This window comes from Gavia stellata, chromosome 8 (assembly GCF_030936135.1).
Source record: "Gavia stellata isolate bGavSte3 chromosome 8, bGavSte3.hap2, whole genome shotgun sequence".
Taxonomy (NCBI): Eukaryota; Metazoa; Chordata; class Aves; order Gaviiformes; family Gaviidae; genus Gavia; species Gavia stellata.
This window is the reverse complement of record NC_082601.1, coordinates 17,142,495-17,277,193: the sequence shown is the minus strand read 5'-3', so window position 1 is coordinate 17,277,193 and position 134,699 is coordinate 17,142,495. Positions and strand designations below refer to the sequence as shown.

The 134,699-nt window shown below is 48.2% G+C and overlaps 1 protein-coding gene across 1 annotated transcript; it reads left to right on the top strand.

Annotated features, from left to right (window-relative positions):
• The first annotated feature begins 20,327 nt into the window (after positions 1-20,327).
• Positions 20,328-129,062, top strand: MARCHF4 (membrane associated ring-CH-type finger 4). The gene is made up of 4 exons (XM_059820469.1): positions 20,328-20,804; positions 98,779-98,934; positions 108,054-108,246; positions 128,701-129,062. Exons 1-4 carry the CDS (start codon positions 20,328-20,330, stop codon positions 129,060-129,062), a joined length of 1,188 nt encoding a protein of 395 aa, XP_059676452.1.
• The last annotated feature ends 5,637 nt before the right edge of the window (positions 129,063-134,699 follow it).

Here is a 134,699-nt window from a genome sequence, read left to right as displayed (position 1 = left end):
CATATAGAAAAAGGAGAAAACTCCTATTTCACTAGTTCTGAGCACTCTTCTCTGCAAAACCCAGCAGAACTGATAAAATAGCCAAGCACAGGGACACCCTGCACTGCAGAGCCAGCCCTGCAAAGGCAAATTCAGGCAAAGCAATGCATCTTTGCACAGTCTTGTGTGAAAGCGTTTCATATTTCTGGAACCTAACAGCAAAGATGGGACAGCACCCCATCTTTCCTGATAATCTTCCAGTTCTTGGGCTTCTCACAGAGTGCAGCGGATACATACTCAACCCCAAAGGGCAGAGTCAGCTCCTGCCTTGAGAAAACTCCACTCACAGGTCAAGGACCTTCTGATAAAAGCAAGGACTTGGCTCCCACCACATCTCCCAGGGGCTGACCTCACTCCATCTCTCCCTACCCTCATGCCCCGGGGACTGCCCGCCTCATCCAGCACTCTGAGACCTACTTTCCTCACCACCCTGTAAGAAGTGAGGCTCACTCCTTGCCCCGCTCCTCTCCCAAGCACCAGACTCCCCTGTCCCAAACTCCACTGAGGTCCCAGGCCCCACCCCGCAGGCTGGGGTCCCCCGCCGTCCTCAAGGACCAGCCGCCACCCCACTGAGGCCCAGGGGCCGGGCCATGCCGCAGGCCGCGGTCCCCCTCCGCTCCCCGGGGGCTCCACTACAGCCCGCTCTGGGCTCAGCCCCGGCCCAGCCGCCTCCCCCTCCCCACAGGCTCGCACACCCACCGGCTGGCAGAGGCCGAGTACGCCGCCAAAGGCCGCGCAGCCGTGCAGACTACAACTCCCAGGAGACACCGCTCTGCCGCCCCGTGGCACCAAACGGCGGGCAGCGCGCAGCATGCCGGGAACTAAGCCTCGGCGCGCGGGGCGGTGGGCGCGCTGGGAAATGTAGTCTTCCCCTCACGGCGCCATCTTAGGGGCGCTGAGAGATGCGCGGTTTCGGCGGAGGAGTTAGGGAGGTGGGGGCCGCCGGCCGCTACCGCCATCCTCTCGCCGGGTTTCGGCTCAGGCCCCCATACGGAGGTGCGGGGACCCTGCTGCCGGCCACAGGCTGAGGCTTAGCCCCAGACAGCACCCAGTGCTGCACGGCTGGGACAGAGCTCCCACATGGGCTGCCCCTGGTGTGTGGGGCCTGGCACACCAAGGTGTGTGGCTCTTAAATGGGTGACAGTGAGTGGGGAATAAAAAAATGGAGGTAATGCATGAGAAAGGGTGAAAACACTGTTGTCAGCAGTGAGGAGGGAATGCACCCCAGGGTGTTCAGTAGCGGTGGCTGACATCATTAGTGCAAGGCTGCTGTCTGTAATCTTTGAAAAGTGATGGAGTTGGGGGGTTGTCCCTGGTGACTGGAAGAAGGCAAATGTCAGAGCTACAAGAAGGGCCCAAAATTGGACCCAGGAAACTACAGGCCCATGTCTTACTACAGGCCCGTTAGTCTTACTCCAGTCCCTGGGAAAGTAGTAGAGCGAGTCTTCTAGAAACTATCACAAACCAAATGAAACAGGTGATTGGAAAAAGCCAGCATGGATTTACCAAAGGCAAATTACGCCAGAATAACCTGATCACCTTTTACAACAAAATAACATTTTCTGTCTACATGGGGAGAGCAGTGGATGTTGTTTACCTGAACTTCAGCAAAGCGTTTGACTGTGTTTCCCACAACCTCCTCGTGGACGAACTGGCTAGATACAGACTGGAGGGGTGGTCTGTGAGATGGGTAGGAAATTGGCTCACAGGCACTCGCAGAAGGTGGTGATCAATGGGTTCTACTTAGGCTGGCAGTCTGTCACAAGTAGGGTCCCTCAGGGATCGATACTGGGCCCCATGCTGTTCAACCAGTTGCACTGAAAGAGGTTTCATCTTAATATAAGAAAGACATTTTTTACATTGAGAACAATCAATCACTGGAACAACCTCCCCAGGGACATGGTGGGGTCCCCATCACTGGAGGTTTTCAAGATGCGATTGGACAGGGTGCTAGATAATCTCATCTAGGCTCCCCTTCCCACAAAAGGTTGGACCAGATGATCTTTCGAGGTCCCTTCCAACCTGGACTATTCAATGATTTTGTGAACACCTTCATAATAAGGTAATTACTCATATTTGCATCAAAGTTCTGAATAAAAGGGTCTCCCAGAGTTTTAATTATACATGGGGCTTGATTATACACATCAAGCCACCCTTCCTGGATAGTCGTGATTCCCATGTGCGTGACCAGAAAGCAGAGAAAAGGCCCTGGGTAGCACCATAACCCCCTCTCATCTCTGACTTTTACTACCCTGCCCAGTGGCAGGTCTGGAGCCACCATCCCTGTCCCCAGATGCCATTTTCTCCCACCTGACAGACCCTTTGGCTGGGGACACCAATGCCAGCTGGCTATTTCACAGTTTATTCATTCTTCTCTCTGCTGGTTAATTAGAAAAGGTTATCCTTAAATGCTTCCTGATTAAGCAGTGATTGTCATTAGTCAGGAGCTCGTCAGCCCAAGAAAAACAAGGCAGGCAGCAAGAACGAGGTGCAACTTGACACACAGCACAACCCTGGGAGTGCTGCTACTCACCTGGGAATCGCACACGCACAGACGTGAGCACGCCACGTGCACACAGGCGCTCGCAAACACACCACTTTTAAAGAAAACCACAGGGCTGAGGAGAGGTCCAGGTTCAGGGGTTTTTTCCCATCTTCTCTGAAGAAAAAGAGTAAAAGTCGAACCTTTATCCAGATTCCAGGCTCCTTCACTGCAGAGCGGATTTGCTAGGAAAGGATGCTCAGCCCCATGGTCTCCGTTCAGATCCTCTGCTGTTGCCCTGCAAGCCAACAGCTGACTATGCACCAGAGAGAAAGGAACGGATGAGAGACCTTTTTTTTTCTCATTCTTGTCAGACTTTTAACTGCCCAAAGCTAAACCAGATCCCAGTGTCACATATGGGAGAGAGAGAACACGCAGAGCATAACCCTGCAACTGTTTCCAGCCACCTTCTCCCCCCCAGCAGCTATCCAGTTCCAGGTCTCTGGTGATGGCTGCTTATGCTTTGGGAGATCTGGGGAAAAAAAATAAACTTGGGAAAAGTGGAGAAAAGACCCTGTCAGGGACTGTCCCCTCCCGAACTCGTGAAAATGATGAGAGTGGAGCATCATTTGCAGAGAGCTCTTGGGTTGCACGGTCAGGCAGACACACAGACAGACGTTGAAGCATTTGCTCCATATGGCACAACTTCAGTGAGGCACAAGGAACAGCCCAGCCATGCAGAGAACAGACCTACAAAATGAGAGGCCGTTTGTGAGCAGTTTGCTGGTAGCACTCCAGGTGTCCTTTCAGTCAGAACATGCTTCCAGCAGTGGCTTGGAATTACCCTCCACATACTGGGTCAGGGAGCAGAGATGCAGTACGAAAATTCTGGGAGGACTGGGAGGGTTAGCAGACCCCAGTTCTGCTGCGGAGGAAATGGTTCACCCACTTCCGAAGAAACGCTCCCATTTCTGAAAAAACATAAGGAAATGGAGTTCTCAGTGCTGTTCTTACCAGGATCTTTCCATCACTTGGATTGTGCTCTAAACATCTTCTCGTGGGCTGGGCTGGCTGGTCCTGGCTGCTGGCTCCCAAATGAGGACAAAACTGCCTGCATTGTACATCTTGTATAGGGAGCAGCTAATATCTGAAATACGAGTGACCCAAGACCCCAGAGCTATTCTGGAATCTCATGGATTGTCCTTTGAGGGGTTTTAAGCTGCTTTTAGGAGGTCCCATGCTGTCACATTGAATGCATTTGCCCCACTCCACTGTCTTGCCAACACACCTTGGTAGTTCTCCACATGGACAGAGCTGGCTGCCTTCATCCTGGATGTGTGGCCAGCCTGCACTCTCTGCTGGGGCTGAATTGCATGCAGAGCTGCTGTGTGTAGCAAGACCATCCAGCAGACAACTGGAAAGCAGCCAAGGCTAATGGCCCTCAGATGCCCTAGCTTCTTAGAGGGTTTTGGTAGCCCACGCTGAGCTCAGAGACACCATCACCAGTGCCCGAATGTGCCAGTCTTTGACCAGCTGTGGAGAACTTGTAGTTGCACCTTCTAAAATAAATTAATCCCTTGCCCACGAGCCTCATCAGTTCCTTCCCAGCTAAAACCAGTCAAGTGGCTGGACTGGGGACATGCAGGTCAGCTCTTCAGAGAAGGTCTTGTGGCAGGAGAGTCAGAGGAAGGCCCCTGGACTGGCAGAGCTTCTTCTGGTTGGAGAAACCCTTTTTTGTGGGCTGCTAGGGTCTGACCTGAATACTTTTTACAGCAGCTGTCCTCTGTAGGCTGCAGGGTTGTGCTTCCTCTGGTCTGGTTTGGGGTCCTCAGTGGGGTCTAAGCTTCCTAATGGGGAACCAGAGCCCTGGGCTTGGAGGGCCAGGGGGTGCTTGGGTTTGGAGAGATGCTGACCCTGCATCCCCCCTGTACCAGTTCTCCCTGGATTTCTTTTCTTCGACAGCTGTTAATCCCCCCTACTTTCCCTCTGCCATCAAGGCACATCAAGGACCATGGCCTGCTGGCGCATTTGACAGCCCAGCTACTACTGCAAGTTGACTCTGAATCAGGCTCTTTCCCTAAGCATCTTTGTAGCATCAAAGACAAAATTTGGAGTTTGCTGAATCCAGCTGCCCTTGAAACTCTGATAAAAGAGGAGCTGCAGAGGCTTTTCTGTGAGCTTTTCTAGCATGAGAAGGTTGCTTTGCTCCTCTGACTGCCACTCAGTGAAGACCACTTCTTTCTCCCTGCTCTTTGGCTGCCCAGTGCAAGGAAAATTAGTCACCCTCCACTCTTTTGAAGCAGCCTCTTTTATCTACACAGCTTGTTCTTCCCTGGCACGCTGAAGCCTTCCTGCTCTTGTTTATAGTACAACGCCTCCAACAGATTGCAGGGTCTCTTTTCTGCCTTCTGTCCTTCTTGGCTGGATTCCTCTCCACAGCTCCAGTCCAGAGCAATGGTCTGCCCAGCACATGGCCTCCGCTTCGCTGCCAGGCCTCTGCCACACTCACAGGGCTGCTGCAAAGCTGAGCCGACTCTTGATCTTTTATGCGATGCAGCACAGGTGTGGGGGGCAGTTCACTGGCACCCAGAACAAAGATCTAAAAGAGAAAAAAAACCCCACATCCTACATTGAGATGCAAACAGTGTTTCCAAAACTTCTGTGTCGCCAGCATTTAATACAATGTGAGCTGTGAGCCACCTGGGGTGAGGGCACTAGCAATGTGGACTCTCCAATGCCTTATAATATGCTTAAGATCAGGGGAGAGCACATCCCTCTGCTCCACAGAACTAACTGGGTTTTTTTGTCCAGATGCTGAACAGAACTTTATCTTGGTGAAACATGGTTGAACTGGCAGAAGGGTGCGAAGTTAGAAGGAAAGGCTTGTGTGCACACACAGAGAATTTAACTGCGTAAGCTTTATTTCCTTAGGAAACCAGGCTAAACAAAACAAAGTTGAATTCCCAGTTCTGTTCTGGAGCTTAAATTACTGGCCTGGTTTTCAAGCTCAGAATAAGCAGCTAATCCTATGGCCTTAGTATTGATGTGATGCCAACTTTTGAGATCCTGTTTGTTAAAGCTAGCCACAGTTCTCTGCCCTTTCTCTTCCTAGTGCATGAGAGACCCAGAGCTACGGAGAAATCCTTTAATCAGGAGCATCAGAGGTCACTGATGTTAAATAATTAACCACCAATGTAATATTAATGGTCCTTTGCCCTTGTGCAGGAGCAGCATCTCTCCTTGGAGGATCTCAAAGCATACTCCAGACCAAGAGGAGTTGGCGGAGCAGCTGTGGACATCTGTGGGATGCAAAGTCTGATGCCAAGGGGATTTCCAAGAGACAGACCCAGGGTTGTGGCATGCCCAAGACTTTCCTAAAAGCCCTGAGCTTACAGTGGGTTCTGATACAACTGTTTGCCATCCTCTGGTGTGACTTGGACAGGAGCAGCATAAGACCACTGCTTTAGTTAGGAATGTGAACTTAGCACAGGACTCTCTTCTGCCTCAGTTTTCACTCAACCAATGGTGCAGGAGGGTTGCTCTCATCTTGGAAACCCCTGTGAATGCAGTGCATGGGAAGTGAGCCAGAATCTGGCCTTAGCAAACAGCACACTTAAGCACACCCTTAACTTGAAGTGTGTGCTTAAGCTTGTTAAGCATCCTTCTTCAACAGAGATGATTTTCCTTTATGTTGGGACTCTCATCTGCTACAGAAGTGGGGAGTCACAGGGTGATTTGTTTGTTATATTTTGTGTAGCAGCCTGATCTAGAAAACACTTGGTGTCAGCTGCAGTATTTTGCTACCAGCTTGTCTCAGTGACTTCCACTGGGCTCCTTGGGATAGCAATTATTCCACAACAGGGAGTGTTCTTGAAGTGTCAGGGCAGTATGCTTGCAAGGCGCTGCTGCAGTCTGCCTGGGCAGTGCTATACATTTCTCATTATAAATAACAAGGGTCATAGGCAATGGGAATGCAAGCACCTTTATTTGGGGGGGGGGGGGGGGGTGTATTTCCCCATTTTGATCACAGTAAAAATCGTGATAGGCAGATCCTGAGAAATAGCTACAAAGGTTCTGTTTAAAAGAATGTGACTACAGAAAGCAGATGCTCATCAAGTTAAATAAGGAATTTAATTAGAGTGCATTTTATCTTGTTTTCAGCAATATGATGACAAATCGCATCTTAATAAAATAACATTAGGGAGCAGCACAATTCCAGTGCTTCAGGAAATGAGAAGCAGTATAAGTTATAGGCCTGTTCCCACTGAAGAAGTCATTCTCATTCAGAAATCTGACATGATGCTAAGATGGATAATGTTTTAGCAAAATGGTCCTCTGGCATTTAGAAAGATTTACAGCCACTTTCGGCTTTAAAAGGCTTAATATAGGGTTGGGGGGGAGAAGGAAGTGGCATGAATAGCTCAAGGGACTGGTAGTGCAATTAATTTTTTTTTATTCCTATGGTGGCACAGGCACACGGTGTTCTTTACAGGTGAATAAAAAGAGTTGTCCTTTCCCCAGTGGGGCTATAACTGAACATAGACATTATACATTGTACAACAAGCAGTGGGTTTAGTGTTTGTCATGTAGTCAAATATGTCCAAATTCAATTACAAACTCGCATTTGATCTAGGAAATCAGTTTTGTGTAACATCGTGAGGACAGGTCTTCCCTCACGCTGAGAAAGGTTCATGAAGGATCCACAGAAAGTTTGCTCATGTCGTGGTTTGAGGGCTGCAAAAGTTTGTCTAAGCTCAGTTGTAACTTCTGGGACTCCAGAAACTCGCATTGTTTGGAGTATTTCTGTCCAGTAAAAAGATTACAAAGCACAAGAGTTACAACAATAAAAGATGATGAGATTTAGCTTCATTATACAAGAATAAAGGAACTACTCATCCCATTCAGTGTGGTTGCCCACTGAATCCTTTCTTTTGTCTGTACCAGGGAGCAGATCCACATTTTAGGTGATAGATCATGGGATTATCCCATAGCTGTCCACTATAAAATGCACAGTTCGATCCTGGGTGATATCTTGAGGCAATATATTTCACTTGCTGATCGTATGTTGTACCAACAGTTATTTCTGGTGGTCTGTTTGACATTTTCCATCTTTCAGATTCAGTGGTTGCTCCATAGCTCTTGTATTAGGAAAAGAGAAAAGTGCAAGAGTTGTCTGATTGACTCCCTTGTCATGTGAGGGTGCACACCACAGACGGTACACACACTGAGTTTATACATGTATGTGTATTTGTGCATATACAAATATAGGTATTTGCTGTTAATTTTTTGGATCCATGATTTAATGTATTAATCTGAGATTATGCTGCTATTGCTGAGGACAGAAATGCTTCAAAAGTCGCTCATGAATTGGGAGTCTTCTGCTGGTAACTTCTTGGCCTGCGTTCAGTTTAGGTTGATGAGGGCTGAAAGTTGTTGCTCTCTGGCAGCTGTTCACTGGTCTATGTGAAATGAGTTTATGATTCTTGATCCAGGTCCTAGAAAACAGATGTCCATGCTACAAAACCCACCTTTTCTATTTAGACCCTCACTAACACCATCTAGAGGGATGGTGGTGAAGCTCTGCTTATTGCTATGGGGCAGACTTGAATCAAAAGACAGTGCAGAAGTATGGGTTGAGAGTTGGTCTCCTCTTTTAACAGGCAACAAATTCCTTTTAAAATTATCTTGCAGGAGCTACACTTAAGACTGAGTGTGGAAGGGTGAGGATTTCCCTTCTCTCTATTGGTGGGAAAAATTTTGAAATATATTGACCTGGAAAATCCAAGCTCAAAAGCAGCAGCTGGGTTTTCAGCAAGTCCCTTGTTTCTTTCCATGTTGTCCTTCTGGATTCACTGCAACACAGAGAAATCAAGCATTGCCTCTGAGGTCAAATAAAGTTTGGAAATGGCCACCATTTCCATACAATTTTGCCAGGATGGGTGGTGCTGCCCCATGCTCTGAGAACGCTGCTTGCTGGATGTGAAAGGCTCAGGTCTGTAAGTAGTGGTGGGGGTGACTTCTCATTTGCAGAGCTGTTTGCAGAATTGGACCCTAAGCCCTCCTAAAGTGAATTGTGAAGTAATGCACAAATCAAATCAAGATGCTGACTGTGACTGCATCATGGCACAATATCATGCTGATAGAATTTGAGGCTAAAAGCAGTGACATTCATGTCCAGCGATGTCTAATACATCATATGGTTGTAAAGTGACAGCTGAGTCCTGGAGGACAAAGACTAACCCCCGTATGCCCTGCAAATATTTTCCAGTCCACAGACAAGTTAAAGACCTGGTCTTGAAAATCATTCAATGCAGCGCCTAAACTTGATCTCTTAATAGCAGAACAGGTAGTTCCCTCTGAATTTGCACATGCTGTCAGATTTTATTCATGGTCTGACACCATGCGATATTAATGTTCCCTGTGGGTGCAACCAAATTTTTTTATAGATTTTCCAGACTTTCATTAATTACTTAATTGGCATGCAGTAATATAAGAAATGGAGTATATTCCTATAGGGCAGTCATACTTCAGACAGACACCAAGCTAATTGCAAGCAGAATTAAAAACAAACGGAAGAAACATTTTCAGTTGTCCCTGCTTCATCCCCGATTTAAGCAACAAAGCTGATACATTGCCAGGTACTGATCCCACTACCTGGGATTTGTCCAGGTTGAGAACTTATTAGTGCTTATTTGAGGGGAGAGGGAGAGAGAGAGAGAACACAGCTTGTATAAATCAGATTAAAGTATAGAGAACTCCTAAGCAATGCTCATTCCAGGAACAAGCTGACTGTGTGATAACACCACTGCTATAAAAGAAGTGCACTTTGAATGCATGCCACTTTGCAAATACCTGGTGGGTCATGAGCTCTTGAGGCTTAGTTCCTAGAAGAGAAAACAGGATTGCTGGAAAAGTTAAATACTCTAGATGGCGATTATCCAAATGATTTAGTAGGTGAGAGACTTAACAGCCACTGGACCTTGCTTTGCCTGTAGTTAATGGTTCAGAACCATCTTGGGTCAAAGTAGAGTAGAAATTGTTACAGCTGATACAGACTAAGTGAAAAAATCAGGGTCTTGACCCAGGCCTAGTGAGCAAAGAAATCCACTGTGTGCTATGATTAGCCATGGTTTGCACATTCAGTGGGAAGGGCATGGTTATATGTGAACCTAGAAGAACAAACTCCTGTCTCTCCCCTCAGTGTGGTTGGTGGACATCAGGACCATGAAATATTAATAGTCAGTGTGTTAAGAGTCCCCCTCTCTGCCTCATCCACAGATGATGTGCATCTCTCTCTGCTTTCAGCCACAGAGCTCAGCCCAAGCTGCGGACACTGGTGCTTTTCACTTGGGAACCCTTGATGCACCCGGCAGCAGGGCAGCTTTGCCACCAGTGTTGAGTCTGTGCTTGGCAGATGGCTCCAGATTCCTGACTGTCACCCTGGCATCTTGCGTCAGCACTAAAAACCCCTGCATTATTTTTATTTGATACATTAGTCTCTTTTTTGCCACAAAGAAGAACATGAGCAAAGGGTTGGAGGCAATGTGAGATGACCACAGGAGGAATGGATAGCAGAGTAGTAGGAAGGAAAGGGGAGAGCTACAGTTGCAAACAGAGAGATCTTTAGTGGCTCTACCCGTATCCCATCCCCTTTCGCCATCCCTCTTTTACACACACAAGAAGTTGAGCTGTGGCAGATGGGGAAAGAAAATAGATAAATAAAAGTGTCAGTAGGATGGATTGCTTTGCACTTGGTCTCCTCTCATCTCTCTGCATATGTCTGCTGGTATGTAAAGATCACACAACGAAGGGACTTAGCACTGACCCGGAAAATTTATACCACTGAACATAAAAATGAATCAAAAAGAAAAATGTAGGAAAGGGGTGGTCAGGGAAGAGAACAAAAGGAGATTAATCTTTTTTCCTGTGTGCATCAGGATTTCGTTGGGACAGCAATTTCGTGGGAGTACATACTGCCAGTGCCACTGCAGGAGCAGCTCTGCCTCAGAGAAAAGAGACCAGGTGGATGGTTTCCTGTGCTGAGTTCCCTCATGTTTTTGATCCTTACCTGCCTGAATGAGGGCTCCCCAAAGGGCATCAGAGCCGGACAGGGGTGAGCTCAGCAGCAGAGTCCCAACACATGATGACTTCAGACAGAAGAGGCACCATCTCCTTCTAAAAGCTCTCCTGATATCATGCACCCAAACCACATCAGGGAGGGCAGGAAGAGGGTATATCTCGGGGCACTCTGGGCCAATTTGCCTGCAATTTTCCAATTTTCCAGTAAGCTGGTGTGCCCAGAGGAAACTCTTCCCCTCTGTGTAGTGCCACCATGTAACTGAAAAAGCAACATTCCAAGGAAGAGATCATTAGTCTGCCCTCTCTGCCCTTTGCCTGGATGACCAGGACTTCAGCCATGCGCTTCATTTAGCATATGCCAGCAGCAGCTCCTCATCATCATAATGTACATAAGCACAGTCATTCCTGCAGTCCTGCCAGCTTGTGACCTTCTTCTGGGTCTCATCAGACCCAGGCCCATTCCCAGAGTTACCATTGGTACCACAACACCATGCCCTGTGGGTGGCAAAAGCTGGTCCTGCACTGGGCTAAGCCCTCCTTGCCCCATGCACCCTCCTGTGCAGGGAGCCTGGGCAGAGAGCCATGGTATGACCACTGTGCTGGGGTAGGGTGATGGTTAGGAGCAGGGGAAACAACGGCCACCAGCTCCTCTGGTGGAGCCATGGAAGGCTTGAATGCCCATCCCTGCTCCTCCAGGGGTAGGTGGGGAGGAGCTGGAGCACTGTGCTGCTGGCTCTTCTGGCCTCCATGCCTGGCATGGGACTACAGGCAGGTTCAGGGATGGGATGAGGTTCAAATTTGGCCTGTGTCTTCTGCCTGGAAACCCTCATTTTTAGAACATGCTGGAAACTTTTTTCCTAAGGCACTATCTATTCTCCAGGGCATCCTTTCCTCCTCATTACTAGTTTCTACACAAATGCAGGATCTTTGCTGCTTAGTCACTCTACCGTTCCTGCTGTTTATTGCCTCCAATGGGCGTAATTCTCCGCTTGGGAGACCTTTGTGAGATGCTGTGGAGGAGCTGTGGGCTGTTGTTGTGCCGTTTCCAGGGGGCAATAAACAGCAGCAAACTTCCATGGAACAAAGATTGTGTGATTATTCAGTCATAAAGAGAGGGAAGAAAAAGAGATACATATTGTGTGTGTGCTTATTTGCACATCACACAAGGATGTGCAAATTGCTCTCAGAAGAGAGTCTTGCTATGAAGTAAAATAGGTCCCCATGTAGCGCTTCACTGCTGACTCAAATGAGGGATTTTGCCTGCCTGTGCCTCAGTTTCCCTATGGAAATCAAAGGGCTTGTAGCTCTTCCTGCCCAGCTTAAGTGCTTTCAGGGCCAGGAGTTTATTCATGTCCTTACAGGGCAGGTCAAGAAGGCAGGGATGTGAGTTTGGGGGTGACACAGGGAGGGAGGTGTTTCCTGGGGTTAACAGCTTGTGTTTTCCCCCTCGTCTTGAATAAGACCAAGTGTTTGTCTGGGAGGAAGATCCAGAGAAACCACATTAGTCTTAAGATGGAAAGGGCTGGTATTAGAGCCAGCCCATCACCACAGTCACCTGCATCTGACCTGGGGGTTAAAAAACCATCACCAGAGCCAGCTAAAGCCTGTTAGGAAGGAAAAGCCCCGCCAACAGCAGGGAATTGCTGCCTGCATGCAGATGCTGGCTCAAAACCAAGTGCTTTTGAGGGTTTCCTTTTGGGTGCTGTGAGGCTGAATACTTCAGTCTAGTGGTGCCAAGTCATTAAGAGCTGCATGACCCCAAGGATCAGAAGGGATTTCCAGCTCATCAGCAGGGAGGGTTCAGCCCACTGGGAAACCCAGGTGCTGAGCACCTTTCTGGAGGTGTTCAGCACACGGCAGCATTCATCCCTAAAATGCTCCTCCCTACATAAAATGTAATTACAAAACCCTTTAACTACATAAACTTCTAAATCAATTAATTATCTCAGCAAGAAAATGTGTATGGTTTTGAAATCTCCTTTTAATTAACATAAAGTCCGTTAGGAAGTGGTAGATCTAGGCCATGACTTGGACATAACAGCCTCTCACTTCACGTGCTCCTGAGGCCCTGGGAGAGTGTGTCGATGTGATGCTCAAGCTCCCTTTAAGTGCTGTGACTGGGCCACATGCAAAGCCAAAACTCCTGTTTCAGGACAAGGTTTCCATACTGATACGCTATTGGGGGACACTCCTTAGAAGTGCACGGGTCAAAAATCAACTCCTCTTTCCACTGGTGTAAATTCATTAACTTTCCCCACTCACTGCTCTTCCATTTCTCCCTGCTTTCATCGCTAGCAGCACTCCATCTCCGACAGCCCTGCCTTTAAATCCACACTTATCCTCTTATCTCTGTCTCATCTGTTCCTGATGAAGCCCTAGGTTCTTTCATTGACAGACACTGCTCTTGTCCTTTGTGCAAAGGTGTGGGGAGAAGTCACCATGGAGAGTGATACCTGCCAGTGAAATCTTTGCACACTTACTAGCAACAGTTGGGAGTTTTCCTGTGTTTCTGATGTGCATTGGAGCATATTCAGGGCAAGGGAGAGAGGCAACACAGTATCCTAACAGGCTGTGGGTTGTCCCGGTGTTTTGTACCTGACATTTCCAGGCAGATCTGGAAACCTACTGACTGCTCCTGCTGTGAAAATGATGTGGAGCTGGTGCATGTGGTGGGTGCTTCTTCAGCACAGGGAGAAACTAAGATGTCCTCCTGCAGTGTTCTTCACGGTGTGCCTTCCTCTGACTTCCAGTGTCCCCCCACTTCTCAAGAACCACTATATGCAATGAGAGTCACTTAGGAGACATCTAAAATGGTCGTCTTCTCATGTCTGGACCTTGGCCTCTGCCAACATGGAAACTCATCTACTGCTGATGAAACTATGAAGATTATATGGCTTGTAAGTGACTTCACTGCCTGCACTGTATTTATGCAGCATGTATATATTTGCCTGCTGATCCAGAAACACACTGCTGTAGCTGAGGAAGTTATCTGGGCAGCCTAAGATGTTAAATCCTAAGGTACAGATTTGTAAGAATTTGGGGAAACAGTCTCAAATGTTCAAGCTGTTGATTATACTGAAGCAGAGTTGCAACTCAACAGGGATCTCAGCTCAGTACAAGATTCACAGGATTCATCTCCTGCACATCCTGGCATGGTGTCACCATACATGACCCCTTTGTGCCACAAATGGGTCCTCCTGAGGACAGACATTCAGTCTTCCCATACAAAGTTGCTCCTGTTTTCTTAAGCTGAGTACGGCAGTGTTGTGCCACAGTAAAATTATAATGGTCCTAGGGGGAATATCCTCAGTGTTACTGTGTCTGATGATGAATCCTGGTAGTTAAGCAAATGCCTGATGACATGCTAGATCCTCTTCAGTTCACCTTGATTTGGAGAGCATGGTGTATCTCTCAAGATCAGCCCCTAATGAGTTTGTTTAACAACAATGTTTTCTCTCTAAATCCCATGCTAGGCAAGTGAGAGCTAGTTCTAGGACTGTTGTACGTCACTGAAATAACATACATCTGAGAATGCAATTAGAGACTTGAAACAAATTTGACTTGACTCAGGAGGGTAGTGGAAATATCCAAGGGACCTGTGATTATATACTTTCTGGTTTTTTTTTTTAATGTCTAAATTCCAGGTCCTTTTAGGTTTGGGATTTCATGACAATTACTGCATTCCTGGATAGTTAAAACCACTCAGCATTTGGCTAAATGCTTTCTGAAGATATCCTGAAATGCACCATCTATTGCAGCTCTATTCAAGTCACAGTTCTGACTAGTCACCCAAGGGGACAAGGAATTCCTTTTGTAGGAGTTAGTGTAGGACTTGTTACCAGGAAAGCTCTATGTTTGGGGTTCTCTAGTCCTGAAGAGAAGTGCTGTGGCTTTGCAGGTTTGAATTTGAAATCCAGATCCTAAAGGAGGAAAGGTGAGGGCTGTCCTCATCAGCATTTGTATCATCTCTCTCATGTACTCCTGCATATTGACTGGCCTCAAGACTGCTTGTAGAGAAAGCTCAGTTAAACAAAGACCTGGATTTCTTCCTAAACCCAAGGAAAAAGATGTGCAGTCGTACTTCTTTTGCTTGGGCTCCTGTTGCAGGACATGCCTGATTTTTCAAAAAAGAACAATTCCTTCTCTTCCCTTAGCAGAGAGCAAGCTGCCATGGAAGTAGAAAAATTTGCTGTGTATCAGCTCAGAGGCAGACCATGATCCTTGCAGGAAGAGAGTGAGTGGAAATGCAGTCCCTGCTTGGGGAGAAAGCAATAGCACAGGGACTCCCTGCATGCAGAGTACCATGTTTTTTGCTGCAGCCCAAGGCAGCAGAGATACCAAGGCACAGCACTCCAGAAATTATTTCTGATCTTCTTTGAGAAGATCATTCCAATCAATACATGGATTATTTCTGGATTCTTGGAGGATGCATAACCCCCATCTGCTGAGCCCGGCTTCCCAGCAGCAGCATCCTTTGCATCAGCACATTTGCAACTGCCCAGAAAGAAAGACAAACCAAAGAAAATGTGACGGAGCTCCCTCCAGCCCCCGGCTGTGTCTGTCCACAAGCTTTGTCAACTGAGTTATAGTAATTACATCACTTGAGATTTATTTAATATCTCCATCTGGGAAAAGGAACCAGGAAGTCTGGCTGTGACAAGCAATCGGAAGGTATTCAGCTGATGAACAGCTCCCCATCACTGAGAGAGCAGTAGGAACCTTCGACGGATTGGATTTAAGTAATGGTTTGCCAGAGGGATGGGGCCCACACCAAGGCAATCAAAGCTCCTCTGCGCCATTAAGGAGCTGTAAGTGGAGCAGGAGGCGCAGTGCAGCTATTGACCGAGTAGGTGGGCATGAAAATGGGTTTAGGTAACTGTTTACTTCCTGAGAGATGGAAAACACAAAGGGATGTTTCTCTGGCAGCTTTCTGGCTCTCTGATCCTGGCTGTCCACATCAGCATTTATATTGTCTGTCTCTCACATGCTCGTGCACAATGACTGGTATGCTGTGTTCAAGCTGTTCGGCTGCAGTCCACGCAGTTTTCCTGCTTGCATTTGCCTTCTCACTGTCTCTGCCCTTTTTAAAATCTCTAACCTAACAACATTTAAAAAAAGAAGAAGATTTCTGATATGATTTTATATCAGACCACCACATAGGCAGCTCAATTATCACTGCAACTCTAGCCACCCTCTTTCTTCCTTACTCCACCCCCTCTGCACTAAGCAATGACTTGTACAGAGAGGTGAAGAGAAGGCACATAAACAGCAATACCTTTTTCCTCCTTGTTAAGGTGGTAGTTAAGGGCCAAGAGGCCCACACCCTGCTCTAGAAGACAAGAGTTAGAATATCTGCCATGAGACCAACATGCAGCCTGACACCTGAATCCATCCTGATCCAGGAGCTGTAACAAACAGGCATGCAGGTCTGTGCCGAGATGCCTGGGCATCTCCCCTTCTGATTTCCCAGTCAGTAGCTCGGATGTAACCAGTCAAGAGAAATCAGTTCTCCACTCTCAGTTGATGGATCCGTGTTTTTTTCTTCCTCTTTCTATACCTGAGGAGGGCAGGGGTAGTGTGTGCCAGAGCTGATGCGTCCCATATGTTTCCTCCCTGTGTTAACCTCATGACTATTAGTGGGCTCAAGAAACACAGCATCAAAACTCCCAGAGGCAGGCCCTTCTGCAAAAGGAGGTGTTGCCCATCATTTGCTGCATGTTGCTTCCTGTGGAGCAAAGTTAGAAAGGCTGCATTGACCTCCTGACAGCCCCCTACTCTTACCAAAGTGTGGGCCAGCTCTTTCCAGTGCGAGAATTTTAAGCAAGGCACCTTGATCCATACCAAGGGACCTGAATGCAGCATCCAAGTGTGAAAACATTGGCCGCTGTCCCATTTACCAAAAGAGGAATAATAGTACCCACTCACCTCTGGGAAGCATATGGAGCACCTCCGATTTATTATTTGTTTTATTTATTTTGTCACATTTATCAGCCATTCAGCTCTCTGGGCACACAGCCCATACATTAAAACCCAGAGTATAATACAAAGATCTCCTCTACCCTGAGCATATTCTTTCTATAAAACCAGGCATGGGCAGGAGGGAAGGATGAAAGATGCCTTACACAAATAAAGGATGACAACAATATATTTTTCTCCAATTCTGTTATTGATGGAACCATTCTAAAAATGTTGGCGACATCAAGACAAGAAGATGAGGGCAATAAAAAGCAGGGGGGGTGGAAATCCATCCTGGAGCATGGGCACAGAGACTCAGCCTCTAGCCAGCCTGTCTCATGCTCAGGAAGTCCCTAAAATGCTCTTTCCATTATTATTTCTCTAATGAACCCATTAGACACATGTGAAATTCTGAGAAGCCTTAAATATGTTGTAGAGAGCCACACTGGCAAATTTGCCCAGCTTTCTGAGAAATGGCAGGCTGCAGTGATGAATGTTTTAGCTTTAGAGCATCCCAATGTGTAATTTATTTGCTGAAAATTAATTGTGTGTGCTGGTTTCATTTTCCTGTAGCGAATAATCAGTTTTGCTCCCTTTTTAATTAGTTACCAACATAGATTCCTCTGCTGATCACGGCACAGTAGTTTATGCATGTCACGTCGTGTTCTAAGGGAGACAATTTCAAATTGTTGTCCAGGGCCCAGCACAACTTTTGAGTGACATTAGATTGTCTATCAGCTGTAGGTAGACTGCCAATCTATTCAATTCATTGGCAGGGTCACTGCCAATGAAGACCCTATGCGCAGACCAGGTAGAGAATCCAGCCTGGGCATTGGTGCATGCTATATCCTATTGAAGCAGGAGTTTGAGGAAACCCTGTGGAGAAACCAAATTAAGGAGCCTGAAATTTCAATGGCATTGACATGATGTCAGACCCAGGCCCAGCTCTATGTCACCAAAAGGTGCGTCCCATCTGGCGGATGTTCACTGGTCCCTGAGCTGAGACATTGCACTGACATTAGCCAGACTGCATAGACTAGAAGCCTTCAGATCATCTGTATTATTAATACTTTCGGTCCACATCAAACCCAGCACCTTTGCCAGCTCTTCCAGCTGGGATGGCAAAGACAAAATCCCAGTGGAGAGCTCGCTTTCCCCTTGTACTCGCAGCCTGGATGGGACTGCATGGACACACATAGCAGGACAATGTGAAGAAAGCCACCTCTGCTGATGTTTGCAGAGAAAAGCTAATGGACTCCAGCAGCTGCTGCTTAAAATTTTCAAATAGGCTGAAGAGAGTTAAAAACTATCAGCATTGGCTGCCATTGGTTACTTTCAGCAAATCTCTAATTAAGCAATAGTGTTCAGTCATATTTACCCTTCATTGGGCTACAAGGAACCCATATTTCTACTGAAATACATGCTACTGAAACAAAACAAATCTATCAGCAAGCAAACGCTGCTGGAGTGAAATGAAAAAATATTGATTACCATAGCTATTAAACCATGAAATCCTCTGCAACTAATTAATCTGCTAGGGAAAAGTTTGTTAGTGGGATTTCAGCTTCCTGCTGGGAACCTGTAAAGCAGGCACCATTGCCCGAGAAATCACCAAACACTCGATCGCTGCCGCCTGCCCCTGAAAGTTTCCGTATTTCACAGGTCCCCGCAACGGCCGGCGGGAGGTGAAAACCGGCCTGGACACACGCCGGGGTGCAGAGGTTTCGCGCTCAGCGGGCTGCGGACCCTCGCTGCCTTCCGGCTCGTCTGAGGCGGCGGGTCCGCCTCCTGCGGTGCCCGTGCTCGGCAGGGCCGGCTGCGGGGCGCCCCGGGCCTGCCCGGCGGCGGGGGGCGCCGGGCCGGGGGCGCGCAGCGCGGCGCGGAGCCGCGCGGAGCCGCCGCGCCCCAGTCCGCGCCCGCCGGAGCTGTCCACGGCTCGTGGTGCTGAAGCCGCAGCGGCCGCCCAGCCCCTCACCCCGCCCCGCCTCCCTTCCTCCCCGGCGTGGGCTCTTGCAGGCAGCTGGCAGCCCGGGGCATCAAAGGCTGGGGAGGGCCACACTTCTCCCTTTGATTCTCCCCCCACCCCCCCACCCCGCCTTTTTGCCTTTTTTTTTTTGGCCTTTTTTTTTTTTAAAGCCGGGGGAGGGAGGAGAGCGCGGCCACGTTACACCCCTCCCTTCCTGCAAATCCCCGCTTGCACTGCAAACAATCTGCCTTCCCCATTGCATCCAAGGGAGATAGCAACAGCAACATCATCACGGCAAGCCGGATGGGAGAGCGGAGAGGAGGTTGCTGCTGAGGGAGAAAGGCAGACGCACACACCAGCTCGATGTTGCCAAAGCGGTAGGAGCCGCACGAAAAACAAGCCATGCTGCCCCGTGTGTCTGGCGCATTGTGCTCTATCCGAGCCTTTTAGGAGGAAGAAGAGAATTATCTGCTCCGATTTTTTTTTTTTCCTGCCAGCGAGAGTGCGACAGACTGGCGATGGTTGAATGTCAATGCCTGTGAGAGAGAACAACAGTCAGAGGAGGAGGAGGACAGAAGGGGAGGAAAATGAAGGTGGGGACGGTGGTGGAGAGAAAGAAGGAGCCTCGTCCAATGCATCAAAAGGAGGTCCCTGCAATTGCTGATAGAGCCCTGGCCGCCTCACCATCCACAATGGTCTGTACAAGCTGCCAATGCGTTTGATGACGTTCCTGTTTTGTGAAAGGAGGAAAGGAAACGTGACCATGTAAGATCCACGTTTCCCCGGTCAATTACATGCGAAGAATAGATCCGATTTCGACGGGTTTTTTTGGTCCAGGATGGTAACAGCTTAGGGAATAATACAGCTGCCTTCCCTCACCAATTTTGCTCTGATTTTTTTCGTGTGGTCCAGACAGCTGCTGGAATAGAGAAGGTCAGAATATATAAATATATATAAAAATATATATGATATATATATTATATATATAAATATATATATCTCAGTACATCTGGGATTAAGCTCATTGAATGCTAATTATTTCTTTCAGGACTTTTAATATTTACAATGAAATCTTTTAAAGGCAACGGTAAAATCTGAAGCCACCTGGGAGTACAGTGTTGGAAACGTAGGGTGTTTTCCCACAAACAATGTGAAGGTCTTTTTTGTCAAAGAGGCAATTTTGATAATAACAACAGCTACCAATTTTGCATTTTGATAGCCAGACCGGCTGCTATTTTGTCTGGGTGCACACCGGGTCTGGTGTGATCAGGTTTTATTTTTTAATTGAAAAAAAAAATATTAAAAAATAGAAGAAAAAGGAAAATTACTTGAGATGCCAAATACTGTCGAGAGAACCATACTCTCCCTCCTCCCCACAACCACCGGAGACGTGGACCCTTCTTTTTTACAGGCTTAAGAGTTGTGAAAGCCGACCAGGGGCTTTCTGCCGAGCCCGCCGCCCGCGCCCCCGGACCCTCGGGCGTGGGAGATTTATTTCCTCCTCCCCCTCATTTCTAAACAAACTTGTGGAGGGGGGGTAAGAATCCCCCAGGAGCGCAGAGTCGGGGTTTTTTTTTGTGGCTTTTTCTTTTTTTTTTTTTTTTTTAATTGTCATCCTCGCCGGATTTCAGCGGGCTGCCGGGGATTTCACCCCCTCGCCCTCCGGCTCTGCTTTTGTCCTTTCCCCGCCGGCCAGCGCAGCCCCCCCCCAGGCACTGAGGCCGCAGCGGAGCCCCCCCGGCCGCGGGGCGCCCGGCTCCTGCCCTTTTCTTTCCCACCCCGTCCCCGCCTGCCCAGGAAAGGCACATGTTAATACCACCCGGCGCGGTCATTTTCTGCTACTGCTGCTGCGGGCTCCTCCGTCCGAGACAGATGTTGCGAAACCAAGGCCTCCTCAAGTGCCGCTGCCGCATGCTCTTCAATGACCTGAAGGTCTTCCTGCTGCGGAGACCCCCCGCCCCGCCGCCGCCCTCCCCGCCGCCGCCGCTCCCCATGCCCGGCGGCGCAGAGGCGGCGGCGGGCGGCCCGGCGGGGGCCGCACCGCCCGGGGGGCGCGGGCCCGGCTGGCGGGCGGCGGCGGCGGCGGGCGGCGGCGGGGCGGGCAGCCCGGCCGCCGAGGAGTGGGGCAGCCCCGCCGGGGAGCCGCCCGCCTCCCTGCCCAGCAGCACCTCCTCGGACGACTTCGGCAAGGGCAAGGCCGAGGACCGCTACTCGCTGGGCAGCAGCGTCGACAGCGGCATCCGCACCCCGCTCTGCAGGATCTGCTTCCAGGGGCCCGAGCAGGTGAGCCCGCGGAGGGCGGTGGGCGCTGGGGCGGGGGGACAACGACGGGCCGCGGCGGGAGCCCCGCTCGCCCGACGGCAGCGGTGCTCCAGCCTGCAGGAGCTGGGGCCTGCTGCTCGCAAGGGGTTTCCCCGCTGCCCGGAACAGGACTCCAAACCCAGAGGGGCTCTGCCCTCTGCCCACACCCTGGGCTCCAGGATTTTGTGCCTTGGCAGTGTTTCCCGGGGAAATGCGGGGTGGAGGCCTGCTCTGTCCCTCTCTGCTGCCCAGCAGCCTTGCCCTGGGCACCCATGCCCGGCCTCAGAGATGTGCAGCTGTGGCATGGCAGGGACTGGTGGACTCCGTGAAGCAGAACACATCTTGGCGTGGGGGGCTTTTTGTTGCCTCGTGGGTACCCGGTTGGGATGATCCCTGAAGTAATGCAAAGGATGTGTTTAATGTGCTGTTTGCTTTTAAAAATACAACTTCAGTCTGTATAAACACGTGGCAGGAGGCAACCCCACCTCACCAGTGGTTCCCAGGGGACGGCTAGTAGGAGCTCTGCAGGTTTGCAATTGCTCCCATGCTCCCAGTTGCACTAGCTGGAGAAGGAAAGCCGCTGGTTACAATTGTACCTGCTGAAGCTGCAGCCTTGAGATGATCCTTGGTACAGGCTGAGGTTGGGCCAGTTTCCCTCCACCACGCAGGAGAATGAAACAAATGCAACCTCACTAGAACATCAGGTGCCACCCTGGGGCTTTATTCTCCGTATTTAATGACAATTAAAAGCCGTTCACATATTTTCAGGCTAGCAATTTCCTTACAGTAATATACACAGCAACGTTTGTACCTAACGTGACACAGCTCCAGGCGGCAAGGAAGGCTGCAGAGCTCTGCTTGTGGGATCAAACCCAGATACGCAGATAACCTTTATTCCCCAGGATAGTCCTGTTACCTGTGACAATAAGGGATCCTTGCACAAGAAAAGGTTGCGAGGTTCCACTTGGCTGATAGCCATTTCCATTTTAGGCACAGATCCTGGCACGTAAGGTGATACGCTGAAATCCTGCGCAAAGCAGGTTTTGCTCCATGTCTTCTTTCTCCTTCATGGACCTGTGTGCTCTGCTAAGGAAAGCCAGTGCTCATCTCAGGCACACGTTCTTGCCTGTCCTAAGGATAATGCCCATGTCTGTAATGCAGTGATCGTGCCTTCCCTTGTGTGGGTCCGAGGATGGCGGTGATGGGGGCAGGGAGGTGGGGAATAGGCTCCCATTCTTCTTTGGGAGAAGCAGGGCCTGCCACCAACTCATCCAACTATCCACAGCCTTGCTCCACGTGTCATATCAAGGGTCCCATAGATCAGAGCTCGGTGCTCAATGGACTGTAGCCTTCTCTAATGGTTTATGCAGCTGACTGATAGCTGTGAGATAGAATTTTCACCATAGGCTTTTAGATGGGAGTGGGGGAAACCACTTCTTTTTTGGAGATGCTGTATGCCTTCCTCACTTGAAAGTCTCCTCCCCGTCTCTTCTAAAAGTTGGAAGCCATGCAACTCGCTCCCTGGGAATTTGCATTATTCCACATTTCTAGTACTCTTCCCTGGCTTGCCATTCTGCCTGTGTACATGAGACGTAGCGCCTGCAAGATTGGCATACGTGTCTGAGCAAATTAAAATAGAGGTAACTCGCTTCCTTGGAGAACATTAATGCTCGAAAATAATTGGATGCTAATTTTCACACTGAAAACCTGTGTAGGTTGCATTGTAAAAGTGAGACTATTTGCTGACCATCTGCCAGCCTACCTGAGTGAGAAGCTGAGCAGACGTGACTGGCGTCTAATAGAGTTTCACAGGATTTCTCTTTCTTGCTTCTCACAGTTTCTGACCAATATAATAAGACACTTACAGCTGGATTCTGCCACTCGTCCTTGAGCAGTACCTTATTCCGCAAATAATTTTTTCTTCACCAACATGGCTTGAGGAGTATGTGAAACCCTTTGCCCTGCAGCAGCTGGGAAGCACAAGTCATTATGGAGGCCCAAATCGTGGGGTTTTAAAGCATGGCCATATCCTGACACAGCTTCCTAGAAGTACGGTTCAGAATAACTGAGAGCTGCATCAGTGCAGCTGATGTCAAGACCTGCAGTTTGGTTTATTTGGCCCTTACGTCAATAAAACTCCAACAGAGCTAAATCCCGAATTCCTTGTTCTTTTTCATTATGGTGGTTATTACTGGTTTAGCCTTTATTTCCCATGTGTTTTCCAACTCAACAGCTGAGCAAGGACCCTTCATGTTTCAGTTCCTCAAAACTATAAAAGTCATAGATGCACATTATTCTATACCACCCCTGCCAAGATCATCATGAAAATTTATCCACTTGGAAACAAAATATAATTGCTAGTTCTTTACTATGCAGATTAATAACAATGACAGATATAAATAGTGTTTTATTTACCTGTCAAAAACATCTGAAACTGCCGCAGCTGTGGGCAAATTTGCAGGGCTGCATCACAGTACCAAGAACAAAAGCCTTCATTACAAATTGACTGTTAGGCGCTCTAAGCTTATTTACGCAGATAAAATGACAGCGAATCTCCAAAAGATGTTTTAATCCTGTTTTGATTTAAAAAAAAAATAGAACAGCCAAAAAGGTTTCTTTACTAATCTGGTTTTGCAAGTAGGTTTTATTTAATATCTAATGCAAAACAAAACCGGTAGGGATTTTCACTTTAAATTTATGATTGCCCAACACGCATGATACTTCAGGCTGCTGAATTGCTTATATTTTAAGCTCCTCATGTTTGTTTGGGGCTCTTATGGGTAAGCTGCTTCTTTCATTTAAAAATGGGCTGAGGATCGTAGGAAGGAGTAAAGCTTATTATTGTGAAACTGTTCTGATCCTTGCATGTTACTTGAGAGAAACTAGCAATGCAGATGAGAAAGAGTGGATCTGATGAGCAGGTGATCACAGCATCTGGGCTCCCGTTTTGAGGGCATGAAGAGCAAGTTCTGCTCAGGTCTGACAGTTTGAAAGAGGCAACTGCTTTTACTGAAAATGAGGGCTTAACATCATGAAAGCTGATGGGCTGAAGTCTGCGCTTGGTAATGGCATTGCCTTTCGGAGGCTTGCTCGGCATTTCAGAGGTTCCACTGAGCGAGCGTCCTGCACCATTGTGCCAGCTAATTCTGAGACCCTGGCTTGAACGGCAAATCTCTGGGGAGAAAGTGAGAAAGAAAGATGCTGGAGTATTTTCTTCTGTTTTGGTTAATGCTCAGTGTTTGCAGAATTTTGTCTGCTTTCCTGGATCTCTGAGGATGTTCTGCAACAGAAAGAAGCTAAGACGAGCTCCACTCTCACAAATGTTACACAGCATTTGGTAATGGTTCCAAGTTGAAAGCAAGTCATGAAGAGCAGCAGGAAAAGACATGGGTGAAAAATCCCTTCACATCAGCAGATGAACTGTTTGCCCATGTCACAAGGAGTTAGCAGTACTGTAGAGTTTAGGATCTCAGAAGTGGTGCTAGCAGCGCTGAAAATAAATAGAAAAGCGTTCTTAAATGAAACTGAGATAATTTGGAAATCGGTGTGTCTCAAGGATTGCTTGTTAGACTATCAGAGCCTGCGTACATCTTTTCTTACCTGTTAGTTTCTGTCTGTGTTTCTCTATTTCTCTGTTCTGGGGAAAAATACTGTAAAGATGGAGATTTGAAAAGTGCAGATACAATTGGTTGGCTAAGGAGGATCAGAGAGAATAGACTGTGGACTCTTTTGCCTGCAGGCTGCTAGCTTGGACTTAGCTCGGTATTCAATAGAAATGTTTGGAAATAGACTGTTCTTCCCACTAAAGTCCCCTCCAGACTTTAGGAACACCAGCTCATTAATATGTGAACATGAAGACCTTCAAGGAAATTGGAAGGGAAGACAACTTATAATGGATATTAGGACATGCATTTCCATGTGATATGTCATTAGGCTGTGGAGCTCCTTGTTGCAGGACGTTAGCAGGACAAAGAACTTGACTAAGTTTAATAAAGGATTGTAAAGCCATGTGGTTATTAAGGATATCTAGAGTCATCACAATTAATGATAACACTTCTGAAAGTAAAATTCATGCTTCAGGTCTGAAGCCAATCTAGAAATCAGGGTAACACTGAAGAGGGGCAGAGCCCAGGGGCTGTCTCCAGCCCCACAGCTCACCAGCCCCTTGTTCATGGCCAGCGAGATCCACTTCTCCAGGTGCATGTCTGGATTTCATGCATGTGTAATGTATTGTCTTCAGGATGTAGGCACCTGGTATGGTCAGGACCTCTCTAGAGCTAAGGTGACCCTAAATTCTCAGTCTAGATTAACATGCCATTCTTGGAGGCCCTATGTAGAATCAGTGAATGGTTAGTACCATCGAATGTCTGGTCATTAGCATGCATTTCTTGAAATAACTAGTGAGAATCTCAAACCCATTCCTGTTACAAATACGGGCACAGGCAAAAGCCATCATTAGCTTCCTGTCTGGTAGTGTCCACAGAGACAGCATGAACTAAGCCAGGAAATATTGCCACTCTACAGACTGGTCTCTCAGCAGCACAGAGGAGTGGAGTAAGTCTCTGGGATGCTTGATTTCTGATTTACAACATTGTAAGATCGAGGAGAATCAGGTGCCTCTTTTCTGGAGTGAGACAAAGAGGAAAAGAGGTAGCCTGTGGCAGAATTCAGGGCACGAGCGTGATAATGAAGGAGTGGAAGAAGAAACAACTGTGCCACCGTCATCACAAGCATGTCCAAAGCCAGGGAGACTTGGGAAGGGGGATGTTGGTATTTGGTGGGGTCTGTCCAAACAGGCTAGATCATCAGGACACTGTTTTCAAACATGTTAAATCACATGGTGATGGTGCAGGCTTCCCATACATGTCCTTTTCGTAGGCGTGTTCCCACAGGATTAATTTACTTGGTGTTAGAAGGAGAAGCATTCATTGGCAAACAGCCAGTCCTGCTAAAACTGAAGATTAAGAGATGCTGGGATGCAGCCCCTTAGATTTCAATCTGTGTATTGTAATTTATGACAGAAAGGAAGGGAAGATGCTTCCTGTGACTTTCAGTCCACCTTTCTGTCTTCCCATCTTTGAATCTTAACACCTCTATAGCTAACTCTCCTGTTTCATCTGTTCCAGGATCAGAGCTATACTGTGCAGGCAGAACATTTTTGGCTTTGGCAAAAGCTTTGCTTGAGCCATCAACTGAATGGAGCCTGGGATGTCATCTATTTTAGATTTAGACTCTGTTGCCACAGAGTTGATTGGCAAAGCTCCCATTAGCTTCAACAGCAAAAGGGGAGGCATCCAGTAGCAGGGACTTGACCCCTGTATTTCAATAATGTTGTGCACACAGCGGGGTTTCTATAAATAATAGTGAAGGCCACTAATCCCATTGACTTTTAATTGCTCCAGGAGACAGGGTTTTCACCTTTTGTGCCTGCTGAAACTCTGATGCCTGACCCATTTATTTCAGTGCCACTAGCTAGCCTGAGGAGCAGTTTTTCTTTTCTTTCACTTTTCCCCATATGAAAGGCTTCAAGAAGGAACTTGTCTGTGTTTGTGTCACTGTTTCTTAAATATACATTTCAGGCCATGATTAACAGTGGCTGATGTCAGTTAGTGACAGAACAAGCAATGCAAAAGCATGTAGCTCCATTGTTTGCATCTGTAGAGTCACTGTTATTTCCACAAAGGCAACACTTGCTCCTGGAAGGGCTCTGTTCGTACAAAACTGAATGGCATTCAGGCTGTCTTTCAAGCAAAAATTAATTCCCAGCGAGGGCCTCCTCTGTGGCAGCCTTTTGCTCACATTGGTATTTTTCCATTCAAGGTTGGCCCAGTCCAGAAGTCAGAAATATGGTTGTGCCAAAAATCTGTGATGCTGTGTGTCTGATGTGTCTGCTGCACATATTTTCATCACTCCTAGGCCTGGAGTAAGATAATAAGATAGACTGTAATCATTATTGGTCCATATCTGTGGCCACCCCATCCCTTTTATTAGCAGATTGCTAAAGGAATAAAGCCATGTGACGGTGTTAGCTGTTAGAGTTTATGCTCAGCCCTCCTCTAAACCTATTGGCCGATTTCAGCCAGATTTGGCAGAGAGTGGAGATCTGAAATGCATTAAATTCCTGCAAGTTTCATGAAAACTAGCTGGATGAAGAAGAGGAAACCTAGAAATGTCCTGTTATGGGAGAGATTATAGCATTGGCTGCGCTACACACTGTAGAGTCCATGCAGGACAGAGCTTCATCTGGAGCAAAAGCTTTAACAGGAACGTGTATCCCATTAGACAAAAAAAACCCAAAACCAACATGATATGGTTTCCATGGGAAACCAGACTCAAATAATACTCACAGAATAGCTTGTTAACTTTTATCTTTCTCCTTTTCCTTTGTTAATCAGGGTTACTTGCCTAAAATGAATTGCTTGATGCTGAAGACTTTCTTGGCTTCCCCCATCTTTTCGCAATCGACCTTTTATCCTTTTCTGATTTATCACTGGTTACAGTAGAACAGATTACATTGTTGGCAGTGGAGAGTGATGAGTGATGACTTTCTTCTGGTGAGGAAAAAAACAGCAAGAGCTGGAAACCTAGGCAGATAATAAATGGGCTGTCCCCATGCCCCTCTGTGAAACGTGATGAGATAAGGCAAAATGTTGTTGGGCAGACTGGTTCCACCGACAGGGCCCAGATCCTGAAATCCTCACATGTCTTTTCTTCTGTCATGTCATTTCTTCTTCTTTACGTTCTTTGGTGGTTTTCTTTCACTTCCTCTTCCTTCCCTTGTTCTTGGCCAAAGTCAAGTGACACATCAGACGTTGGTCCCACCCATTCTATCTGGCTCTACTCTGCATAGGTTCCCCTATGGCCTATGTACTGTCTTATCCAAGCACCCTGTGTTTGCAGCTTGAACACTGGTGGTATCACTCACAACAGTCACACGAGTGTAACCTGCTTCCCTGGGTGGGAGTGAGGGCAGGGATGGTACAGAATGGGAGAATGATAAGCAAAAATATGTTTTACATGTTGTTTTATTCTTTCCTACATCTGGTGCCTTGTGTTTGTTGGAGAAACCAGGCTGTGCTTGTGGAAAACTGTAAACTCCGTGGAGGAATCTTGAACAGATTCCTGATGAAGTTTTGTCTCTTCTGTAGAACTTTGTAGGGAACTTCCATTATGGTTGGAGAAAAAGGACTGTCAGCCATACTTTTTACCATGGAATCACAGACATTTTAGACCAGAACATCCACATACAAAACAACTTTGTGGAACAGGAGAGAGAAAATGAACTTGATATTCTACCAGTTTGAGAGGCCAAAGACTGCTACTGTCTTTGTGGTGTCCCATTGTGCCATGTTGCTCTTAGCAGAAGTTTACCAAGGGTTGCTTGATTGACAGTGTGTTTACATTTAAGGTAAGGCCATGAGGTCACCTTTTCCATGCAAAAAGTGCGTGTCATTAGCTAAGAGATCCATGTAAGAAGCACCTTTAAAATTTGCAGTGCATTGAGTATTTGGAGGTGTTTGTCCTCACTGGATGCAGACAGTCACATAGCTGCAGCCTCTGTGAAGTCGTTCCCTGTGACTACCATCGTAACATCTGGCACTACGTGGGTTTAGCTTCTGTTACTTAATCCATGCACTGATCATGCCCAAGCACTGGGCAATGCCTGACAGATCAAAATCCTGACAGATACTGATCTAACCAGTTCTTAAGGGTGATCATAGTTGGAGACTCTATCTTTCCTGCTGCAGCCCATTTCTTCTTGCCCTGCCCATTAGGAGGAGAGCACATTATTTTTACTGTTTCCTTTTTTCCAAGGAGTAAGTAATTGAAGGTATTATCCACTAGTTGCATGTAAATATAGCGAAAATTCATCCTCTGAGGACTTTACAAGTTCAAGTCACAATTGAAGCCATGACACTCCCTGTTCTTCTCTAGGCCAAACAATCCCAATTCTACCTTTGCTTTTATGATATGTTTTCGAGACCTCTAATCATCCTTGGTGTTATCCTCTGGACTCTTACCAAATGGTCCATATTTTGCTTTAAATGCACTGTCTAAAGTTGGAAACAATTCTCCAGCTGAGTCCTTGTCAGTGCTGAGCAGTGCAGAAAGGTTTTGAATACTGTTTAACAGATAACAGATGCCATCCATTCCAGGGTGATGTTTGCCCTATTTATTTATTTATTTATTTATCTATTTATGGAACAGCAGAAGATTATTGATTGTTACTCCACTCAAGATCCCATATAATCTCCATGTCCTTCAGAACTGCTTTCTGGCCAGTCCTCCTCCATCCTGGCTCTGTGCAGTTGGCATTACTGCCTTGGTGGAGGAGCCGTACTTGGCCCTCCTGAATTGCATCCTGTTTTCCCCAGCCCTCTTCTCTGCAGTAGCAGCCCCTTCCAGGTGGGTCTGCAAATGCAGTAAGCATTAACTCTATTGAGTCTTCCATGTCATTAATGACTTGAGCCCTTCTGCCTTGACTCTTGAGGAGAGTTGGGAGGGAAAGGCTGGAGGAGCAGCTGTGCTTTTCTTTAAGGATCCCTTGGCTGCCAGAGATGAGACTTATGGCTGGGGCCTGTCCTGTCGCTGCTCACTTACAGCCATGTGGAGGAGGCGAGAATGAAATCTCATTACTTCAGTTCAGGTGTCTGCTCTCTGCCCTCAATTAAAGCCACTCTCAGAAAGGCTTAATATGACCTTTCCTGACAGGTGCAGGCCTCTAGCCAGTCCTGCCTGAAATATTGCCCCCACCACCCATTTCTCTCCTGCTTCTCCCATCACTTTATCGTTGATGGGGTGGCTCACATTTCCTCCACAATCCCCTAATGGGGACCCACAAAGCACCTTTCTCCTTGTCCTTCCCATCTTTCTCCACCTTGTCCACTTCCTCCATTCTGTCAGCCCTTAAGGCTGCCTCTGCAGCCTTGATTTGCTTCAGTCCAACCCCAGATCTCCTTCTGTCTCCCCGACATCTGTTATTGAATGCTCTGGCATCAGCTCAGATTTCTTGTATCCAGCATTTTCCTCCATGTCCATCTTTTTTCTGCCTTCCTCTTAAGCTAGCACTGTCACTTGGGGCATTAACCCTACCCTCAGCTTGAGCTTCTTTCCTCTCACTTCCCAGCTGTGTTTTCATGTTGTGCCCAGATCTTCTTTTGCTTTCTTTTGAGTTGTACAGACACTTGCTCAGATCCTTATTTCTTCCTTTCATTTCTGTGATCCCTTCTTCTCCACCTTCTCAGCACAGACATTGCCCTGCTTCAGTTAAGTCAAAACCAAGATGTGAAGATCGTTTTCTTTGACTGGTGTTTTGATGGAAGAAGCGGTTCCCCTGAGAACTCCCCTCCCAACAGTGTTCCCTGTCTTTACCCAGGTAGATCCTGTCCAGTTTCTTACTCCAATTCCCAGTCTTTGGGAAAGCCAGGAAAGCCCTGTGGATGGATCTGATGAAGTCATAACATACAGAATTGGCACACGGGAATCCTGCTGACACTTCACGCACATCACATTGGCACCTACCCTGGCAATTTCATGCGGGTGGTGAACTAAAGCTCAAAGGAGGGTTTGCACTTTCTGCAAGTACAGGGCCATGGGCTAAACCTGCCCCTCCAAACACCCCAGCACTTTTAGTTGTCAGGTGTTCTTCTCAGCCTGTCTGATATCCTGCATGACCTTGCTCTGTCTAATGAATGGAGCTCTTTCCCTCTCCTTTTCTCCTTGTTAAGCATACTAGGACCTGTCAGGATTAAAGGTGCTGGAGTACAAGCAGATTATTATCCCATTCCAAGTGATATTAAAAGAACATTAAGACAGATCAGATGAGCATTCAAGAAAAGTAGGTAATAATAAAATATTGTATCAGAGAGAAACAGCAGTTAAGTAATTAAAGAGAGGGTTTGCACAAGAGGCAGAAGTAAAATTATGGGTGCTTCTGGCCTCTAGACCATTCTTTATTTTAATGCTGTGGTAACCTTTAGAGGATGTCAGTATGTCAAGCATTGCACCAAGAAGTGAAGCAAAGGCTTTTCTTGCCCTAAAGAGTTCTCATTTTAGGACATAAAAACCCAACATTTCCTTAATGTTGAAGAGAGGTGAATTCTTACACGATTTAGGGCCAGAGGGGGTTATTGGGCTAGTCTAGTCTGAACCTCTCTGTAATAGCAGTGAAATAAGTTCCCTCAATGAAATTCCCACTTGAAGGTTAATAGCTGTGCAAGAACTGGAGAAGAAATATCCCATCTTGATTTTAAAATCTCCAACACTGGGAAATTGTTGCAGTGCCCAAGGAGAAAATCTGGGGAAACAGAGAACTGAAACTGTTTTTGCATATGAACTTTTGTCTTTTCTGCCACAGAAAGGACCATGTACTGTGTGCATCCTTAGAAACCATCTTCAGAAACTCTTGGGCTGCCTGGCAGGGATTTCCCCCATGGAAAATGTTCTGTATTTGAAGACAGTTTTATTCCACATCAGATTAAAAGCAAGAAACTTTCAGTCTGCGAAAACATGCATGGCATTCGGCTAGTTAGCAAAAACCAGTTTATAGCATCCTCTGACATATGAAAGCAGAAGTGCTGTCACCTACATTTAACGCACGTTTGGAAAATTTTCTTCATAGGCAGGATGGCTACATCATTTCTAAGAAAAACATTTCTACAGCCCCCATAGCCTGCAGTGAGGACTCCTACTTAAAATCCAGCTTGCTAAGCTGCCATGACCTGGCCCAGCTGCCATTGGCTTTCTCTTTCCCAGTCCTTATGGATTTATTTCTTGCCCTTCTTGCAGACATGCAAAAATCTGCAGGAGAGCCCCTGGCCTTCCCATCCTGCAGCTATTCAAGAGATTTCTTCTCTTACCTTTTTCTTGGTGTTGCCAGACAAGAGCTTCATATCTTTGGAGGTGTGCTCAGGCATATGATGCAAATGCCAGGGGAAGGTGGCAATTCTGAGTGTTATATCTCAGGTCAAACAAAATCACACAACCCCAGAATAATTTAGGATGCAGGGATCTCTGGAGGTCATCTTGGCCAACCCTCTACACAAGCAGATCTGACTAGGTCCGGTTGCTCTGGCCCTTGTCTAGCTGAGAGCTGGATATATCCAAGGATGGTTATTCCACTCACCTCTCTAGATCTCTGGCCCAATATTTGGCCTCTGTCATGGTGAAAATGTTTTTTTCTAATTTCTAATCAGAATTTCTTGTGTTCCAAATTGTGCCTGTTGCCTCTTGTCTTATAACCATGCACCTTCGAGAAGAGTCTAGCTCTCTTTGCTGTACCTTTCCATGAGGTGGCTGAAGACAGCAATAAGATCTCCCCTCAGCCTTTACAGTGATTTTAGGAGGAGCTGTACATAAGATAGGATTAAATGTCTGCTCTAGCTCCCTAGGGTGGATTTGGATGGGCAGCTGAGATTTTTGTAATGGTAGTCAGATAAATACCAAGGGAAAATAGCCACCTAGCCACAGATTGAAGAATGAGAACAAACATTGCTAACAATAGCAGAGGCTCAAATATTTCTGTTTGTCGCAGCCAAGACACTTCTTGATCCAATGATCACTAAACCTCCAAGAGATGATACTATTTCAAATCTGAGTCTTATATAGAAATACTGGTTGTAGAAAAGCTTGATGATTGAGCAAGAACTATTTCTGTTTAAATTGAACAGAAGGATAAGCAAAAAGAGATCTGTAACTAAGGTTTTCGACTTTGCAAAAACAGATTTTGAAAAATTAGGAATCTTTAAAAATACACAATATAGCAGAAATTTATTATATATTGTCTAATGACTACCAAAACAGCCATTAGTCTCTTTATAACAAACAAAAGCATTCTGTCACAATTGCTGATTTCTGGAAGCTCACAGTCATTCTCCCTTCTACAGGCTATTTTTGCTTTCTGCCTTCAATTAATTTGCCTGGAAAGCTGTTCAAAACCTGTCCCAAGATGTATTTTAATAAAAATTAAAACTATTCTTTTCTCTCTTTCTAGATTGCTTTTCTAAGAAACAGTACTTACCCATGTAAGTTCTGTTTATAAGTCCATGAGATACACTCAGTGACATTTAAACTTCTTTGCCAAATTCAGCCACCTTTGATAAATAAAAGCTGCAGAATTCTTAAGCTTTTATGAGTTGCATGAAAATATGTAGCCAAGTGGGGTGTACCCCCACACTGGGTTTGTGATGCCATGGAAGGGAACTGTCTTAAGAGGTCCACCCCTACTAGACATCAAAGAAGTCACCTTACTCCCAGGTACAAATTAAAGGGAACCTACACTTTGTTTGGCTCCATTGCTCTGTGAACTGCTGGGTTTGCTGTTGTTTTTGTTCTCCATTCTGTTTTAAAAAAGGCAAGAAAAAGATCCGTCTGCCAGCAGAGGCTGAGCCTCGCAAGTTTGAAGGCAGTACTAGAGTATTTCAGAAAACTATACATTTAGGAAAACCAAGGAACTGCATAGTAAAAGTTTTGGAGTCTTCTCCACTGATCACAGTCCAGGATCTGTTATTTCAGTCATCCTCTTCCAAGGGCACTTCACAACAGGGCAGTTGCACCCAGCCAAGTGATGGCGTTTGCCCTTCAGGCAGCCCAGGCATGGAGGAGGTTGATGTGGAGCTGCCTAGAACAGCCTGAAAGCCTGAACCAGCATCTTTCTTTGGTAGTTGGCTGATGGCAGCACCTCTTCCCCAAGCCTGCAGAACCCCATGTGTCACTCGATTGCTATAGCAAACCCAGCTGGAGTGGAGAGCCAGCTGATCGGGGGAACAACTGCAGACCAGTTAAGTGAGCGTGCACAGTGGGGATAATATCTGAAATAATTCTGTGCAACGTAATGAGAGGAAGAACTTCGATCAGAAGCAGCCAAAGTGCGTCTGTCTGTGGGAAAGTGAACTAAGCTGCTGGGACTGTTCAGATGTTGTTATCGTTGTGGTAAGCCAAGGGGAATGCAGAGATGGCTATGGGCTTATGGATCTCCACAGAGCAGTCCGAGAGACTCCAGATCAGATATTATTTGCAAATGCAAGCCGTACAAATGTGTGTGTGCGTGTATCTCAGCTGCTCTGTGTGTGTCTAGGAGGATCCAAAACATACAGGGCAAATGTTGCAATCTCCTCTGAAGCTGGCAGGTTTGCTACCATAGCATGGCTCTGTTTTCTGTTTGGGTTGGATCCAGTTATTTTTCCCTGTAATGGATGTGAGGAGTCTGCTGAGATCAGGTTTCTCTGATGAAACAGAAGGTGCAGGGGATGATTTTGGGAGAGAAACAGCTGGAAAACATGTGCTCTGCTTCTCTGATGAGCCCAAGGTTGTGTTACACCTGACGGAGCCTCACTTGTTCGCTCCTGCAGGTGATCCCACCGCCACCAAAAGAGCCCAATGACATTCATCTACTCCTTGCTTTATGCATCACTCCCAGTTCTGCTTTTCCCCACTTGTGTATCTCCTTCCGTAGGATTTATAACTTCATCCCTCTCCAGGTGATGTCTCTCCAACGGGAGAATGTAACTCTGTCTTTCTCACCAGATAACCCTCTGCCCCTAAGCACCGTGATTGGAGCAGCAATACCAGCCCTGCCAGGCTACAGGGGAGGTTTTCACCCTTTCTAACTACATCCTGCATGTTCCCAGTTTTTCAGCATGCTCTGCATTTTGGTCTGATTAGGCTATTTGTTCTGTTGTATTGCAGAGACAAGGAGTGGTGCTTAGGCATAAGAGAGTATGTTCTCTCTGTATCCTGTAAAATAAGAGAAAATTTGCTCAGCTGGAAATGAAACAGCCTGGAGTTCAAAACTCACTTCCACCACCAGCTGTTTTGCATTTTCATACACTTACCAGCCATCAGCACTGGCCAAGGTCTCTACCCCTAGGTAAATGCCCCTAAGGCACTTAGCTATTTGTATGCTGGAGATACTGATGAGTCAAAAAGAGGCTGTAGGAACACATGGAGATCAGGAAAACCAACCAGATCCCTGCAATTTGGCCTGCCTTAACCACATCTGTTAAGGTGCATATGCACCCCTTGTGTCCCCTTTCTCCAACTGCCCTGTAGTATTTGGTTCCCCGATGTGAGATAAAATCCACGAGTCCTCCTAGTCAACACTGTTTGGTAACCCTCTGACACAGCTTCAGAAGTAACAGGTGGGCCACAGGATGAATAATAGCCCTTCCCACAATTTATATCCTGTCGGGGGGGAGGGAGGGATTTTTGTCAGATATCTACTATAAATGTGTGTGGCATAACTGCTGGGACACAGCTGCACTCACGTGTCTGTTTTTAATCTGTTTCCTTTTAAATCACTGTGTCTACATTGCCTTGAGCTGTTTCTCTTCCCTCCTGAAATGTGCACAGCAGCATCGGAGGTAGGTATCTTCAGTGCATTCCTCCACTCCCAGACTGCATATCCTCCAGGGCTTTCATGAGATGGTCAGAGGACCATGCAGATCAGGGGCCTGGGTTCTTACTAACGCAGTCCCTGACCCCTCTGTCTTTCAAGGATTGGCATGATTTCCAAGCAGCAGCCAGCCATCATGCACTGCCACAGTGTACGCTGATCCCAGTGCTGATCACTGTTAGGCAGGGATTTGCTGTGCATGTACTTGCGGCAGTGCAGTGGAAGGCAGATGCCACATGGCTGAGCCAAATTGGATAGAGAAGGAGATTAAGTGGTCACTTGTGGGTCAGCTTTTCCTGCACAGGGCAGCTTGGTGCCACAGTGCACATCTGGGCTGTTGAGCAGATGCAGCAGTTTCAGGCTGCTGCAAGGCACTTTCCTGGAGGTCTATGCTGAGCTCACTGCAGGGCTGGAGACACAACACACCAACCAAGAGCTCCCTGAGCCAAGGACATTCCTGTGAAGAAAGTGGTCCTTTGGAAGGCCTCACCAGCGCCGAGTACAGGGGCACGATCACCTCCCTAGTCCTGCTGGCCGCACTGTTTCTGATACAGGCCAGGATGCTGTTGGCCTTCTTGGCCACCTGGGCACACTGCTGGCTCATATTCAGCCGATCAGCTGTCAATCAACACCCCCAGGTCCTTTTCTGCTGGGCAGCTTTCCAGCCACTTGTTCCCGAGCCTGTAGAGTTGCATGGGGTTGTTGTGACCCAAATGCAGGACCTGGCACTTGGCCTTGTTGAACCTCATACTATTGGCCTCAGCCCATCAATCCAGCCTGTCCAGATCCCTCTGCAGAGCCTTCCTACCCTCAAGCAGGTCAACACTCTCGCCCAACTTGGTGTCGTCTGCAAACTTGCTGAGGGAGCACTCGATCCCCTCATCCAGATCATCGATAAATATATTAAAGAAGACCGGCCCCAAAAATGAGCCCTAGGGAACACCTTTTGCCAGAGTTCCCGGTGTTCTCCAAGTGCCCGGAGAGGGGCACCTCTGCTTTCTGAGGAGCCAGGGTTTGCCTTTCTGCTAGAGAAAAAAAGGTAGGCTGAAGGGTGTGGGGAGCTGAGCAGCAAACACAGTCCTCTCAGATGAGAGTTATTCTAGAGATCAGTATTAGCAAACCCCATGTCTTAGGGTCAAGGTGGCAGCTTGGTCACTGGATAACAAACAGGTCCCAACCTAGGTGGCGGATTGGTCGTTGGTTTTAAGAGGACACATTTAGAGTAGTTCCTCCATCCTGAGAGCTTGACTAGAGGAGATTCCTCTTCCAGTTCAAGCGGACGAAGGAGGTTGAGCAGCAACCCAAGGATCTCAGCTTCTCCTCCGAGCTTTGTAAACAAGCTGTGATCCTGGGCACATCACTGAGGCGGGATTCAGCTCTGGATTGCAGACACCTCAATGCAAGTGTTGAAACGTAGGTGTCTGCCTGTGGACTGCGTGTCTAGGCAGTGAAAAATCAAGAGCTTGACTCATGCCCACACAATGATTTCTTAGCGAAAAACATCCCAAGGTAGGTAATCGTGCCCCTAGTCAATACAGTCACTGGAGCTGGAGAGCTAGACACCGACATTTGCTGAGCTGACTCACTCCCGGGCCTCTCCTGTCACCATTGACTAGATCTCCATCGATTATGTGGGAACACAGACACCCAGTGCTCATATAGCTACTACATCTAGATAGAGTCTGTCTGGACCTGGATTCACCTGTAGTGATATGTAGGGCCCTTTTATGCCGCCATAAAGCAGGACTAGAAATCTTCGCTTCCTCCTAGGAAAGCTGTAAGGGATCCTTGCTCAACTATAAAACACTTAAAACATTTGAAAGCTAGGTGCTCTGTAAATGCTGAATATTTGCATTATTATAAATAAACAGCAATTCGGAAATGCACGCACAGCATTGAAGAGTAGGAAACAGATGGGAGAAGTTGCCAAGTAAGGCCACGCTGAAGCTGCGAGCAAAAATAAGTGTTAGAGACAGTCTGACATTTTTATAGCGAGACAGACACAGCCAGGTTTTGAAGCATATAGCAATGAAATAGGGTCAAGGAGGTGAGCTGCCTTTTCTTGGCAAGTTCTCCTGTCGGGCAGTCCCTTCTGTGCTCAGACAGCACGCGTTCCTCATCGCTGGCCTGGCTGGGAGTTTTCAAGATAATCACGGTGCAACACAGCTCCAGTGGACAGGGCAGGAAAAGTGATATTGTTTATGATGAGCTGCTGTGTGGGAGAAAAGAGATTTTAAACACAGCCTTGAAGTCACTGAGTTACACCAGCACTGGGCTGAGTTGAACTGACAACTACTAATTACTGAGAGAAAAATGTCTCACTAAAACCCAATAATAATTGTCTTACATCTAATTAAAATGGATGATTTACAATCAAATAGAAAACTACAGTCTTGGCACGGGGGACATGCAGGATGTGATGGACAGCCTGCAGCCCCGCATATCTCTCATAGAAATAGAGTTCAAAAGTTGTGCAAGACACACTCTATTTTAATTAACCGAAGCCCAGAGAAGCTGTTCTGCAAACCTAGGCAGAAAGTGCACGTGAGAGGACTGTTCTTCTGGCAAAACACCAAAAGTCCAGTCTGATGCTGCTAACAACAAAACTCCTCGAGCTTCCGAGGAGTCAATATTTTCCCTTTTCCAGTATCTAGCTGGAATTGCTGCTGGAAACTCTCCCGTGGGGAGGTGAGAGCATTGGCAGAGAGGGTCTCCACTGGGAAATAGTGAGAGGGAGCAATTATTGGGAATTGATGTAGTAAACGTGTGACAGGCACTTCTGAAAATTCATGTGTCTGTCAGAGACGTTAAAACTATCTCATATTGGTGTGATAAAAATGTATGAAATATTTGTCGGGGTTTACATATGCATGGATTATAAGGAAAGCTCTTGTATTTTAGGGGATTACATGCTTTATTACAGTACATGCTACCTAAGTAGTACTGAGAACAGTGCTCATGTACGCCTGTACTACGAGGGAACAGAGAGCGAAAGGCAAATGGTTGTTAGTGATCTTAGGTGTAATTTAGATGAATAGGCATTGTTTTCCTCTTTTTGGCATCCAGAAAGACCTTTTCACCTCTGTAAAGACCTCTGTCTGAAATCTGAGCTGGTGGTGTTGAGGCTCTCCTCATTTGGGGGTAAATGGCTCCACCACACTTCTGGTGCATTGGAGCTCAGGGGATCTGTCTCTGGTTCCCAGCTCACTTTTTAATCTTGCGCAGGTCATTTCCAATCTCTGTTTTGGGAGGGACAGGTCGGCAGACCTTGGATCTGAATTTCAAGTGGCTGGGCCCACTCAGCAGCCAGAGATGTCTGCTGGGGAGCAAGGCACTCAGCATCCCTGGAAACGGCACCATCGGTTCAGTGATGTAATTTATTTTTAAGTTGACTTGGCCCTTCAGTTACTGTTACCTTCCTGTGGGTATGTTGATAATTCCTTGTTATTGGGTCATTTCTGTTTGTAAAGCAGTGCAAGACCAGTGCGGGACATGCTCTTCCCTGAGACGGTGGTGGTCTCCTGTTGGCCTCTCCTTCTTATTTTCTCTCTCTCTTGCAATTGCTTGTAAGTTCCCTGGAGCCCTTGCCTAGCTGGTTCACCCTGGCCTCAAAATAGTAACAGTCTTAATCCAGGGGACTTCTCTAATCCTGGGGTCGGAGTGGGGCACATGAGTGATTGCTCTGAGCAGCAAACCCGTTTATGCAAAGTGTTTCACTCTCTGAGCAGCATTGTTGAGGAAGGATGAGATTAGAAGGATATCACTGGCAAAGTGACCAAGAGATTTATCTTATTCATAGGCTTGGCTTGTACTTCAGGAATTTACATTATTGGGTGTATTGGGTTTGCGTGGCAAGGTTTTGGTAGCGGGGGGGGAGGGGGTGGGGGTGGGTGGGATACAGGGGTGGCTTCTGTGAGAAGCTGCTGGAAGCTTCCCCTGTGTCCAATAGAGCCAATGCCAGCCGGCTCCAAGACTGACCCACTGCTGGCCAAGGCCGAGCCCATCAGCGACGGTGGTAGCGCCTCTGGGATAACATATTTAAGAAGGGGGAAAAACAACTGCGCAAGAGAAACTTTAGCCAGAGAGAAGAGTGAGAATACATGAGAGCAACAACTCTGCAGACACCAAGGTCAGTGAAGAAGGAGGAGGAGGAGGTGCTCCAGGCACCAGAGTAGAGATTCCCCTGCAGCCCGTGGTGAAGATCATGGTGAGGCAGGCTGTGCCTCTGCAGCCCATGGAGGTCCACAGTAGAGCAGATATCCACCTGCAGCCCGTGGAGGACCCCACACCGGAGCAGGTGGATGCCTGAAGGAGGCTGTGACCCCATGGGAGGCCCACACTGGAGCAGGCTCCTGGCAGGACCTGTGGACCCATGGAGAGAAGAGCCCACACTGGACGGGTTTGCTGGCAGGACTTGTGACCCCGCGGGGCACCCACGCTGGAGCCGTCTGTTCCTGAAGGACTGCACCCCGTGGAAAGGACCCATGCTGGAGCAGTTCATGAAGAACTGCAGCCTGTGGGAAGGACTTGTGTTGGAGAAGTTTGTGGAGGACTGTCTCCTGTGGGAGGGACCCCACGCTGGAGCAGTGCAAGAGTGTGAGGAGTCCTCCCACTGAGGAGGAAGGAGTGGCAGAGACAACATGTGATGAACTGACCGCAACCCCCATTCCCCGTCCCCCTGTGCCACTCGGTGGGGGGAAGGTGGAGAACTCAGGAGTGAAGTTGAGCCTGGGAAGAAGGGGGGGTGGAGGGAAGGTGTTTTAAGATTTGTTTTTTATTTCTCATTATCCTACTCTGATTTGATTGGTAATAAACTAATTTTCCCCAAGTTGAGTCTGTTTTGCTCGTGACAGTAATTGCTGACTGATATCCCTGTCCTTAACCCACGAGCTTTTTGTTATATTTTCTGTCCTCTGTCCAGCTGAGGAGGGGAGTGATATAGCAGTTTTGGTGGGCACCTGGCTTCCAGCCAGGGTCAACCCACCACACTGGGATTTTTCAAAATTTGAGCTGGCTGAATCTATCCTTCTTCCAGCAGTGTCACAGATATCGAAGGTCTGTTGTTCTCTTTCTGGTTTGTACCTTCCAGTTCTGATGCATCGCTCCCATTGCTTTCTCTGTTGCTTTTCCACACTTGTTCTCAAATGCCAGGAGTACCACAGCCTCCCCCAAGCCCCTAAGAGATTATCATAAGGCAATTCAGTGTCAAGACATTTTCCCAGGTATTGAGCCTGTTTTTCCTTTTGCTTAATTAATTTCTTCCGGGTTTGTCTAGTTAATACTGTTGAGAAGGATTAAGAGGGATGCATCTCCCTCTGACATTAGCATGTCTGGATATTTCTAGTAAAGAAGAGTTAGATCTCCCTGAAAGATCAGAGATCCCCTCTAGAGAGGGAGCTGGGCCAGATCATTGGATGGAGATAGATATTTCAGTGCATCTGTCCTGAGCGAAAACCCTCAGGAGGACAGACCTCAGGGAGCCCTTACCCCAGCTGAGGCGGGGGATGCCAGCCTGGGTCCACCAAGGGACACTGAGGGAAGTCCTGGAGTGCCCTTGCCCTGCTAGGACTGTGTGTTCAGCCAGACTACTTAGGAAATTGTATCAGCAAAAACCCACACTCCCCTGCTAATGAAGACTTACACCTTGCTGGGGGCTTCAGAGAGGTGACAGGGCTGGGTTGGATGAGGAGTGGGGATGGCTGGGCTGGCACAAACAAGTTGCTCTGTGGAAAGGCTGAGTGGAACAAGACATGCAATGCTGGAAGGCAAATGTCTATGGTGAGCAAAGTCAGGCTAAAGTCAGTACAGAAACTGTGTGTCCTCCCTGCAAGGAGTCTCCCTGCTCAGCAGTTGAGACAGGAGCAGCAGGGACATTCCCAAAGGGAAAAAAATGGTGTCACTGAAGTTGAAGGAGAGAATCACAGAATCACTACGGTTGGAAAAGACGTAAGATCATCAGGTCCAACCATCAACCCAACACCACCATGCCCATTAAACCATGTCCCACAATGCCACATCCACACGTTCCTTGAACACCTCCAGTGAGGGTGACTTCACCACCTCCCTGGGCAGCCTGTTCCAGTGTTGCACCACTCTCTCAGTAAAGAAATTTTTCCTAATATCCAGCCTAAACCTCCTCTGGTGAAACTTGAGGCCATTTCCTCTTGTCCTGTCGCTTGTCACTCGGAAGAAGAGACCAGCACCCACCTCTCTGCAACCCCCTTTCAGGTAATTGTAGAGAGTGATAAAGTCTCCCCTCAGCCTCCTCTTCTGCAGACTGAACAACCCCAGTTCCCTCAGCTGCTCCTCATAAGACTTGTGCTCCAGACCCCTCACCAGCTTCGTTGCCCTTCTCTGGACACACTCCAGCACCTCAATGTCCTTCTTGTAGTGAGGGGCCCAAACCTGAACACAGTATTGGAGGTGCGGCCTCACCAGTGCCGAGTACAGGGGCACGATCACCTCCCTGCTCCTGGTGGCCACACTTTCTGATACAGGCCAGGATGCTGTTGGCCTTCTTGGCCACCTGGGCACACTGCTGGCTCATATTCCGGTGGCATGAGGTTGTTGTGACCCAAGTGGTCACAAGGCACTTGTTGTGACCCAAGTGGTCACAAGGCACTTGGCACTTGGCCTTGTTGAACCTCATACAATTGGCCTTGGCCCATCGATCCAGCCTGTCCAGATCCCTCTGCAGAGCCTTCCGACCCTCAAGCAGATCAACACTCCTGCCCAACTTGGTGTCATCTGCAAACTTGCTGAGGGAGCACTCAATCCCCTCATCCAGATCATTGATAAAGATATTAAACAAGACCGGCCCCAAAACTGAGCCCTGGGGGACTCCACTTGTGATCGGCTGCCAACTGGGTTTCGCTCCATTCACGACTCTCTGGGCTCGGCCGTCCAGCCAGTCTTTCATCCAGTGAAGAGTGCACCTGCATAAGCCACGAGTCGCCAGCTTCTCCAGGAGAATACTGTGTGAGACAGTGTCGAAGGCTTTACTAAAGTCCAGGCAGACAACACCCACAGCCTTCCCCTCATCCACCACGCGGGCCACCTGGTCGTAGAAGGAGATCAGGTTGGTCAGGCAGGACCTGCCCTTCATGAACCCGTGCTGGCTGGGCCTGATCCCTTGGTTGTCCTGCACATGCCTTGTGAGCGCCCTCAAGATGAACTTCTCCATAATCTTCCCCGGCACTGAGGTCAGGCTGACAGGCCTGTAGTTCCCCAGATCCTCCTTCTGGACCTTCTTGTAGATGGGTGTCACATTGGCAAGCCTCCAGTCATCCGGGACCTCCCCTGTTAACCAGGACTGTTGGTAAATGATGGAGCGCAGCTTGGCAAGCTCCCCCGCCAGCTCCCTCAGCACCCTTGGGTGGATGCCATCAGGCCCCATAAACTTGTGAGTGTCCAGGTGGTGCAGCAGGTCATTAACTGCTTCCTCCTGGGTCATGGGGGGTTTATTTTGCTCTCCATCCCTGTCTTACGGGTCAGAGAGCTGGATAACCTGAGGATACCTGGTCTGGCTATTAAAGACTGAGGCAAAGAAGGCATTAAGTACCTCAGCCTTTTCTTTATCCTTGGTGACAATGTTCCCTCCCACATCCAGTAAAGGATGGAGATTGTCCTTGGCTCTCTTTTTGTTGTTAATATATTTGAAAAAACATTTTTTGTTTTCCCTTACGACCTTGGCCAGATTGAGCTCTAGCTGGGCTTTTGCCTTTCTAATTCCCTCTCTGCATGACCTATCGAGGTCCTTGTACTCTCCTTCAGTTGCCTGCCCCTTCTTCCAAAGATGATAAACTCTCCATTTTTTCCTGAGTCCCAGCAAAAGCTCCCTGTTCAGCCAGGCTGGTTGTCTTCCCCACTGGCTCTTCTTAAGGCACATGGGTACTGCCTGCTCCTGCGCCTTTAAGATTTCCTTCCTGAAGAAGGTCCAGCCTTCCTGGACCCCTTTGCCCTTCAGGACCGTCTCCTAAGGGACCCTCTCAACCAGTGTCCTGAACAAGCTGAAATCAGCCCTCCAGAAGTCCATGGTAGTGGTTTTGCTGATCCCCTCCTTACTTCACCAAGAATTGAGAGTTCTGTCATTTCATGGTTGCTAAGCCCAAGACGGCCTCCAACCATCACTTCTCCCACCAGTCCTTCTCTGTTCGTAAACAGCAGGTCAAGCAGGGCACCTCCCTTGGTAGGCTCGCTTACCAGCTGTGTCAGGAAGTTATGTTCCACACACTCCAGAGGAGATGGGTGTCATTGAAAGAAGGCAAAGTGTAATCTACAGACCTTTCTTCAGTGTAAGGATGGCTTTCTGGTCTCTTAGTGGTGTGTGTTTATGAGCAAGCTGAGCCAATCTAAGCCCATGCAGCTATAGTGAGCAGCAACCTCAGCTCTGTGTTTCCACCCTTTCTGAGCTCTAGCACCAATAACCATGCAGCCAGGGACTTGATCCAACAAGAATCAACTTTTTAAAAATTTTCATTAGCTTTCAGTTGAATCAGTTCCCCAATCTGATCACCCGGTCACCAGCACAGCGCTGGCAGAGGGGCAGGGCAGCACACCCGGGAAGGTGAGGGGAAGGGGAGGTGGCAGCAAAGACTTAGACATAAACTGTATGTGAAATTGCATCCTGTTACCAGGAATTTAGCTGCTTCCTTCGAACAACAATGAAGTATAAGGCATTTGAAGATATACCACAGCAATTTCAAGGGGATTATTCTAAATTCAGCTTAGTGAGATAAAGCATACTTTGGGCTCAGGTCTTTAAGAAAACAAGCTCCCTGCCTTGCCTGACATCTGAATATCTGTCTCAGGAGGGAGTTCCTTTCTACCTCTGTAAGAGGAAAAGAAAACCAGTGACACTTTTAGGCATGGAGCCATGCCATTTTCATTCTCATATACTTCGCAGTTTTTCCCAAGTGACACTGCAGTTGTTCCCACAGCAAGGAGGCAGTATCTTCTGGCCAACATGGGGAGAAGGGCTATACTAGGGCTGCATGAGGTGGTTGCAGGCTGTAATTTCAGAGATATCTTTCTTAGTGCCCAAAGATGCCCCAGCACAAAAGAGAGATTGACAATCCAGAGCCAGTCCAGTGGGGGCTGCTAGAATGGTCAAGGGGCAGGAGCCCATTGTGGGTGAGAAGAGGTGGACAGAGTTGGACTTGTTCAGCCTGGCAATGAGAAGATGGAAGGGGAAATCTGCTGCCTTCTGCTACCTAAAGTCGGATTATAGAGGCCACAGAGCCAGGGGGGCACAGCAAACGACGAGGCAATGGCACAAGTTGCAGCAAGGGAAATGCTCATTGGGTATACAGAAATGTACAAACTTTCACAGTGAGAGCGGTGCAGTCCTGAGACAGGGACCCAGAGATTTGGTAGGATCTCAGTCCTCAGAGATCTTCAAGGTTCCGCTAAATGAAGCCCTGAGCAACCTTGAAGATAGCCCTGGTGTGAGCAGGAGGTTGGACTAAGGAAATCCAGAGACCTTTCCCAGCCTAAATTCTGCGACCTTACGAAAACCACAGGGTGAGGGGACTGAGAAGTGCTTGCAAAGTCAGTGCTCATAGGATTTAGATTTCTTGTTGTGAAGAAGGGTGTTGCGGGGGAAGAAGATTTTTACACACGCAGAGATGTGCACCCACCCACTTGCCTGCCTTCAGATATGAATGTGCCTGCAGCCGTCTCAGTGGTGTCCCGACTTCTGTCTTATTGACCTTTAAATGCCTGAGCTGGCCCAGCGTGAGAGCCTACCCTAATGAGCACAGCAAAGCTACGGCCTCTTAAACCGGTGGCAGCAGTCAGTGCATCACTGGTGCCCAGGAGGTGCCTGCGCCCGGCTTCCCACTCATGTTGGAGGGGTTGCTACTGCCATCCTTCACCTGCTGCACTTTTAAGATCAAATCAGTGTAGGACCAGTGAAAACTGGAGCTGGAAAGGTCTGGATAGACCTGCTGTATGCCCACTGCCTGCCTTATCTGTACCTCTAACATGGCCCCTGCCCTATCCCCTGCATAACCCCTAATCTCGCATATCATCCTGCTTCTCTCCACCCTGTGGCCCCCAGCTGACTCCCCACTACTCACTTTTCTCCTTGTTTCCAAGCATGGCTCTCCTGTCTTTTCCCTCCTCCCTCCCTCAGACTTGGTGCTCAGACCTGGAGAGAAGGTGCCTTCTGTCCTCCTCGAGGATGGCAGCAGAGTGGGACCGGTAACAGGGCCACACTCCAAGGTCCACTTAGATCCTATCGTGAGACCACCCTCTGGTGAGCATGAGGCTGGGTTTAGTGCCTCTCTCCTGATCCCCTCCCTCCCAGCAGAGATGGAAATAATTTCCTCAAAGCCTGTCTTGCTTATGGAACCCTGGAGCTCCTGGACATACTGTGTGCCTATGCCCATCCCAGCACGGCTGCTGCCCTTTCTCCATCAGGGAGCAAGGAGGGAAAAGCAGCCAGGAACAAGAAATCACTTCTTTGACCATCCTGGTTTACTGCAGGTTATCCCAGGTCCCTCCAGTGTGACATCAGACCCCTGCTCCCAAGTTCATTAAGCCCTTTACCCCCACTATTAGTCCCCAGTCTGTCCTGCTGGGGCATCCCAGTCCTTCATCCCCAGTGACTGTCACCTCAGACCCACACTTGGATGCACCTCTCTTACACCCCATTTCCCAGAGCCCTTCCAAACTCAGTACTGCCAACTCATCACACTTGTGACTGTCCTCACACAGGGCTCTTTCCCCTCTGGCACATCCCCATCACCTGCACATTCCCCCCTCCCCCAGCAGCTCTCCCAGCCCAGCCTCCAGAAATGGTCCTTCCAGGTGCCCTCCCTTCATCTTCACCTTCCTCCCTGGCAGGAGTGTGGGAGGAGAAGGCAGGCAAAGCTTCTCCCCATAGAGTGGGTGTGCTTAATTTGGTGTTTGTTTTCAGTGCTGTTTGCTCAGCCACTGCTTAATGGAGTTAATTTGTGATGTTCGCAGAGAATAAAAAAGAGATATATCCCTGCCTTGCTGTAGCACCTTCTTTTAAGGGAAAATACCTTCCCTGTTTCCCCATGCATGCTGGTTTCTGTCTGTGAGGTTCAGCTACCAAAAGGCTTGAGTATGGTCCCCTGGAGCATGCTTTGAAATGCTGCTTATTTTCTCCCTCAAGGGAGCAGGTGAGAGGTTTTTATTCTGGTCCTGTTCTGCCCAGGGAGAAAGTGATGCCAAAATGCAGCCTGTCCCAGTGGAGGGGCTGGGTGAAGAGGACAGGTCTGGAAAGGCAGTGTGGGCTCACCCCGGCCAGGTCTGGCTGTCACAGGCAACCCCCATATCTCCTGAGCATACCCAGCACCAGCAGACAGAGAGTTTCTTCCCACCCTGCTTTTCCTGGGAACAGACTCTGAGCATCCCTGCGCTGGGGATGGCCAGGAAATCTTGACTGATTTTTAGCCTGCCCACAAGCCCAGGCTACTTGAGACCCATTTGGTTTTGTGTCCACAAAGTTCTTTATTAACCAAAGTCAGGCCTATCAGCCTGCACAATATATTCTAAAGTGTGAAATACTTGATTCGTATTCCTTTAAATTGCTATTAATTTCCTCTTTTAAAATTTCCCTCCCATTCTCCTACACTATCTGTCTTTGGATCAGTGCCACAGCCAGCCTGTCCGTCTCAGGACAGGGGCAGCTTTCTCAGCTGTGGGGGGTTTTGGTATCAAATCACAGTTTTGCAGAGGAGCCATTTTCCTGATTTTGGCATGAGCTTTGACTCTTACTCAAGCCGTTGTGAAAGAAGAGTCTTTAAGGAATGGCTACGAGGTCTCTGGAGAGCGAGATCCAAGCAGAAGTGTGAAATGTCACTGTGCCGGTGGGTGAGAAGGAAGAATGTGTGTTAATGCTTTCAAGAAGCACTGTCAGGCCACAGGCTTCATTTCTTAGCCATCCACCTCACCACTCTATTCAGCAAACCGTAAATAGTAACACCTCCCTCCATCCCTCCATCCATCCCTCCCGGGAACTGGGAGGCAAAATTAACTATTGCAAAGCCCACTGGGTGCATGAAACAAAGAGTCCAAAGGGTCTATGAAAAAGCCTTTCCATGATGTAAATTCTCACTCGTGATGTATTTCAGGCTTTTCATAGAATTAAAAATAAAGTGAGACAAGCCTCCTCCCAGTGCTCAAAGCTGCGTATGTGTGCAAGGCAGATTCTGGCTCAAAGCAGGTGCTGCTCTCCGCAGTGCGAGTGACTTGAAGGACTGAGCCTGGCCTCGCATTGTGCTTTTAGCACAAAAGGATGGATTTTGAAGCTCACTGCAAAGGAGTAGAGCTGCCTTCCCCTGCCACCGTGGTCCCACCTTCATTATGGCAGAGCGCGCTGCCAGGAGCAATTAGGCAGAATGAGTTTTGTTCTCTCCGAGAGCAAGAGCTCTCTCATGGTGAGATTGCTTCTCGCTGCTCAAACGTGGCTTAGCACAGGAATTTGCAGTGGTTTTTGAAGGGGTGCTGCCAGGCAGGGTAGGACCAACAGTTTTTGTTAGAAAGACGATGAATGCAAAGCCAGGGAGGGCAGTACGGGATGGTTAAAGGAAGGAAGGATGGTGCTGAGATGAAACCTCTCGCCTGGCACTTGGAAACCTATGGTTTAAATCCCTGCTCCACCAGAGACCTCCTGTGTGTCCTCCAGCGAGTCTCTGCCCATGCGCTAGCTCCCACCTGGGCGCCGGGGACACCGTGCTGTCCCTTCTCCCCAGGGAGACAATCAAGGTAAAGCATCGACAATTACACAGCCCTCAGACAGTATGAGAAAAGGAGACACACACGCACATGCCCGAGTTAGCTGCTATTAACCTTGCCTCATTTTATATATTTTTACAGCTGCAGCAGATGTCTCCGTGTCTCCCTGGAGGGATGTTAGGTACTTACAGCCCTTTCAGCTCAGACAGAGTTGCCTAGAGGAGCTGATGGCTTTGGCCCTGGCTCTGTGAGGCTCCCTCCTGGTGGGCAGGCTGATTGAAGTCAGTGGAATCATCCCTGCCCTGAAAGGGACTTGTCTGCCAGAGCGTGGCTGGGTTTCAGCAGCCAGGTCAGTGCCGGCAGCCACTCACCCAGATCTAATTGCAAGCTCGGGACGTGCATAAGACAGAGGATAAATAAGAAAGGATGTTCTGGGAAGCCCCACAAGAGGAAATAAGGATATTATTGTTGATTAATAAAGATAATAACAACAGTAGTTATTGACTCAATCTTACAGATTCAGGTGCACCAGCCATGTTATGCTAATGCAGGAGCAGCAAGAGGTGCAGCAACCACTGCACGCCAGTCATGCAGCTCATTTGCTCTCACTGAGCTGAACTGGAGAGAGGACATTTGTAAAATGCAGCCTGAATATCACAAGCTAGAGTGACCTGTAGGATTTTCCTGCTATAGTCACCTGGGGAGCTGTTGGCAGCAGTAGTCCAGAAGTACTTTTCTGTGGCATCAGCCCGGAGGACAGTGGCATTTCTGGGAAATGTGCTGAGTTTGGGGAGCTTTGGAGCTGGCTGGAAGAGTCTTGCAGAAGATGAAGAGGAATTGGGTTTTGGTGTCAGGGCAGTGCTGGCTCCCAGTCCTGGGCTCTGCAGCAAACTGGTCTCCCCTATTAAGCACCCCCAAGGGAGTGCTGGGTACAGAGAAACCCATCACCCACCCTCCTGGTGAGCTCTGCACATATTCACGGGGTGGAAGAAAACACTTGAGATTTTCACTTCTGGTGTATCCATCTCCGCTGTGGCACAAAGTGATTTTTTTTCCCCCTCAAAGATTATTTTCCCTGTTCCTTCCCAGCTGCATCCTTCTTGCCTGGCCCTGGCCGGGGCTCTCCCTCTGCAGCACATGGGTGATGTCTGAGCATCGCACCTCTGGGCACCCTGGGTGGTGGGTGGGGACTCAAAGCAGCCAGGAATGGGACACCCTGACAGGCAGCTCTGCCACCCCCATGTCCTACTCTCCATCCTACGCACGGCCCCAGCCCCATTCCTGCCTCTCTGCTCTGCCTCCCCACCGGCTCGGCTTACAAAATGCTGGTAGCTACATGGAGATCCCCTTGCCAGAGTAAAGGGGCATTTCCCAGCTTCTGGAGTTGCTTAATAGGGCAGGTTTGGTTGCTGGAGAGCCAGTGTCCCTGGCACATCCCATCTCCCTGCAGTTTGCAGCTGCTCACTTCACCCCACTTGTGCCCCGTTTTCCCCTGTATATGAAATACAAACGAGAGTAGCTAGCTCTGATAGGAACTAGGATGCTTAGGATATCAAAGATCGCACAGCACCTGGATAGCCTTGGGTGAAAGCACGTGGAAAATGGCTCCAACTTTTTATTAAATGCATTTTCTACCAGTCATTCTGTGCTGCCTCCCCAAAGCCATCAAGTCCCTTGCAGATGAGGTGAAAACCTCGTACCAAGCAGTGGAGCCAGCTGGGGGGACCTGCTGCCAGCAGAGCCATCCCTGGGCTCACTGTAGCTCCCCGAGCTCAGGGCTGGCACAGCCATCCTGGAAATGCCACATGACGGGATGTACCCCTCCTGCTCCGGCTCCGTGTGCACAGCTGGACCCTCAGCCTTAGTGCCAAGGCAAGGGACACTCTCCGCAGAGCTAAACACTAAATTTACTTACTGTCCTCTGCCTCGTGGCCCCCCAGCCTCCTCTCCACCTGGCCCCATTGCAAGGCAGGTAGCTTTTAATCAGGAAAAGGACTGTCGGGACACTGCAGCAACTGCTGCCTTGGGAAACAAGTTACAAATTGCCCGAGTGAGAAAATGCTGAGTTCAGATAACCCTCACCCACAGAGGCTGTGGGGCAGGCACAGCCCTGACCTGGGTAAGAGGCTTATGTGTGTTATGGCGAGCGCATTGCACTGCACTGCACAGGAGCAGCTTGCATTTGCTTTGTCCTCTCACCCCCTAAATCTGATTTAGGGTTGCCTCATCTATGAGAAAACCCACTTATTTCCCATTCCTTCAGTCCGTTTCAAATCACACTGCCAGCCACCCTGCTAGTGTGCGGCTGTATGTCTGTGTAGAGGGGTGTTAAGCCCTTTAGAGCATGAAATGTGATAGCTCTTCCTGCACACGGTGAACTGGGGCTGCAAAGGGAGATGGAATTAATTGCACCAGCAGTAGAAGTTGATTGACAGTGTTGCAGCAGTGGGGAGATAAGTCTGCAAAGGGGTGAGCTTTATGAAAAACGTGGGAATTGGCATAATTATGAGGGTTTAAATTCAGCTGGTAGCTGGGCAGAGAACACATCTATTGGCATTAGTCCCTGAGGGCACCCACTGGGTTCGGAGGTGCAGCAGCTGCTTGGGTGCCAGCCTGGGCTCCCTGAGGGTGCGGAGAAGGGCTAGTGGGAGAGCACTCTGAATGTGCTGCATGAGAAACCTGGTTTGATGTGACCGTAGGAAAGGGGCCACAGAGAAATCCCTGGGGATGTGGGCTGTAAGTGAGGGCTTGGGACTGATTTGAAATACCAGATTTTAAAGTGAATTTTGGAGGTAGCGATTTTCAGAGGTAGCTGCCCCTGGCAACTGGGTCGGAGGATAAGGGACATTTAGATGCTCATCCTGCGTGAGATTCAGCCTGGCATTTCTGGTCCCAGAGCACAGAGCTACTGTGAACCCGCTGCGCCACGGCAGGGTAAAGCACAGTGCCAGTCGAAGTTGTTTTTACTGTGTCGTAGGCAACACAGAATCACAGAGAATCACAGAATTACTACGGTTGGAAAAGACCTGTAAGATCATCAAGTCCAACCATCAACCCACCACCACCATGCCCATTAAACCATGTCCCACAATGCCTCATCCACATGTTCCTTGAACACCTCCAGTGATGGTGACTCCACCACTTCCCTGGGCAGCTTATTCCAGTGTCTCTCAGTAAAGAAATTTTTCCTAATATCCAGTCTAAACCTCCCCTGACAGCTCATCTTCAACCCCCTAGCTCACTGTGGAAGACTTTATTAAACATCTCCATAACCACAAAACCACTTTGTACAGTATACTGATTCAGGGTCCCCACTAGGGCCAGATCCTCAGTGACTCCAGCTTGGTGTCTTTCCCTCCTCGGTGCCATGGAGAGGTTTCATTGCGTGCATTGGAGATGTGACCACCCAGGCTGATCAGTCCAAGGCTGGTAGTCACCATCATGACAAATTACCCCATTGCTCTGCCTTTTCTTACAGGGCTATCGCCACCATGTCCATGACATACAGATGAAGCATTCTGCCCAGCGGTAGCTCACAGCCTCCTCCAGAACAGCCTCTGGTTACTCATGCACAGCAGCAATATGTGATGGCTTACTGCTCCAGGAGTGTCATCTCCTGCTGTCACTTCAAAATGCAAGAGGGGGGTGATTTGGACCTGCCCCATGCCATAGCTGAGTGGGGCTGAGACCCTAGATGGGCAAAAAGAGGGGCAGCAAATTGTCCCTGTCCCTCTATGGGGAGCAGAGTTGCTCAGAGTCTTTACTGAGCATAAGGAAGAACCAGGATTTCCACCCTTGCATCAAGTCATTTGAGCTGATCTCAGTGGGAGGCAGGACTGGGCAGCAGGGCCCCTGAGCCCCGTATTCAGCTCATAGCTGATTCACTGCCTGACCCGGGAAAATGAACTAGGGCTTGTCTGCACTGGAGAGTTTCCCCCTGCACTAATCTGGTCTGTCAGGGGAGGCAGAGCGAGGTGCCAAAATGCTTTTTTTTCTTTTCCTTTTCATCCTCTTTTCAAATAGCAGTTCAGCTGATGGGCAAAACACAGTCTAGAGTAGCATTTCAGGCAGCAGAAAATTAGTTCAGCTTTTACCCTCATTAGCTGATTGCCAGTAATTAACATTTTGTCATTAACTACAGATGTTTATGGCCTGGAAGAGAAGTTTGGGTGTCTCCACATTAGCTCGCAGAAATGCACTGATTATCTCCATTTAATTGGCTGACTGTGCCTCAGTTTCCTCATTTGTTAAGGGGAAAAAAAGGTTATAATGACTCACCCCCATCCTCTACTTTACATCCCAGTCTACAAGGGCTGTCAAAGGAGAACCTGCTGCCTTTAGATACGGGTCTTTTAAGGAAGTTCAGCTTCAGGAAATGTAGTTTTTCACTACTAGTTTTTCTCTCTAGCTTGCTAGCCCTTCCCTTTAATGAGCCTCATTGTCCAATAGATCATAATGTCCTTGGCATTAAGTGACTCTTCATTGTGTCCTGGGGCTTTATTCAAACTATTATCTTCAAATGAGCATGGATGCCCACAAGTGCATTCATGCCTGTTTTTTGATGGCACCTGGTTCTTTTGCAGCTGGTTATGCTAAGGTGCCTTAAGGAATCATAGCTGAGGCCCAGGTGGACCATCCCACCCTAAAGATCCTGGTCTGAAAACACAGGCATAGCCTAGCACTCAGGTCCCAAACCCAGCAGCAGCTGGGGATGGCTAGCACTGGTTCATGTCATCCTCAAGCCTTCTCCCTCTTTGACAAGCTTCTGTATCTCCCTGGGTTTCAGAACAAATCCTTCCATACTGCTTGTTTTCTCATTAAAATAAATGCATTTATGTAGCAGCCTCTTCTGGAGGAGTAACCCCACAGTAGCAAATTTGTGTGTAGCCTGGCATTTCAGAGCAACAGTGTAATGGGAAATAAGGCCAGCTGGAGTTTCATTGGGGAAGCTAAAAGAGAGCTCCTGCTCCCCTATCTCCACTCCTCCTCCCCGGGGCACTGAGAACGGCCCCAGCAATGGGACATGGTTGTTGCTCTCCTCTCCTCCTATTCCCACTGCAGCTGCCGTGGCCCCAGAGAACATGGAAGGCATGTTTTGCACTCGGTGCAAAAATGTGTTTCCAGGAGGCTGCTCTCAGTGTCACTGAGCGAACAGGGAGCCTGGGTAGGTAGGAAGAACTGGAAAACCATGCACAGTACCCTGCCAGTTTCCCTTAGAAAGTCATTCCTCTTTATCTCCCCAGCACACCCCTCTCCCATTCCTCCCGCTGCTGCTGGGAGCCTCAGCACTCTCTGCTTACCAGCAGTTCCTCCTCCTTTTCCTACGTAGCAATTGCCACCTTTTGATGCTCTTTCTCTGTGCGGGAGGGCACAAAGTGGAGATTGACAACAGAGTTCAAAGGCCCTGGGGATCAAGCAGTGCCTCCTTCTTGCTGCTGCAGTGACTCTGAGTCTCTTTCTGGCGGCTCCACGTACAGGGTTGTACGCCAGTGCCTCTCCCAGGTATAGCTACAGTCTCTGCAGGCTGAGACAAAGGCTCTGGCCTTATCTGGAGATAGTGGCAGTCTTCGATAGGAGGGAATATAGGTTTTCAGCAGCGCTAAAGGCAGCTGGGTATTTTCTGGTTCACACAGCAGGCCCAGAGCTCAGCTGCTCTCTGCAAGGGGGGAGCGAGTTTGCATGTGCCAGCAAAATGTACATCAATGCAGCCTCACACACCAACCCGTCCTGCACAGCGGCTTTGGCTGCCAATGTGGTCCCTGACGGATTTATATCCCAGCAGTGCCCGAGCCACACTGTTAGTAGGTGTCAGCATCAGGACAAGCAGATTTGATGGTCTCCGGGGAGAGCTTGTCAAAAGGATAGGGACATGGGTGCATTGCAGTATCCAGGCTGGGGCTACTCAAGCACAGGATGGGAGCACTGGTGTGGGAGTCTGGGGGCAGGCTGTTGTGCTGAGGGCAGGAGGCAGGAGAAATGGCTTTTGTGCAGTAATGCCCAGTGCTTGCATTTTCTTGTCTTAGTTTCATCTCCTCCTCCGAGGATGTCACCTGCTGAGTCTTTGGCCCTGCTTTTCTGTGTGGCGTGCCCCGGCTTTGCACAGATTAAACCCAAGTGTGGCTGAAAACCCCTGAGGCAGCAGTGGGAAAGCATGACAGCACAGAGAGTGCCATCCCAGGAGCAGCCAAGACAAGGGAATTACTGGGCATCCAGATAAATCCAAGGAGGAGTCCAAGGATCGGCCTCAAGCAGGGCTAACTGTGGCCAGAAGCCATGTCACAGCCACATGTAACACCAGGTCATTATGAAGGAACAGGACCCCAGTGGCTGTCCAAGCTGTGCAGAACACGTTTGCACGCAGTGGGAGCCGCATGCCTCCGAGCGCTCTGTGCTCTCCACATCTCGGTCAGGCTTGGGGCATGGTACAGTCACACCTGATCTAGTGTCAGAGCCATGGCCCCGTTGGGATGACTTGTAAGTCCCAGTGGCTGTATTAGCTCTTGCTGGACCCATTGTCCAGCTCTCCAGCTCTGCCCTGTGAGCGCCATCCCGATGGAGTGGCTTTGCACAAGGGTGGAATCCCCAGCCCCTGGATTTCCCTCTGCTCTTGGCGGACAGGCTTTCCTCATGTAGTAAAACCTCCAAACACCTATGGGATCCCTGCAGAGGGAAAACTCCCAGTCTCTCTTTTGGTGACTTCTCTGCCTTCTCTTCTCCTCAGCACACCACCCAGTCGCCCGGGGTGAAATATCTGCTTTGCAGTTGGAGAGGGAACTCCAGAGGAACCTGGAAAATGTGCTTTTCCTGCTAGTTAGATGTCTTCAAGATGTGAGGATCCTCCACCAACAGCCTCAGCAAACATTGTCTCCAGTGTTGGTCCTAGCTCTGTGGTTTCCAGGAGTAAAAGACCCTGGGTCTTCAGTAGAGGTCTTGAAGAAAAGGGTGGATCAAGGCGGATCAAGACTGCTTTCCTCTGCACCTTGCAGTCAAATTCTCTGGTACTTAATCATGTGAACTGAAGCAATTTCCAGGATACCAGGGCATTTCTGACACTTCTCTTTGTGTTCTCTCCATCTTGCGTGGATACTCTACTCCAGAGTCTAATAAGGAATCTGTCAGTCCGTTGATTTTTCTACATTGACAGTTTCTAATAAGGTTTCTCTCTTCTATGCATTCCCCTATTTTCAAGAAACATAAGCAAATTTATATCTTGCAGCCCTCCAATCCTTGCCAAATTTGGCTGCAAGTGGCCAACGACTTAAAAATGAGTTCTTGGATGGTATACACAGACCCACATGTTACCAGCAATGTGGTCTCGTAAGCCTCATTCCCATTACAAACCGTTCTAAAAAGAGGCAGAGCAAAACCTGGTGGGACTCTGTGATACCTGATGATATGATGAAAGTCATGATGGGGGTAGATGTGACACTATAGAGATGGCAGCAATGAGAGAGCAGAGGTGAGGTAGCCCTGACTGTGCGGGAGAGATGGAATAATGAAATTCAGCAGTGTACGAGGCTGCTGAAATGATGGGATATATCTGACATATGCTGACCAAAGCGTGTGCTGGGATAATCCAAAAGACTGCAGTTCTGGCCAAAGGTTGATACTTCAGGTGTGACTGAGCACTGGTTTGAATGCTTCCATAAGATCCTGTGGATGTCCTTGAGTTTGAGCTAGAGAACTGGACAGACCATTGGCAGTCACTGGGAAAGTTGGGGCAGGGCAGGAACCGGTGCATGCATTTCTGCACGCATTACTGCACAAGCACATCATGCCCTGGGGAAGGGCTTCGGGGCTGGACTGCTAAAGTGTTTCAAAGGGTTTGGACAAGAAGGTCTCTGGCAGCTGCTCAGTGTGCCAATGAGAATGGAAAATGCCCATGGGACATGTCATTGCCACAGCTGCGGTAACTAGGAAAGAAAGTCCTCGATTCTCTCGACAGCGCTCATGTGGACCTTTGGTCACCAGATGGGTGCCAGCAATACTGTTTTGCTTGTGGGAACTTTTTCAGTTATTCAGAGTGTAGTGGCTTGGCCAGAAGAACTGCTTTCAGATGGGGGCTGGAGAGGCATCTGGGACTCGGTGTGAGCCTGAGCAGCACAGAGATCCTCCCCACGTCCCAGAAAGCACAAAAATGGGGAGAAACACATTCCAAACTGGGAGCCAGATGTTCTGGCTGGGTTGAGACACATTTGCAGCCTCTGAGTGGATCCTGAGGCAGTGGATTCCCTGCCTCAGGGGAGAGGCAGGGAACATCTGTGCCCAAGAGATGTGGGGAGAAAACAGTGCGAGAAGAGAGCATGAGGGTGGGCTGCAAGAGGAGGTAGGTTATTCTGGTCACGTATAGGAGTGGAGCGGAGGTCATGGTTACCATAGGGCCCTTGAAAACTGAAGCGGGAGAGGAGGAGTATGTGCGAGTGATTAAGAGCCTGATTAACGTTCTCCCGTGGAGAATGTGTGTAGCCGCATGATGCGCAACTCATGGCTGGAAGGCAACAGCTATTAAACAGACATTCAGAAGCCTTTAGGAAGCAAGGGTAAATTCATAGATTTTTTTAAGTGGGTCTTTTATAAACCAGCTATCCTGGTTTCTTTGTGGTGTGAGATTTTAGCAGGTTCCCCTCATTTCAGACCCAGTGACACCTGTCGTTTCAAACACAACCAGGTTTTATTTAAGGCTTCAGGAGCTGGGGGACCTAGTGCATCTCTTCATAGGTGCTTTAATGGCTAATTGTTTTCAATGTTTCAAAAAAATAAACTTTATTTCTAGCCTGTATCTGCCCACCTTCATCTTCCATCCACTGGATCTCATTCTGCCTGTCTACTGGATTGAAAAGCCCTTCACTGTTAAAAGCCTTCTCCCAGTGGTAGTACTTAACAGATTGCAGCTGCGTCACGTCTTCACCTTCTCTTCATTAAGCTAAGCAGATTAAGCTTCTCTCTCCACTCACCGGAGAGGCAGGTTTTCCCAAACATGGACTCACAGTTCTGCTTTTCACCTCTGAAATTGTAGGAGGGTTGTGGGGAGTCAGGTTATGCTCCAGATGACCAGACTAATCTCAAGACATGAGGATAAGGTGCAAGCTGTGTTTGAGAGGCTAAACACACTCTGTCTGAGATGCTGATTTGCCAAACCCTGGTCCATGGAGATGAAGTACAGTGCAGTATGGTCTTGAAAACCTCTCCTCTCCACCGTATCCCCTTCCAGGATGTATTTACAGGAATTGGAGGTAAAAGAACATTTCTTAACTTTCCCAACTTATAGCAGCTCCTCTCTGCGTCTGGCAGTCCTTGGGTTAATCTTGCACTTTGAAGTTTACTGATTTGCAGAAATCTCCTGTTTATTTCTTGTGTACACTTTGTTAAGGATAGGCCCATATGTTCTGTCTGCTCATCTAGCATGAAGAGGATTGACACAAATGAATGGTGCCATCCACAGCCTGATCATACTTGGCATCCTTGCATTTGGCAGAGGCTGTGGAGCTAGTTTTACAAAAGAAGAAAGGAGAAAAAACTGTAAGATGCTGTCAACTCTGCTTTCCTAAAGGGCTTATTAGAAAGTATGTTGTAAGAATCTGCTCAGCATTTTTGTGATTTGATCAAGAGTACCCAGGAGGGCTGTGAAGCAATCTGGAAGGAATAAGAATTGATCCAAAGCTCAGCCTGAAACTTACTGGAAGTTTGTAAGTTTGAGCAGCTTCATGTAACTGTTCCCATCGCTACTTTCACGAGCTCCTACCTTGCTAACACTGGGACCAGGCTCACAAATAACAGAACTGCTCTAAAGCCAGGACGTGTCCTGCCTGACCAGACATGCCAAATCTTGAAGAGGATCTCTGCCTCTGGATTTCTGGCCAAGACACACTCCTCGATCACATGTTCCTCCCTCAGTGTAAATGCACAGTTTCTCATCCTGGCAGTCTGAGAACATGCTGTCATTGCTGCCTCCCGGGAGCAGTGGGTGGGATAGGCCTTTGAGCTGGGGACTGAAAGATGTCCAATCCCATATCTTTGCATGCTATTTGTGATGTGTCTGTGAAACGTGAATCCCTTACTAGCTGATTTGGTTTAATGCACTCAGATCGTTTTGTGTCATGTCCCCAAAGCCTTTCCTGCCCTCTTCTCTCTGGTTTGTAAGAGTCAGGACAGGGATGTCCAGCTGCCCAAAATGTGCCAAGGTCTGAAGAGTCCTCAAGACTCAGAAGTCCTCAAGACAGCACAAAAGGTTTAGTGAGGGAGAAGACTAAGCAGAAAACAGCTCCAAGCTCCAGGGGGGTGGAAAGAAGAGTAATTATTGGAAGTGATCCCCGTGTCACCGCAATGGGTCTGCCTGCTGCTTGGGGACCCTTCCAGTCCAGACCCAACGGGCTGCCTGGAGCAGTGTTACTGAGTTAAGGAGATACCTCCCACTTGCCTCTGGTCCCCAGTGTGATGTTCGGACCTGTGTTTATCTCAAGAAGCTTGCTTTCCGTCAGAACGACAGTGCCTGTTCCCACTGGCAGGTGTGAAAGTTCTCATGATGGTTTTGGAAAGGGCATCCAAACAACAGTGTCCTGGCAAAGGGGCATCCAAACAAGTGTCTGGGCCACTCGCCAGGCTGGGGAAATCACTGCTCCTGCAGTCTGCCTAGATCTCGCCTTAGAGTTATTAAATTGTGGTAGGCCAGCCAACACTAGTGGCACTGAGGGTAAATTACTACTTTTAGTGGCAGTCTACTGCCTCCCTGCTTTGGGCCCTAATCTGCCACAGTTCCAGTTACCTACTGACATATGTACACCTCCTCTCCATGTGTCAAGTAGATGAGTTGTACATTAAGCAGTAAATTCGATGTCCTCAGGTGGCACTGGACTTTCCAGAGCAACTGGACTTTTCCAGAGGAACAATCGGCTTTCCCAGGAGGTGATGTGGTGATGGTTGGGTGGCAGCCCAGGAAATGCCTCCTATGTGTGACACCATGCCATGGAGAAGTGGTTGCGGGATTTCATGCCTAGTGCATGAATCTTAGCAGATACAAGGGTACATGTTAATTGTGGATTGTGCAAATATTATGTGCACAACTAGGACAGAGTTCCCTTTCTGTCCTGTTAGTACAGCAAAATGAAAGGTATTAGGCAGCAGATGCATTCAGTTGCGATGTTCAGACTAAAAATAATTAATCTTTATGAATGCTATGAAAGAGCTTAAGGAGCTGCCTGCCTGTTTGGTTATAAATCCCAAGTAAATGCGTTTACCTCAATCAGTCAAACGTGTAACTTAACACTGACTGAATTTCTTAGTAAGCAAGGAGATTATTAGCTGTCTGGGCAGGAAGAGTGGGTCAGAGTGCTGATCCTTAGAAGTCAGTGCCCCTGTGGTGGTTAAAATGTCCCCTCTGTGTACTCCTGGGCTTCCACAAAACACACAGGATAGGATCTTTAACCACATGTACTTAAGGTCATGGGTGATAACTTCAAGCCTCAGGGGAACTATGAGCACTAAACCCACTAAGACTACAGAAGGGACTGTTCAGCACTGAGGAAATCTCCCATGCAAAGATCCTTTTCCATGCAGCAATCAATCAGGGGTGTTCACAGTATATACACGTATGGATTCACGTTCCTTTTTGCACCTTGAAAACAAAGAGAGAAGGTTGGGAAAACACAAGGTGTAAAAATAAAAGATAAGAAAAAGAAAACAAAATTATGTATAACAGAGAGAGAGTTGCAATCTTTCCAGCTTTCTCCATCTCTGGACACTTCCAGAATGAGCACCAGAACTGCAGTCCCTGCACTGCTAGCACAGCCCTAGCCATGGCTGCTGGCATGGTGGTTTTTGCTTATCAGGTTTCCCAAGGGACAGGGAAAGCCTGACTGAAGGACAGAGTGGCTTCGTGGGCTATTACAGGAAAGCGCTAATGAAATCTGCTGATGACATGAGATTCAGAGGCATTGGCCATGGAGAGGAGAATGACAGTCTCAGCTTTGGATTACTCTGGGTAATAGAAATGACATGAAATGGAGTAGGGCTACAGGGAATAACAGCCTGGACTTCCAGTCTTGCAGCTGGAAAGGGCAATGCTGGACCTAGCATGCCAGGTGTTTCCTGCAGAGGCAGGAAAATCATGACCATGGCATTGGCAAGCCCTCCTGGGGAGGCCTGGGCAGAGGAGGGTTTCTGGGATGCCCATGGGGACCCCACCAGATGAGAGGAAGACACCAGCCATGTGTTTAGCTGAGGAAAGCAAAGCCCAAAGAAAAGTTGAGCTATTCTAGATCTGCTGGAGGTGGGAGACCACAGTGCTAAAGACCGACCGATGTACACTAGTGATCAGCACTGGTTCTCAAAGGAGAGACATTCAGAAGCAGCCTCTCAATAGTAATAACAAGAAGAAGAAAGCTACTTGTAAGAGGAGCCTGATTCCTTTATTTGGGATTGAGGCTTGCCTTGGAGTCATGCGACTTGATTTACCCAAGTTCAAAGTCTCCCCTATGACAACAGTCAGTTCAGAAAAGTCTCGTGTAAATCACCCACCATTTTATGTCTCAGAGTCTGTAACCCTACTGTTCTTGACACACCCAGCACCCATTTGCCAAATACAATAAATAAGTTGGCTACAGATAAGAAGAAGGTGGCATGAAGTTGTAGCTGGGAGAGGAGGATTTGAGATTGCAACATTAAGTACACAATTCTATATGTACAGCTGGTTAATCCCAGCTGGATTTGTTTGTTTTAGTCATTTGAGACTCATCCACTAGCAAAAATAAAAATAACTTTGAACTTATGACTATTTCATCATCTCTGGTTTCTTCTCCTTGATCAAAAACTAGAGCTATAAATCAGACAGTTCATCTTTGTAATCTACATCTAGTTAAAGAAATGTTATCCGAGATCTTAATCAGAGTAAAGCTTCCTTTGAACACAGACTATTAAATTTCAGAAAGGCCTAGATCTCCACACATACTTTTTATCCCACCTAAGTAGCCAGCTCTGCTGTCAGGAGGCGTAGAGAGGAGATTTGGTCTGGTCCAGCTCCTGCTCTCATATACAAGGGCACAGCACAGACAGACACCAAGACCTTGTCTTGGCTTTGTCTCAGCTCTCATGGCTTTGTAGAGAGAAGAGAGATGAGATGCAAATCATTCAGGTCAGTGTTTAAACTTCCACTCACTGTCCAACTGGTTGTCTGTCAAGACATGGCTATTTGAGGACAACCCCAACTGATCAGCAGGCAACTGGGTTTGGCATTAGCTGTGGCTGATTACCTGCAGCTATTACAGGCTCTTCGGAGGTAGCCTCTAGTGACAGTCCCATTGTACCTCAGCCACCTGTGCAACCTCTCCAGTACCTGAAGTTATGAACATACATAGTGCTCTCTGCTAGGAAAAAACTCAAGCACTCCCAGGAAGTGCAGCTGAGAATCAAGGTCCCTTCCTGGGCCTGACTGAGGGGCAGCAGACTTTCCAGCTGTTGTTCAAAGGACTTACAGAGACTATTTTTCCACTGAGAAATTGCAAGGTCCACTTTAAACAGGTAGCTTCAGCTTTCCTGAGATCTCATGAAAATGTCAAAAGTACAAGCTGAGACAGTCATTGGGGTGGCTGATCTCTATGGGAAGCAGTTTCCTGTTGCCCCACACAATGTGGCAGACCCCTCCGCCTAGATTATCTCTAGGCACCTCACAGTCCCACAAATCAGGGTCCAAAAATGGTGGCAGGAGGGCAGCTGAGCAAGGGGGAGCCTGGCCGTGCTTGCTGGTCCATCCCAGAGTGACCACTTTGTGTTTCTCCTTCATTCAGACAAGGTTGCTGGCCTTCATCAGCCCCAAAGCAGACTTTGTATGCAATTATTCCTTCAGCCTTCACACGCGGTAGGAGATCACATGGACTCTTCAAATGCCCCTCAGTCAGTGCTCTCCTGTGACATCCTTTCTCCTGGTCCTGTTGACACCCAGCACATGAGACTCCCAGCTCCTGCTGCCGGTCTCCAGCCCTGCTCCTGCCCTGCTGGCACTGCCTTCCCGGGGCACGGCAGACCTGCTGCACAGGCTGCTCTGTTCACCATCGAAAACCAGTTCCCGACCTGCTTTGTCGTGGCCCCAGTGCAGGTAGAAAACCTCCCCTCCAGCCCAAGTGGGCCTGGGAAAGGGCCTTTAGTTCTTCACAGCCGAAAACGTGGTGGGTTTGAACACACCCTCCCTGAGCAACCTGCCCCGAGACTGTGCTGTGAAGAGGCATAAATTACCCAGCTTCTGGTGGCTGCACAGAGAGCATTAAATGACTCACGAGGCTTTTCTGCCAGTTTGTTGGGGTTTTTTATTTTATTATTATTATTATTTAGCCTCCAAAAGCATTTTTCATATCCTCTCATCTGCTTTTAATGGAATGCATTTAGTTTTCTTTCTTTTTACCCAAGATTAAGGCATGATTTTCTGGTTTTACACCTGGGCTGGTCATTATGTCTGTTAAAGTTTTTGGTATGTCTGGGGTTTCTTTTCCATCTGCGTTAGGGAGAGCAGGACTTGAAGCAAGAATAGACGTCTTACGTTTATTCACTGTGCCTGCCATGAAAACCATTCCTGTTTGAAATGAAGTCATGTTATCTCAAAGATGCCTCTTACTTCTGCAGAGGCAGCTGCCAGAGAAAATATATTACCCTTTCAGCTTGTACAGGGAGGTTGGGGCTGCATGTGTGGGAAGGGAGGAGTGTTTTTTTTTTCTGGAAGGACCCTTTACCCAAGTGCAGATGCCTTTTCAGCACAAAATTCTTGTTCCTGGGGTGAGGGACACCATGAGAAGAAGGAGTTTGCTCCTCAGGAAAACATGGGGAGAGCAGTTGAGATCAATGGTGTGAGCATGTTGCATTTTTAGGAGATCTCTACTGCCACTCAGCTCTGGCGAAGGCTAACGTTCTTTTCTGGTGGAGCAGAGGGCCTCCAAGAGGAGCAGCACAGCCCTTACTGCCCACCTACACAACAGCACATCGAGGTCTCATTCCCAGCATTTCCCGAAGCCTTTGCCAGCCCTGGAGATGGAGGCGTGTGTGGATGAGATGGGTGCCTCTGAGAGCAGCTCTCCAAATTACCTCACTGGAGAAAAACAAGCAATACAGGCAGGGCACAGGGAAGAGGGAGGGAGGCAAACTGGAAGGGTGAACCCAGGAGCAGGCAGGGGAGAGGAGATCGGCAGGATCTCCGAAGCAGAGGCATAAAGAAAGCTCAATGCTGTTGCCAACTTGGGAGGTTCAGGCGAAGAGCATGGGCGTCCCAAGGACTGTGTGTGGCTGTGCTGGGATGTGTGGGTGTATTTGCTATCTGACAGAGATTGCATAGCATCTTCATCATCCCCATCTAATATATTGATTGTGATTAATGCTATTACACGGTGTATCTGATTAATTAACAGTGGCTTCCCACTTGTGAATGCTTCCAGCCCAGCAAGTGCATCAGCTCTCGCCTGGCAGATGCTGGCACTGGTATTGCTGGTCCTGGCAGTGGGGGTCCCCACTGCTAACCGTGGGAGCACAGTGGCCAGGGCACTTACAAAAGGGCTGAAGGAGACATGCAAAAGCACCACGTTGGTGGCAAACCAAGATTTGTCACAGGAAGAGCGGGGTGGCCCATTGTGCCAGCAGAAATGAGAGCAAAGGGGAGGATATTCATCTGGTCAGATGGAGCAGGAGGCTTGGAGAAGTCAGAGTTGCCCCTGTGCAGGGCCTTCACCCTCTTCACAGCCCCAGTTCCCAACGAGCAGGCTGTAGGCTTTGATCTCCCTCCAAAGGGAGGGCTCAGCACTATTTGGCCAGGAGGGTTTGAGGCTCTTCATTGCCTCACATCTCCTCCTTCTTTGGCATCAGTTGTTTTTTCTCCCCTATAAAGTTCTCCAGCCTTGCCAGGGAAGAGGCACTACGGGAACCTCCTTGCCGTGACCTCCATGGCAGAGGAAATCAGGAGCCCGCGCGTCTGCATCTCCTCTCTCCTGTGCTCAAAAGCCATCTTCATCAGCTGCCTGTTGGCACCTGCACGGGAACCAAAGGAGAGTGGTGGATTTTTGCAGCCTTTTCTACGTGGAGGACAGCTCTCTCCCTGCCTTCCTCCTCATCCAGGGAAAAAGCCACCCTTTGGCATCCCCGCTCCCTGCTGCACGTCCGTCCTCCCCCCGCCCCAGTTGCCATCTCTCTTTGTGATATTTTTTTCGTGAATGGTTCTTGATAGCTGATAACCTGTTACCATGACAACCGGCCTCTGTTGTGACATCGGTCTTGAAACAAGCCCAGGCTGATGGTTTTCAAAGTTCCTGCATGTCTCAAGCGGTCAGAGGGCTGCCTTTGTACCCTCCGTTCATCCCCGGCATGCCTCTGAGGCCGAGAGGCGGAGGGTAAAGTTTCCTTCTCAGGAGGGCAGGGGGTGCCTGGCTACATTTTTATGTATTAGTGAACCAGAGAGAGATTAAAGGAAAGAGGCTCCACTAAAGGATTAGCAGATTTGGGTATTCAACTATCTCTTTAAACTATTATCCCTAATTATGAGTATGATGAAAGTCCACTTGGTGAGGGAGTAGAAAAGAGTCAGATGCAGCACTTGGGGCTCTTGTGCTAGCGTCTGGCTCTGGGGAAGATCTCCACGTCATGCTTTTGTGTGCTCCACTCTGCTCTTTCTTCTTCGGGTGGAGAATAACTCGCTTAAAGGGGGGCTGAGGTCCTGGTGTTCCCTTTCCTCCCCTCTGAACCCAGTGAGATGTCCCATGTGTAGGAGAAGACAAAGGCGAGCAGGACTCTCTCCCCTTCCTGGCTCCTCACCATCTCCCTTCGCTTCTATTTCTCATTGGACATGGTTTCTTTGTCCTCCCATATCACAATATGATCAGAGCCTCACCGTTGTTTGCAAAACCCTTTGGGGTCCTCACATATACTCCAGACAGAAACATTATTGGTATTTAGAACCCACTCAGTCTTTGCTACGTATAGGTCTTTTGCATCTGCTACATTATTTTCCACTTAAAGGGCTCCAAAGCATTTTGCAAGCATAAGACTCAGGTTCCTGCTGCTGTCAGAACTTGTGGTGGGAGGGAAGAAGAAGGTGACTGTCACCGAAGACACAAGAGCCCGAACAGGGCCAGACACTGGAATTGCTTGGGGAATGGGTGAGCTGAAGGATAGGGACGTCTTCCTAGGAAGAAAGCTGAAATTTGGGCAGGAGATAGGGACTAACCCACCTATGCCTGCGAAGTGCAGACAAAGAGGTTTTAGGTCATTTTGGGGGTCATTTTGGAGGTTCTGAACCCCCATTTTCCCGACAAGCTAGCACACTCCTTCCTGGCAGCCTGTGGGGTCTGGAGTGAGAGTCAGACGTGATGCAGAGCTGAGCATCGGGGACCAGAGAGGGGTCTAAGCTCAGGGGTTGAACTAATTAAGCTCAAACACCCTCTGGGGAAGGGTGAGGCTGAGCAGGACTGGGGAGGGGAGAAGCAGCTGGCATCCATCAGCCTGGGTTTTGTCAGGGCCTTAGTGATACCAAACCCGCGGGAAGAGCAGACCCTGCTGACAGCTGGGAGGAGGACCCCACAACCCCGTGTGAACCGTGCCTCGGGACGGCTGATCCGGAGCCCCAAACACGTCTGCAGCAGCCGGAGCTCTCTTGTGGCTGTGGTGTCATGCTACAGATTTGACTGAATAATTTCTTTTTTGGGTGTTGGGTGTTTGGGGGTGGGGGAGGGGAGGGTAAATCACTGGCAAGGATTTGAAACACAGCAATTAATAGGATTAAAGTGTCATGTTTTACAGAACTGCGTACACAATTTACAATAATGGGAATTGCGATTATACGAGTTCCCAACTGACGGAGAAGGCGCAGCTTAGTGAGTTGGAGTGCCTTATCCGGCACACCACAGCATCTCTTTGGGATGGGGAAGAAATGAGCAGCAGTGCTTGGGAGTGGCATTGTTTTGGGGGAGGAGCTGTTATAACAGCTCATAGAGGAAACCTGAGTGGTCCCACATGGGGAATGGAAACAACATCCAAAACCGAACATTGTAATTGCTATCAGAGCTGCAGAACTCCCAAGTTATGTCCTGGTAACCACAGCGGTAGTGCCCCCAAACATTGATAACCATTGCTTTGCTGAGCTTCTTGCTGAGGAGAGGGGAGGAGGAGATCAGAGAGGAGGTGAGAAACCATGTTTTGATCACTGTGGCTCTGTGGAGATATGCGCTCTGCCGGTTTCTCTGCAGTGATGACCTTAGGTTTGTGCATCTGGTGGAATCAGATTGAATGATGCTCAAGGAGCTCTACACAGGGGGAGTGGCAATGTGGAATTGAAAGGGCTGCTTGTACAGGGCTAGCACCAGTGCCCCAGACATCTGCAAACCTCTGTCACTGCCCTCTCCAGAGGGCATGGTGGCTCCATGGTCCATGTCTCGAAGGGAAGGTCTTTGGGGCATGCTCGGGGTGGTTAATTACTAACATCGTAATCATGAGCCAAGAGGTGTCAGTAATTGGATTCTGCCACATGATTTCATCTGCAGTACATAAATTTGGGGGTTCCCAGCACTGGGAGATCAGTGCCAATCAGGGCTGGATTTTTGGAGGGTTTCTGTTTTGGGGACCTCTCTGAGATTGGCTGTGACATGAACTCCTCTTGGGCCCCTGCATGTGACTGGCACCTGAAACAGGTTCTCCTGCCCTCCCATGGCCATGGGCTCAGCTGCTTCCCTGAAGGCAGGAGGAGATCCAGGCTCTGCATCATTACCTGGGTAGATGGTGCATCTTGAGCAATGGTGCATTGTCCCCAGCCTGGCTGGTGTGGGAAGCACCGGCTGGGTGAATAAACCAAGAAGCCTGAGAGAGGTGTCTGACCACCATTTCTACAAGCTTCATCTCACACCATTAACAACAGAAGCTGAATTTTACCTGGTAGTTTGCAGTCCTGGGGCTGGTTCTGTGGTGCTGTTGTGCAGGGGCAGGTTTGGATTCAGCTGGGCTGACTGAAACAAACTCCTGTGCTCTGCAGCATCACGGTGGTTTAGACCTGCTCCAATGTCAGCATTGTGGGAGAAAGCACATTCGGGCGGGATCTGCCACTTTTGTCTGCCAGAAAGCAGTGGAGCTTCCCATAAATTGTTCCCTCACTATCATATAGGTATAGTCCAAAGAGGTCTCATTTTTCCGGGAAAGAAGCCAGGATTAGGTTCCCCATAAAGATCAGCCTTGGCATCACCAGGTCTCCTGAAAATAGGGTCAAGCCAGTCTCTATGTTGTCCAGTACACCAGACCTGTGACCTCTGAATCAACAGTTCCCAAATTAGAGGTCCCCTTAGCCAGTGGGGTCACGAGCTCTTTGGAAATACATTCCTAGTAAAATGGCTATGAAGTGAACCCAGCAGTGCTCTAGGAAGTGGATCGTCCATGAGAAAGTCTGGATGCAACAGGGCTAGAAACTGCCACCAAAAAGAAAGCTGAGATTGTCACTGAGGGGGAACAGGTCCTGTTGGCAGTGGAAGAGGCACAAAATCTGTTTCCTTTAATTTCTGTGGAAGACGCCCAGTGTAGCAAGCAGCAAAAAATGTGTCCTTCACCTGACACTAACCAGCAGTTACGAGGATCTTTATGTAAAGATCTGCACAAAGGCACTGCAATATTTGGGGGATGCCAAGGCCAGAGGGTGAGCTAGATTTACTCAAAGCGAATTTAGGAGAGATTTTTGTATGTCTTGACTCTGAAATTCACAGCAAGGAGAGAGAAAAGCTCATGCAACATGAAGGCCTCACAGGAAAAAAACCAAGCAAGTGAGCAGCTCAGCATGGGGCGTTAATTCCCTATTGTCAAGGAGAGCTGGAAAGCAAACCTCCTCCAGCTCGTGATGTGCCCACCTTCCTGCCAGGCTGGTCTGTAAAATCTCTGCCCGCAGCCGAGACTCCTCCTACCTCCGTGCAATTGTTGCTCCTGCACCATTTCAACCTGGACCTCTTACGTTGTGTATACAGGGTGCTGATGGAAAACTGATTCATAGCTCTCGGCCGAGGAGCTGGGTCTGTGTTTAACGAAAAGCAGGAGTTAGGAGCAAATGTTGCCTTGGACAACATCAGTTGTTACAGGTTTACATTTTTTTTCAGCTAGATTTAGACCCCTGCCCAGCCCTACTCTGTGTCTGGGGGTTACTGCTGCAAATAATTAATAAATAAGTGAAAAGCTGGGATGAGATTCCTTCATTTAAGCAGAAACCCACTCCCTTTTGGGCTAGTTTTCTGATAGCGAGCAAGGAACAGAACAACTCCAAACTCCCTCTCCCTTTAGCTGAAGGCTTTTCCACCATGTTTCAGTAACAGCACTCAAAGTCACCCTCTTGCTGATTTAAATGTTTCACAGCTTGCAGGGCCTTAAATGAGTTGTGTATTATGAACAATAAATTACACCACAGTGTGTGCAATTGGGTTCAGCCTAAACATGAAACACTCCTTTTCCTGACTCAGCGAGTTTTCCCAGATAACTTTTAAGGCCATTTGTGCTTAAATGTCATCTGCACAGAGGATCTGGGACCTGTCTGAATGCTGCAGTCAATAACTGCCTACTGAATGGTGGCAAGAGCAATAAGGATTTTAGTTATCCACACTCCTTTTGCTGGGGACATTATTGCTTTGTTCACAGAAGTTGTGTGTGGTTGGGGGTATTATGGGGAATTGCAAAATATGCCAGGAGCCTTCAGTGTTTGATGGCTGGAGCTCTGCACTGGGTCTTGAGTTCTGGGTTTGACTCTTTAAGTCCATATTTAGTCCCATGAGGTATCTGCCCTTCCCGTGCCTCAGTTTCCCCAGCAGTAAATTGGAGACAGTGGCCCCCCTCCCTATAAAGTGCTATGAAGTAATCCTAAAAAACAACTCATATGGGAGGGGTTATATTTTCAATATGGTATTAATAAATACTGCAATACGAATTCGGTAGCCTTACATATGATTATATACCCTTCTTAATTATTGAACAGATGCTTTAATAAAACATGCAACAAATAATTCAAAATCTATTCAAGGAAACAGATGTGCAAAAATTCTTCCTGTAAATATGTACAAAAAGTAATTTGTGTATTATTTAAAAATCAGAGCAGTTCTTTGCTCTATCTATAGAGAATAATTGAAGAGAAAAATATTGACGTTAGTAAACAGCAAATTAATAATTCACATAGTATTTACAGTCACAGTACACCATATTTTCCACCAAGTGCATGTTCCTTTTTCACCAATCGACTGAAGAGATGCTGTAGTCCAAGGCACTTGTGGCTCTGCATTTTTGTGAGCTGTTTTGTGACTGGGGAATGCTGCTGTGAGTGACTTGTCAAATTGTCCAGCTGACACTGGGGCCGATGAAAACCTGCCCAGAGGGAAAGCCAGCCCCTGGCTAGAGGTCTGCAACATTTCAGCTCCGGCGTCCGGAGCATCGTACAACCCCCGCTTCGTGTGAGGACTAATGATCTCATTTGCATGCTCTGCATCCTGGTCCCATTATCGCAGACTGAATCCAGTTCATGGCACACAAAGAAATTGATTTTAAATTATTTTCCTTGCTCCTAGCTCTGCAATGGTTAGTTTTAGAGGTGATTCTCTTATGTTAACATTTATTCCTCTCTGGAAACACCTGAAAATCTATTGCTTGGCCTGTACCAAAATCTGTGTGTTGCTCAGGAGAAGTAAGAAGTCATTTAGGGTTCTCATTTAAAGAGGAAATGGGGGTAGAAACCAAACTTTGCCACAGATGTCCTGTGGGATATTTTGGTGAAGCACCCAAAGCCACCCTGAAACCATGGCTACAGTGTGCAAATCTGGGGGAAGAAGGAACAATTTGGGTCATCTGCTCTCCTGAGCCCCCCAGCCTGGCCCCCTGGGGGGCAGTGCCGAGAGGTGCGTGCCTTCAGTTCCGAGATATTGGGTGCTCAGGACTCCTCAGCGTTGAATCAGCACCGCTACAAGGGCGGTTTGAAAGCAACTACTCATTGTGGAAACGAGATGGTGTCTCTGGAGCCACTTGTAGACAACCAGCTTGTACCCCCAAAGGCAGCCCCATCCAGCAGCAGGGGCATCACCTCTCCATCCCTGTCCCCAGCCGTGACATGGGGGAAAGTGTCACACCTCACACAGCGGTGCAGGATGAGACATCCCAAGGGCAGTGCTGGGCCAACCTCCATAGGCAAGTGTTACCCGGCTGCCAGACACCAGGCTGGGGATGTCCACACATCCCCCTATTAAATCAAAGCCCTGCAGCTACTGCCAGGGAGGAGTTTGGTGTGGGTCAGACCTTTGCTTTTAGCTCCCATCCCTACAAGAGGCTGAAGCCCAAGAGTCAGACCGATGTAATGTGGGCAGCCCTCTGGGGAGGGTTTCAGACCTGAACTCAGCAGCTTTTGGGCCACTTTGGTTAGGATCAGCTCCAACCATCCACTTTTTCTAACACCACTGCCCAGGGCAGGTCTCTGGAGTTCAGTGCATTTAAAAGTTTTTTTATTTTTAGTGCTAAATCTTGTGGGTAGAAGGCCTTTTCAGACGCTGTTTGAACAGGTTTTTCTAAGATCTAGAGTTCTATTGTGTCCCTTCCCTTTCTTCAGATCTGAAAATTAAGTGCTGCCTGACTTCTCCAGGAGTTTATCCCCAGAGCAGTCAGATGTGGCTTCCTTTCTGAAAACCCAGAACAGCCACAGCATCCATGGGCTCAGGGGACTGCAGTTAGGAAAAATAACTGGTTTTTCCCTTTCTAGCTCACTGGTCTAAATCCTGGTCAGCAAATGCCCAGGTTGGGTGGTCCTGTCAGGAGAAGAGCTGAACCTTGTTTCTTGTCCAGAGCCCTGGACAGGGTGGTTTCAAAGGAGCGAGATGCCAAGGTGTGCTCACAGCTAGGTGTTAGCAGGGCTGGGATGGAGTCAGGAGTTTTGGTGAAAGGGCAGCAAGTGGTAGGTGGCTCTCCAGCATGGGCCATGTTCAGGGAGAGGCCAGGAGCAAGGGAACAAGCCCTCAGCCAGGAGTTAAGAGTGCTAAACCCAAAAGGGTAGAGGTGTCTGTGCTGAGCAGGGAGAGAAGGAGCCTTGACTGCGTTTGCACAACTCAGACATCAGCCCTCAGGGGTGCGTCTGGATCTGCAGATGAGGGTGGGGAGGGGAGTCACCAGAGATCTGCATTGGGGGTTATTTCTCCAGTCAGGTTCCTCTTGCATTTCCTCCCAGGACCCCCCAACTGACAGCTCTCCAGCAGGGATTCACACAGTGCTGTCAGTCATTCCTTACTGCCAGAGACCTTACGTGCTGACGGCAGCTGCTGGTGGGACCGCAAAGGAGCGGGGAGTGTCTGAGGGACAGGAGGTACATTTTACTCCATCATTTCCCTTCCTTGCTGGGGCTTGCGTGACTTCATATCTGACAAAGACAGGGGTATTATCTCCAGCTCTGTGACCAGATTTTAATGAGGTAATTCTTTTATTTTTACTTTACATTCATTGAATGCCTGGATGCAGAGAGGAGACATTGCACAAGGATTAAACTGTTATCAAACCTGCCAGAAGTGGCAAGCCAGAACTGCCATCCACGCTTCCTGTCCTGAATCTCCCAAAGAGGCTGTGACAGCCACCTTGCCCCAACCCACAGTCAGGAATTTCAGCAGGGGAAAGTCAGGCAGAGTTTGGGGTGAAAGTTGCTCATGAAAACCAACTTCTTACCTTTCAGGGTTAAGACTGTAAGACCACAGAGCATAAAAGGCAGCCACGGGTTTCATAAATGTTGCCTTGCCATCCCATCAGGTGAAGGGTCTGGGTACAGATTATGACTGGAGACTCCACTTCTGCTCTTTCATGGTGAGGGCTGGTGGGGCTGAGTGTAGAGATGTGGTCAAGCACCCACTGATGCCAGCAGGGACTGGCCCTAGACTGCCTCAGGTTCCTGCAGGGAACATGGGTCATCCTGAGGGTGCAGCATGGAGGTATGTCAGGTCCATCCTGGCCAAAGTGACCCTTTTGTTTCATCTCTTCATGTATTTTCTGGACACTTACAACCACATTAGGGAAAGCAGAGGAAAGTGAAAGGATGAGTTCCACATGGCAACAGCTGCTATTTTCACTTCTCCATGCTCTCCCACATTTTTAGTTCCCATCATCTATAACTGCTTGCTTGGGTGAGGTCCTCAGCTGTGGCCTTGCCTTGGTCATAGAGCAATGCCTGGAGAGAGGTGTTGCAGGTTTTGTGTGTTTTCTTTCCTGCCACCCCTGCAGTTGTCCACTCATGGGTACAAGTCTTGGCATTGTCCCACTCTTTGGGTTGCACTTTGGCAGGTGTCTAAAGTTCGGGGCTGGCTGTTCCTGGCAGCAGTATCTGTTCTACCATCCATGTGGGACCTTCCCTTTTTTCAAGGGGATGCTCTACTCTTTCACAGTTTTATCACTGGAGATAGACCCCATTGCTACCATGAGTAAGGACCCTTTTCTGGGCCTTTGACATGTATTTAATATATTTAGCATCTGTTTCATGCTAATGCTGCCATTTTCTTTTGCTCATGAGAACAGCAAAAGAACTGAAGTGAGATTTAGATTATTTTCTTCTTTGTTCTCCCAAAAATATGAAAAGCATTATTCACAGTAAAGATATATTTAAATCAACTGAAAGTCTGTCTCCCCTTCTATATACATATAATGTAATTTCAACTACAATTTAAAAATAAGGAAATTTATCCCTATAAAAGCTAATTATATTCAAAGACTATTATTGTAAACAAGACATCAACTGATCAAAAATATTTTTGCATTTATAAAAAGTTTAAATTCTAGTCAGCCTGATTCTGCAGGAAAAAGCCTAAAAACATCACATCTCAGATTTCTTGAGACAGAATTTCTGCCACTGAGATCAGAGAAGGGAAATTTCCAGGTGTGCAGGGGAAGGTGAGCACACTGCACCCCACATACCTCCAGAAACTTCTAGAAACCAAGCACTATCCCGCTGGATTAATAACGGATATGGTACAGCAAGGAAGTATCAAGCCCAATTCATTGGCCTTGGCTCATTAATGGTTACTGCTACAGCTCTCAGCCTGAGACTCTTACTTAACATTGGTGTCATCACAGCAAAAAGTAGGTGTCCACATCTGCTTCAGACTCCAGTAAAAACAGTGGGCTGTGAGGCAGGCATCACCTCACCCAAAATAAGTCAAACAAACTCTGCCCTCTCCCACCTGTCTTGAATTGCCCCTAAACCAGGACCCCAGGTAGCCAACCTCGGATGGGGGTGTCTGCACGGGAGCACTGCACATTAGATGTGCTAAATCCCACCTTCAGTGTCTCTCAGTCGAAATGTTTCTCTTGCTGTGCGTGCCTTTCTCAAGTTCCTCTCCATTTCAGGTTGTTAAAAAGCCTGATGTTGCTGCTATCTATAGGTTATGCAAATGAAACATCAATTTTTTTTTTCCCCAAAAAACCATCACCTTCCTTTGCTCTGTTTCTAGATAGAAGAAGCTAAATAAATAGCTCACCTTGGCTTGGCGCAGGAATGATGGTGGGGGTTATAGGGTAAAAACCTATAAAATCCAGAATGGAGTGGAGTGCAACAACTGGGAACAATTAATTATTCACTGCTTCTTCCAGTCCATGAACCAAAGGGTGCCCAGTTACCAGATAACAGGTCAGAAGGCAGCAAAAGGAAGGTGTTCCCACACAATATATCAGCTGGGCAGCTCATTTCCTTGGGATGTTGCAGGAGGAAAAAGAATAAAACACCTGAAAGAGGGATTAAGAGTTATTAAACTCAGTGGTCCAGAAGTGACCTCTTTCAATGAACTTTTGGTCTAACCCTGTTCTTATGAAAACTGTTGCTGTGAAACATTAACCCCAACCACTGTCACAACCCCAAGAGGAATACTAATTAAAACACAGTTGTCCCATCCAGGGCAGACAGTGCCCAGTAGTGATGGGGGGGAAATTCAATAGATATTGGTGGCTCTAGAGGCAATATCATCTTCTGTCAAAAAGCAAATAAGCTCAGCTGGACTCTAGGAAAGCAAAGCTGATCTGCTGCATGGCCTCAGGCAAACCAATTCCATGGTATTGCTCCTGACCCTGGTCTGTCTTATTAATATGATGGTCACTCCTGTGGGGCAGGAGCAATCCTTTACTGTTTTGTCTGTTCAGTTCTTCAGAGAAATCAGCCCAAATCTCAGGCAGTGCTTCTCATTGTGCTTGCAACAGAGACCCAAATGGGCAATAATTATGTCTATTATGGAAAAAAATCCATTCCACTGTGTATTTTACTCTGCATATTTGAAGCTGTTCCATTTACAGACACCCTCCGTGTGTCACTCCACTTATGGACTCTGATGCAGATGGTCCAATTATTTATTAATCTGGTTCTAAAATATCCTCAGAGTGTTTCAGCAGGAGACACTTTCTTCAAGGTCCCAATTTCAGCAGAGTCAATAAGAGTTTTGCTGTTGAATTTGCTGGAGAGCAGGATTGAGGCTTCTTTTGTCCTTTCTGACCTTCCCTTTCACATGCTGCCAACATCTTAGACCTGGAAGAGGCAGTTACTCTCATAGTGCATTCATATTTTTAAAGTGTCTGAAATTGAAAGGATTACATCTTAAATCTTTGCCTGCATCCCTAGAGTGCCTTTATACTCTCTCAAGCCATGGCAGCATGGATAAGAAAAAGCATAAAAATTTCTGTGTATTAAATGTTCAAGAGCTGGGGTTTTTTTCTGCCACATGTCCCAGAAGATTCAGGGTATCTGGGATGTTGGCTGCAGGCCTGAATGAACTGGTTTTAGTGGCAGCTCCTTGAGTTTTGCCTCCCCTTTTCATGTCTATGTGAAGCCAACCAGGTGATTCATCCAATCCAGGCACCACAGCTGAATCGGGCATCACCATGACTCAGGCTTTTCCCTTACTGCGACACGGAAGATGTCTCACTGCAAAATAAGCACAGTTAGCCAATCTCCATTAGCCAGCCATCGAGCTAGCCACCATCCGCATTCACGGGCTAGGTCATATGGGCTGCACTGAAATCCAAAGGCCAAACTCACCCAAACCATGGGGGACTTCAAACATCAGCTTGGGGATTGTGCCCTTCCTCTGCAAAAGCAGAGGAAGAAGAGTGCTAGGAAACGCATTCACTGCTTTGTTGCTTTTCCAGCACCAGTAGTTGAGCACCATTACTGATGTGCTCATGGGGGGTGATGCACCAAAGGGGTCCAGAAAGCACTCAGATCTGTGCCTGCAACCTTCCACTGGCTTTGCAGGATGAGGTCTGAAAGTAATCATAGCCTTCAAAAGATCACAGCAGAAAATAACACACACAAGACTTTCCTCTTGTGCATCCTGTGAACCTGAGGTCATGGTATGACACTGCTATTGCCACAGCCAGCCTGAGCACACCTGGGAGAAGGACTGCCTTGTACTGAATGGCACCAAGAGTATTTTAGAGGTCTGAACTTCCACCTCCAGTTCAGCGCTCTGCCCCACATGCAGGAACAGCTGGAGAGGTGTAGAGGAACAGGGCAGCAGGTTCCCCCAGGACAGGTCTTTATCTGGCCTCATATCCTGATCTGCCTCTCAAAAGAACTGTCATTCAAATCCCATCATTGCAAGGTTAAACTCCCTTTTCTCGCACCTAGTGAATAAATTTAGAAACAGTTAGTTCATCAGTACATTTGTCTTATGCCCATTAAGTTACAGTGCAGCAAAAAATGTTTCCTGGGAACAAAACAATTATTGAAGAAAATGAAAGGAGCTGTTTGTTTAATTCCCTTTTGTAATGAATTGTTTGGACAATGCAACATTTGAACCAATGAGCAGGAAACAAAGAAACTCTGCCGTTAAGAGAAGTAGAAGTCCTCCCGGTGCTGCCACCAGCGGGGCAATTCTCCCCCTCCCAGCTCACCAGCTTAGAGCATCACTGCCTGAAAGTGCTCGCTGTGCCCTGGGTCTTGGAGGGAAACGCAGACAAGAGGGACACTGAGGGCTTCTGCTTTGCTGAAGGAAATCTTCAGCTCATCTGGACTTTTCCTCTGTATTTTTTGGCTTTTTGTAGCCAAGAGTTTGTCATTTAAAGACCCTTTGGCTTTAGGAGTAACTCAGATCATGACCCTGCTGCTGAAACATGCAGGATGTGAGGGAGCAATGGGGGGCTTAGTCCCAGACAAGACTTGGGCAGGTCTGAAGCTGATCTAGTGTGGAGCAATGCCAAAGGTGTGGCATCCTCATGTAAAATCTCTCAGTCCCTAATGCACAAATATCAGAAATTTGATAAACTTGTGAGGCTTCCACCTCCAATAGGCTGGTTTCACAAGGCTCCAATATATACCATCTGGTACAAATAATATTCCTACACTTGCTGCTGTAAAGTCCTGCACACATCAGAAGGATGTATGTTTCCTTGTGTCTGACATTTCCACCCCTATAAAAATTAGCAACAGAGAGAAGGCAACTGAGCTCCTTGAGGAAGCCTGGTATCTGTCTGTCTAACACAGAGAAAGACCTTGGTGGTGGTGGTGATTGTGAATGACCAGGGTGCTTCTGGGCTGAAAACAACAAATGTGATCCTGCAACACTGTGCAAAACAGTCTCCCCACCAGCTTTCATGCAATATTGATACCTCTGTGTCTGGCTGCAGGAAGGGCTGGGCTAGGATAGCATGAGGAGCAGACCACCCATGCTTAAAGGGGAGGCCTTAATCCCAGAAGCAGTGCAGAAACAGGCTACGCATAACCACAGTGAGGTGGTCTCATGAGCAGGAGCTCAGGAAAAAGGAAGGGCTGACAGGGGATCTGATTTATCCCTGTAAATACACAAGAGGGGCAACTCTGGTGAGGGAAAAAGAGCTGTTCCAGCCCCCAAAATGATCTTGCAGCAGGAATATTTAATATAGGTAGAGCTGGAATGAATTTAGGGTGAAAATCATAAGCAAGTTTCTAAGTGACCAAGTAGGGAGGTTTTGGAGGAGCTTTCCAGAAGGAGTTGGGGCATTAAATTGAACTGATCTTATAATGGAGCAGAGCACATTTGCGAGCAAATTTATATGACATGCAATAACAGGAGGCTGGAGCTGGCTGCTGAAGCAATCTCTTCAATCTTATATCTGTCTGTTCAAAGCAGGCTCCAACTTCTTAACGTAAAGGCATTTGCCTCAGTAAGGGAAGATGCGTGGCTGGCCACCGGCCCACGGGCCTCTCTCCGCAGCTCAGATCTGCTTGCCGTAGTCTGCTCTCTGCGGTTGGGCTGGAGGCTCACAGTTCTTGGTCTAAGGAGATACCATCAAGCTACAGCACAAGGCAACAAGAACTTCTGCACCAAAGAAACTCCTTCCTCTAAAGTCAAACCAAGTTGTGCTCTCTTTCTGGAAGAGCCTCTGTTGAATGCTTTTAGGCTTTTTTTCTCTGGCTACAAGGATAAAGGTGTGTTATTCCTAATACAAAAGCATCTGGAGTACTGTGTGCAGTTCTGGGCTCCCCGGTTCAAGGACAGGGAACTGCTGGAGAGGGTACAGCAAAGGGCTACAAAGGTCATTAGGGGACTGGAACATCTTTCTCATGAGGAAAGGCTGAGAGACTTGGGTCTTTTTAGTCTGGAGAAGAGAAGACTGAGGGGGGATCTTATCAATGCTTATAAATACTTAAGGGGTGGGTGCCAGGAGGATGGGGCCAGTCTTTTTTCAGTGGTGCCCAGTGATAGGACAAGAGGTAAGGGGCACAAACTGGGTCGTAGGAAGTTCCATCTAAACTTGAGGAGGAACTTCCTTACTTTGAGGGTGGTAGAGCACTGGAACAGGCTGCCCAGAGAGGCTGTGGAGTCTCCTTCCCTGGAGATATTCAAAACTCATCTGGACGCATTTCTGTGCAATCTGCTCTAGCTGAACCTGCTCTGGCAGGGGGTTTGGACCAGATTATCTCCAGAGGTCCCTTCCAACCCCTGTCATTCTGTGATCCACAGAATGGTAGAAGCATTGTGGCTCATGACACGCGAAGGCTAGAACAGAGTCAATGCAAGGGGAAGACCCTTCCCAGCACAGGAGAGCATCATCGAGGCTAAGGTGGACCCTTGTCATGTGAGGGATTTTTATTCACTTTCTCCCATTGGTTCTCCTTGAACTTCACTAAATAGTCACTCTCCTCCCCAATCTTGCAGCTTTCAGCAGGCCATATGCACAGTGGGGCTACCTGTCCTTCTCCAGCCTTTTTGCTGATAAATCCCCTTGGGTTTTGTGAGTCTGAATCAGAACAAGCAATCCTCAAATCAGTAACAGTCTCTGAAAGCAACCAGCTTCAAACTCACACACACATGTGAGGGAACAAGTAAACCTCAAATTGGTAACAGCTCATTGCTCATTTAATATTATTGCTCAGCAAAGCTCCCAGTTTGCTAATACACCTGGGTGATCTTGTTACAATTACTGTTGAATTGCAGAGGAGCAGTTCCAGGTAGATAGCACTCGCCTGGAAGACAGCTCTGAGTATCTCCCAAGTGAAGTAAGTACTGTTTCCACCTAAATAGGATCTAACGAGCCATTCAGGAGAACAGGAAAGAAGAGCCTTTGCCCTGAGGAAAAGCATCCCAAAGAACTCAACAGCATCTCCAGCCTGCTGGTGGCAGAACTTGTCTCAGATAATACAGGCTAAGATAGTTTTCTTAAAGTGTAAAGGAAAACACAGAATTAGGTGGAGGAAGTGGGGGTCTTCAGAGTACAGATTTCATAATTGTTTTCTGGAGTCTTAGCCTTCAGTTTCACAATATATTATCCTACCATGCTTGCCAAAAAAAACTTATAAAAGATGTACCGTGGTGGTCCCAGAGACTGCTCCCTGTGTTTGCAGAGAGCCCAAGACAACAGGTTAGAGCTGAGCAATGGCTCATCACACATTCACAGTAATGCAGGCAGCAGTATCAGTGCTGCCAGGGACCTCTTCACAGCTCACAAAAGCACAGAATTACAGCAAAATCACAGAAGAGAAGTGAATGTCTACCCTGAAAGGCTTCTGGGTTGCAACAGCATGTTTCTGTGAGTCTGGGGGTAGGGCAAGGAGATGCAGTTCTCTGTGCAGTTCCATAGTCCACAGCAAGGTTTGCAGAGAACGGTAACTGCTTTCATTAGCTGAGCTGATACAGGTGAAAAATTGGCTTGACTCACAGAAAAACCTATGTCAAGTACAGGCCAGATACAAAGGCTCTGTATTAATCTGGTTATACAGAAAGGTGTGAGGCTGGGCAGCCCCAGGAGGTAGCTAAGGGTTAGCGAGAGGAAGGAAAGGCTGCAAGCCCCAAACAGAGAGAAGGATGCTGAGCACCAACTGAAACCAGGGGTGAGCAGCCTTGTTATTGCAGGCCTTAAACCTGAGAGAGACAGTGGTTCATTGACAGAAAATGATTTTTAGCCCCAAGATCATCTCTTGAACTCTCGAGGATCAGGGAAGAAAAAAGTTAGTTGTATTGTCTCTGGTGAAAAAATATTCCCTCCCCACTGACTGGGTGTCTCTTTTCATGTTCATGGGTGAGGGGACAAGTCTGGAGCCTAAAATACAGAGAGGGTGAGGTAGGTTAGACATAAGCAGAAAGTCTCCTCTAGGCACTAGAAAAATGAGGGGCTTCTGAATCACAGAAGCTTAAAGATAAAATGCGTTTAGCAATCAAGTTAAAAAGCTCATGCCAGCTGCCTGCTCACACCCCACTATTAATATGCCCTTGAGATATTTTGTACCCCAGAAACACACAGAGCAAGGGTAGATGCAGGAGGAATCCCAGTCAGACCAGTTCAAAGCTCACATTCTCATTTGCACACAGCTGCATTGTGGACTAGGAGCAATAAATCTGTCCCCAAGGGCTCCAGAATGACCCCTGGGGCTGCCCTGCCCACGGTGGGGGGCAAATTCCCTGATGGGAGGGTGGGCTTGGGTGCACTCTGGTCACTGCAGGCTATCAGATGACTTTTTCTTCCCCATGGCAATAGCTGTGATTTAGGAATAAATTTAGTTTGTATTTTGTTATTAAACACTCAAAACACATGCCTGGGAATGGGCTGACAAAGCACAAGCTGGTACTGCGTGACCATTCAGAGACAAGCAGAGGAGATGGGGGAAGGGGAGGCTGAGAAAATCGATGGTACCTGCTCTCCAAGGGACCACAAGGCCAGTGAGCTAATCCTCCTAGGAGGGAGGTGCAGATTAACATTGTCACTCTACCAGGGAAACCAGTCCTGCGTCACTCAGAGTAACATATCACAGCCCTCTGAAGCCAAATCAAGGCCATAACATTGCTGCCTAAAAGGGAGCATAGCCCCCTTCCACTCTGCTTCCAATCACAGGTTCCCTTCTATGTATCTATCCCTTCCTTGGCCCCACCAAGAGCTTCAGATTTTCCCCAGGTTGGTTTTCAGCCCGATCAGCAGAGTTGGCCAAGGGCACAGCCAGTCAAGTGCCAGCTGCAGCACAAGTAAGACAACAAAAAATTCCCAAATGTCTGTGTGACCCATAGTAAACCTATGCCCAGTCAGATTTCTGTCTTAATAGAGGCTTAAAACATACCTCCTCACAGTTGCTCTAGGAAGCAATTCAGCTATGGAGGCTCCACTGCTGGGGACCCTGGTATTATCCCTGGGCAGGCAGCATGAGACCCCCCAGCAGAAGAGCCCACTGCCTCATCCAAACCCTAAACCAGCCTTGCTTTCCACTCTTAAAGAGTGTGCATGGAATGCTCAGGTGTGTCTGATAATGAGGGACAGGACTGTGGAGATGAGCCCAATGGTTTTCCACAAGTGTGTTTAATAACCAAATTAAAGAGAAGGCTTGGGCAGGAGAAGTCCTGGGATGCCTTTTGGAGGGGTGCAGTGCCGCAGCAGCTGCAGGTAGGCTGTGATGCTGTGCGGTCCCTGCTGAGGAAGTCTGAGCTGGAGAAGCCCTAGGTTCTCCCCGAACCATGTTTTAGGGAGTTGGGCTCCTGGAAATGTTTTCTATTTTAGTCAGGATGCTTTTAGTTTTAATTCAATATTAATACTTAAAAAGAAATGCTGCAATAGGACTGTTTCATGCTCCAGGGCACTTTAGGATCCTCCCCCTGCTGCCCAGTGGGAATAGGGAAGCTTTTCTATGTGTGACAATCTCCATAACTGAGTATCAAAGTGCAAAAAGCCTGAGGATACCCGTGCCAATGCCTTTTCTTTTAAAGCATCCTCCACAGGATGGATAATGGTGTTTCTCTTGTAGGCCCTCACTCCCTGTATCTGTCCCCAGATATTGCCACCATCATCTTTCAAGGCTGTACCCTATGTTTCTCCTGCAACAACAGTGCAGGTGAACATGGCATAGCATGTGCAGCCATGCATTGCCATCTACTCCTGACAGTCTGGGATGAAAAAGGAGAAATCAGTGTATGTAGGGAGGTCATGTAAAGAGCAGACAGGGAGGAAAGGAAAGGTAATGGCAGAGTCAGTTGGGCAGGTTTGAGTAACTGCCTTCGCGTACCTGAGCTTGTTTCATAGTTAGTTCAGGGAAAATACTGGTTTTACTTCTGGAAAACAATGTGCAAGTATCTGTACAAAGCTGGGGACAGTGCAAAGCCCTGCCCTGAAGGGCTCGTACCCCAGGGACAACAAGCATGTGATCAGCCCTGAGGTCCCCCTGCCCCAAATCCCAAGGCCCAAAGCAGATAAGTAAAGCATCACCCAGGTCAAGGCAGAATCCGATCTGCTGGCAAGTCTCGAGGCGGCATGACTTTAACACATTCAGTCCTAGCAGCGTTTTATCCCTGCCTCATGGGGAAAACCAAATAACAAATTGGGACCCTCACTACAAGAAGGACATTGAGGTGCTGGAGCGTGTCCAGAGAAGGGCGATGAAGCTGGTGAGGGGTCTGGAACACAAGTCTTATGAGGAGTGGCTGAGGGAACTGGGGTTGTTCAGTCTGCAGAAGAGGAGGCCGAGGGGAGACCTTATGGCTCTCTACAACTACCTGAAAGGGGGTTGCAGAGAGGTGGGTGCTGGTCTCTTCTTCCGAGTGACAAGCGACAGGACAAGAGGAAATGGCCTCAAGTTTCACCAGAGGAGGTTTAGGCTGGATATTAGGAAAAATGTCTTTACGGAGAGAGTGGTGAAGCACTGGAACAGGCTGCCTGGGGAGGTGGTGGAGTCACCATCACTGGAGATGTTCGAGGAACGTGTGGACAAGGCATTGTGGGACATGGTTTAGTGGGCATGGTGGTGTTAGTTGATGGTTGGACTTGATGATCTTACAGGTCTTTTCCATCCTTAATGATTCTGTGATTCTGTGAAATATCCGTGGGTTGCCTCCTCGCTGTTTCCGCACAGCCGGCGCTGCTATCGACTGCGGCCAGCGTGCAGGCAGCACCAGGCAGGGCTCAGCGTGTGCTGCCAGCCTGTGTTTACTCCTCACACCACAGCTCTCCACGTCTCTGTTTCCTTTGCACTTTCACACTTCGCTCCCTTTCATCACATTACGCCGAGGTGACCGCTTCCCCTCTGCCTTCCCTTTTGTGCGCTCCAGCCCAAGCGCCGAGTGTTGCCTTCACATGCCCGAGTTACCTGCAGGCTGTGCAAATAAAATCATTTCTGCAGTGACAAACATGCCTGTATTTTTGGTTCACCTTGGGGAAACTCTCATTCAGCTTGTGTCCCTGTTTCCTTGCAATCTAGTCAGGTAAGGTGGGAGGTGAGCTCCCCCCTGTAACGATGGGAAGATCTAATAGTCGCAGACTTGGATTATTTTTTTGTTTCCTATTAGCAGTGAAAACAAGCTAGTCAGGAGAGACCTGGGCACCCTGCTCTCTGTCTGTAATATAGCCAGCCCTGAAACACGTGGCAGTGCAGCAGAGCGGGTTTCAAGACCTGCCCCCTGTGTACTCATGTTCATCAGTGCTGTTACCGGGCAGACTGTCATCTCAGACACCTCCAAAGAATTTAGAGAAAATAAATTACATTAAAATTCAAAAGCTGTTGCTCTCTTCCCAGCAGCAGGGGGGCAAAATTGATGGAGATCCTGGACAGTGAAGCCCAGGACGCAGGTCCCACCCAGAGATCCTGCTCAGCTTCCCCAGATGCCGGCAGAGCCCAAGGATGGTGGCCAAGCACAAGAAGGAGAGGATCTGGAGGACACAGAAGGAGTGTTTCCACCTGCCAGGCCCTGGGGCTGCCAGAAGTCCTCCAAATTCTCGGGATAATTGCAAGTACCCTTGCCAGCAGGCACCACCGGTTTCATTTCTTGCTCGCTGCCCCTCAAAAAAAATCTCAGAGTGAATTTATTGCCTGTGGAAATGCATGGATATGAGAGATGATGGCAAACGCGGCTTGGGCAGGAGCCATGGATGCAGGCGCTATGTCTCTGCCAAGGAACCTCGACCCTGCTCTGCCATCCCCAGAGCCAGGGACCTCGCTGAGCAGTGGCACTTGACGGAAACTTGCATGATAGCTGGAGGTACTCGTTTTGGAAATGAAGTTAAACAAAATCATCTCCCACTGCCCATTCCTTTCAGCAAGGACACAGAAGTCAGACTGAGGATTTGTGTGTAAACATATTGGATAAGATAAGCCCCCTGATTAGGTGGATATGCAGTAGTAGGATAATTTCTTTTCCCTCAAAGACTCAGTTTGCTTTCACATAACACTGGCAGTGGGCTCTGAAGGATACCTTCCACTTAAACACCCCTGCACGTGGACAGGGCTGCTGCAAGGGACAGGACCTTCCTCCAGAGCAGATGTGGACTACCCCAGTGCTCAAGGCTGGGACACACTCCGACTTCCAGAGCAGCAAAGGCACGCCAGGGAAGATCAATGTCCATGCAGACAGGTGACCAGCCACGTTTAATCATTTGCTCTTCAACAGCCTTGTTTATTCAAGATCTCAAAGCCCCCGACAAATGTAGATAAATGAAGTCTTCGGCTGGCCATGTGCAGTGGATAAAAGTCATTACCCTGATACACAGAGCAAGGATACTGGCATGGAAATTGCCCCAAACCCAACAGCATGTCATCAGCAGAGCTGCAGGAGGGAGAGCCAGGGCTGGGACCCACTCTGCCCATGCCAACATCAGATGGATGTGCTTCCCAGCACACTGCAGCCCGCAGCTGCTGCAGATATTTCCCATCCCCAGAGCATTGCTTTGAGGGGTGATGGCTGGGTGAATGAGTTTCTTTGGTCTTGCCTGAATGCTTTCAGCTCTGCAGACACAACTTCTCAGTGTTCAGCACTGAAGAGCAGATGAGTAGCTGACTACACACTACCCTGCCCTGAACACAAATATCAAAAATTAGTGGGACTTCTTCCAGGTAATACGCATCTGTGAATAGTGATCATTTCTGTGCTCATGTCTCTACCAACCCCAGTTCTGCAAAGACAAGAAAAAAACCCACAAACTTTCAAAAACCTCTTTCAAAAATCTTCCTGGCATAACAAAGCCAAGCAGCACCACACTAACAGATCTCAACTCTTGGGACTCCCAGCCCTGGCCACTGTGCAACCATGACACCCAGGGCAAAGCGATGAGAACAGCATCCTTCTTCTCACTTCTCTCTCTAATGGCCCAGTTGGTGATCCTCTTGCAGCATAAAGTGAAGGAGTAACTTCAATAGCGAAGGAGTAACTGATTCTGCCAGAAGACAGCAGGCCATCGTCAGGGAAGGGTGCTGGCCGAATCACACATTTCCATGTTGTTCTTTAGCTCTGTGCACCAATAAGTGGGGTAGAGCAGCTGGGTGGGTGTAAAGGACAGTCCCATCCTAAAAGCTGACTGCAGATTAGAAATACAATAAAATCTCCACCACTGGTAAGTAACAGCAGTATCTCTGTGCAGCTCGAGTGGCTGAAGCCCATGGTTGGTGCAGGCCAACTTTTCATTCCCAACACTGCCCAAGAGTGTGTTGAGCACCAGTTTCGTTGCTTGTGCCTTTGGCTTCATTGCTAAGGCAAAAGAAAAGCCCGGCTGGGAACAGGCACTTGACCCTTCCTGTGCAGAGACATATCTTGCTAAGGGAACTCGAAGTTGTTACAGAAGGAGGCGAGTTGTTTCAGAGGAAGGCAGCCTACCCCCTAGCTAATGGAGTATTCTGGAAGACGTGACACAGCCCAGTCTTACTGTATGTAGTAGTTCACCAAGTTAAATAACCTAATCCAGGTGTGGTGGGAGGAACCTCATGTGGCAGAAACAAGTTCTGTATCTGATACAGCAAATCCCACGGGGAGGGAGCAGGAGAGGCAATTTGACAAAGTACAATAAAGACCAACAACAGAGAGGGTAAAAATTCATATTTCAATAGGCCATCTTTTGTGCTGAAGGATACAAATGGTTTGGCCACTGTTTGAAATTCAGCCACCTCTGGAGTGGAACATAGCTGTGCATAACATCTGACATTGCCTTGGTGTTAATGTATTTGTTAGTATGCAAATTGTCAATCAGTATATCTTCAAAAGGTTATTGCAGAGTCAGATAATAAATCAGTCCTATGTAATGCTTAATATCTTTACACTGACAGTGCTGAAACCTCAGAGCCCTGGCACTGTTTATATATACACGTCTCTGTGGGTGTATTTCACTCTTATACACACAATAAACCTGATATTATTCTTGTGCAAAAGGAAGACTGAAAGAAAAAACATAAAATGGCCTCTGTAGCCCACTTTATTGATGTTACGGCTATTCTTACATTTATTTCTACCTTTTCTCCTCTCTGTTTTATACTCTGCCTGTGAAAGGGAAAGGTGGATTCCCCAGGTGGGTAGAAAAACACAACAAGGCTTTTCACCAGGAGTTATGTGCAGGCAAAGACTGAAACACATGGATTCCTGCAGCTTCTTATACAGGAGCCCTTTGGCCAGGGCAACATTGGAAAATCAGAATTGTTGTTGTGCAGCTTCCCTTGGGGACAGTGCAGCCAGCACTGCCGCTACCTTCGGTTCTATCCTCTTGAGCTGCTCTCAGCTGGAAAGTTGTCATGCAAGGCAAAGGGATTTGAGGATTAAGCTGCCTGTTCTCCTTTCCCATGGTTTATTTTTGCTGCACTTCAACTAAGTGGGCCTACAGGTTTATGAGCTCTGGACCACAGTCCCGTGGTGCGGGGGAGGATCGTGCTGAGAGTTGGCAAGAGCATCTTTGCCCACCTCCTAATCCCAGTTTTTCCCCAGGGGACTTCACCTACTTTGCCGGCACCCTGGATGCCTTGAAAATAGAAAGCAAATTAAGGGGCAATGTGACCACTCTTGCCACGGCCGAGTGGTTTGAGACTCCCTGCTTTTACCCCATCCCTTGCTTTGATTGCTCCACACTGCTGCTGGCTCTCCCATCTAATTCACAGCCCTCTGAGTCCCCCAGGCATGACCCTGAGCTGCTGGCCCTGCAGACACCTCTCCCCAGATCCCGTCGGAGAGGTGTGACCGGTGGCGGTTGGTGTGGCCTATTCGGGGTCCTGCACGGCATCCGTCATCGCTGCATGACTGCGTCCTGCAGGCAGCTGCTCTGCTGCCGCTCTACCCGCCGGCTGGGCAGATACCTGCTGAAGAAACACTTCATGTTTATGGCTGGTTTTTAGCTCACTGCCAGTAAAGGCTGTTCAGCCCCGCTCTGTAACTGCATCATTTCCAAAGGAGGGGCCTCAGCCTCCAGTGCACGTTTGTGCCAGCAAGCATTTTGACTTCCCGCCAAACATTTAAGTGACCTTATGGCAGGATTGGAAGGCAAGGCTCCGGAGCTCCACCGCCCGCGGTCCCTGAGGGCCTCTATTCTCCCCTCCACCGCCTCCTTCGTATATTTTTGTTCCGCATCTCTGCTTACAGGGTTGCCTGAGACATTAGAAAGAAATGCCTTCCCCACTAAGACACTCTGTAGTAATAAAGAACTTGATCTCACATAAATTGGGATGTTCTGAGAACCATTTTAATTTCTGCTGATCGGCAGATGAGAAATGAATTACTCAGATGTCATGTCCTACTGCACGAGTCTCGTAACGTTTGGAAAAGCCCTAACAGAGTTACCTGGTAATTGAAGGGCTCTACATGCGTGAACTTTGTAATTGCATATTCTTCTCCGCAAGTCCGGGAGGCAGAAAGGAAAAGTGGATCAGGCCGTGTCTTAATGAAACAGCTCAGTCCCGCAGCATTACCGAAGCCAAAAGTAAACAAACTGTGCTCATTATTTCATATCGCAACTCCCCCGCTGCCGCAGCAGCCCTGCACGTGATGTGCTGTCTCCCACTTCGCTGCCCCTCCACCACTTCTGCTTTCAACCCCTCGGCCCCGGCGGCAGCCTTCACCCCGAGTGCACCCCAGGCCAGCAGACGCCCCAGCGCTACCCCACGCAGCAGGAAGCACAAACGGCTTTGGAGACACCGATGGCTTTGGAGACACAAATGGCTTTGGAGGGTTTCCACCTCCGACCTGCCAGTCCTGACTGACCTGGGAGGAGGAGGAAAAGCAACTGCATAACATCCCCATCCAGACCTGTCGGGGTGGTCCCTTCCTGCCAAACGCCCGTCTCGGCTCCCAGCTGGGAAGCACTGCCTTTGGGTACTGGAAACATTTCTGTCTGCACCTTATTATTGGCTTCCACTTATTGAACATGCACACAGCTCCCGCAGTTCCCCACCCTGCTGCCCTCGGTGCTGGCTGGGGGTCACTTGAGGGTACTATGGCAAACGGGAACACCTAAATTCTGTGGTACCATCATTTTCCACTCTCCTCCGAGCTGATGGTACCGGCATGAAGCAGCAGCTCTTGAAGGAGCATCTTACTGCTGTAAGGCTGTGAACTGCACCTGGCCGTTTTCTTGTTCGTGAAAAAAGCAGGAAGATGAGGCAAATATTACAGAATTTTCTCAGCTTTTATGTTGAAGGATTTTTCAGCTTTCTCAGGGGAAAAAAAAAAGAAAAGAAAAAGTCTATTGCTCTGTTTGTTTCACTATCTTTAAAAGTGGGATCTATCATCGGGAGAGTCAAACCAGCATCCATTTCTATGGATTTTCCATGGCTGCTCCTCAGCAGCTGACGGCATAATGTTTTCTGAAATGGCCATTAGCTGAGTATCTTTATGAACAGCTTCCCAGGGAAGTAGCTGCAAAGTTCAATTTGCTGAATTATGAGCACATCTCTGATAAGGATTGCATTATACGGTACTTGCATGCAGAAAGCATTAACTTTATACTTTGAACTTTTAAAATACACATTGATGGATCTGATGAGGACTGAAGAAGTAGAAAGGTGAAAGTCCCCAAGGATTAGAGATAATAGGGAATAATTGCTATCTGGTTTTTTCCATGAAAAAGAAGCGGTATATTTAGAAGAATTCTATTTAGCTGAGGCATTTTCTAGTGAAAAAGCCATTTGTACCAAAAAAAAAATTAATGGAAAACCTCTTTAATTGGTTGAAAAATTATTACAACAAGCCATAACTTAAAGGCACTTGATTTGTGCTGAAGAGCTGTTTGGCTTCATGGAGTCACATCAGATTTACCCCAGCATCCTTGGGAGCAAAATTGAGCTTACTCTTGTATTTCACACAGAATAAATCTAAGTATTGTCTGAAATACTTTTTTTTTTAATTAAGAAGAACCAGAGTGAAACAACAGTGGATTTCTCTTTCAGAAGAGACTAGATCATTCTACCTCACAAAATGGATGAGGTCTACAGTAAATCTCCAGAAGTTTAAAGCCTTGATAGTTCGAGTGAAAGCCCAAGAGTTACAGACTAGGACACTTCTCTGGGATGCTGAGACAGCTCAGCTCTGTATTCAGGACCAGTCTGGAGCTGAACTTGCTCTAACATCTAAGTGCTCAGGGATATTCAGGTATCTTGATTTCACAAGCACAGCACTGTGATTTCTATGCACCGAAGGCTCTTCACTTAATTGGTGCTATTATCACACCTGATGAGGCACAGCAGGTGATATTTGAGATGCTTGCCTTTTGATTCCTTGCAACGGAGCAACATTTAGTAAGAATTACTTAAATCAGCTAATCAAAACCATGTTCAATGACATTAGGATGAAGTGGGCTCTAGAACACCTAAGCAAAGTTATTTTTCTTGTGGAAATCCTTCTGTAGAGAGAAGAGCAAATAAATCCCAATGTGATCTATATATTGTAAGCTCTCTGCTCCTTGGGCTATTGATAACTAGTTCCTGAAAATCCTTTGTTATTCCGTATTTCAGGCAGGGTTCAACTTTGTTCTGGTGGAACAGGTTTTCACAAACCTTTTCTACTTGTATTTCAGTGGCATAGCTGAGACCAGCCAAGAGCCTATATAATAGTTGCCAGAGGAAGGGCATGCAGCGGTGCAGCTGGGCTGTGGCTGGGCTTTGCAAATACATCTGTGCACAGCCGGGACAGCCTGGTGTCTGCCTTCCCTGTGCCAGGGAGATGGGATGGTGGGGCCATTTGCAGGTGTCATTTTGATGGTGGTGTGTGTAGGCAGTGTCATCATCCTTTGCAGCATTGGTCCGCCAGTTGCTGTTTCTATTGAATAGGCACTGAGCCCTGGTCGTGAAACCAGGTATTCATCTGCTAGGAAGGATATTCTCCTACTTTAGGAAATTGTTTTGCATGGCGTTTGGCTACCTAAAAGTGCTGATGCTGAAAGGACAAGACGGTGAAGCTGTGAAGGGATAAAGTACAAAGCTTGGTGCAGCGGGCAGAGCCGGGGACAATTCACCTCCAAGCCCCGGTCACTTGGGAGCTGGGCGAGCTCCTCCTGTCCATGCGGAGGGGATCACAATGCTTCATCCCACAGAGGCATGAGGGCCTGATCCGGTACAGTGGGGAGACACCACTTAACTGCCCAGACTTTGCAAACCGAGGGCTTCCATTTTGCTGAGAAACAAAGCCAGAGACAGCGCTGGCACAAACTGCTGGAGAAAACACCTGCAGAAAGTCAAGGCGTGTGTTTTCTCCTCTCTGAAGTCAGTAGAGCCTTTCTGATGTATCGCACAATGCAGAATGGCCCAGTTTGCTGGGCACGGGGCAGGGTCAGTCCTGGCTTCTTCTTCTTGGGTTCAGTGATGGCAGCAACAGCATGACAGGAGTGCTTGCAGGTCCCTGTGCTTGCTGCGTTACTTGCTCTGAGGACAAATGATGGGTCAGGATTCCTGTTCAGAGGAATCTCCTCCCAGAAGGGCCCATCTGTTGGCAAGATCCACACACAGAGATGCTCAGCATCTTCCCTCTCAGTCAAAGGGACACTTAGGGACTGTCCTCCCCTCTCACTCCCCCGGCGGCGGCTGTTCCAGGTGAGAACCAGCCCCCAGCATCCCTTTCCGTGCTGTCCCCCTTTCATAGCTGAGTGGGACTTACATCGTAGGGCTCTCTGCCCTTCACCTTTCACTCGCCTGAAACCAGGTGTTAAAATCCTCTGTAGCCCATTGCACAAAATATACCCTGTGATTCTCTGCTTCTCACAAAAATGTATGCTTCCTTCTCCTTTAAAGTACTTTTCTTTAAAGGAAATTGATGTTAAGCTGTGAGACACCTGGTCCTACCTGTACCAGCTCCTTTTGGCCTTTATCAGTGGTGGCAGGGATGCGCCCAGAGCTGGTGGATTGTGCCTGCCTGCGGGCAAACGCATGGGCAAGTTACTGTCAGCTAAATATTGAAACTGCCCTAGCCTAGATTAAGCCCTTTTTTCCTTTTTTTTATGGGAAGGGGTAGGGCCACATCCAAATATTTCACATTAAATCCCGCAACATTCCTGCTTTGCATTTCTGTTTCCGAGACATTGCACAAACATGCCCCAGCTCCCCAACAGCTCACATTAAGCTCTGCGGAGCTGCATTCAATCACCTTCCCCTGGAAATCAGTGAAGGAGCGAGGGCAGAGCCATGCTGTAGAGCCACTACTCCAGACTGCTCCGAGGATGAGTCACTGAGGCGAAGGCTCCTGTCTGAGGGAGGCAGAGCCGACGCTCTCTAGCATGCTGGGCTTTCTGCACTGAGGACTTCTCAAGCCTCTTTCTCCTTCTTTCTTTTCTTCCTGAGTTTTTATTCCTCATTTTTGTTTGCCTCTCACCCACCCTCCTGCCCTGCAGAGCTCTTTAAGATTTTAGCAATTATAGGGGGAAAAAAAAGCCATCTCTATTCTGCTCCCTGGTGGGACTGAGAGCCGATCTGTGTGCAGAGGAGACTGTCCCTGCTCCTGCCTGGCTGAGTCCATTACACCATTGCTTACGCTGTGGGAAAGGTGGAGTACAGAGATTGCTCTCAGGCTTTTTCAATGTGGCACCCATCCCTGTTAATAAGTGGTGGGGATCCCACAGGGGCACATGGGCAGCACTGTGGGGGTCTTGCTTTTGAACCTCCCGCTCCAAGGTGGCAGAGGAGGAGCAGGGCAATTTGGTGAAGAGGGCAGCCAATGCAATGATGCGGCTCAGGGCCCTTTTGGGGTTTCCTGTGCTCTGCTGACCGGGACACAGCTCTGGGAGGGGAACTGGCCAGACACCTCTCCATCAAATCCCTGCACTACTGCTGGGCATGGGGGCATGGGAGTTTTGCCTGCTGTCTGCCTCTGACACAGCTGAGCCTCCTGAATCATCTACTTTAACCAAAAACCCCGTCTTTTGGCTTAAAACATGGGCAAACTTCACTGATGCCCTGGTGAGCAGGCAAGGTGGGATGATGGTCCCTTAGCTCTGCAGTGACAAGAAGTCCCAGAAACCCTGTGGGGATCAATAAAGCTCAGAAAAAAGAAACTCTCCCTTCCTTCCCCCTTCTCCATCCCACTCCGAAATTCTGAGCTGCCACACCCGGCTTTGTCTCTCTACCCATCCGTGTGTCCCAGTGGTGGTGGCAGGCACAAAATGCTGGAGAGGGAAGGAGCAGAGAGCATTTAAAATTCCCCTTGGCTGTGGTAAAGCCGAATGCTGTGGGCAGCAGCTGCTCAGCCGGAAAATCACGTCGTTTGTGGTAGCAGTGGGATGAGTTTTCCTGCAGACGGAGGCTGCGGAGAAGGTCCCACCCTGCCTTCCACGCAGATATGGCTGCAGCCTTTCACATTTTCATCAGAGAGGTGCAGAAAAAGCCTGAGCAGCGTGGTAACCTTGGCGCTTCTCGCAGGTGCCGTGGCAGCAGCCTCTGTGAGCGGAAAGGCAATTTGTGCTGTTTTTGGAGGATTGGGAGCTCTGCAGATGTGACAGCTTTTCAGACAGGACTCACTCTGGACAAACATTGGGTCTCAGCTCAGGACCGTGTGAGACATATCCCTCTGCTGACCAGCACCCTCATTTCCAGACACCCCCAAAATATGCCTGGCAGTCCCGGAGGGGTGTGTGGTGATTTTGCTGGGTGCATTAAAGCCAAGCTGCCTTTCTGCTCACACCCAGCTTATAGGCAGAGGGATGCCTGTGTTTTGTTGCTAGATTAGTCATCACCCTGTCGGAGATAAGTGCCCCATTCGCAGGGCTGCCAGAACAGCTAATACCCATCACAAATTGCAGAAAACCACAAAAAAGCAGAACTGTGTCCCCCTCACACCCATCTCACAGCTCCCAGGCTGCCATGCCCGGCTGTGGCTGCTCACTCATACTGCCGTGGGGATAAGGAGCCCCAGAGAGGGACCCAGACCTCTACCGTGCCACAACCCCACAGAGATGTAGTCAAAGAATCACAGAATCACAGAATCACTAAGGTTGGAAAAGACCTGTAAGATCATCAAGTCCAACCTAAAAAAAAAAAACAAAAAACACACACCAAAAACCAACCCACCCAACACCACACAGCACCATGCCCATCAAGCCACATCCCACAATGCCACAGCCACATGCTCCTTGAATACCTCCAGGGTATATATAATACCTCCCCCGTTAACCAGGACTGTTGATAAATGATGGAGAGCGGCTTGGCAAGCTCCTCCGCCAGCTCCCTCAGCACCCTTGGGTGGATCCCATCAGGCCCCATGGACTTATAAGTGTCCAGGTGGCGTAGCAGGTCGTTAACTGCTTCCTCCTGGATCATGGGGAGCCTATTTTGCTCTCCATCCCTGTCATCCAGCTCAGGGAGATGGATACCCTGAGGATACCTGGTCTGGCTATTAAAGACTGAGGCAAAGAAGGCATTAAGTACCTCAGCCTTTCCTCATCCTTCGTGACAATGTTCCCCGCCGCATCCAGTAGAGGATGGAGATCCTCCTTGGCTCTCTTTTTGTTGTTAATGTATTTATAGAAGCTTTTTTTGTTGTCCCTCAGGACCGTGGCCAGGTTGAGCTCTAGCTGGGCTTTCGCCTTCCTAATTCCCTCTCTGCATGACCTAACGAGGTCCTTGTATTCTTCTTCACTTGCCTGCCCCTTCTTCCAGAGGTCATAAGTTCTCTTTTTTTCCCTGAGCCTCAGCAAAAGTCCTGCCCCAGAGAGCTCCCAGGCCAAGATCCCATACCAAAAACTTCAGCCAGGCAGCTGCAGGCTTAAAGCCATGGCTGAGCAACAGAAATAATTGTCCAGAGCTTGATTTTTCGCTGGTCCTTTACAGGGCTGCGTTTTCTCTTGCTGCTGGGGGGGGGGGGGGGGCGTTGCACCCCAGGGCACACGGATATTGCCTGGCATGGGGCAGCACTGCCTCTGCATGCTGCAGGGATGCCTGGTCTTTCAGGGAAGCTGTGGGATGAGCCTGTCCTGGTCACGGAGGTGGCGTGGCAGCAGTTGTGGCATCTGGGGGTGGGAAGGGAGCTGCAAGGAGTCTGGGCAATTTTTTATAATCACTCGCATAGATTTTCCTGTAGGTTCCCCAGGTTTTAGGGAGATGCCCAGTCCAGCGATACCCCCTGCAAAAGGAAAGTCTCTCGGCAAATTGCTGCCAAGACAGAGATTGGGGTCAGCACCCAGCTTTGCCGGGGTGCCTGGGGACGTGCCACCTCACCACAGAGCCCCATACCTAACCATGTCCTGTGCTGTCCTGACACCACAGGAGACATAAACCCACTCCTCGCTGGGTCCACACTCTGCATCAATCTCCCACAATGCTGGAGAATTTTCATGCAATATGCTTATATGTATATATTCACAGATACTTATTTCATGTCCCATGTTGTCTGTTGCTGGCTTGCACAGCACTCACACATGGGAGGGTACTCACAGGAAGCATTTGAGATGCTGATAGTGACATGTGTGTTTAGGTTTATAAGCATGGAGGGGCAGTTCCTGTAAGTGTGTGTGAAGACAGAGTGATCATTAGTACCTGTTTATTGAAGTTTACTAACTCTGTAACAATGGGTTTCTCTTTGCCACCGGATTTAATTCCTCTGTAATTATGTTTCTAATATAGAAATCATTTGGCATTTGTTTGCCATAATAAAACTTCCCATTGCTTTTAAATTCAATATGAAGATTTAAGTGTATTTAGGAGACTCAGTTGAAGAACTGAAATTAAATATTCCTGGTTTCCTTTTCCAAACAGGACAAACTCAGATAAATGCTAGCAGTCATATCTGTGGGTGCTGCTACTCCTGTGAGCAGTGGCAGCTGCACATGCATACCCAGAGAGAGATGATAGTCCTTGTGATGTGGATGACTCTTTCAGCTTCTTCTCACTGTCCCGCTCTGGCCTGGGGCACTGGTCCTGAGGGCGATGCTATACGACTGATGCTAGTTTGTACACCTGAGTAGGGAAATCACACAGTTGAGGGAAAACTGCAGGTGTTAAGATCACCATCAGCCATCCCGGTTTGCTGGTACAGCTTGCACTGGTTTTCAAAATGTTTGCTTTAACAGTTGTGGTAGCAGGATGTTGCTAACGTGGCTCTTTCCAGCTGAGCTGGTGCTTAGGAGCAGCCCAGGCAGCAGACATAGGTCAGCACAGCTGGAGCTAGGAGAGCCCAGAAGACCAGTCCTGGCCCAATGACACCATTGTTCCCAGCCCTGCCATGTTCAAAGGAGATCGAGTAGGCAAATTTGCTATACTTAATTTATAGTTAAAAGAACAGGCCTGGGAAACATATCCCATGAGCTGGTGGGTGAGCAGCTGCAGCTTTGGTAGCAATGTATGGATGGACTCCCAGCACTGATAAATGACAGATAAAATGGCTGGGCAAAACACTGACACCAGCACGCAACAGGGGTGACACTGGTCCTGACGTTATTTTCTCCCTAGATATACCAAGCATCAGAAGCACGCAGTAGCAATAATTTTTTTTCCATCCTTTCTCAGAAGTCCTCCCAGTAGGTTTAAAATAGCAGGGCCCAGATAATCACTAACCACTTTGCTGTATTGTAAGAGGAACAGATTGGGAATTCGTAAGGAAAGGAGAGAGCTGGAACAGACCTGCACTCCCCGTTCGTCTCCAGCAGTATCATCTTCCTCAGGGTAAAGCCTGTTCAGCCTGGCCTTGCCGCTGCTGCTCGTAGGAACAAGCTCCCATCACAGCCAGAGATAGGGAAGAATATTATACATAATTGCTTAATATATTACTCTTCCCAGAAGTAGGGAACAGTAATAATATATAGGGAAGAGTATTTCATCCATATGTTGAAAGAGTTGTGGCTGAAGCCAGATCCACCCTTCCCTTTTAGTTAACTCCGGTTTTCCATCTTTAACATGAACCTTAATTTAGACTTGGGTAACCACAAAAAAAAGGCAGGTGCACTGAGTCCTAAGCCCACTTGGTTGTTTCAGGGGAACAAGATGGTACTGAGCAAGCTGAGGATGAAGCTTGCAGTCGGGGAGTCCACTAGTTGCAGATAAAGCAGAAATGCTGCTTAGGCTGATTTGAGTAACGGCTGTTACTCTACAAAGGAAAATTGCAAAGCTAAGCGTTGGGAAGTAGACCCTTCAAAAGTTCTTTGGAGAGCAGTCCCCAAAGGGAATTGGTGGGAACGCTGTTGTTTGAAACACTGGAGGATATGTTGTGCAGAACGGTCTTCTACAAACCTGCAGAAATGGGCATGGGGATTTAATTTCCATCCCTAATTGCTGTGATCTGCACCTCATTTTGGGCTTGCTTTTGTGTGTGTGTAGCTTTTAGCAGAGGTCTCTGCGCAGTGAATCCTTCATGCGTATCACAGCCAATGGACTGCTCCTGAGTTCACTGTACAGCCAGTGATGAGACTCCTTCTCCTTTGCTGTACAAAGGATTTATTCCTTTAATATGCCCCTGGTGTTTATTTTTCTGCTGGTACAGGAGTGTGTGTGCGTGTGTGTGCATGTGGCAGTGTTTTACAAATGCCTGCTGTGGACAGAATTGGGCTTCACAGTATGCAAAAATAGCTGTGCGCCACACACAAGGATATAATATTTCACACGGCTGGAGAAAATGTGATAAATCAGGGTTTTGCTGGATTTGCAAAAATCAAGAAACTGGGGGATTCATCTCTACAGTTGAGTCCTGAGCTCTTGCAGGAGCTGGCAGGACTGTCTGGGTTGGAGCATCCCAATTAGGGAAGGGGGACCGGGTCCCCACGGCAGTGTAGGATGTCTGTGGACATCTCTTGGCTCTGAGGAGACAAGCTCAGATTTCGTAGACTCATTTATTACAGAGCCCAAGAAGCCAACGTGAGTCCAGGCGGCAACTACAGCTTTTCTCCTCTGCCTTCACCTGGAGGTTGTTGCTCTTAGTTCTTGCTCCGTTCTGCCCTCTTCCTGATCCCTCATCACCAGTGCCTCCAGCTGCTTGTTAGACAAAACCCAGGTCTCTCACTCGCCCTTTTGAGCCCTGCAGGAGACCCCGGTGTGTGGTGAGGTGGAAAGGCAGGGATGCTATAGAGCTGGGAGGTTTCTGCATTACCTGCTTGGTGCTGGGATCACACTTGTGCACTGAGGAGTGAAGCTGTTGAGAAAATAAAGCACCACAGACTGAGATGAGGAGGGTAGACCAGAGGCACGGAGCAGCAGTCCTTGTACGAGGCTAGCTCTTGGTGTGGAAGAGGTTTGGCAGGCAGGGAAGCAGAGGAGCTGTGCTAAGCCCTTATCCCTCCCCTTCTGCATCCTGGCAGTACTTGCTCATGCGGGTTCCTTATCACACTTGTGCTTTCCCACCCCAGTCTCAGCAAGGGGCACAAACATGCACAGCCCAACCTGAGCCCCTCATACTGCACCTCACATGGCGGGTTTGAATGCCAAATGTCAGTGCTCCTTCCCACATGCACCTTCCTCCCATCTAATCCTTCCCTGCCTCCCTTTTCCTGGCTTGTCCTGTTGCACCTTTCCAGGTGAAAAAGGTTCACGGATCCTACAACCTTCCTTGCTCCCCCTCTCCCTTTGCATCCCCTCCTGTGTGTAATGAAAACTAGTGACAGGCAGAGCCGAGCCCGGTTTTGTAACATAAACAGTTATTTACAGTTTTGATAAAATTTCATGGAAGACGACATTTTTAGGTCACCTAGCTGAAGCAAATGAAATGATTAACATGTTTGCACTAGGTTTCACAAAAAAAAGTACCACTCTTGCCCAGCGTGCTGCTCCGTTCCTCAGGTCCTGAGACATGACGCGGTATCCTGAAAGCTAAGGCAGTTTCCCACCAGGGTTAGCAAGAAGCACCAGGATCTGGTTTCCTAACCTAAGGCAGCTGGGATGGATGTCTTTTACTGTGTCCAGCAGCCTCAGACACCAGGGTCTGTTATCCTTGTGCTACATCGGTGGTAATGATGGGGGTCATTTAGAGGTAGAGGTGTAAGAGGAAATATCCTCTCCCCAGCACTGAAAGTACGATGCCAGCCTTCCCCGTCCCGTAGATATTCTCATTCTGCCTTTAAAAGCTTTTAAATCTTGGAGTACAGCTAAATACACAATTGGGGTCTATACTGTGGCTTTTAAACACTAAAAAGTGGGGAGTAAAATGTAATGGCTCTGTCCTTCCCTAAATAAGCGATGACAAATGACTGTAAAATGAGCTCCTGAGCTTGCGTGTGCAGAGGGGAATTTAGTCCCACGGTGAACAGGACGATAGCAGCTGGATCAGAATAATATTGAGGTTTCCTGAATACCTGTTTAAAGCTACACCAGAAACAAGGGAGCAAGCCAGGAGGATCATAAATGTCTGTGTGTCACAAGCCAGGACACAATTGGTTCTCCATCTTGCTTGCTTCCAGCGTGGAAATAGCCAGCCTTACAGGCTATCCTTTGGTATGACTCACTTTTGGGACAGACTGTTTGGGGAGAAGTGGATGGGGGGGTGAAATTTGAGGACCTTTTCCCTGCTGGGCTCTGGGTACAGAAAGACCTGGACGCAAAGCACACACCTGCCACCCATGGTCAGGTTCGTCCCTCCCAGTCTGGGAGCATTGGGAAGGAGAGACCTGTGTCTAGCACTGCAAACACCCACTGCCTGGCAAGTCCTGGGAGGTACCGCATGGCGCTGGGCTCAGTCCAGCTCCTGGAGAGGAGCAGCACCTCCATGGCTGGCATGAGCCAGCCTGCGCAGAAAGTCCAAGGGCCGCCGTGTCTGTGCTCCCCCTCCTGCCTGGCTGGGCTTGAGGAAGCTGCCCTGGGCTGAGCAGGACACCAGCCTGCAGCAGAGGCTGTCTCACAGCTATCCCCACTGCCAGCCTCGCTTTCTAAAATAGGTAGCAGAGAGCCAGCAACCTGAGCAGTGAAACAGTGGCATCTGGTTGCCAACACAGCCATGTCCACTTGTTTTTGTCTAGTGTGGGTGCTCTGGTGTCTAGTAAGAGCTGTGCTCATCTAGCTTTTCCTTCAGTGGTGATATTAGGCAGCTTTCATCTACCCAGCTCTCTCTTTCCACAAAAAATTGTAGGACCCAAGTATTTGAGACCGTTACATTCCTGTCAAGCTCTGTTCACATCAGCCAAGAATTATTAGAGGGAAAACAGATGGAGGCAGCATGATTACCTAAGCCAAGCCAGGTAAAAAGGAACAAAGAGCAAATGGGTGGATGATGGAGCTTCTGCTGTGCCATGCTGTGCCGTGCTCAGGCCCTGTGGGAGGAGGGGAGCCTTGCTGATGCTGTCTCTCTTTTTCAGGGGGAGTTGCTGAGCCCATGTCGATGCGACGGATCGGTGAAGTGCACGCACCAGCCATGTCTGATCAAATGGATTAGTGAGAGAGGCTGCTGGAGCTGTGAGCTGTGTTACTACAAGTATCACGTCATTGCCATAAGCACAAAGAACCCTCTGCAGGTAAAGGTACTAGAGACATTTCAAAGTCTATTTATTCTTGTTTCTATTTTTGTTTCTGGGAGTAAGTGGATTTTACCTGCGTGGGTTTTCCTTCCCTGTGCACAGTGATCCGTACGTCTGAGAGACTTAGAAGGGGTTGTCGGGGGCTGGTCCAAAGAGGCCCCATGTTCTGCTCAGTGGTACCAGGGGCATTCCTCGGATGTCTGCTCTTTCTGTCCTTTGACAATTCCCACATTCATTTTCCTCCCGTTGAAAACACCAGCGTGACCATGATAGTGCTGTAACATCTCACAGCCCTTCAAAGGTGTTCATCCACTGGAGACCGCAGGTATGCCACTGTCCCCAGAGGCAGATGGGGATGAAGGAGTTACGGAATTTGCTACAACAGGGCACACAGTCTGTGGCAGAGCAGTTTCTTGAGACCCTGTGTGTCTAGAGTTATGCTGTTAACCCTGCTCTCCTGCTGGGCCTCCTCTGTGTTGGCATGAGGGACGGAGGAGGTAGATGGTAGATGGAGGGCTCTTACAGCTCTCCTCTCTGATCCTGCTCATTTTACTGCTCCCCCATGATCAAATACTTCCTGGCATGGCACAAGGGGTGTCGGTTCTGATGCTCTGGTCTCTCCAACCCTGATCCTCAGTGGACAGTTGCAGACGTGCACACAACAGGTAAAGCACATCTTGATGTAAGTGGCTGTGAAAGGCACCAGAGGACCCACCTTCTTTCTCTTCCGAGTTCAAAAGCACTGTGATTTAGTAAGTCCCACTGCCGGCTGGTAACTGAAATCAAGATACAGAATGAGGAAAACTGTGTGACTGTTAAAAATGGGATAAATTATCCTTAATAGCTATTGATTTATTGTGGGGCAACACCTGAAGATGGACTAATTGCTGCATGCCTTATCTGAGCACCATTAGTGCCTTGGACTAAGGGAGCACATTATATCCAGGCACTACTGCTTAATTGGCATCATCTGGACTGGAGAGACATTACAGCAGCATGCTGTGGTTTAGAGACCGGGACAATGTCTATAAGTATGTTGGTCTGTCCAGGACCTGGTGGAGGGCTTTGGCTCTCTGCTGGTCACTCTGCTCTCTGACAGGAGGCAAAGACTTTGCCAGTGATGGTGCCCAATTGTACGGGGGTGGGGGGAATGCAAACTCCTGCTCTCTCCTCCAAACTGCAGTCTCTGTGTGTCTTTTTCCTAACCACAGTGAGCAAACAGGGACAGCCCTTTAGGACTTCAGACATAAACGAAGTAGTGAAATTAGTGGGGTATCATGGGGAAATTTTGCTGGGGGGAAGGAAAAAGCCTGCCTGCTCTCTGCAAGTCCCTACAGCTTCTGATTCAATTTTCCATGTGCTGTGGGCTGGAGAGATCAGTAGTTTCATCCCAAGCCCCAGACCCAGGGTGTTTTAATTTCTTGGCTCTAGTAACTCAGAGCAGATTGAAACACAGGAGGGGAGATGTGGACAAAGCAGCATTTGTTTACTTCTGGAAAGCTGGTCCATGAGTGCCCTAATGCTTCCTGTGTCTCAGATCAGGGGTGCAATGCTGAGCAGCACTGAAGGTTTGTGAGTGCAGATTTGCGAGCGTGTGTGTAGCCAGCACTGCCTTTAATGAATGACCTCCAAATGCTCTACACCTCCAGGTGGCTCAGGGCAACGGGTCAGTGACTTTCCTCCTGCTCGTCACTCGGCTAAAATTTGTTGGAGCTATTCACGGACAAGCTCCCTTCCCACACACATGTTTCAAAAGCCTGTGCAAAGCATCGCTCTTTCTGGGCTCCCCTGTTAGAACGTGGCCTGATCTGCTGGCCTTTGCCATGAACACAAAAACTGAGTGGCAGGAGCAACTGAGTTAGAGAGCTCAGCTCCAGGAGCAAGGGTCCCAAAGGACCATGCAGACCCCGGGCTTGGAGGCTTCATGTTGCTGGCTTAGACTTCACAGCGCTTCTCGCAGAAGCACTGGGAGATTTGGAGGGTGAGAAGAAGCAACTGGAGTGAAAAGCCTCTTGGTCTGGGATAAATGTGGCGTGTGTGGAGTTACAGCTGCGTGCCCAGGCACCCTGTCTGGTGCCAGCACAAAGGCACTTCTGGGAAGCAGATGCTACACTAGCACTAGCATGTAAAATCCTGCAGGAAGTCGCTGATGTACCAGGGCTGGACTTCCCATGAGGACTAAGGGCTTAGGCCCCCCATAACCCATCACCACTCATGCCACCACGGTTTCCCTCATTCCTCAGTGGCTCTCACCATCCTCTGATGCTGGGAAAGAGAGGCAGAGAGGACCCAGGGGCTGCGATGCCCTGACACTATGTGCCATAACAACATGTCACAGCATGTGCCGGCAGGAAGAGCATCCTTTCTGCTCGGACTTCACCCCGCATGTGGATAACAGTGGCCACCTGGACATACAAGCATGTCTCTAAGTAAAGCAATAGTTCCTGGCCTTTCTTCTCAGGGTCTGCTGGAACTTCTGCCCAGCTTCACTCTTACTAGAAAGTATTGAAATTCTCAAACACAGGTTTTGGAGGGCAAATGCTATAGGAAGTCATGGTTGTCTGTTTATTCCAGACCAACCGTAATACACGGAAAGACCACACAAACCTCACCTCCTTGTCAAATGAAACCTGTTTGGATGATGCTCTGAACCTGGCTAGATTTTAACCAGCAATGTAACCTACCTATCCCCTGTGACTATCCCTGTGTCCTCTGGTCTCACAGACCACTGGAAAGCCAAACCCGGGCAGCTGGCAAGCCCTGTGCTCCCTGAAGCATGTCCAATTGGTCCGAGCAGAGCAGCACACCCGAAACCCACATGTTCCCTGGGATCTGCAAGTCTCTCTGCCCATTTTGACATCTGCTGCACATTTTTTTGGAATGCCTAGGAGCACGGCATGGGCCAGATGTGTGTGGAGACTCGTGGCATGGGCAGAGAAGTTACAGCCGGGGGAACGTGGTTCATGCATAATTAACACAGACTCCTTCCAGTCTCCAGGCCGTTATGATGTCTCACACCAGAGAGAGGCCTTTAGTCTGGTATTTTGGCAGAATGAATCTCTATAAATTAACACCCACCCCCATCCCTGGATTGCAGGCATTTAAGAACAAAGGTCTTAAAGCAGCAACACTGCAAACCCGCTGAGTCTGGGGGATTAAAGTTGTTGGACAACATGGCAGATGTCCTGCCAAGCAGCAGTCAGGCAGCAAATGAGCAAAAATATCCCACCAGCTATGAGCAACCAGAAGATCCAGAGCTTTTGTCCATCCATCTATCCATCCATCCTCCTGCTCTCCTGTCTGCCAGTCACTGAGACAGGAGTCATGGGCATGGAGACTTTAAATGCTCCTCTCCATTGCAGTGTTTGTGCAAAGCCTATGATTTTAAAAAGGCCCTGAATACACAGGGTTTTAGAAGGATGTGATAGTACTGCAGGCACCCTGGTGCTGATACACAGTGGAGTAGGTATCTGCGTGATTGGACTCTGCAGTGTATTTCATCTATAACAGCTCCTTTGCAGCTGCTCCTGAGCCACATTCACTCTGATGCTCTGACTTTAGCAAATAAAAAATCTCTTTGAACCAACCTACGCAGACCTACAGCTGTCTGCAGTCTTGGGGAGTTCAACTCTGCTTTACAGTTGTTATCTCTGACTTTTCCTGTATTGTGGGTTGTTTCAGCTCCAAAGATCCTCAGTTATCCAGTGCTGGGGTTGCGATCCGGTCTCAGTTCTCATCTGGCCCTATTTTGACTGTGGTGATGCTCTGTTAAGAGCTGATAAGTGTTTGTTTGTATGGCCTCTTCATCAGGACACCCGCATCTGCAAGAAAAGTGGCTGAGGTCCCAGGGTGTTCAAACTTCAGCCTGAGCTCCTGAGCTAAAAAGCTTGAGGCAAGTTCACTGGTGTCTCTGGGTTGTCCCAACTTGCTGAATCGCTTGTGTTGAGTATGAGCTTTAGCTGGTCCCTGCTGACCTCCCAGCTGCAGCCTGCAGCCTGCAAGCAATGGGTACAATGACAGCAAGAGAGACTTCATGGCCTGTGCCTTATAATGGGGGCTTTCTAGGATACCAGTACTGTAGTCTGAGTCTTACCTGATGCTCTGACACATGGAGGAGAGGGGGTTTCATCACTGCACATTTCCATTACATAGCCCCAGTAGACCCTCCTTCCTCCTTGCTGCCTTTCCAGTATCTGAATAAGCCACAGCATCTGTAAATGTACAGCAGGGAAGCTATCACAGAGGTGGCATAACTTTGCTTGGTGAATTTGTAAAAAGAAAAGCCATCCTCCAAAAGATAATTGAGGAGAATGGCCAGGGCCTTGGGACAGCAGCAAGGAGAGAGCCAGACCTAAGCAGTGCTGGGAATGGTCTACTCCATCCTTCCAGGAAAAACCCCTGCTTGCTTGTGATCCTGGGTCTGAAAATTAAGTCGCTGACTAGCACATCTCAGGATGTTAATGATAGGTACTAAGGGGACATGTCAGATACAGCAATAAAAATAAACTGAACTGCCTGAGGCAGGCATGGGGGAGCTCTCAGAGGAGTGTAGGAAGGCTTTTCCAGCAAGCAAGTCTTCTTAGCAAGCTGCTGCAGTAAGACACAGATATCTTCTGCAGGTAAATATCTGTCTTGGATCTGCTCGTGCTAGTGCTTGGGAACCTTCGGAGACTGCTGGTGCCAAAGAAAAGCAAATGCAGATCAGGCCTTAAATACTATAGTAATGACATTATTAATCTGTGTTACATTAGCATTGGGGGGTTTTCACTCACAAGCCTCTGAGCAGAAGCACTGAAGCAAACAGGGAAACAGATTTGTCACAAGTACCACATATAGGTTATAAAACAGTGCAAGAGAACAACTGTGACAGGCCTGGCAGGCACTGGTCCCAGCTTGGCCCCTGGCTAAGGTCATCACAAATGTCAGACCTGGCCTCCTAAGAGGCATCTAAGTCACAGAGCTTTGTGATTTGGGAAAAAGGTGGAAACTTAGGGGAAATCAGTGCAAGAGAGTGTGGTATTTTACACTTGCACATATGGGTACTGTGCCAAAGCAGTTGGCCAAGGGGATGGTAGCAGAGGACAGACAGACAGCTCCCGAGTGAATGAGGACATTTCTTCAGAGCAGTCTGTAGGAATGGAGCCCTTTTTCCAGCGCAGGTGGCAAGCCATTGCAGAGAGCTGCTTGGACAAGCTCTGAAGCCATCATAAGCCCGGAGCTCACAAAGCTGCTCCTGTTATCCCGCAGGAGCCTTTAAATCTTTCTGGTACCACCAAGTCCTTAGTTCTGCCCTGTTCAGCACTGGCAGAGCATCTGTAGAGCTTTCTACCTACCTAAAGGTCACATTCCTGATTGACAGCCTGGGTGAGCTGCCAGTTGTTAAAGGTGCACTTCAGTACAGCTCAGCGGCTACCTGGGGCTCAACAGTCATTATCAGCTGAGGAAAGATGGGCTCAGTTTTAGGTCGCTCCCCACAAGGTGGGATTGCTTGACACTGTGACCTTCCTAGAGCTTGAATGTTTGAGCTGGAGATTTGGAGGGAGCGGGCTGTGTCTGCAGCCAGGCATTCAGACAGAGAGCTTTGGGGTTTCAGATGTGCTGGTAAAGGGACTCTGCAGCGTTGCTGAGACCTTTCTTTGCAGCTCTAGCAGTGACCCGTGAACAGTAGGGTCACCCACCAAATCCCTGGTCTGCTGGCCATGATGATGGTGGAGAGGGGTTAGGAAAACGGGTGATTTTCTAAGGGCTGTTATGAAATCTGAAAGGCACAGCGCTGTGATTGAGGCGGGCTCCCGAGGCCACCGGTGCGGGGATGCATCAGGCCCAGCTTCTGCAGCTGAAATTCATCAGCACATTCCACCTCCGAACAGCTCTTGGACCCTTCTGTCTGCGCTTTCACTGAGTAACATGCTTTATCCTCTGTCTCACCCCTTTTTCTCTCTCTGTGCAAACCTCATACCCTAAGATGTGTAGCAAAATGGAATTAAAAGATGAAAAATAATGACTCCAGTTAGTGGTGGCTCGGGCTAGATGTGTGATGCTAAACTGCAATTCTCAGGGTTGCCAGAGAGGAAATACAACATTTATTACTTACCTTTTTTTTTTTTCTGGAAAATATTAAATTCTTCTGCAAGCTGGTTATTTTCCCCAGTGTTCAGCTCTGACCCATTTACCTCCTTGCCAGAGGGTAATCACACCCCAGTGCCACCTCCTGAACAGAGTCAGGACTGCTGCTGCGTGTGTCACTGTCACTTAGTGCCAGATGCCAGGGGAGAGTGTCCTACCCTGTGGCACAGCTGACGGACTCCAGCCTCTTCATTATCGCCACAGCAAACTTCCCAGCAGCTGCTGCCAGCTGAGCAGTGTCAGGCAGCGTCCCTGCCTGTGTTTCAGCCTCTCTGTTCTCAACCGAAGGGAGCAGGATTTGAAGTTTGCACTCAGGTGTAACTTCTCTGTGCCGTGAACCACATCCCCTTTCACAGCGTCTTTAGTACTACACCTAAGCCTCCCTGTCACTGCAAAGAAGTGGTGCTAGTTGTATGTGGCTGCTAGTTGTAGAAAACAGCTCCTTCTTCTTTTTTCTGTCTTTAATTGCTACCTTGGAAAGACCTGTTGCCACCACAGACCTTGCAGTTCCAGACAGATGGTGAGAAGCCAGTCCATTACCTCCTCGAGAGAGAGAAATGATGCAGAATGATTTGGCTGGCACAGGCACACACGGGTCAGCATGAGGAACCTGCAGTAAAACCTTTGCACGCAGCACCAGGCTGTGCACCGGGGTCCCTGCACTCCCATCCCCTCGGCATTTTCCAGGGTTATTGGAAGGGGAGATGAGGTCTGGGGAAAGCTGCAGGAGTGGAAGTGCAACCCCACGCACTTACCCAACTCCCCCCTGCCATGTGCCTCTGGTCCTGGAGCTCTGAGCTGATGGCACCGGTTGCAGATTTGTCCTGCATCTGCTTATGGTGCTGTTAAGGACGAAGCTGAAGAGATGATGAGAGGGCAACATAGCTGCTGATCCCACCCTCAGAACCCAAATTTGGGGGATGACAGGTGCTGGAAGGTCTGTCACTCCTTCTCAGCTCTGAGGTGGCCTTTGCTCTGTCTCATGAGGGGAGAGGAGTGGCACAGCTGTGCATGTCCTATGGACTCCAGCACCGCTTGACCCTCCTGTTGTGACTGGCACCATCAAGCTCCCAGCCCTCAGAGGAGGGCAGTTCGCTACCTCAACTTCTTCGTGGCACAAAGGGGCCACTGGTGTGGCTGGATTTAGTGGAGGAGTGGAGCAGGTCGGGCTATGGCAGAGTGGGAACAGGCTGTTTAAGAGATCACTGAGGGTCGCCAGTGCTCTGTGTTTGCCTTTGGCTGGGCCAGCTGCTGGAGCGCATGGCAGGAAGGGGATTGGGGTTAGCTGAGCCCAGTCCTGCCTCAGCGGGGAACAGGTTCTCTTCTGTTCAGCAGCTTTATAGCCTTCTACTCTGTGGCTAACCATGGAATAAGCTGGTACCACCCACCTCACTGATGCTGCACATCCCTGACATATGATTTGAGGGCTGCCTGCCCTTGCAGGATGTAAGCCAAGGAGCAAGGCTGGCAGAGGCAGACACTTCAGCTCACCTCTGAGCCAAGCCAGGCAATGTCCTTCCAGCTGCAACCCACAGACCTCAGCCTCAGGCTGAAGCTCTTGTCTGTTCCTCTCCAAATGCAGCCCTTTGCAGGGGAGTCCATTTGGTTCAGGGGTTTGGTCATTGGACTGCTAGCAATGCCATGCATGCCTGCATCAGCACAAGTCACCTGTTGTCCTTCTTGCCCTTCAATCAGGGTTCAAAGTCCTCCTGACCTCCCAAAAAACACTGGTAACTCCTGGCTGGCCTGGGTATTAAAGAGGGACCCAGCAACTGAAGTCACTTCTTGCCCTACAAAAGGATGGGGCAAGGCTAGACAGGTGACCCTGCTGTGCCAGCATGTGTTTGACAAACGGGCAGGGTGCTGAGAGCTCGCCAGAGTTGCCACCTCACAGGGACACCGAATTTTCAATTCCTCTGAATCCTCTATACCTGCAGGAGGTTGAAGTACTCATTTATTTATCCTTCTGCCAGTCCCACTGAGATTTCAAGGGCATGTATCTCACAGCTAAAGCTGGCGTATATACTTCGATGCCAGGAGAGACTGTCTTTCCCCAGCCTGTTTACACATTTGATTTCTGATTTGCAGGAGGGACTATAGACCATGTCCCCAAATCTTGCTAAAGAAAGCAATTTCTGCTCTTGGTTTTTGCAGGGCAGTTCTCTCAGCAGTGTAAATCTGAGTAGGGAGGTTTTATTCTGGATGACAAAGAGGAGTCCAGGCTTAGGATATTTATACTGTAGCTTATACAAAACTATTTGACATAGTGAATGGATTTGTGGGAGTTATTTCTATTTTTTCTTCTTCTGAGGAAGAAGCATTGGTGTTTGCCTTGGAACACAGCCTGAACATGTCATCACCTAAAGGCAGGGTGTCCTGACCACAGCAACTTGTGTTGTTTGTAACAGGTTTTGTGGGATGTGCATTGCCGGTGCGAGATCCTACCTAGTGCTGTGATCCTGTCAGATCTCAGCAAGTGGCACAGAGCCAGCTCATGGGAAGCCTCTGAAGGAAAGCTTGGCTCTCTGAGACACTTCTTCTCATGATAATAGGATGCCTGGCCGAGAATGCTGCCTGGCCTCCACTTGAGGTAGCAACTGAATGTCCTGGTCTGTGATGGCCATCACAGCCCCACTGTCATGGGGATGTTACTTTCGGTGTCTTGCACCCAGTGCTTCCTGCCTCCCTTGGATCTCTGTGCTTTCCTGGTGAGATGCGGGATTCCTCCCCATTTCCTCTTCAGCAATGCTGTCAGGAAACATGGGGCCATGCACTGTTGAACAACTGCCATGCTCCACCCCATATGTGGACCAGGTAAAAGCATCTATGCATAGAGCGCACCTATAAGTCATAGGTGCTCTTTGAGATCTCCAAAACCACCACAATGATGTAAAGCAGTGATGTGCATCATGTAACTAATGTCTTCTCTTTTTCCTTCCTCCCTCCCTCCCCCTTGTCCCCTCTCCTCTCCCCATTGCTTCCTCTTGCAGTGGCAGGCCATCTCTCTGACAGTCATTGAGAAGGTTCAGATAGCAGCAGCCATCCTGGGTTCCCTCTTCCTCATCGCCAGTATCTCGTGGCTCATATGGTCGACCTTCAGTCCTTCAGCCAAATGGCAGCGCCAGGACCTGCTTTTCCAGATCTGCTATGGAATGTATGGCTTCATGGACATTGTCTGTATAGGTGGGTGATTGTATCTCACGGCATGGCCAAGGTCGCCCACCCGCTTACCTGTGGAGAGGAGTGGGAGACAGCGTGGAGAGCTGGCCAGTACAGCTCAGCTCGGATTGAGCCTCCCCAGCTTTTCCTCCTCTTTGTTTTTGTGGCACCTTTTTTACAGTCCTCTCTGCTCATCAGGGCAGCCCTGGCGTGTCTCCTTGGCTGGGCTGGCAGAGGGACCTGCAGCAACCCCAGAGAGAAGCAAATCTCTCTTCAGAGCAAGAAGAGGGTGGGGAGGTCTGGGGGAGGCTGGGGAGTGTAAGGCTTTTGAGAAACTCCTTCCTTTCTGTAATAGCTAATTTAGGGACTGCCCCATGGTTGGGTCCAGCAGGGTCTCTCCACATGCAACTCCTTGGCTCTCCAGACCAGTGTCTCTGCTGAGCAGGGATGGCTGCCCCTTCTTTGGCCCACCCTGGAGCTGCATGTACCAACCAGCCCAGGTCACGGCCCAGACTGGGGTCCTTGTCAGGTTGCTGTTACAGAGCAGCTCTGAGGACGAAGCTGCCCCACACTGAGGAAGCCCAGACAGCAAAGCAGATGTTGGCAGCCTGGCGCCAGCAGCGTCTCACTGAGAGCTCGAGCTGTAGTCCCAGAGCAGGTCTGCAGGATGGGGGCACGTAGCTGATGACACCTACGGGCAGAGGCACCCACCAGCCAGGCCGCTGGAAGAGCGGTGGTTACCGAAAGAGTCCAGTGAACACCAGCCACCTCCCAATGTGCTCCTGAGCAGTGCCCACCCAAGCACAGGCCACCAGATAACATCAGTTCAAGTGACCCTGCTAGGAAGCGAAGAGGGTCCCAGAGAGGTCCTCATGTCTGTGCCCTTCATTCATTGGTATAAAGGCAGAAGGAGCCTCCCAGAAATTTGGTGGGACAAGGCAGTCCTCTTGACTTGGTGAATTTGTGTTTGTGTGGGTAGGGCCACTCCGGAGGGAAGGAGCACAGCTCCCACTTCAGCCCTCAGGAGGAGCAGGACAGACTATATCACAGAGCAGCAGTTGGTGAGATCGGGGTACAGAAGTAAAACAAACCCAGCAGCAGGGACAGAGGTCTGGACTGCACACCCTGGTGTCGGGGTTCAAATGGCTCTTGGCTTCAGCATCCTTCCACCACAGGACTCAGGCCTGCCAAAACCCAGGCCAATTCCTCCCACTGTTGCCACCACTGTGCTGACAATGACATGTGACCTTGGCCTGTAGAGATCATCCTGCTCCTTCATGAGATGCTGGTGGAGCTACCACATCTCTCCGGGAACAAAGGGTGGGAAAGGGGGTGAAAGAGAGACGGGCAGCACCCACCTGTTGGCACAATAGCCACGGGTGACATCCTCTTGCTGGTGGAATTGCAGGTGGAAAAAAATATCCCTATACGTGTGTGGTGTGCATTTGTGTCACCTTGTTGGCAGAGGACTGAAGCGGAGAGCCCTGGCCTGGGTAGACATCAGTGACATGATTAACTGGCTTTGATAAAGCTTCAAGAGCTGAGGGGAACTGATTAGCTCATTTGTCAATAGGAGCTAAATCCTCCCACACGGCCGAGAACAAACCAAGCCAGCCATGAACTCAAGGGGCACTGGGCAGACAGATTCAGATTTGAGGTTTTTTGTTTCTTTCGTACTAATTTTTTTAAGGGTCTGGCCTCTATTTCTCTTCTCCACCTTCTCTGAAGGAAAAAAAAGCCCCTTTTCCATCTCCACCAATGTCACCATCAAGCTTAATGCCTTAAGCTGGGAGCTTTGATTTTTTTCCAGCCAAATATCAAGCGGCCATCCTGTTCCCAGGAACATTTCAGAGTCGTGGCTTGGGGCAGCCCCTTGTCTCATGGTCCTCCCTGCGCAGTCCTGGTGGGCCAGGCACACTGTCTTTCCCACAAACTCAAAAGCAAGTGGGAAGCGTTACAGATGCAGTGAGTTAACATGTCTGTATGTGGCTTCTCTTGCCCAGCACCTCAGAGCAGTGTCCACCCAGAGATGGCTTCACTTGTGTGCAGCATGTCTGCCTGTACTGCCAGGCAACCCACCCATGCCCGACCAGGAGAGATGATGTTCTGGACCATGTGAGCCTTTCATACATTTCAAACATTTCCCTAGAAAAGCTCATATGTGCATGCAGCCAGCCCTCTGCCCCTGCCACGCTCCAGTGTAAAACTTGCTTGTATTGTGCATCAATACCCTTTGCAATCCCAGCTGCTGGCGCTCCCAGGTCTGCAGTGCAGAGGAAGGGCAGCTCTGAGCAGTGCTACCTGAGATCTAGCGTTCACTCTCCTCCCTGCCTCCTCCTCCTCCTCCTCTTCTTTCTCTGCCCAGGTTGAACCAAGTGACAAATGATGTCTTCACCGGGAGCTGTGACTCCCTGGCTGTCAATGCGGTCAGGTCTCTCCTCTGAGTGACTTCTCTCCAGCCCTGATAATTTTAGGGGGCTGCACTAGCACTAGCCAAAAGGCTAGTCTGTCCCATGGAGAGGCCAGGCCAGGCCAAGTCAGCAGAAAGGGCTGATCAAAGAGAACTCCACAACTGGGTTTAATTCCTCATTCATTATAGCTTTGCTTGACTGTGATGGATGCAGCAATGCCAGCTCCCTAGAAGACTCGCAGTGAGTTCCTCACTGTGGAACAGCTATTCTCCCTCTCTTTATCCTTCTCCCAAACCTTGCAGCCTCGTGCAGGGTTTTTGATCACAGCCGGGCAAAGCCATCTCCAGAGATTCAGAGTTCTGCTCCTGACTGCCAGCATGGCCTGAAGCCTCTTGTTACTCCTCCCTGGGCTTTAGTTCCACTTCTGCAAGTTCAGGATAAAACCTCTCATGGATAATTGCTGTGACAACCGTTCTTGAAATACCAGGGTGCTGTCTGTGCATTTTGGTGTCTCCTCCTCCGCAGCCCAGCCCTTCTCCCCTTTTGCTTTCCAGCCTGTGGGCGGGTAGGAAAGATTTAGGAACTAAGAAATGCTCAGTGATGGGGAAAGAGCAGGACATTAAGTCCACTCAGTTCTACCACACTTGGTTTTTTCAGCTAATGTAACACACACATTGTCTGTGCATTGTTTGGTAACAGACTGGGCAGCCTTAGCTAGCAGAATGTTATATTGTAGGTCCTACACTAATTGTATGAATTCCAACTGTTCCTTCCCCCAGTTTGACCCCAAGTTTTGCTTTCACTGGCAGAGGAGCAGCAGTTTGAAAGACAAGGTATTTACTAAAGAGCAGAGGTACTGAAGCAGAGCTCCTCTGCAGTTCCCGCCAGTTCCCACTTCGATTGTGCTTGCATGTCTCATGTCCATTGAGCAGTCAGTGACTTTCATCCAGGAGGCCAGTTTACAAACCCTGTGACTGGAGGTGCTCAGCAGGACACTTCCTCTGGCACTGTAGAGTCTCAAAGCTGGAGAAGACGTCAAATCTGCAGAGATCGTAACTATCATCACACAGGGAATACTCACCTAGTCAGCAACTGCCCAGCTATTTTGTGTGATCTCTCTTCCAAGTCATTAAGGGGTTTAGATAGCAATTTGCCAAGACAGAGATATCTGTGGCAATTTGCATGGGCAATCCCACAGCAGCACTGGTCTTTCCAATGTGGAGCCAAAGGTGAGGGCATGAGTGCTCACTTGCACGTATAGCTCCCTAAGCACAGATCATTTGGTTGTTGTTATTGTCACTTGAGCTGTACTTGATCTGAAATAGTCAAATCATCTCCAAGCTGAGCTCTCAAAATACAGCTGTTAACTCAGAGACTATTGATCCATGCATCAAAATCCCGGGGTCTTGGGTTTGACCCTCAGCCACTCACATTCAGTAATACACTAGTTTTCTTGGGACTTTGCTAGGTCCTAGCATGCTCCACAAAAACAGTTTTAAGAGACAGACACCATTTGCTACCCCTTCACCCACCATGGAAACAAAACCACAACCAAAGTAAAATGAATCTGCTCCTCATGACCAGCAGGACAGATGGTATGGCCCCAAGTACCAGAAGCTACATCCATCTGGTGCAAAATAGTCTTTCAACACTGTTCTCCCCCTTGCTCTCAGCCATCTAAGAGGGGGGCAGGAAGCACTGGAAAGAATTGCTTGGGATTTTTGGGAGTCTCCAATACTGGATTTTTTTAAGAACCTGGTAGAAAACATATGTCAAGAACAGGTTGTGGAGAGATGATCCCAGTTTGCGAAGGAGGAACAGAATAAATGCTTCCTGATATCCAGCCAGCCCCAACATCTTTGATTCTGATGTCTCTCTCTTTCATGTGTGCTATCTCTGGTGATGTCTGTAAGACAGATATGAGAGTTGGATTAAACTAGAAACTGGTAATGGTGCCAGCATAGGTATTGCTCTGCTGTGAAGCCATCTACAACACAGACATTTGAGATCAGCAACAAGGAAGTGAATGAAAAGTGAGATGGGGACTGTGCATTTTAATAACTGCTCTCTCCATGGCTCCATGAGAGGTAAATCCAGAAAGCTGGCATAGAGAGGGATTAGCAGAAACGTGGTTATTGAAATGCAGAGACAAATGGAGTGAGCCTTCACAGGCCTGAGTTACTGAGCAGGGAGAGTAGCAGCTTAGAGCTGGGCTGTAAATCCTGAGAGATACCTGCCTGTTAATTAAATGACAGTCCTTGGAGGGGGAAGGAGGGGTTTGCCTCTCTCTCTGTCAAGGTGCAATTAGGGAAAGTCAGCGTTTGTAGATTAAGGTGTCATTTGGGGTCAGGAGGACAGGAAACCATCTCCTGTTAAACAAGGAGGAACTGACAGCTAATGATAGCATGTCACAGTCTAGGCTCAGGCATCACCAGATTGGCTCCAAGGGGGAAGCGCGTCTCAGGAAGGCCATTAGCAGGCTGTGCACACAGGGCTGTCACTGTCACCGTTTGTGTGCGCAGTCCTGCTTGTGCTCACACAGGGATATCCCTGTGGCTGGCATGAGGGGGGCTTATCCCCAGTGCTGCGAAAGCAATCCGATCTGCCTCTCCTTGGATCGCTGTCTGGTAGAGACTGTTGCTTTGTCCATGCCCACCCAGTCCTTGCTCTCTGACTCACCCTGCTTTGGTGCTGACAGCCGTTCACTTTTGCAAGTACTAAATCCTCATGCTCTTTGAAGCTTTTCCCTTGCCTTCCTTGGCAGCCGGTTCCCTGAGGGTATTTGCCTTCACAGCAGTAACTGCACTGCAGCTCAATAGCACAAGAGACAGGCAAAGCAGGACCATTCATCCTGCCAACGATTTTTGTTGGCACACGATGGTGATCCATTACAGATCAGGAAGTGTGTGCCCACTGTTTTTAATCCCAGCTGCCAGCAAGAATAATCAAAAGCATCCAGTATGTCTGATGGCATCTCAGCACAACCGTAGGTAATAACATAAGAAATCAATAGCCAATTAAAACTGATCCACAGCATTTGATCTTTCATAGTGCAATGGGAACAGTAATTAATGGAGCTTCCTTGAGACAGTCACAATTCAAACTTCCTGCCAAGACTAATGTGGTTTCGTTTTAAATGAGCTTTGCTTCCTAGAGGAAATGCCAGGCTGAGGTAGCCTCAGGGTGTTTTCTAGCCAGGTCACTTGGGGCCTCAGCATTCAAAGGATTTAGGAGTCAAAGTCCCAGTAAAATAAAGAGGAACTGGGAAATTAAGTGTCTTCAAGGCCTTCATCTGTATTGATCCAATTCTCAAAAGGAAAGCAGATGTTTTCATTCAGGTCTGCATAGTCCCCCAAGGTACAAAGCAGGAATAATTGCTACAGCAGTAGGGAATCAGTTTTGGGGAAGCACCAAGCCCATGTGTTAGCTTGATGACACCCTAAAGGCAGAGCACAAGGCAGAGAAGTTCAGAAAATGGCTTCAGAGGAGAAAACTGAGTCCAACCCAGGCAGCAAAAGTTTATGGCTTCCACATACCAGGAGGAGACCCATGAGACCATGCAGAAGTCTTCCATGCCCTTCATCTCAATGCACTGCTTGCCATGCTGTTCATGCACTTCTTGCCCAGTTTGCCTGCAAACTGGAGCTACCAGGAGCTAACTGGAGTGACCAGATCCAGGCCCTATCATCAGAACAGGCAGCTGGGATGAAGTCAGGCAGTCAATTCCCTTTTTTTGCACTGTGAATCCTGGTTTGCATGCATTCAACCACAACGTGCATGCTCAGAAAACCACTGAGCAAATCATTGATTTATCAGCTGTAAAGGGGAGTGTGGAGACAGGAACAGTCCCCACAGGGCGCATTGTGGGGCTTTCAACCCAGCTGGGCAGGGACTGTCCCTCAAGAGCAGTCATTCAGGGCCCTGTACCTGGTCCAGCAGCAGGAGAAGCAATGCTGCACAGCTGATCTGCCGACTGACTTCTTGGCCGCTGTCCAGGAACAGCGGATGCTCGGCAAAGCCGAGACATGCCGCCCTCCACTCCTGAAAGATGGGACCTATTTTTATCTAATGCTGCATTGATTATTCAATAAGAGAGCAGAGCGGGCCAGCCGGCATGCGTGCATGTGTGCTGCTTTCACCAGCGGGCATTTCTGCAGAGGCTCAATGCGCCTACTGAACTCCAGTGCAGCACCAGCAGCTCTCCGCAGAACGAGCACGTTGCTGATGAGCAAAGAGCCACAGGGTTTGGACCTGGTTCTGGACCCCCTCCCTTTTTTCAGGAAAGGAGGTTGGCTTCCAGCACAGTCAGAGCAGCACCTGGCCTTTCACACGTGTCCTTTCAACTCCACAATCGTTCACCACATCCATCTCCATGCAGTTTCCCACTGTTGCAACAGGGCTCTGGAGATGTATTTTGTCATGAATAACCATATGGTGCTCTCTGCTCCAGTGGATCAATGTGTTTAGCATTTAATAAGGGCAACATAATTAACATTTTCTGAGGGGGAAAAGAAATCCTTTTGCCTTGTGAACTGCATCTTGTGCTTTCGAGGGTGATTCGTTATAATCAGAACGATGCTTCCCTGTCACTAAACCCTGTGTTGGAATCAAGTGCCTGGTGTCCCTGGGTTAAGTTCCCATCCGTGGGCAGAGGCAGAAGCACTCACCTGCCTGTCACAGCTTCTACACTACAGCAGGAGATTCCCTCGTAGGCAGCTGGTAGGATCTTCCGCACCAGCTACATAAATTGTGCTGCCTAGTAAAGGATGGAAAAAGTCCTCAGCTCTGTGCCAGGCTGTGTTTTTCCAACTGCCTTCTGTCTCATCGCTCCTCCTACTACAGCCTCCATCCCTGCAGACAGGTTACTTCTGGAGGTGGGAGGCTGTGGTCCCTGGCGTGCCTTTGTGGCTGTAGCAGGAGAAGTCAACTCCATAGTCAAAGATGAGGCCGCAGGGGATTCATCCCCCATGCCCATGCATAGTGGATGAGGCTGCTTTTGCTGTGTCTCCAGCTCTGTAGGGAGCCAAAAGCAGAGGTAAGAAGATATTAACATGAAGCCACATTAATCCAGCTCTGGGATTGCTTCTTGAAGCAATGACTGATCGGTTCTTCTCCTGGAGGGATGGCTACCTACCAACAAAGTCATCTTTCAGACCCAGATACAACAGTCTGTAAGCAAGAATACTGCAAACAGGCCTATGGACTAAGTTGCTAATCTTAAGTAACTAAACTTATTTTGTCTGGAAGTTAGTCCCTGAAGCAGCACTTTTCTTCCTGAACCAAGACCCACCAATGACAGCACAGCCTGAGGCCCTCTACCCCATGGCAGACCTGGATCCAAAATACCCATACGACCATGCAGTGTTCAGCAGAAGTTGTTCAATAAGATTAAATAACACCAGGGATCCTGTGCCCAGCAGTCCAGCCAGCACTTTACCTTCTTAGAAGAGCTCCTGCCAGTAAACAAACCCACAGCAATGACCTTCAGACAGGGCCAGTGGGAAAATTCACTCTGCTCAGCCACAGCCGCATCATGGACCTCTCTGTGTCCTACAAGGCTCTTCTCCAGGCGTTTGCTGCAGGCTTAGCCACTCTTGGTTCCCTTTACTGCTTTCATTCTTCTCAGCTCAGCATTGATGGATCCCGTAGGTGCGTATAAACTCTTACCTGCCCCTTTCAGCCTGCGTCAGCATTCACTCAGCTGGGTATCACAGCCCCTAAAGGTCTTCAGCTCTGATGGAAGAAACTTGTATATCCAGAGCAGGAAGGCAAAAGTTTTGCCCTCCCAGAGATCCTAGCTAGTAACAGATTGGAAATTATAGACCCTTGTCCTCTTGGCTCCTACCACCTTCCTTAATTTTGAATAGTGCCTCTGTGTGAGAGGTGAAGACCTTTGCAGGGGAGAAGGGGGGGTGAGACCTGTGGGGGCACTGTAGGGCAGCAGAGAGGAGAGGCTGCAGCACCCAAGGTGGAAGGCTCCTGGAGATCCCACAGAAATCCTGGGGTCTGCAATGAAAGATTTTGTCATGGCTGTGAAGGACAAAGCAGCCACACACAGGCTGCACCATGGTGTGTCCCAGGGACACAGCCCGGCAACAGGCTGCCCAAAGAGCACCATGAGCACCTTCTGCCTCATGTCCTTGGGGTGCCTTCCTACATGGCAGAGGGGAAAAGATGCCCACATCTCACTCCAACAAGGGGACAGAAGCAATCGCAATGCACACACTGTCCTGCAACTTCAGAGGAACTGCCAGGTCCATTAATATAGCCTGTGTGTCCTACATTACCCTGGGGGATGCTCTGTTGAGGGTCAGCTGTGCTCACCTTTATGTCTTTCCTAACTAGTCCCTATTCCTCTTAGTGAAAGAGAGCTTGGGTGGCTGGAGCAGTCTGAAGGGATTGAGCTCAGACAGGACCTGCATCCTTCAGAAAATGAAAAACTGTGAAACTATTCCCATTTTTTCTTACAGAATTTCATTTTCTAATAAAAGCAGAGAGGGAGGCACTAGTTCTACCTTCAATAAGCAAATGTCATGTTTTGATCATTATTGAACAAAGCATTTTGATTTAGCATTTAGAGATGACTGCTCATGCTGAGTCTTTTAAATTCAGTGTCAGAATTGGAATACAACATTTTAAAAAAATTCAAGTCCAAATGGAACAAATTCAAGTCCAAACGAAACATTCTCACCTTTCTGAAAATATGCATGTATTCTTCCATTCTGGGGGACAGCACGACTTTTTCAAGTCTCACTCCAAGCAAGTGTGAAGCCAGAGTTCCAAACCCTACACAAAACAGGGCAGTTGTCCAGCTTTGCCTTTAAAGAAATGTCGCAGGAATGGCTGAGGATGCAACATGACTGCACAGGCAGCGCTTTGGTCAAAGTAATGTTAGCTATAGGATAGAAAGGTTCAGGACCCAGACCTGGAGGACTGACTGCCGTGGTGCAAGCATAGTGAAATGGAAGCCACATGCTTTTTCTCTCCTCACCACGAGTATCCACCTCCATGGAGTTCTGCCAGGGAATGTCTGGAAACAGAGACCCAGAGACCAGGCTGTGCATTTGGCCAGTGCTCTGTTCAATCCAGTTTGAAATTATTTTCTACTCCCTTCTTTTGAAGACCTAAGACTATCTGTCATGCACATGAGTGACTTTCACCTTTCGTGCACAAAGTCCTTTCAAGATGTGGGCTGTTGTTCTCATCTCCATTTTAAATTTTGGGGAAAAAGTCACCAAGAGGGTCTATATAATCCTAGGTACAAAGCAAGGAGGGGAAACTTTAAGAAAGCAAGGGAGCATATGGGTAATGCCTCCAAGCCCTATCCCTCCTATACTGGCACAGTTACAGATAGACTCACAAGTGGGGAATGATGCTGGAGATGTACGATTCAGAAGCAAGGCTGTTCTGCCGGTGCAGTTCCAGTCTTTATTTATGTATTTGCTTTTTCCAATAAGAGTCTCATTTATTGCTGCCTGCATAGCTAGAGACTGCCCTTTAATCCTCTGCTTTATCGTGCACCGTGAATTAAATACCACAGGAGTACAAGAGTCCTTAAGGGCACAACATCCATTTTGCTGTAGCTGTCCGCAGCCAGCTGAGTTTACAGGAGTGCTTTTGTTTATGGTTTATCTATTGCCTGAGCGAGGATTTATCTGGGTTTTATTTTAACATATATTTGCTGTTATTTCTTGTTTTGGTTTTTTTGTCCCAGTTTTAAGGCAGGGTGTAAAAGTGCTGGTCTGGGCAGGGCAGGAGAAATTTGTGGTGGTTGGTAGCTCCTATGCTTACAGCTGAAAATACTGCGGCATTTCTAGAGCGATGTTGCGTTCTAGAGCGATGTGGTTCCCGGGGTCAGCCCAGCTCCTCTGTCACAGATGGCACCCTGCAGACAACGGATGCTGTTTTCCCATACAAACAAACCATGTGGGAGAGCTGAATGAAAAGGAATTTCCTGTCCCTTGGACATCTCCTATCAATCAGCTCCTTAAGTTTGCCAGTCTTTCATCATTTGGGGCCTTGTCAGCTCAGCCCTACAGGGCCCAGCCCATGTGATGTAGAGGATCGTGAGGGTGGGCAGAGGACATGAATGAAGATGGCTGCCCTGGGATGAAGGTAGCACCTCGCAGAGAAGGTGGCATCTACCTGGCAGCCATAAAAGCTCACCCAATGCTCCTACAACATACTGCCCCCAGCTTCCACCAGCTCCCCAAGCCCAACGACAGGCAGTTCTACCTGTCCTCTCAATTCATTCCACTGGATAAAGTGTTCCTCCTTCCGCAGCTACAAATGCCCCGTATGTGGCATGGGCTGTACCAGCTTCCAAGAGGAACCCATAGCATCCTGTGTGCACAGGAATCACCGCCACATGCTTGTGTTACATGAACTCATGACATGCTACAGTGTCATGACCTGGAAATTGTCTCTTGCCACATAGCTCAGCAGCATCCTGCAAAACACAGTGCTGCCTGGAGGAGAGATGTTGCCGGCTGTCACGCCAAGCTCTCCCATCAGGAACAAAGGAGCTGCCTCCTTTCCCCGGCCCCCCATGCTCAGCCCCAGAGTGGCAGGGGGTGAGGTCTGCCATGATCGCTCGCCTGGTGGAACAGCAACTGTGGGGACCCTCTGAGATGCCAGCACGCTGGATCCATCTCCCACCAAGCAGGGCTCTTGCTGAGTCTGGGGGTGGGTGTTAATGGCTGCAGAGAGCTTGGGGCGTAGTGCAACCACCCGCCCAGATGGAACCTGCTGCTCCCATTGCTCTGCCAGATGGAGTGGAGGAGGCAGGGAAGGAGAAGGGCTCTCGTTGCCTTTGTGGGGGGTTCTGGCCCACCTGGGGCTGAGGAAGCTTTGAGGCAGAGCCGTTGTCGAGCCCCAGCTTGCTTGAGAGGAGACAAGCCATAATAAGCACAAGGTTTGCCTGTTAGTCAGCAATCAAAGGCTTGGGGGCCAGCCTGTTTGTGCTGTTAATGACCCGAAATGGAAGAGTCCATACCTCTGTAAAATACCTCCCCAAGACAGCTGGGAGCAGCTTTTTTACGTGCACTGGTGGGGGCTCTGCCCAGGCCATGGAGGTCTCACCCTTTGAGGGGCTCAGTTTCAGTCTTGCTGGAGTTGTGGCCCCTGTGGCCTGAGGAGAGCCAAGCGTGACACATACATTGCTGTGAACGCTGCCTGCCAGTGGAGCTCCATTACAGCAAATACACTTAAAGGGTGATGGGCAGAAGGAGTATTTCATCTTTCCCAGACCCGTGGGCTCCATGACAGCACGTGTCATCCAGTGATCAACAGCACTCAACAGGGTCCAGCCATGCAGCCATCCCAGTTCTGTCAAGGCAAAACACAGCCCAGATTCGTACATATTTAATCAGTTCTTTAGATATTAAAAAAGTGCATGGAGAATGATTGATAAGAAAATCCCTGCTTATAATCAGCTAATTATTTTTTTCCATAGGCTAAGCATTCACTCGAGCTCCAATCATTATGAATACAGTTTCGGTTTATGCTATATGTCATTCAACGCTGGACATTTCCAAGCTTGCACACCCTCCTTGTACAGTTCCAGCATTATTCAGAGCAGGCTTTTGCTAGATGTCTTGTGGACTAGAGACATCCTGCTCACTGGCCCAGTGTCTTGCAACTACCTGAAATGTCTAAAAGACAGCACCAGAGGTCCCAGGTCATCCATTACCTGGACTTCTCCTGTATGCAAGATAGACTGTCCTCTAAGCTCTTGAAACATTTTGGGGACAAAATTTGTATTTTGGAAAGCAGGGGTAACAGTTATGAAGGAGTCTATACTTCTTATTTGATTTCACCAGAAAGCAAAGAAGCCCTGAAAATCTGAATGTAGCAGTAGTTTGTATGAAGTGACTGTGCGATGAAAGCATTCCTGAGCTGAAGAAAAGTATAATGTGAGGATAATGGACTCCAGAAAAGCAGCAGCAGCAGCCTCAGGGGACCAGAGCAGGGAGTGTCTCTTGGGAAGAGAATCTGAAGCATAAAAGGGCTGCAAACAGCTCGCGGCTGCCAAAAGGCATGGTACTAAAGGCACAACAGCAAACTGTGCCTGTGCAGGGGAAAGCTCAGAAGCGTGGGAAGAGAGCACTGAGGCTGCATCAGGAGCTCTTTGAGGACCCAAAATCAGAAGCTGCAATCACACAAAAGGCAGAAAGAAGAGCTTGCAACTAATGAAAAGTCTCTAGAAATCACACAGGCATGGGGAGCTGTAAGAGCTGAACCCCAGGATGACCATCCAGAGATATAAAAGGCAACAGGAAATAGGGCCATAAGCATATGTAAAGTAAGAAGAACAAGGCAAGTCTGAGAGCTCAAATAATATATGATACAAAAAGAGCCAAAGAGTTAAATGTTGCCTTTGTTTTAGTCTTCAAAACTTAACTAAAATAATTTTAATGAGGAGAAAGGAGCCTAGGGCAGAATCAGAAAAGAACAGACTCAAAAATATTCAAATGAGTTAGCTCTGTCCTTATCAGCATGTCCTAATGAACTTCAGAGGAAGCTGCAGGAGCAGTCTCTGACCCATAAGCATTTTATCACCAGGAACTTGGGGAGGATGCAGGAGGTGCCAGGCAGCTGGGGAAATGCAAGCAGAGTACCTAGCTTTAAATATACTCTCTATTGTTAAAGAAGGTACGAACTGAGGATCATGGAAATGAAGGGCAAATCAGCTTAACTGGTTCATAGCAAGATATTAGAATATTTTTTTAACTAACCAATTGATGAGCACAAGAGTATAACCATATCTAATTTGGGAGGGTAATTGTCCTAGTGGCTAAGGAGGAAGCAGTCAGTTTGATATGCCGTGACTTGGGCAATGCTTTTGGTGCTTTGCCTTAAGATTCTCCTAAACAAACCAGAGAAATGTGGTCTAGATTAAATAACCATAGTGCAGGTGTACAGCAAATCAAAAAACTGCTTTCTCAGTAGTTGCCAGTGGTGTACTGTAAACTGGAAACATGTTTCAAGTAGGACTGTTTTGGACTCCGCTCTCTTCAATATTTTTATTAATGGCTTAGATAATGAAATAGGAAGTGCTGTTATAAAAATCACAGATGACACCAAGCTTGGAAAGGCTGAAAGCACTCTGGAGGATCAGATCAGCATTTGAAATGATCTTGGCAAATTGGAGAAATCAACAAGATGGAATGGTGGAGTCACCATCCCTGGAGGTGTTCAAGGAACGTGTGGACGAGGCATTGTGGGACATGGTTTAGTGGGCAGTGTGGTGTTGGGTTGATGGTTGGACTTGATCATCTTACAGGTGTTTTCCAACCTTAGTGAAGACAGTGATTCTGTGACATATCAGTTTATTTCATCAGGGTATCGAAAGAAAGGTGGGGTGTACAGAGCTGATTCTGCACCTCTCTGTTCTGGGGACTGCGCCCTCCTGGGGAGTTCACTTGCAGAAAAAAGGGGGCAAAATGAAGAGGTTCTGGAGATGCTGAACAGGAGTGAGGAGAGGGAGGGCATTACCTGATTCCCCACCTAGTCAACTCCCATGTTCACATCTCCCCTCCCAAATCAGCCCAAGTGCAGAGTCCCACTGGTGCCACAACATTACTTTCAATTATGAATCTACCCCTCCCCACTCCGTGGTTCACCCTCTTCCCCATTGCTTGCAGAGCACAGCTCTGCAGCCTTGAGTCTCAGCCACTGGAGGATTTAGAGATGCTAGGTTGTTTAAAGAGCTTGTCATATTCAGCTGGGACTGACCCTGCCACAATGTTGAGGCATGTCAGATACTAGGTGCCCTTTTCCCAGCTCGTATTTGCAGGAAAAGGTCCCTCTGGCTCTCTTTTCCTGGTTTATCACCAAGGACTATCTTGTATCATGAGGGATGAGGGATAAAATACCGACAATTGCACTGAAAAGCAGTATGGATTGGAAGGGTCCAGTGAGAGCTCAGTGACTCATCTCCCACGTACTGTGAGGTACTTGCGAAGTTGGGGTGAGGCAGAGATTCATGGTTATTTCTAAAGCACTTTTTGGAATGGAGCAATCTCATGGGGACTATGAGAATTTCGGAAGTGGCAGGGCAGCCTAACTTGAGCAAATACAGAAAGCAGAGGAAAAGTCAGTACACTTTACTGTACTACACTAGAAACCTATGGTTAGGGAACACCATGAGCCAAGGGACCATCTGTGGCTAGGTATGGCCCCTGCAGTGTGCAGAGCCCATCAGGGATACATCACACTCCTGGCTTTGTTTTTACACCCTTCTTTGTACTGTTGGCCACTGCTGGAGGCAGGATGCTATGGGAGACAGACCCCTTGTCTGAACAAGTACAGTCACTTTTCTGCTCTTAGGTTAAGATAAAAGGTGGCTAAGGATGGAGCACATAGGATGAGATTAAGGCAAAGAGATAAGTGAGGGCTGAGCTGCTGGACCTTTGGAAACAAAAGTGGGGGAATTTGAGATTGCCACAAAAGATTAAAGAATTCACAGAAAGGGATAGAAGGGTTTATGTATGCAATTATGTCAATAGAGGGAAAACCCAGCAATGAAAGTGTTATCTACCGGGAGGATTGGTTTGCCTTGGCCTGAGCCACCGCTGCTGTGGATGCAAACATTAAGCTTTGATCACAGCTGCGTAAACTTCCCCTGACACCCAGCAATGAAAGCAACAGAAAGGCTAAAGCATGGCAGCTGTCTGGCTGAGGTGGAACTGCATTTGGAAAGGAAACCAAAAGGGGAAAGTGCTGTTGAAGGTGGAAACAAGAGGTGACAGCTCAGGTGTCAGGACAGGGAATTTATGAGGGGCAGGACAGAGTAACTGGCTGGAATGGACTGTGATTTTCCTCCTGTAGATAACATGAGTGACAGTGCAGGGGTGATGTACCACTCACTGTCAGCAGAAGCCTTGTTTCGGAGGTTTCTTTACTGGCAAAGAGGAGAAACAGTTTGTGCCCCGAGAATTTATCTGTCTCTTTCAAGAAAATGCATGGCAAGTGTTGGAATAAGAGGAAGGTTAATTAGAGGCGGAAAGTCCTAGTGAAAAGATCACTTGGTGGCAGAGGCTGACAATGTGCAGAAAGTGACTGCTTGTCATTTCTGGGAAACTGCTGCTCCAAGGTTGCCTTAAATTGGAGGCTTACAACCGCTCAGGTTAATCTCACACGCTGGTGGTGTGCCAGCTGATCCTCCCTTGCCCATCCAGAGGCACAAATGCAGTTGTCCATGTTACATCTGGGTTTTACCCATGTTATTCCAACAACCCTTCTAGCCATTGGGCTGAGGACCTCTCTCTTGACCGGTCTTGCCACAAGCCCACTGATGGCCATGCACCTCTGTCCCAACTAATCCCAAGAGACAAAGGGCCACCTGCCCATAGCCCTTATGTGTCCACCTTCAGCACCAAGAACATTTCCTTGCACAGAGACTGCCCATGTGGATCATGATGTGGTGTGCACAGGTATTGCAAGGCTCAGAGAAATCCTACAGTTACATGAGCCTTACCTCTGGGCCACGATACTCACTCTTGGTCATGCTCCCCTTTCTAACTCTTGCATTTTAAGAGTCCAGAAGCTCAGGGTTAGCTGTGGCAATCAGTAGAACATGGAAATTAAACTGCTTTCACCAGTGCTAGCTCTGTTGCCGACTGCATCTCGATCATCTGCAAAAGAATCAGTCCAGTTATTCTTGTTCTGGGATGAAGATGAGAGTGAGGGTGGGGGGTAAATGGAAGAGGTAAGTCTTTCCCCGGAGTCAGCAGTTGTCAGCTTGCTCTCCCTGGTGCTGGGGGCATGCACTGACTGGGTATGCAACTGCACTGACACAACCCTTGCCTGGCCAACCTGGATTGATGTTGCTTACCTGTTGTTTTAAATCCAATCTGGAACCAGGCTCTGTGCTCTTTGGGGCGGGGTCACTTGTGATAGTTTTGCGTAAGAGCAGTGGTTAGGTGCTGGGTACTCTCCAATGTATAATAAATGAAAGGAAGCGTAAGATATCAGCGTAAGCAATGTGTACAGTTTTACGTATAACCTATTGCCACAGTGTTGTTGTGTTTGCCTGTGCTGTGAAGCACAAAGCAGCTTCTCAGCTCTGGGAAGTAATCCCTGCACCCAGGATAATCACTAGTCCCTCCTGCCTGGACTCTACAGGGCTGACCATGATCTGACCCTCTGCATGGACTCAATAATAATAAAGCCACAAGAGAAAAAGCAAAAAAGGCTGATACATGGAGAGAGTGAACACAGTGAAAAGAGATCAGTATGGTTTCCTGTACATATTGTTCCAGATTCAGCATGTGTTAATTCAGAGCACTGCACTGGGTTAGCCCTACCATGTTAGCTCAGAGGTACTATGTCTTGTCCTGGGAATAGCACAGGCACATCAATGTGGCAATGCAAGTAGAAGCATTAGAAATTTTTTTTGTAGACTTTGCTGTCAGGTTAATGACCCCATCACATAATATGGGCTGCCTCCAGCTCCAGAGCCATCTGGGAAATCTTTTCATGGCACAAGCCAGTACAAGTAGAAATGTCTAAGAATATAAGAATGGCCAAGGGTCCATCTAGCCAGCTGCCTGCTTTCCATCAATGGCCACAAACAGACGTAAGAGTGAAATAAGAACAAGACAATTGTATATTATAGTTCCCCTGAATACTTCTTCCAGCATTCAACAATTTTCAGCTCAAGGAATTTCTTCTGATGCTGGTCCAGCCAGGTCTCTACATGAGAAAATGGGAATGAGAACAGCACATCTTCAGTGCCCACGTTCCATAGGAGTTTCATTTTACCAACACCACAAACAAGGGATTTCAGGCAACAGGCTGGACCAACATGTTTTGCATGAAACTCACAGAGATTTTCCTTCTGAAGAGGATGGTTTTCACAGAGGATCCATTGAGAACAGATTTGTGAAGCAGAAGAGGGTGAGATAAACTTGGGAGGAGTGGAAAAGGACCATGCCACTACCAGAATCCATCTGAAATTCTCATATAGACATTTCTGTGTTGAAAAGAGAGAAGTGCACAAAGAGAGAAGTTTACACCAACCTGCTATCTTACACACACACAGAGGATTTGGCTTATGGAATAATTGCTTCTACCTGGACACTTCTAGTTGAATACAGTACTTCGTGAAGGATTTCATACTTAAGTCTGGCCTTTAATTGGAAAGTTTCACTGCTGTAAACAAGAATGATCCTCGAGGGAGGGGTGTTTCTGGAAGGGAATGCACAGAGCTGAACATAGGAATCCCAATCCTAATTTATCTCATGCAGACAAAACTTGTTTCGAAGGGTGCATTAAGCATCCTGCAGCTTGATATAAAGTGATGGACTCTTGCTTACTCTTGGCATTTACTCTTGCAAATGAATCACTGTTACTTCCGCCTCCCTGCCCACCCCTGCACTTGGTTCCTTTTTAATTTTACAGCTTCCTGAGCTTGACACTGGGAAATCGATAAGTAATTTAGAACCCAGTAAATACAGACAAAAACAAGTTATTTTGTACTTTTATAAATATTTGGAAACAAAAATTATCTAAGAAAACAGGTGCTCAGTTGACTCAGCAACCCATCCATCAGCATCACACAGTTAATTGCATAAGATCATAAACATTTATAATTAGAAGGCAAACAAACAAGAATTTTACAAACAGCCCTCTTGAATCAGGATGCACATTAAATATTTGTGATAAGGTAATTAAGAATAGATTTACAATCCTGGCTCAGTGTTTAATACTTTGGAGAATGGATTTGATTCTATGGAGAATGTTCTACAGCCAAGGAGAAAACATTCGATTTCAGCTCTTTTATCCAAGGCTTGAAGTGGTCTCAGAGAAACATTGGCTCTGCCATTGATCAGAGTGGAATTTCATTCATTACAGATCAGACAGCTCATTTAAATACATGTCTAATGTCCGTTGTCATGGGCTGATCCACTTCAGGCCTGCTTCAAAGCTCTGTCTCCTTGGCTGGCTCTGCAGGCTTTCCCTAAATCCTGCTTTTTATGGTTGATGCTTTGATCAGAAGATGTCAGAATTCATATTTCAAAGTAGGGAGGGAAAACCATATTTTTCTATTATGACGTCATGGTGTTTGGTTATGAAAAGCTGGCATCACTACAGGATTACAGCTGTGGAATCTCACTGGTCTATGGGAACCAGAGTAAAGATGTCTCCCATACGGTAGTGCCCAATGCCATTCCCTGTCCCAAAATCGCCAGATTTGAATACTTAAACTATCTAAGGGGATTACTTCCACAGCCAGTAAGCAGGCTCAGCACCCCATTACGATGAATGTGAGAGTCCCCTGAAGCTATTCTGTGATCAAGTCTGCAGGGCTTCTAGTTATGCTTAAAACCAGAGAGGCTAGAAACTCAATCTGTACTGAAGCTGGAGTTTAATCTCTATAGAATCAGATGCAGACCCTAAGAAACCAGGTGGCTGCATCTCATCACTGAGTAATGGGGAGGTCAGTCCTAAGGGTAGGATGACCTTCAGATATTTTGGGTTTTGATATACACAGATTTACTCCCATTATTACCTGTCATCAGAAACTAGAACAGTCTGGAAAAGCCGGGTGGAGGGTAAAGCCCTAGCACTTGATTCATCGGGGATAGCAGTAAACCACTTTATTCTGTGGTGACCATCATCTCCCCCCACAATGCTGGTCAAGGTAACCGCCTCGTTTCAGTCTGATTTTGCTTCTTGGTTCTTACGTCTTGTGGGTCTTTTGTTCTTTGCCCTTGTATTAATATGCTTGCAACAGGTAGGCAAGAGAGCTGCTCTTCCTAGAAATGTTTCTGATAATCGATCCTGACCAAGAACGCTGCAGCTGTCGTTATTAAGAACTCACGCAGTACGTGTCCTACCTGCTGGTCTGGCTTCCATTACACGGGGCACAAAGGCACTTTCCTAATGGACAGATTGCTACAAAACAAGGGGACTCAGACCCCCCCCCTCATTCTGCATAAATCCCACTCTCTAGCGAAGCTTGTTATTTATATTACAGTGTGTTAACCAAGCCAGTCTACACCCGACGTTGCCGCTTTCTCCAGCCTCAGTGGATAAGAACACCACAGTGTTGCAGGCACTGCTGGTCCTAGTGCTTTCAAAGGGTCTAGCCAAAGCCTGGCAGCTTGAAAAATAACAGAGCTTAATACTCAAGTACTGTCATCATCTAAACAACGTCTAACATTATCTAATCCTTCAGTCCTCTTGCAAGGGTGGGAAGGGTGAGAGAGACTGCGGGGAGGTGAGCTGACTGCTGGGTGGAAGGGCCTGAACTGCTCACTCACTCTCAAATGCAGAGACCATTAGAAGTCAGTTGTCCTACAGCCCAGTGCCATCCCCTGGACATCAGCTCTGGTATATGCAGATGGGTAGCAGGACATAGGGGTTACACGCATACTCAGCGCACACACAGTGTAAGCTCATCTGCGCGTTCTTTCAAGCGTGTTGTTTTCCCCCTTGGAGGGGAGGAATGACGCACAATGAGGTACCTGCTCTGCAGATGAGCAAAACTTTGCCTAGGATGACAAACCATTTATAAGTATAGACAGACCCGGTTTTGGCTCGGTTGCTGCCTCTGGCCTCCATGTGCCTGTCTGCTCTGCTGCTGTGTGTGTGGGGAGAGGCTCGGGCTGTGCACACAGATGACGCTGGTGCAGCAGACGTCACCGGCACGTCAGATCCAGTTACACCCCCTCCAAACACACGCCATTAGCTGGGTGAATCACGCCTATGCAGCAGGCAAAACTAGTCCAGTGATAGATAAACCTCGGGCGTTTATTGGAAAACAGATACTGTTTTGCTGCAAGAGCATAACTGACTCTGCTGCATTTATGATCCATTTATTGATTGCTGAGATAAAGCTGTAATCCTTTTAATTCAGGGGAAAAGGGATCCAGCAGAGCAGGAGCACCGGTGCTCTGCCAGTCGGTAATTAAAATACGTGATTTATCGTTGAATAAACACTGGCTGAGGGACAGCTGAGCTAACCAGCTAGCGGGGGGCAGGATGCCGGGGTAGGTTTACAGTTCTTTCTAAAGTTTTGTTTCTGTTTTATGTTTATTTCTTTCCCCCTTCCCTCCAGGTCTAATAATACACGAAGGGCCCTCGGTTTACCGGATTTTTAAACGGTGGCAGGCGGTCAATCAGCAGTGGAAAGTGCTGAACTATGACAAAACAAAGGACATGGAGGAACAAAAAACAGGGACCAGGACAAATCAGCGCCCCTCCTCCCAAACCACCCATTCGTCCTCCACTGGTGGTACAGCCACTAACTCCGCTCCAGCCGACAGCGGGGCACGGGCTGCCGGCCATGCCACAGGCACCCTCTCTGACCACCACTGTGCTTATACCATCCTGCATATACTCAGCCACCTGAGGCCTCACGAACAGAGGAGTCAGTCTAGTAGTAACAGAGAGCTCGTCATGAGGGTCACGACGGTCTGAGCCGAGGAATTCAGGAGGCCTTAACACGAAGCGGAGGAGATAAAGAACTCATAAAGCAGAGGAGCATGGTGTGCCTTTTTCTTTCTCTTTCATTTTTTTCTTTTTTTCTTTCTTCCCTCCTCTCCTTTTCTTTTTCGGTAACTGCACAAGATGTAAGAGGCGGCACCTGGCCAGCTGAGGAAAAAAGCAGGTGGAGGGAGAGCTGCACACTCATGCTAAAGAGGTTAATGTTTTCCAGCCAGTAAAAAAAAAAAAAAAAAAAGGTAAAAAAAAAAAACCACAACAACACAAATCACAAAAAAACCCAACAAAACAAGTGCAATACAGACTACAAACTGAGTAGGCAGAGTTCTGGGGAAGCAGAAGAACAGATGGTTCAGCATGTCTTACAAATCCTATTACCTGGAATAGGTAACGCTCTGTACACACCTCCCCGTACACACACGCACACAAACACACACACACACACAGTGTGAGATTTATAAAAACAAGGAAGGGAACGAAATGTTTGGAGTATTTTTATTTTCCAGACTGTGATTAACCAGGGCTATGAGTCGTTTTGTTTCATAAGTCACTCTGTATAGCCTTGTTCGATTTACAGTAGGATACCTGAAGTGAAATGGCTGGGGATTTTTCAGTATTGATTTACAGAAGGAGAGATGGAATCATCCCACCAAGAAAATGTAACAAAACCCAGGCATACCCAAATTTCACCAAAACAAAAAACCTGGTTTTTTCATAATGTTCCTGACAAAGGGTTTGTGAGGGTGGAATTGGGAGGGGGGGAGGGCGCTCCATAACCTTTATTCGACGTATAGGCATTTTTGGCAAATTTTGTACAAATGGTCCGCAGGTGTTTCAAGCACAAGTACTGGTGTGATTTATGCCTTCATAACCCCAAATCCAGCATCCAAATCTTGCCACTTTCACACATCATTTCCCATACAGACATTCCAGGTTAATTTCCTTCCATTTTACTCCAATCACAAGAAGCCAACCCATCTCGGTGGGTTTTCGCTACCTTGCTGATTCAGACACTCATGCGTTAGAGTTGCGCATCTTTTTTTTCAGTGTCTGTATCCCTGCTGCTTGATTTGCAACAGCCTCACTCAGTCTTGTAGGCCTTTTACCATCCAGTCTGTTAGTTTATTACAGAGACTATTCCATTCAATCATTCAAGAGAGAGTTAGTCTGAAGAGGGAGCACAGTTGCTGATTGAATATGTAACACTTCTAATAACTCTCTTCTCTGGGATATATCCTCGAAGGTACCGGTTGCTCTTCAGGAACATTCTCTTTCAATGCACAATGGCTGAATCATTTGTGGATATTAAAGGGACACTGTCAAGTACTTTTTAAATAGTTTTTAGGGTTTGGGCTTTTTTTACTCTCCATTGTTTGTAATATTCTCTTACAAGCTTGAAAATAAAATTTCTTTCCCTACCGATTTTGTCCTTTTCCATTTCGGCATGTACCGTTCTCTCCACTCACCCACCCCATTCCTTTCACCATCCCTGTCCCCCTCCCTACCTTTCTTCTGCGACAAGAGGAAATCCATGTTACTGATTTCCTGCTGACTGTCCTCGCTTTATGGAGGGTATGTCCCAGCTCTATGAGGCTGAGCTGTTTTGCCAGTGCAACTGCCACAAAGGAAGTGTAAGAGCAGGAATCCTAAAAATACGGAGATTAGCTAATTGAGGAGCAACAGCTCAGCAATCCCAAAACAATGAGCCCGTAGTGATCAAGCCTGAACCCAGCTCCGCCCAAAATTAAGATAAGGACTTCACCCAAACTGCATCCATTCAGCAGCAGTGCTGAGCAACGCTGCACAATGGCTGTGTCCAACTGCCCTCCCTCATCGCACCAGCACCTCTCACAGCTCCTACTGGAGTCAGGGCGAACACGAGCCACCAGCTCCTTTGGCAACTAGGCCATCATGGGGCAGGTGTTTCTGGACTGGGGAAGGTGTCAAACTTCAGCCTCTGGGTTTGAACACACCAGCCATTCTGCAGTGTTGAAGATGGAGGTTAGGATCTTAAGGCAGGTCATGTTTTTCACCTCGATTACTTGACAGTGTCCCTTTGAATATCAGAATGCAACAGAACAGGTACTTCTCTGGCAGAGAATGTGGGAGGTGAAACACCAGCCAAGAAAGCTGACTTACTGAGGACCCATGTGAAACAGCACGGTTTCTGAGGCCACTGTACCTTTATCCGACCAATCTTACTATCTACCAAAGAGTGCTTTTGGCAGAGGGGAGGGAAGGGATGTTGGTGGGAGGAGGGAGAGGGAAGGGACAATTCTGATCCTCTCTAAAAGCAGCTACCCCCAGAATGAAGGTGCTGCAATGAACGGTCTCTGGAAGAACCACTTCTGATCCACAGTAGAGAGAAACCTGGCCAAAACAAGCAAACACAGCAGCCTCTCACCCCCATGCCTGTCCCAGAAGCTGTCCGCATTCCAAGAGATGAGTAATTATGGTGGTTTTGGGAAGAGGGACGCATACACAGATGAAGGGACAGCTCTAAGACACGATGTTGTTTCCCTCCCTGCCCTCCGCTCATTTAATACGGAGAAGTCAAATTCCTTTTTAATTTGGCTAACGGCTAAAAGTTTATGAGGTCAGAAGCACAACTTGCCATGAAAGAGTGGTGTGATCTAGTAATCTGAGCACACAGGACTCTGCATACTCTCACTCCAGCTCTGCCACCGACTCTGTAGCCTTGGGCTGTTTGGCTCAGTCCCCCCTCCACGCAAAGGGGGAATAACAATACGTACCTACCTCACAGGGGTGTTGTGAGAATCCACGTTGGTAAAGCCTGTTGAAGTGCTAAGTCTACCACCGGTAGTCATGAAGCGTGTGGTGGGGGTGAGCAGCACTGCCCTTTTGCTGGTTACAGTCCGAATCACTCAGCGGGAGTCCCATCGGCCCTCTCCTGCTTGGAGATCCTCCTTGATCCGAAGCGGAGGGTGTCGTCCGAGTGCCCTCTCCTCCATTGCATGACATTTTAAGCGGCTGTGAGGTGCAGGGTAGTGACAGACATGAAGTCCTACTTGACCAGGGATTTGCTACAATGTTTTCTATATCTGTGGGGTTTGTTGGTTTGGTTTTTCCATATATTGTGCTTAGAAATAAACTTTCCACTTAGGGCTGGCGGTTCGGGGTCTCTTCTGTTGCATGGCAATGTATACAAGTCTTATTGTCTGTCTTACTGTGCAAATGATCCCGCAGCCCTGTTTCAGAGATGGGTATGGTCTGAGCCTTTTCATAGCGGCATAAGACTCAAAAGCCTGTCTAGACTGTTTAATATTTAAACAACACTATGAACTTGTCAATTGTATGTGTTCTGTGCAATACGAAGCATGTCATTAGCTGGCTTGATGGGCAGAGGGGCTAAAGGAAGGTCAAAACTTGTTCAAAGAGCTTCATACATGTGCCAGCATGGAGCCGAAGGGCTGACACCAGCAAAGCAAACTCGGGGAAGCCATTGGAAACTGTTTTCAGAACAGTTTGCTCCAGAACAAGGTACTTCGGAGTTTATGAACTTCTAGGCTGCCAGCCTGAGAGAACAAGTGCAAATTTAGTGCGGGGTTTGGGGTTTTGGATTCTCTTTTTCTTTCCTCCCCAAAGTATTGAAGGCAGGAATACTGACGAGGGCCTCTTCCTTCCATAGCACAGTTCTCTCGTCTCCCACAATCTCCTTGTGCCATCCCCTTTATGCTACTATGCAGGACTTTAAAAGGTGCAAATGGAGACAGTACGCTCCTGAGACGTGCAAAATATGTTGTGTATTGGGGGATTCCAGCAGACAGAAGAGATGGGGCAGAGCTATGCTACAGAAGGCACCTCTTCTTCCCCACATCTTTCCTCTAGTCTTGTCTGCTGGGTTTCTGAAGCGACGGTCTCTGTATTTTGTTACAAAGCAGTCAGATCAGCTTCCACCAACAAACAAAGCTTGCAGAGTTTGGCAGCTGTTTCTCCCAGTGGAGAAAATTCCAGGTCCTATCACTGTGGAGACCCCTCAGTTCTTGGGCTTTGTGACCACCATTTGGGGGTGGTCAATGTGGAGGACTGAGTTCAGCCATCATCAGAAAACGTGTGTATGTGGTCCTGCTCATTCTTGTGATTTCTGCTAGTCCCCCAATTTTCCATCAGTTTTGACAGGTCTTTCTGGTAATGCTCGTCTGGTTATGCTCTTCAGAGGTGTTTTGCTTTGTGTCAGTTGCCAATTATATTCTTGCCTACTGAAACATCAATGCTGGCCTCCAGCTTCCACAGCTCTTCCATTCTTGCCATCCAGTCTCTTGCTAAATATCTGCTGCCAAGTTCAGACCCTCTTCCTCTGTGCCTGCAAGGCTGAAGGACATGCACTAACCCAAGGGTCATCAGAGAACACAGTCAGACTCCGTAACCATCAGTCAGTCCTCTGATATATATTCGCTTTGCCAATCTCAGTGCCTGCTGTTAATTGGTTGCCACAAAACCCCCGTAATGCTAGCAAAATCCATGTATCCAGCTAACACTTTGTTTCCAATTTCAAATGTCAGAAGTGATGGACTGTTTTTCAAGTTAATCAGATGTGTTCCCTGTGGTGGCTTCCCAAGCAAGGTGCTGAAGAGGTTCATGTCTTACCTTACTATGATGGGTGACCCAAGGAAAGAGCAAGTCATCAGCATAGATTTGAGTTAAGAGAGGCATCAGCTGTCCACTATGTTTTTACTCAGGTAGACAGGAAAATACTACTCATGTCTGCCAGGTCCCTAACTCTTCTCAAAGCCCTTGTATCTGGCAGCAGTAAAACGTCAGAGCCAATGCCTGGTGATGGAGGACAATTCTGAAGACTTTCCAGTTCTGAAGACCATCCCCTGCCCATGTGTGGTGGTGAGTCATTCAAGCATCTTCTCTTTGTTTTCCTCAAGAGAAAAAAAGATTATTTTGACTAAGCAAAGTACTGCTACTCTTCAGTGTGGGAGGAGGCTGCACCATTAGCACTTCCAACCTGTGGTTCATCCACCAGCACTCCTGCACATCTCCTTGTGAGAATGCATGGCCAGAAGACCTATTCCTTCCTCAAATGTCGGTCAAGCACTTGGAGGGAAATAGTCAGCAGTGCAATTGCCTTAGTGACTACTGGCTGAATATCCTAATCTCCCCTCTACTATTCACTTCACCTGTGACCGCTCCTTCTTGTTCCTGAGCCAACAGATGCCTCATCACTTCCACCGTCCCTAGAATCCAGCCCTGAAGATCTCCTGAGCAGACACAGGATTCCTCACAGATGAGTTTGAGAGTCTTCTACATCCTTCATGTATCCAGACAGGCAAATTAATTTCGTTCATAGACAATGACATGTTTGAATCCTGAGAGGAGAAACAAGTGTAGGAGCTTATTGCATTGACCTTCACCTCTTCTTCCATGTTGAAGGAGATACAGTGAAAACATCAATTGGTTTCCATACAACAGCAATGAGCTGATGGCTCTAGGAATATTTCCCTCAGTAATGCAAGTCTGACATGCTGCAGTTACTGAAGGCAGTCTTTGATCTCACATCTATCACATTGGATACAAGAGAACAGAATGTGACACTTCTGTACTGTTTACACAAACATCAAAAACTATCTTAGTTCATTATTCAAA

Coding starts and splice junctions, on each gene's coding strand:
- MARCHF4 (XM_059820469.1), top strand. CDS start 20,328: ATGTTAATACCACCCGGCGCGGTCATTTTCTGCTACTGCTGCTGCGGG. Junction 20,805..98,778: donor GCTTCCAGGGGCCCGAGCAG/GTGAGCCCGCGG, acceptor TCTCTTTTTCAG/GGGGAGTTGCTGAGCCCATG. Junction 108,247..128,700: donor CATGGACATTGTCTGTATAG/GTGGGTGATTGT, acceptor CCTTCCCTCCAG/GTCTAATAATACACGAAGGG.